General features: G+C 43.3%; 3 protein-coding genes across 3 annotated transcripts; 1 reads left to right on the plus strand and 2 right to left on the minus strand.

Moving 5' to 3' along the window:
* Nucleotides 1-2,078: 2,078 nt before the first annotated feature.
* WDFY2 (WD repeat and FYVE domain containing 2) lies at nucleotides 2,079-68,070 on the plus strand (the record flags this gene model as incomplete). Its single annotated transcript, XM_080359310.1, has 12 exons — nucleotides 2,079-2,215; nucleotides 36,780-36,847; nucleotides 41,845-41,918; nucleotides 49,694-49,748; nucleotides 56,421-56,571; nucleotides 58,210-58,322; nucleotides 59,261-59,387; nucleotides 61,281-61,386; nucleotides 64,671-64,772; nucleotides 66,908-67,038; nucleotides 67,286-67,394; nucleotides 68,041-68,070. 12 exons carry the CDS (start codon nucleotides 2,079-2,081, stop codon nucleotides 68,068-68,070), a joined length of 1,203 nt encoding a protein of 400 aa, XP_080215436.1.
* Nucleotides 68,071-76,611: 8,541 nt separating this feature from the next.
* Nucleotides 76,612-103,134, minus strand: DHRS12 (dehydrogenase/reductase 12; the record flags this gene model as incomplete). The annotated part of the gene is made up of 10 exons (XM_080350518.1): nucleotides 76,612-76,739; nucleotides 79,384-79,521; nucleotides 80,857-80,947; nucleotides 81,483-81,587; nucleotides 82,318-82,379; nucleotides 92,265-92,346; nucleotides 93,817-93,909; nucleotides 98,658-98,740; nucleotides 102,412-102,545; nucleotides 103,079-103,134. 10 exons carry the CDS (start codon nucleotides 103,132-103,134, stop codon nucleotides 76,612-76,614), a joined length of 972 nt encoding a protein of 323 aa, XP_080206644.1.
* A 12,434-nt stretch (nucleotides 103,135-115,568) lies between these two features.
* On the minus strand, nucleotides 115,569-134,691 carry TMEM272 (transmembrane protein 272; the record flags this gene model as incomplete). The annotated part of the gene is made up of 4 exons (XM_080364138.1): nucleotides 115,569-115,931; nucleotides 120,565-120,647; nucleotides 127,507-127,566; nucleotides 134,634-134,691. 4 exons carry the CDS (start codon nucleotides 134,689-134,691, stop codon nucleotides 115,569-115,571), a joined length of 564 nt encoding a protein of 187 aa, XP_080220264.1.
* Nucleotides 134,692-144,179: the final 9,488 nt, after the last annotated feature.

Here is a 144,179-nt window from a genome sequence, read left to right on the forward strand (position 1 = left end):
TAGGGAAATGTAGCATGTCTCGATAGGCAATCGAAGAAAATCCAGCTAATTTGGGGGATATGTAGGACATAATTCCAGCCCTGTGAACCACACCTTTGCCTATCAAGACAATAATTTTCTCCATTACCTGCTTCCTTAAGGAAGCCTGTTTGGCAAAAGCAGGGTCTCCCAAGAGCTGGCAGTCTGTTCTCTCCAGCACATTCTCAGCCTGTTTATCTGTCAGCGATGCACAGCACCCAGTCTTGAATACGAACAACTGCAAAGGCAGCAAACCTTGCCAGATTTCCCTTTTAAAAGACGTTTTTACATACATGTCCATTCTGACAACTATCAAGTATATCAGCATCCTGAAAGAATATCTCACTTGTCTCATCAAATAGTGAGATAAGCATTTCTATCTGTAGGTCTAGCCTAAGACCACAGGATCATCCGTAGCAGTAAGAGGATTGGTCTTTGTCTCTTTATAAGTAGTTCCCTTCTAGGAATTGTGAGAAAGAGATGTTAACTAGTGCAATCACACATCCTCTGGGAAAGAGTTTGAGACTGCAGGTTCTTTTCCTATAAGCCATTATGCAGCCTTTTGGGAGTTGCTGACCAGACCTTTCCATCCACAGTACACTTCTGAATCTCCAAAGTTTAGTCAAGTGAAGCTTGTATGTCTTGCTGTGGTCCTGCAGATAGTGCTTGTTTGTTTAGCATAACACAGATTACTAAACATTATGAAAGTTTAGTTTCTGCCCCAAACAATTTCCTATATCTTTCTTCTGTTGCCTCTGTTATACTACATAGGCAACGTAAGTGCCAAGCAGGCCGTCAGGATTTGTTCTGTTGCTGTGTGTTACCCCCAGAGAAAAAGTGAACTCTTGATCTTTGAGTTTTTCGTACCTGAACTCTTCCAATGTTTCCTCAGTTTTCTGCTGATGGGCAGGAGCTCTGATTTTTTTCCCAGAGAACTGCTGTGGATAAAATTAAAGTTACAGCTGAAATAATGCTTTCCTGTCAGCTGACAGTTTCTCCAACGTGGGACAACCGCTCAGACATTGAGCATGGTTTTCCAGAATCTTTTGAGAGAGATTATGAAAGTTTGGCACACGCCTCCGGAGGAAGTGCTTTCTCACTGGCTTTAGCACAGAGCTTTGGGCAAGTTATCTGGTCTTCTTGGACCTCAACGAATCCGCCAGGAGAAGTGAGTGAAAAGTAGCATCTTGTTGGATGTGAGCTGCTGGAAGCCCGTTGCATTTATTTCCGTTAGGAATAAACTCCCTGGCCGTGGATTTCTACCACTGGGCCACAATACCTACCGCAAGGCTCGTGCTCGCGGCTACCTCTGCCCAGGCTGCCCCCGCCTTTTATTTCACCAATTTTCAACCCTGAACACCAAAAGTCACGTAGAAATTGTTCAATTACGTAAAGGTTGTGTGATGCAGAAAATAATGCATGAAGTTTAACACTGCTTAATGCAGCAGCAGAAATCCTGTTTTAACATCACCTGCTGACCTTCAGCCCCAAGGTAAACCCAGATAGGAAAAAGTAATGTAAACAGAGGGAAGCGATCGCCCCGTTTAATCTTTACCCCCGCCTCTTTATTTCGCAGAAGGGTTCATGGCGATGTCACCACGGCACGGACAGCACAGCAGCCCACCCGTGCCAACAGAGGAGCACCGGGCACCCCTCAGAGCCGGGATGCGTTTACCCGGCTGCCCCCTGAGGCGTGTCCCCGCTCGGCCCGGACAGCCCGCGCCCCTGGGAGGGCAGCCATGGGAGGAGATGCGTGTTTAAACCACTGTTCGCCCAAAGGTTTCCCTCCGCAGAGGCGCGGCGCAGCACCCCAACGCTCCGAGATGGCGGCGGGCGGCCGCCATTTTCCCCTGCTCAGACCGCCCCGCCCCGCCCGGCCCGGCACAGCCCGGCTCGGGGGCGGTGCCGCCGCCGCCGCCGCGTTGGTTCCTGCGCCCCAGGGAGCCGGCGGCGAAGCCGGCTCCGGCAAGTCCCTCCTCCGCCTCGGCAGTGCGGGCCGCCTCCCCCGGCCGCAGCCTCCTCCGGCCGCAGCGGCGGTGCTCGCCGGCCCCGCGGCGCCCATGGCGGCGGAGTCTCAGCCTAAGGCGCTGACACGCAAGCCCCTCCTGCTCAACAAAGTGGAGGGCTCGCAGGAGGTGGTGAACATGGCAGCGATAGTACCCAAGGAGGACGGGGTCATCAGCGTCTCCGAGGACAGGTACCGGGGAGGGGGTGTCCACAGGTCCTGCGGGGCCGTGGCCTGTCGCGTCCCCCATTACTTGCCGGTGATGGTTGTGGACCAGGGTCCTGGTCCATCACTGCTACCATCACCGACGAGTGCTGGTGGGACGTGAGAGGTCCTGCGATGGTGGTTTATCTCCATCACTGGCGAGCGATGCTGGTGACACACCGTCACTGATGTGACTGTGGACTCCACCAGCGGTGTCCGGGCAAGCGCCGGGGCCGTGGTGGTCCAGCATGGGGACACGGCTGTAGGCAGCCACACCTGGTCCTGCTGGGGAAGGAGTGTGGGGCAGGGGGTCTCCAGCTTGGTGTCCATCTCCTCCTCCACCGCCGTGTTGGTCAGGGCGATGAGTGGGCTGCAGTGCTGCGGAAACTTGCAGGACTTGAGTGACTTTTCTTAATGTGGGTAAAATGGGGCTTGAGATCGCTTTCATCACCAGGATTGCTGGGGAGGCTGTGGAGATTTTTGACCTTGCCTAGAGATTGCGGTGGCATTGGCTAAAACAGTAGTTTTGGTTCCGGTTTCCCCTCTCCAAACGTTTCTTGGTAATTGTTTAAAAATACCGTGTATCAGTGATAAGATCTTGGAGTTAAATCTCGTGTTGTAAAGCTGCCAAAGAGGAGAATGTTTTCAGGCCATTTAGCGGTTTAGTTCGGGGTCTGAGGCTGCCCAGAGGCAGCTTTGGCTCTTCTGAAAGAGCTCAAACTTAATTCAGCCCTGCAGCTGCAGCTTCAAAACTCCATCCTGAAGGTGTGCGGCGGAGAATATTAACTCTATCCCAGCCGAAACCAGGACAAGGTGCCCGCCTTTAAATTAAGAGCACATTTTGCTTCTGCCATACCTTAATAATTATTTCAAGTATGGTTTCTTTGCAACTCTGGTGCGTAGTGTGTAACTTGTGACCCTAGCTTGAAAGACAAATGTTGACCAGTGTGTGGTGATGTTTTGACTCTCAAGGGGTTTTTTGGTGGGCTGGTTTTCTTGGATGCCTGCTATCTTGTCGAGTATTTGCTTATACATCTCTGCTAGCTTTCGCAAAACTGACAGTATTTCTTACATCTTGTCGTTGTCCTCACTGTGAGTTAGTTTTCAGCTAGTTGTCAAATATGTGCAAATTTAAGATCATTTAATTTCCCTTAAGCTGTTCTTTCCAAGTGAACTCTCATGCCTCGGAGCAAGAGGAACTGAGCTACTTAAAACAAGTACACTGTAAAAGAGACTTCAAGCAGAGTTTTACATCACCATGATTTTATTTTCTTATTTATTTTGAAGCTGAATAAAGCTTGAATGTATTTTGGCCTATTGTAAATTGTTAGGCTTACTCAGCCAATTCTTTGTATCTGCAAGAAAGTATTCCTGAAATTCATTTGCTCTTGTATATGTGTCCCTCTCAATCTCTGCCTCTCCTCTGACCTTAGAAAAAAGAAGTAGCTTCTGCTGTTTTAACATGTACGAGTTGTTGATGCTCCAAATCAATATTTTAATGTAGAGCAAGGGATTGATTAGAGATCTTTGTTTCACTAATAACTGAGGTGTCAGGTTCAAGAAACAAGTGGTGAAGTGGAAACCAGGGTTTCCCACTAAGAAACTTGTTAGTTCATGAGCACCACCCTTTCCCTTCCCATCCCAGAGCAACCTCCTGCTATAGGTCAGTTAGGTCCTACTTGCTGATGAAACTGGGTGAAGAAATCTGCTTCTAGATGTACTGGTAGATGTCTAAAGCTTTTCTGGTGATGTGGATAGTAAAACACTGTAGTAATGTCTGGAGGTTCCCAGGTTGTTTTCTGTTTAAAGGCATCAACGAGGTAATTTGCCTGCTTGTGGGGCTGGTTTGTGGCATCTTGAGATGCTATAAGCCAGTTCATGCCTTTTGTTTCTTTAGGCAGGAAGATGTTGATTGATGGGTTTTTCTTTCATTTTCCATCTACATTAGCATTTTTATTGTAATTATAAGGTCCAGAGTTTAAACTTACTTGGAAGGAATAGCAGGTTAGGAGTCAAACCTGGAGCTTTCAGGATATGGGGGGTGGAAGAATAATTCAAACTTTCAGTACCTGTGGCTTATGATGAGGCTTGTGCAGATCCTTATGGTACCTTTTCCTGTTTAGACCTGCCTTCTAGTGTTGACATAGTTGTTTAATAGCCTTGGAATATGGAGGACTTTTAGAGATCCTTGGAAACTGCAAAGGACAGTTATGGTGATGTTATCTCTCTCCTGTTAGTCAAATAAAAGAGTTTTCGTTGTATTTACCAGCCTGTGATATGCACTGCTCCTATAAGAGAAATGCTCTGTAACTTTGGCAGAGAACTGCAGCTGAAAGAACTTGCTGTATCCAACATTTGCTGCAGGCTGGGGAGGACACTCTTCCGAAGATGAAGAGGAGGGAGTTCTCCATTGGTTCCTTGGCTAACAGCTGAACATATTCTTGAATTTGCTGGTAGTCTTAACATACACAATAAGTAGCTCCCACTTTAAAGGTTTTCTTTGACACATGTTATGGCTCTATACCTATAAACCCTTCAAAGCAGGAGTTTGGTCTCTAGCCTTTGTATGGCATCAGTGGTTTTATCTGGTTTTAAAAGACATGGAAATGGTTTCAGCTATAGCTTGGACACATAGTCTTGCATTATATAGCCCCAAATTGTTTTATTTGTAGCACATGCACATATTTTAAGAAATAAAATGAAAGCTAAGTAATAATAAAGAGTGCAGTTATTCCTCATAAAGAATGGCATAGAGAGGGAAAGAAGGAATCTCAGAGGAAGTTTACATATTTAACTAGATTGTCTAAACTTTGCATAACCTGCAAGGTTGGGGTTTCTTTTCTGTGTGTATGACATACATATTTCACTTCTGAATCCTAGTCAGTCATGTTAATTGAATGATGTCCATTGTCTCCTAATCTTAGTTAATTTGGCTGATTCCTTACTAGGGCAAAACAGGCTGAGCCTGTATCTCCTTATAATGCAGCTGATGTGCGTTGGGAGGGAGATGATGTATTTTTACTTTGTGTTTTTCTTCCAAGGAAAATGGGTGCACCTGTCTAGGCAGGTGGGAGTTAAAGGAGTGGTTGCATTTGTTATCCAAGAATGTGTAAGTGTGATACAGGATGGCTACAATAAATTGTTAGCTTTCAGCCATGCTCTTTCACCTGCCAGCAAATGAGTGGAATTAACAGACGCATATATCCAAATGTGTAGAACAGAGGTGTCAAACTCATTTTCATTGGAGGTCACATGAGCCTCGCGGTTGCCTTCAAAGGGCCGAATGTAATTTTAGGACCGTATAAATGTAGGAGTGGTTACATTTATACGGTCCTAAAATTACATTCGGCCCTTTGAAGGCAACCGCGAGGCTCATGTGACCTCCAATGAAAATGAGTTTGACACCCTTGGTGTAAAGTCTTTAGTGATCCATAGCATTGAATGCTGTAGGTGCTGCACGTGAAGCTAAAGTGGGATTTTTCTAATGTGCATAGCTGGCCCTAAGTTGTCCTAGCTTTCCGTATGTTAAAAGCATGTGCTACGATTTCAAAATTGCTGAGCCTCCTTGTCTTTTGTTGTCTTCAGAGGGAATGTGGGTGTTGAGCATGTCTAAAAAGTAGGTCACTGGCATGTCAAGTTCAGACATATCTCACTCTGTGCTCCAGAGAAGATTTAGTGTCATTAATCTTACCTGAGCATGGGGTTAGGGTGGGAGATGTACACTGACTCATCCAGCTTTCAGTGCAAGCAGTTCTGCTTGGCGTGGGCACCTTTCTGTGTTTCTCAAGAGCCTGCCAGTGCTGTAAGTGCTAATTCAGCTGGGTGTCCAATGTGCTGATCGTGTGTCACTGTGCAAGACTGGCAGGAGGGGGCTGGGTGTCATCACGGTAAACCCGCACTTTGCCACTAGCTGTCTTTTTTTCCACTAGCAATATTGTAGATGAGGAAATCTTAGACATGCACTGGTGTAGCTGGCTTTCCTGCTAATTATGAGCTCTGCTCTGTGCCCTCTTTTGAGTGGGAGGTCTGTGCACACTTCCATGCTACAGACCTTGGAAATGTAGGTGTTGCATTCAAGAACTGTTCTCTTTAAAGTAATCACAGGAGGTAAAAGCTTTTAAAGTCAACTGAAAATTGTCAAAATCCTTTGTTTTTTAAAAAATAGGCATTCTAGTCTCTTAGAAGGAGAAAAAAACTAGGTGAAAAATATTTTTGCCATGGGATTTATTTTATTTTTAAATAAGCAAACAGAGACCTTTGTCTTCTCCACTACCTCGTATCATCTTAAGCTCCTTTTGAACTGTGATGTCTCAGCTTCTTTATATGGATCACCATATAAACAGTGAGCCCAGACTGTTTTTTCGTGTACGTTCATATTAGCGTCTTCATCTCATGTAAGGAAAACTGTGCAGAGCTTGTGTTGCTACATTTGGTTTACAGTTTGATGCTTTTAACTGCAGCTGTATACTTAAGAAGTTTTTAAATGCAGATGTGCGCTTAAGCTGTTATCCAAGGCTTGTCTTTTGGATATGCTAACTAGCAGATTTTTAGGGGGTACAAAAAATGAATGACTGTGTTGTGTTGATTAAATCTCAATTTCTCTAAACTAATGGTAAACTGGGAATGGGAATGTGCATATGTGACAAGAAACGTGAGGATTGTCTTTGGCGTCCTGCTGTCGTGCTTTCTAGCATGGAGATGTGTGACCTTCCCACCCTTAAACATATATAAAGCAACCTCCCGCTCCTTGTGGTTTTCTTGTCCAGATCCAGGGCATAAAGCATAAAGAGTTCACACCTGTGAAGTGCCTCTAATGGGAAAGCTGGACTGTTCACTTGGTGCTGCATCCAGGCAAGACACGAGGACCTGCAGACCATTGGTAAACTCTCTGGGTTTCCTTTCTCCTGTGGTGGAATAGTAGTGAGCAATTGCTTTGCAGAGCTGTAGTTGCAATACAGGTTTGTAATTCTCATCTAAATACAGGATTATGTCACTGACAGTCTCTCTGCTTTGTGTGTGGCTGTTGGTTCGCAGCACAAGTGCAGGTGGTGTGAGAACTGATTTTGATGCTGGCTGCTTGTGTATGTTCATTGCTCCAAGCCTGTAGGTTTCACACCCAGGTTATTGCAGCATGAACAGCAGTTCAAACAGTGCAGAAGGTGTGGATGCTCTTCATGGGTGTTAAAAGACTTGTCCCCGCCTGGAGGTTCTTTACATTTTTATGAAAACATCACTCACCAATAAAATTGTTGAGAGAAAATGAAGAAAGTCAGTGCAAAAGTTTGTAGGAGACCTATTACCATAGATGCAACTTGTTTGCTCTGCATTTTTTTAACTAATTGGATGTATTGCAACTTGATGACTGCATTTGGAACAAAGCTGAGGGTGGGTGTTAGTGCTGGCTGTTGCAGTGGAAGAAGTGGATGCTGGGAAGAGGTTTAAGAGAAGACAGGAGGTCCAAAAGCTCTTGGAATCAGAAACTGTTGCAGATGTTGAAAAGTAACTGTTCCTGATTTGACAAACATGTATCCTATCAAGATGCCAAAATCCTGGGACTAGCACAGAAAATGTTGTGCTAAGTACTTCTTGGGGATGATAAATTCCGTGTAGTAATTTGTGGGGTACGGGATGACCTTGCAATGTATGTGTTTAACCCTCCTGTGGCACTAGGTGCCACCAGGAGATGACTTGTTGAAGTTTGCCAAACCTTTTATATCCCTTGCCTTACGATGCTCTCCCTCCCCATGGACTTAGAGTCCGTTAAAGATTTAAAGAACAAGCATTTAGGCTTGTCTTTCTGATTTGAGCTATCCTGCAACTGCTAGTTCGTGTAGGTCAATGCACAAATTGGTGCAACTCCTGCAGTTGTATAAAGTTCATGTCTTAACTGCAAGATGGCAGCTGCAAAAATGAAATACGACAATGTGGCTTAGGCATTGTACAGACCTAGTTTTAGCAGTGCAATTAGGCATCAAAATAGAATGGAACATGAGGTGTTTGAAAATTTAAAGTCAGAGATGCAGTGATTTTTTTACCTTCCTCTTTGATTCAGAGATTATCCTTTATATAAAGGTGTAAATGCATGTATTGTATCTTACAAACTTTATTTGGAATAAGAAGAGCTACTTAATACATCTTCCATTTACCTTATGGTAGCCTCATTTTCCACCAGTTGCTGAACAATGCTCTTGAGTTGCAGCAAGTTTCAGGATGGTGCGTCCACCTGCCATATTACCCAGTTCTCGTTTTACTCCGTGTCTTCCCTGACCCCATCTTAATTTCACTGGTATCCATTTACACCGAGCCTGGATCTCTCATCAGTGTATCTTGCATCTGTCGGGCTTGGTGACCTTCCGCTGCAGTGTCTCCAGTTCTGCAGCTGAACAACGCTCCTCGCTGAGAGGGGACTGCACAATGCCACCTCTGTGCGTGCCCTGCGGCCCCTGCAAGAAAAACAAATGCTGGTTATAGACGATATGTGGTACAGAGCCGGCATATGACCATAAATGTACTGTTGCAGGAAACTTGTTGTTTTTACTCCTAAAGCTAGGGATGGCTAGAGGAAGCAGTGATGTTACAGTGTTAAACAGCTGTAATATCTTAAAAAGAACTGCAACAGTTTTGAAGTGACCAGGCTAGTTCAGTAAAGTTGGCCTTTCATTGAGGGTCACTTAGTGGACGAAGGTCTCAAATAGCACGCAAAGCTGTAGCACAATAGAAATATGTCAGTAGCTCATTTGACCTACCTTATAGGATTTTGGTTATTGTGGCAGACTTTTTTCTTTCCCTCTCTCCAGCTGCACCGGTTCCTGCATGGTATCTGCTGACAGCATTCTGTGCACAGGTTTGGCAGCAACATCTTTCAGTTATGTGATAATATGTACAAGAGAACTGCTCAAAAGTGGAAAAAAGTTTTGTAAAATGTTGTTTGTAGCAGCCTTCAGAGAAGTCAGAATATGCTTGACAGCTCAGAGAACAAATGGGAAAGAAAAATGGGAGGGTGTAATGCAGGCGTGTGCTGCTCCTGTGCTTGAGAGCTCTAAAAGCTTTGTAAATAATGCACAATGCCCTAAGGAGAGCAACTGGCTTTTGCACAAGCATCATCTGTATATCACTGTGTTCTGTGCCCTGTAACCTCTCAGACATTGTTGGAAGACCATTCACTTAAAAGCACCCCAGAAACCATGTTTAATTACCTTGTCCATGGTACTTCTGTCACACACCTGTCAAATACAAGTGGTTTTATATAACACTCTGCCAGTATCTGCGTGTATTTGCCCAGAGATTTGATGAGAATTGCAGTAGTCCCTAGTGTAGTCTTTTGCAAAGAGGGGAGCAAGGGAAACCACATCTGTTTCCCTTCTGCTTATGGTGTGAGGGAGTGAGGGATGCAGCTGTGGTGCCACAGGATGGGTTGGGACATCGTGGGAGGGGACAGGACCAACAGGCATGGGGGACCGAGAATAGCCACACACAGCAGGACACATCCTGTTCAGCAGAGCCTTGTCCTCATGGGTTTACGAAAGAGAAAACAAAACTTACTTCTTTATGCTATTGTGAGGTGAAGCATGAAATGCGGTAAATGGGAAAACTATAAAACAGACATCCACACAGGAATGGCAGGTACGGCAGCAAACAGGTTGGGCAAGTGGCTGGAGCAAGCCTAGAGAATGAAAAAGACAATTCTGTGAAAGCAGGAGAAGGCAGGTTTACCAGGCAGCCCTACTGGGAGGGAACTTTACATATCATGAAACCATATGTATGTCCAGGATTCTTCATATGTCACATTCTGTCTGCCTGATGGCTTGAAACTGTGCATAAATAATAGTCAAAATGCATATTTGGCTATTAGAAAGTAGGTAAAAAAATTCACAAATTAGACTATCCTGAAGTTTTAGATAGACAAAATACAGCCTTCATCCTCATAATAGGGAGAACTGTTGTGAAGGTTGGGTTAAAAAAAAAAAAAAAAAAGTGGTGTTTTAATTTTTTTCTTAGTCAAGCTCCAGGAAATAGTGTTGTGTAACTAACCTTGGCCAGACTTTGAACATATGGGCTTTGCTTGTCATACCATGTGTATTCACCACTTAATTTAAGTTTTTCAGGGAACTCTTAAGGTTTTGAGCGCTGAATCAAAGGCAGTGCCAAAGCACAGTTCTGGGTAGAAGAGCACTGCTGTTCTGCTGCCAAGTTTACAGAGAAGTTTGATCTAAAGTTGTCTTTTATCCTCCAAATCCCGTACTGTTCCCTCTTACTGCGAGATAAAAGTTCAATGTTCTTAGCAGTTTCTTGAAACAACAATAGTTATTGATCAGCCCCAGAAGGCAATGCTTTTGACCTTTACGAGTTTGTAATATAGATTTCCTTAGGAATTGAGTCCTGCAGTGAGAAATCTGAGAAAAGACTGTCCTAATGTGAATTGGCCTATTTTGCCACCAGGTTGAATTATCTGGATTAGAATTATCTGGATTCAGGTGACAGAGCAAATACAGTGCCCTGTCTTGAAGGGATATGGAGAGAAAATCCTTACCTGTGTTTAGAACATGACAGATAATGAGATTTTACCCCCTTCAGCAGTGAGTGTAAATTTGATAAATTTACCTTTGACTTTGAATTCACTTATAATAGCAAATAAAGGCTTAATTGTATTCTTAAGCAGGTGGTGCATCTGCCTTATGGAGTACTTTAGGGTCTTAAGGTAAACAGCTTTTTAAAAAACCAAAACAACAATTACAACCAAAAAAGAAAACACATTCTAGTAAGGGCTAATCATGAGTTTGTCCTAAAGCTTTTAATTTAGCTTAAAAGGTAATAAGGTATAGTAAAAACCTAATTACATCTATGCAAGCTAATGTATGCCAGAAGATGGGAGATAAAGAAGGTTTTGGTGTTGGTTCATAGCAGTGACACATGTCCTCCTGGTACACTGGTTTCAGGATTTAGATGTATAGCTACCAACAGCCTCTGACTTCCATGCTATTTAGTTTATCCATGGCTTGGAATAAAAAAAAATATATAGGCAGTGACTGAAAGTGGATATCCAGTAAGTTTATTGTGATACAAGCTAAGATGAAGCAGGAGAGTACTGAAAATTAGTCTTTTCTGATGCTTTCCTTCTTGATGTTTAGCCTTTCTGAAGCAATACAGCAAAGTTTTATCTTGTAGACATCTCCTCTGATTTGGATGCTTCTCTGAAAACATACACACTGAGGTTTCTTCCCTTGCAGGTGTTGGCTGAATGTAGTGTTGAACTCAATATTCTTTAAGGCATTTGCCTATACATTTGTTTCTGGAACAGTTTATTACATAAAGATCCAGAAGGGATTGCCTTTTCATGTAAAACAGTTACCCCTTATCTGTCTTAAGAGACAAGTCCTCACTAAGTATTTTGCCCTCTTTATGTATGTTGGAAACTTCGGGACTCTCAGTGCTGTGAGACTGGAAATGACGGCTTAACATTATATTTGTAACTAGTTTGCATCCATTTTGCTTATGTGATGTATTATCCTCACTTTAAATATTTTCCTCTTGATCCTTAGTGTTATTAAGCTGTATGTTCTCACTCCCCTACTCCATCCCTATTTCTCTGTTTGATACAAGGAAATTCTGTCCCTCCTCTCAGCTGTTTTGCTGGAGCAGATGTGGGCTATGAAGTCAACCAACAAGTGGTTCAAATCAACATGGTGAAGGCCTCATGTTTTACAGCAGCCTGCACGTGGTGCAGGATGAAAGTAAAATTTCTGAGGAGATCCTTTCTGCTTTCATGGTAAAAACATAGTCTGTGGTCCAGCCTGGCTTTTACTGCATGCGGGGCTGGCTAAAGACAGCTGCAGCATTTTAATGGCAGGGGAGAGATACCTCTACATGCTGTCTTCACTGGACTTAAAATTCATGCCTTTGCTTCACTGGCCATTTCATCAGTTTCACCAGCAATAAGCTGCTATCAAAGGCCAGTTGCACTTCTGCAGTTCCTGGAAGTCCAGTAGGAAAGTTCACGTCTGTGCATTTTCCAGTATCAGGCACACAGCCCTTGTGCCTGCTCCTGTCCTGTTGGTCCCATTGCTTCAGCCTCCTGTGGCATGGGAGTCCTTGGTCAGGCAGTGGCCTTGTTGTAGCCTGCTTTCTGCTGGCCAGGAGCTTGAGAGGAGGTGGGCCTTTGCTGCAGAGCCCTGCAATTGGCTTCCAGAGCTCAAGGATTGCTGTTAATGTGCTGTGGTAACGGTTTTCTTCATCAGTACCTGCTTCTGCCTATGCTGAAAGCTACAGATCATACTAGAGCAGTGTGATAGGTGCTAACAGAGGGCAGAGAGGACTAAAGCTGGTTTGACATTAATTTTGCTGAAGGGTGCAGGTGAGAAGATAATGTATTTGTCAAGTCAAAATTGACACCTTTGGCTTTATTGTACCCTAGGCCTGGACTAAAGCTATTTAATGACTGGAATTAAAAAGTTGATACTGTTTGTGGCAGTAAAATGTTGCATTTTATTCTGTTCCACTGAGCCCTATTTTGTGTCCCATCAGTCAGAATAACTATAATTAAACTCCAGAAGTGCATATTGCATCTACCAGAGCCTTTCCTGGGCTGCTGTATGTGCTGCCTTAGTAGCTGAGGCTTTTAGCACTGTCTGACAAGTGAAAGCCTGTCTGATATGATGAGCGAAAGCCTATCTGATATTACCTTATGTTTTCTAGCTTGTGTTGCATCTGAAGTCAGGACTAATAGGAGATTCTGAGGGTACATTAGCTGCCATTGTCAGCTAAGAGCTGGATATACACTGGATTTCTTAGGGGGGGGAAAGCAGGGGAAGGCGTTAGCTTAAACATTTCAACTCCAATTGGCGGTAGACCACTGTACTTGGCACAGTGTCTTATGTAGCAGGGGTTGGTTCCACAACATATAGGCACTAATCGAAGAAGAGAGCAGTCTCTTCCCTTCAGGAAATGAATCAGACTTAATAAACAAGTCTCTTCTCAGTAACTTCTACAATGGCCAGTAAATGAGTGGGAATAGAGAAATCCATCACCATGTTTTCAAAATATGAACTAGTTCATGATCCTACTAGACTTCAGCAGGAACATCAGTTCAGCATGGTACAAGCACTTACTGAACCTTCACATTCACACTCTGATTCCTCCTGTTGCTAGATTTGTTTGTAGCCAAAAAGCAAAAGCACATAGACTTTAGAGAGTTTGGTGTGGTGTTTGGAGTCCCATGGCAGCCTGAGCTGTGAAGCATCAGCAAATGAGGAGCTCTGTTGAGTGTGGTGGGCTGTTGCAGAGACAGCCCCACTGCAGGCAGGGTTTTTGCAGGCTGCACAGCTGCAAACTTTGCTCTGGGGGACATTTGAGACCCCTGTTTTTTGGCACCTCATCTTCCCCTTTGTACGATCTTCGTGGTTGCTTGTAAGGTGGTGGAGCTTGTGATCAGCGGGAAAGTAGGAAATCCCACAGTAGCTTGTACCACTAATTCAGTTCCAGAGTGTTAGAGTGGAAGATTAAAAGCAAAGGTAGGATTTTTTCTTTTTTTAGTAAACACGAAATGCTGTAAATGCTGGTGGTCATGGACCTTAGGTTTCCAGCTGTTAACTTTTCCTCAGATACTGTGGCTAAGCCATATTAGATACCAGAGAAGGTAGTAGGGAAAGGGAGTTATGAATGTACTGCTTGTTTTAAAAAAAACATACATGCTGTAGTGCCTGAAAATGCACGAACTTTATCTGAATTCTGAAAGCTCCTCTGTGATTTAGAATACTTCTACTCCTCCCTTCCCTCCTTGCAGTAGGTTCTTTCATAGATAAGAGATAAGCTTGGTGAGGATTTCCTTAGTAAGTTTTCATTAACAGGAAGCCAAGCCAAGAAGTCTCCAAGCCCAACTAGTTTCATCCACAGAATACTTTTTGTTACAGCTTATATTCATCCTCTAAAAACCTGATGACTTAAAAAAGATTTTTTTTGAGGAATCAGAAATGAACATAGTTGTCTGCTTTTTATGAGATGTGAATAATGTCTGCATGAATGGCCCAAAGACTGCAAATGTTGAGATCACCAGCAGGAAGCTTGGATAAACCTAAGAAATGTCTTAGTGTGCTTCCGTCTGTGTCTCCCATGGTCTTTCATTTGCTCTAAAACTGAGCTTGTGTTCCCCTGCACTTTTTGACATGAACAGACATCTTTACATGGTTTAAGGAACCAGATTCTTGTAGAAACAAGTGTAATTGTTATTAACCTCTTAATCACAAAACTAGCACTATTAACTACATAGGCAAGAGTTTTGTATACAAAGTGATGTGAGAGAAGTAGATAAATAATCATTTTGACAAAAATCCTGGATGCGAGGAAAAGCAAACTACATAGGTAATTGCTTAGTGATCTGTGTTCAAGTGTTTTGCACGTGGATTAAAACGTGCAAACTGAGGTTTGAAAAATATGAGGTGCGTGCATGTATTGCTACCTCTGACTCAATGGTATTCTTCCAGAAATAAATGATACTGCCTGTGTTTGCAGGCAGGCTCCTAATTTGAAAGGCAGCCATTGTGATACTCTCAAGCATTATTCAGGCAATGGTTGTCTTTTTGGTTTTAGTTTCATTTCCCCTTATGGCTGTGTGTGATGACTATTTAAGGCAGAAAATGCTCTTTATTCAGTTTCTGGCCAATGCCTTTACACTGACCTCAGACTAATAAAAATGAAGGAGGAAAAGTGGGAAAGTATGAGCCACCTTGAGATATTATTGTGGTGTGCAAGGTAACAAGAAAGAAAGGCCCTTGTGAGCAGAAACAGCAAACTACTGCTTGTTCCAAATTCCCAGTCCTTTTGAGCAAGCCTAGTATTGCACAGGGTGGTGTATGTAGGGCAGACTTCAGCCAGATCAATATTGTTCCTCTTTTCAATGACTGCATGACCCAGCTGGGAGAAATGGGCAGCTGAACCCAGGGCCAGTTGCTATAATGACTGTATTTCCAGTAAATTAAATAGCATGAGGGCATGTATTCAGGCACAAGGATATGGCTGGCTGTACCATATGATTGTTGGTACCAGGCACTGTTCTTGTCATGAGCCAATTTGCACAGCATCCAACAATCCCCAGACAGGGCTTGAGAGTCAGCTTGGACCAGGGACCGCTCCCAGTACAAAGTGTGGATGCAGCTGCTGGCATCTGTGCCAGGTGGCTTTGCTGCCAGAGACTCGTCCCAGGCCTGTGTCATTTATTAATCCAGGTGTGTTTCACATCTCTGGGGCACCCAGATCACATGGCTGTCCCTGCTGGTGGGGAGTGAGATTGCCTATAGGAAATTTGTTTTATGATTTAAAACCAAAACCAAACACAACCAACCAAAACAAGGAAAAAAAACAAACACAAACAAAACAAAACACACAAGCTGCTGGTTTAAAGAAGGCACAGCTTTAAAACTAGTCTGCATGTAAACATTTCTACTACTGAAAGGAGGTTGTAGCATGGAGGGTGTTGGTCTCTTCTCCCAAGTAAGAAGCGACAGGATGACAGGAAATGGCCTCAAGTTGCACCAGGGGAGGTTTAGATTGGATATTAGGAAAAAAATCTTAATGGGAAGGGTTGTCAGGCATTGGAACAGGCTGCTCAGGGAAGTGGTGGAGTCACCATCCCTGAAAGTGTTTAAAAGGCATTTAGACGAGGTTCTTAGGGACATGGTTGAGTTGGGCTTGATGATCTTGAGGGTCTCTTCCAACTGAAATGATTGTATGATTCTAACCGTGAGTTTAAAAAGCCTGAATTTGAGACCAAAAATAGTTCAATATTCTTAAAACTAACTTCAGCCAGATGTCTGGGGCAGGGCAGGTCTCCTGGGGCTGTGATGCTGAGCAGAAGTGCATGTGCTGCCAAATTCCTGTGTGTGACATCAGCAAGTGACCCATGGGGCTGCAGCCAGGGCTGAACACAGCTGGAGTACTGAGGTGGCACTCGTGGCCTCTGTGGCCTAGTCCTCTGACCAGACCGCTGTTTTTGCTTGCTGCACCACCAGAGCTGTAACCTGTGTGAAGCCATCTCCTTGCCATCATCAGCAGCTGTCAAGATAATTTGTGTCCACAAGCCTTTGCTTCAGACTACCAGGGAAATATCTTTAGTTTGAGCAGAGCACTGCTTCATCATGTCCTGTAGGTCTGGGAGATGGGACATGAATGCTGCTTTACATGCCATCTCATTCCTTGCTTACGCCATGCTGGGGTAACGTCCTTCCAGTGGGACTGGTGTCATTGCACTGGGGCTGCTCCGTGGGCTGCCAGTAGAAGAGCCCAAGCCTCAGCTCTGATGAGTGTGATGGTCCCTCCATTGTCTCAGGCCATGTGAAAGCTTTGGTCCTATATTTTGAAAGTCACAGAACAGTGCTAAGCTGTACTAAGACCAGTTTCAAAGTACAAGCCACTGATCATTTACCCCTTTGAAACATACATATAGTTTCGTTTTACATGCTAAAGAAAGAATGCTTCATGGGGCTCTACACATCTTTTAAACACTTTGAGAAATGGCGACTCAACCACTTCCCTGGGCAGCCTGTTCCAATGCTTGACAACCCTTTCTGTGGATAAGTTTTTCCTAATATCCAATCTAAACCTCCCCTGATGCAACTTGAGGCCATTTCCTGTCATCCTGTCGCTTCTTACTTGGGAGAAGAGACCAACACTCTCTCCATGCTACAACCTCCTTTCAAGTAGTTGTAGACAGCAATAAGGTCTCCCCTCAGCCTCCTTTCTCCAGGCTAAACAGCCCCGGTTCCCTCAGCCGCTCCTCATCAGACTTGTGCTCCAGGCCCCTCGCCAGCCTCGTCACCCTCCTCTGAACTCTCCCCAGTACACCAGTGCCTTTCTTGTAGTGAGGGGCCCAAAACTGGACACAGGATTCAAGGTGGGGCCTCACCAGTGCTGAGTACGGGGGGATGATCAGTGCCCTAGTCCTGCTGGCCACACTATTCCTGATACAAGCCAGGATGCTGTTGGCCTTTTTTGCCACCTGGGCACACTGCTGGCTCATATTCAGCCAGCTGTCAATCAACACCCCCAGATCCCTCTCTGCCAGGCACTTTCCAGCCACTCTTCCCCAAGCCTGTAGTGCTGCCTGGGGTTTTTGTGACCCAAGTGCAGGACCCAGCACTTGGCCTTGTTGAACCTCATACAATTGGCCTCAGCCCATCGATCCAGCCAGTCCAGATCCCTCACAGAGCCTTCCTACCCTCCAGCAGATCAACACTTCCAGCCATCTTGGTGTCATCTGCAAATTTACTGAGAGTGCACTTGATCCCCTCGTCCAGATCACTGATAAAGATAGTGAAGGTAACTGGCCCCAATACTGAGCCCTGGGGAACACCACTGTTGACTGGCTGCCATCTGGATTTAACTTGATTCATGACAATCCTTTGGGCCTGGCCATCCAGGCAGTTTTCCTGTGCACCTTGAATCATAAGTACCTTGAATACCTGAGACCTAAGAGTTTTACAACAGTCTTTATAGTATTTTTGTACAAAAATAGAAATTCTGCTCAGCCTTTGTTGCATAAAATCTTGTGGAAACAACAATATTTAATCAGATACAAAGAGACAGGAGCAGATTTTGAGTCAAATTTAAATTATGAATAGCTATCAATTATGCAGACTTGGCTTTCTTTCCTCCTGTGTAACTAAATTTATACTGATTCCTAAAACTGCAGATCAGAGTGGCATTTGTGTTGCTATTTGGCAATGTATTATAGTTATGTATTATCTGAAAAAACTTAGGCAATTGGGGAAAAAAAATAAATTGTTGAAGTAGAAATGGAAGGTGTATGCAGAGAATGTGTGATTATCCATCCTGCCTTGCAAAGAAGTTAAATCCTTGTTCAATTGGTGTTTATGCAGTCTCGATTGTATGTTTTTAGCTGCTGCTGGAGGTAACTGCTGCATCTTTGATAAGTTTGTGTAGTGGTTAGTTTCTGCTGTAAGAACTTAGTAGACACAGGAGACTTCTGAGTGTCCTGGGGATAAAATGGCCAGGCTAATGTCAATCCTTCCAGGGGACCTAGCATCAACTTTTTCTTCAATTATTCCCACCTAGACTTGTGTTCGAGATTTGATTCTGGGGAGGATGGTGTCAGTCCCCACATGCTCAGATCTTACTACTTGCCTTGTCCTCTTAGTTGACTGCTCTTACAGCTAAGCTCTTACAGAGTAAAAACAGGTCCTGGGGTGAGATTTTGGGATCCAGGTGCTAATGCACTCCAAATTAGGATTGCAGGAGGGTGTCCTGGTCTAAGGAGGTTGTGGGATTTGACGCAATGCATTGTGCATTGGTTGGCTTGAACTGCCATATTTAATGAGAGTTCAGTTTTTGAGCATCTACGTGTTTCAGGAGGGCAGTGCTCCCAAACATGTGCACTTTCCAGAGACTTGCTGGTGTTTGTTGTCCCTGTCCTTAAGTTCTGTTGTGGAGCTGGGTGGAGGTGCTGCTTTCCCCACCTGTCCAGGATTGATTTAGAAGCATCTCAAACATATGGGGTTTATTTCGACTAATATTAATATTTGGTAAATATTCCGTGAACAGGACCGTGTGTGTTTAGTTTTTTTTTAATTAAAAAACTAAGCTGCTTTTAAAAAAAAAGTGGTTTATTCTTAAGACTTGGTAGTAACTTGACTGAAGCAAGGGAGGGAATGAGAGGAGGAGCTTCTTAATAGCTAGTCTTGAGACTTGACATTTTTGACAAGCACTGCACAGGAAGCCAGTTGAAGTGAAGCTCTTCCTCTCCCTGAAAAACTGTACAGTGCAAATGTTTTCTTACAAGTACACATTTTGCAGTATGCAGTTGGCAGAAAGATAACTTGAAATTTAATTCAGATAGTCTGTGTTAGACTTTCTTTTTCAAACTACTGTTTATTTTCTGATATGCTTACTTTGCAGTGACAAATAATGAACCTTTTTTTGCCTTCAGTGACAAGAAAACCTCACCATCTCTTAAAAGAAAGCTGATACAGTCTAATGGGTTTAGTATCCCAAGTATAATTAGCAGAGCGAGAACTTCATATCTGTGAGGTACTGACATAAGTGCAAGTGCACTGTCTGGAGAAGCCTGAATGTGGAAAATATTTTCCATGTTAGATATTTGGAGGTTACACACAGGGAAATAGTTGTGGAGTACAGCTGGAAGGGGTTTCATTACATCTGTCACCACCACACTGCTTTGTAAATGGAAACTGTGGAGCTGGACTTCTCTCTTCCTTCTGGTAACCTTATGCACAAAGCCCTCTTGAGACCTCAGTGACTGGGTTGCAAGGAGAGTCTCAGGGTTTGAAGGGTTTGTCTTCAGCCTGTTGCCTCCATTTGGATGGATGAATTATTACCAAAATTCTGTTCTGTTTCAGTTTTCTTGTCCAAGGGTTACTGAACCAGCTGCTCACTGCCACCCTTACTGCAGACTTGGTATCATTTTTATTTTATAACCTGTTCCCTACTGCTTATTCTTCCCATTCATCTTTTATCTCTAACACAACTCCTCTCAGCTCACTTTGTCCTTTCCTCACCTTCCTGTTTATTAATTCTTTTGATGGCCCTGTCTTATCAATTCAAAATTCAAAAAAAGGATGACCGCCTCCTTCCTGCGTGAACTGCTGGAGCAGCTGCACATCCTTGCTAATGCTGAATGCTGTTAAATACCGATATCCAGCAGTCATCTCATACAAAAGTGAAATGGGGCAGCTTGGACTGGGAGAAACACTAGCACCAGAAAGCTGGTATAAAACATGTTGTACATTGGTGATGTGAAAGGTGTTTGGTGTGTTTAGCTGTTTTTATCTGCCAGATGTTGCCTTTTGAAAACCCGATGTATCCACTATATTCTTCTGTGTTCCAGCGGCTCCTTTCCCACCAGCAGCCTGTAGTAATTCCCAGTTTATTAATGGATTTCTTAACCTCCTTAAATATTATTAAAATGCGTTCCATCATTTTGAGTAATTGAGAGACAGTGAATGTGTGATACCTCTCAGGCAACAGGGAGTGGGCTGGGATACTACAACCAGTACAGAAATTGAAATCAAATTGGAAGCAATTATTTCCTTTGCAGTGAGGTGGAAGGAATGGCTATATTTGTCTTTGCCTCACTGCTTCGAAGCCATGATTGACTTGGTGAGGAAGGGGACAAGAGCTGTCTGAGCAGGTATGTGGGCTACCTCTGCAGTTGCTTGGGGTTACACAAGTGCTGAAGAGTTGCTGCTGCTAAGGAGAGGTGACTTTGGAAGTCTGGTACCTACTGGTTAATGGGTATTTCCAAAAACAGGGGGATTGGGATGCAGAGGGAGGATCTGCACCTTTCCCCCACACAAACACACCTGAAGCTTATGTTCCTGCCGATAGCGTGAGTATTCTTAAAAGCCCAAGTCTAGTAGGACTTGTAAATCACTGTCAGCCCTTGCTGAACCAGAGTGCTGAAGCCAAAATTCTGGGGAGAGAAATAACATGGTTGAAAGGTGGGTGAAAGTGAAGTGTGCCAGAGGAGCAGACAATGTGGGATGACTGGGAGAACTGATGGGAATACAGCAAAATGACACTAAGCTTTTCAGTGCATGATTTGGAAGCAGACTACGGGGCTGTCTTCTTTAGTTCCTATGTCTTAAACAGAGGTTACTGGTTGACCACTGGAAAAGCTGAGATGTAGTTCAGCATTCAGTGGCTTCTAATTACCATGTAGCTGCCATACCAGGAGCTTCTCTTTCCTTCTACGGAAATACTTCCCTTTCAAAAATTCAATCAAGCAAAACCATTAAATGGTCTGGACAAACAAAAACCAAAAACCAACAAACAAACAAAAGTGAGAAAAGCAAAGACAAACTTCTAAAGGTACAGTGTTGGGGGGAAAAAGATGTATTTGTGAAATGATCTGGTTGTTGCATTTCTAAGAGCCTTTGTTAGCTCGCATTTGTTTATACTGTGCAGCACAGATGATGAAAATTTCTGTGTATTTCCAGAACAACCCATTTGTTCACTGCAGTGTTCAAAGTCATAACTGTTCTGGGTCTTTCTTGTAAACTCGATGTTACTGTTTATTGGTATTATTTAGAGCAAGCTGTCCAGCTGATCTGTTTTAGAGGGCAGATCCTGCCCACAAGACATCTCTCTCTAATCTCTGAATGGTATTTTTCCCTCTTCCCCCACAACTGGAATAGAAATTGATTATAAAAATTGTAACCTGCCACTGACCTCTGAGTAAATTATTAAAATACTGCCCTCGGTGTGTGCTGCCTCCCTCCAGATGCTCAGTAGTTGGGCCATCTCTGAATTGAGGTAATTGCTTAATCTGCTGCAGATTGTTAATGGTTTACATTTCTTGATAACTGCTCACAAATTGGATATATCCCTTCAAAGCTCACTCTGTGTTTTTGATAAGAAGACACAATTTACTTATAGTAGATGTGGAATATGGAAGAGACTTACTGGACTATCAGGTTGTTCCGCCTGGATGTTTTCAGCATGTCTCAGATGCCAGAACAGGAGAGTGGGAGGAGGAATTGCTTGATGCAGCAGAATACACATAGATGTTTGAAACAGAAAGAATGGATTTTACTTTGTGGGAAGCATATCTCATGGCTTGAGGTGACTGAATGTATCGTCTCAGCCTTTTTTCATAGTAGCTTATCTGCCTGCAGGGAAAGCTGTTCCTCCCCTCACTGCCCTCCATGTATGAGGCAATCCTGTCTGACCTGTGAATAGCTGAGTCAAAATTACAAACCTAATTTAATTTTTCAGGCAGTGCTGAGCCTGCAAGGCAAAGAGATCATAAAGGACCCTTCCCTCATTAACTGCCTTTACCCCATCTCAGCTCATCTTTTTGCTTGGCAGATGCTGTGAGCTGATTTTATGCTTTAACTAATAGCACAAGGATTTACTTGCCCAATGGGTGGTCTTCAGCTGTCTTTTACCTTGTATTACCATTTAAAATCTGGTGTCCTCTGCCAAGGTCAGCGATAGATCTAGTCTGCTTCAGTCTGCTGCCATCCTCTGCTTTCAACCACCCTCAAACAGCCCAAAGTCATTGCTTCAGACACTGTTCTTTGCAGTGTCCATGCCTATGCTAACTAATAGGCTTCTGCCTGAAGGCAACATCTCTGAATGGAGTGATGTGGAACAAGCTGTGTTCATGTGCATGCAACCGCTCTGTACATAACTCGGGTCACTGTGAAAATATTACTTAATTCAGAGATTAGTGATGTATACTTCTCTTAGTTAATATCAAGTTACCCTTTCCTAAGAAGAAACAGTGCGCATCATCATGTTGCTAGTGGAACAGCACAACACCATCCTGACCATGACAGAATGGGTGGTACAGCACTTACATGCAGCATACGCTGTCGCTAATGATGTAGCACAGTGGATGATGGGACTCTTCAAACCTGCATTTGCACTGTGCTTCTGTGATGGGCCAGGCCTGTGGCACGTGCTATAAAATGACTTGCATCTGTTGTAGCCTTCATATCTGTCAGCGTTCTTTTATGTGAATTAAGAATCCTTACTTGTCTCAATTTGGGTAGACTGGTGTGGGAGCTTACTGAAAGGAAGGCCTCTGGTAAGGCACCCCATCTTTATTCAGGATGGGGAAAGCTATCAGCTTTTCCAGGCTTTTCCAGTGAAGCTGTATGGTTGCTCTGTAGTTAAATCAGCAATTATTATGTAAAGTCCGTGTTTTGAAAGTACTCTGCCTCAAATCTCTGATTCCTGTGAGTTTTATTGTGTTCATCATGCCTAATAGTATAACCTAGAAAGAACTTACTGCTTTTGAACTGCAGGACGTTGCCTTTTATATTAGCTTGGAATAAGATTTACGTGTGAGGGGCTGCAAAACAAAGAAGCAGATCTTTAAAGCTGATTTTGTCTGAAGACCTCAATTCTGTTTCTTCCAAGATAAGGCTGATACTTCCTCTGTGAATGGCAGTGATAAAGATCTGGAGAATGCAAGCTGAGACAGCATCTGGACAGGAATCGCAGAGGACTTGTAACCCTCTAGAGAAAAATAAGTTAGTAAAGTAAGCCAGTAACAAGGGGCCAGCAGAGAAGTTTTAGTAATGTTTGATGCTTTTGCCATGAACTGGATGCTTTCCCTTATTGCAAAGCAGAACTTAGCGATACAGCAACAACTAGATAAATGAACTGGAATGGCTACGGGCTTTATTGGTTTGGTGTGTGGGTAGCTGTCACCTAAGCAGAGGCCTCCTGTGAGTTGTACCAGGCATCTTTACAAAGCTGCACTGTAATATAATACATCATTTCACATATTTAAATAACGTATTTTTCTGTACTTGAGGAGAGAGTTGGTCTTTTGTCCTTCCTACACTTATATAATAGACATGATTTTCCCAACCCATCTTCACTAGGAGAAAGTGTGATGTCTACCATCAAGGTTTTCCCTGGCATGTGATTGCCTCAGCCCATTGCTCTCCTTTATGGTTTTATTTCCACCTCTCTTTGCCAGGAACATGTGGTGGTTCTGGGATTGCCCCTAGGAGCTGTAGCTGGTGACTCCTCTGTTCCCTCCCTTACCAGTGCAGTCTGGGCCACTTGTCTGCCCCAAATTAGCAGATAAGCTGATTTGGTCTGGAGAGATGTGAAGAACTGCAGGAGAATGTAGTAAGTGGATGGCAATGTATTGCAGAGAGAATCTAATATTGATAAATAAATGTTTTTCTTTCACCCATATTTTGTAAGTTTCTAAATCCTGCCAGTGTGAATAAAAAACACGTACAGCTGCTGCCAAATAAACAAATGCTGCTAGGGTACATACAGGGAAAAGATGGATGAAGAAAGGAATGATAATGCTCTTATAATTCAGCAGGTTTATCTGTGTCTGGATTGCTGTGTTTAGTACAGAAGATGCCAGTTCAGACAGGATATTGCCTCATTAGAGGGATTGGACAACAGGTAAGGAGAACAGGACCCAAGAACAGCTTTCCCAAGAGATGGGATAGATTGATTACCTTAAAGAGGAAACATTTAAGAAATAATAGGAGGAGTATACACAGCAACTAGCCAGGGGGGGAACATAGAGACAACAGAAGCTTCCAACCATGTAGCACAAGAGCAAGAGGATCTTCAATGAAATGAGCAGTTAACTAACTTAAAGATGGTAGAATAAAATTAGCAGAGTATGAAGTTGAAAGCTGAAGAATGAGAATGCTGTAATGAGGCTATTTGAAAGAAGTAGCTGGATCTGAAGAGGGAATGCATGTTTGAGATGAATTATTTTTTTTTTAATAATAAACCATTAGGTTTAGGATGTGACGTACAGGCTTGCAATACAGGTTTGAAGACAGTTTTTATTCCCTTGTGCTGATTTCCATCTCCCCATGCATCCCCCACAGTAATGCAGAGGTGACAAACTGTGACTGTCTTATGAGCCCTCAGAATGTCACATCACCTCTAAATGACAGAGTCAGAGGTTTGGGCTTTGCTGGCATCTGACAAAGCACTCAATGTGTGTGATGAGAAGAAAACTGAGAACCCCTCGCAGGGCACTTCAAGGCTGCAGTTCCTTCGCAGCTGAAGAACAAACCTTTCAGGATGAGGTTGAGTCTGAATTGCTTTGCTCTGCTTTCTACACCCCTTTTTACTGGCACTAAAGCTGCTGGGCTTGCTCCTTTCCTTCCCAGGGAGTTCTGTGACTCTCCAGCTGAAGTTGTCCTGCTGGGTCAGAGCAAGGGTAGCTTCATGCCTCCTCTAGCAGAGCAAAGAAGGTAGGAGTTGGGTTTGTGTGAGAACAGTGGAAATATCACTGAGTCCAGCTGCCCTGAGAAGAAAATAGCAAAGATCAGAAAAGCTGAAGGAACATTACATCACCTGTGAATCATTGTTCAAGTTGAATGGTAATCTAGAGGAACTGGAAATGGGAATCCCCTGCAGAAAGTCCTTGATGCCCCAAGGAGAGCATTTCCAGAGGCTTCTTGATGTGGTGCAGAGCACGCAGATACATTCCATGTAGATGTGTTTGCTGTCTCTGGAAAAACAGTGCCATATTTGTTCATAAATACTTACAAAACAAAAGCCTATCTGTTCTTAGAGAAGGTTTTTCAATAAGCCTTCAGCATCTGTAGCTGCATGTGACCAGCTGATTGTCCTATTTATTTGCTAAGGAACTTAGCATACCATACAGGTATGAGGGTTGGGTTTTGGGTTGGGTTTGTTTTTGGTTTTTTTTCTTGCACAAAGAACAATGAATTAAAGTGAAAGTTCATATAGTGACAGAAATACACATGTAAATTGGGAGGTAACAACTTTATGGGAACTTTTACAGGAAGAAATTCTTAACCATGAGAGTGATCAGGCACTGGAACCTGAGTTCTGGAACCCAGAGACGCTGTGGATGCCTCATCCCTGCAATTGTTCAAGGCCAGGCTGGATGGGGCTTTGAGCAACCTGCCCTGGTGAAAGGTGTCCCTGGCTGTGGCAGGGGGATTGGAACTAGACAGTCTTCAAGATTGCTTCCAACCCAAACCATTCTATGATTCTGTGTGGATGTTAGGATTTGACAGCTGTTTGCTTGGAAAGGGGTTCATTTTCATTGGGATATGATTGATGGTCTTCTCAAAATACGAGAAACACAGGTTTTCCCCTACAACTTTGTGTTGTATGAATTAAATGTTACGTGCTTTGTGACTGAATGTAATAAGTATACTGTAAGTGGAAAATGACACTTTAATGGGTGGTGCGTACTCTTGTCTATTTGCAGCTAGGACCCTACTTTCCTTACGCTAGGTTTCTCAAATATCTGCAATGAATGGTTATATTCTGATTAATACATGAAATAACCTCAAAGAAGCAGTGAAGTAGTTAATGATTTAATTTAGTCTTGTGCAGTGGATGATGCAGATGACTTATATCCAGAAATTAAAATGCTGAGAGAGCGCATCATCCTATGGATTTTGGAATGTGTGTTCCTTCCCCCACAGTAAATCCATAATTTACTAGATGCTGCACTGTATAGTTAACCAAGGAAAATATTTATATGAAAAATAAACAGAAGCCTAAGGGCATGACTGAACCAGGATGTTTCATCTTCCTCTGCATCTCTTTATTGCTTGCAAACTCTTTTCTTCTGCATTCATTTCTGCTCCCAGGTGCTGTGCTGTTCTCTTACCTGATGCCATGGTATTGTTTCAGATCAGCATGGAAAAGAAGAGTAAAACTGAGGAAATTCTTTCTGCTATAGTATATTGGCATTTATGTTTGTTGTAAATTCCAGCCAGGGGCTTAATTTAGTGCTTGGGATCAAATATCAGTCTTTCCCGTAAGTGTATCCAAATATTAATATAATTTCTTAGAAATTGTTTGCTGGTGGTATGTATATTGAAATGGGTATGTCCAGCTTTCACTTGACAGATTCAAAAGCATAAGCTTACATTTTTCTCTGCTGCGTAATTAATTTATTTTTCTGCAGAGTGAAGTATGCGTAACTTATTGTAAAAATGGGCATTAACTGAGTTGATAGCTCATAGCAGCTTTAGAATAAAAAAACATGTTGTGTTCTTCTGAACAGATGTTCTTACCAGGCTGCTGGAAGCTGCTGGGCTGGTGACCTGGTAGGTTCTTGTTCTTTGATTTTGCTACATGGACGATTTAGAAGGTGGCTGGAGGGTTGCTTTCTTGCAAATCGTGGATCCGCTAGGTATTTTTAACATGGTTCCACTGGGTCACTTACTGCATAGCAGGCCTGTGTTTTAATCTTTCTAATAACTTCCGTTACTGAAACATTTGAATGTGGGAAGGAGGTGAAAGTAATTGGATTGCAATAATTAAATCATCCAATTACCTTCAAAAGGTTGTGTGTGTTTACACTTCCCGACTGTAAATGGGAATCAATCAGTACAAGAAGAACTGAAGCTGCATCTGTTCTGGGAGGAGATAATTTGGTGGGATGCAGGTGGGGATGGGTGTCTGTGGGTAAGAGGGAGTGGTGATCATTTTGTTACCCCAAGGCTCTGTAAGGAAGACTGATGCACAGGTCTTAATGAGGGAGTTAATTTTGAAACTTTGTTTGAAAAAAATCTTAGTGTGGTATAACAGTAATTATCTAATAATTCTGATAACTGCAGGCGGATGCTCACTGAGAACTCCAGCTCTGCATTTACCTGCATTTGCAGATAAAATGAGCTTCCCTACAGCGTTTGTGCTGGAATGTGGTGTAGTCACTGTACTGCTTCATATGATACATGATGAACAGTGCTTTTGTGGAGCTGCTGAAGACCTGAGGCAGCTCAGCTCTCTGAACTTTGTGATAGTAACCCCAAGGTAACACAATATTTTTCTGTGGTTGTGACTTCTGGTTCATTTCTTTGGTTTCTCTTTACTTGCCCGAAGTTTCTGCAGTGGAAACTGGTCAGAGTCTGATTTAGGTCCAGTGCCTGACCAGCAGAGCATGCACTGCTTCCAGGCATATGTGCTCGGATGACTGGAAAAAATCACTGAACTGCATTGCTTATTGTCCAGAAAACTGAAAAATGGGTGGAAACTGTTTCACAGCTGAGTAGTAAAACTGTCATGTCGCTATCATTTTTCTGAGTCATAAAAATCCATTTCTCCTGAGATTGTCTCTTATGAATCTTTGTTTTCTAGTCACTTCCCACAAAATACCCAAAAAGGCCTCTATGTAAACCAAAACTGTGTTAAATAAAATGGTGTCTCTTTTTCTCAGGTCTATGTACCACTGATGCTTATAACAGTTTTTCCTTGACAAACCCATGCAATCTATAGCTGCATATAACCTACCAAAACTGTGACATTTTCCCTATTATGCAATATGCATTTGCATTCAGTTTATGGCAGCATGAATTATATTGGGAAATATAAAGTGTAGTTTGGGTGAGGATGTTGTGTGAGCTTTGTGTGAAAAAATTCCTGCCTTTTGGTCTGTCTGCCTCCTTGCTTGGGCTACTGTTTTGTGTAATTTTTTTCTGAAGATAGATGTTAAATGTACAGTATTTCACATTTGCAGTTTCTTCCCTATTGTACCTTTGTACTGAGCTTCATTCCAGGACTTTTCCACCACAGAAAAGAACTAGTAAAGGGCTTTGTGAGATCATTAACCTCTGAGCTTAGTTTGCACAATACTTTAGTAGCTTGTTCCCTAAGATGTTGGCTCAAAATGAGATTATTCATGATCAAAAGTTTTATATGACATAAATTCTTTATTTTTTTGTAGGATACGGAGTCTTGCTGGGTTCCATGGGAAGATACTATACTTGTGACTCTGAGAAGGGATGAGGCAAGAGGCAGTTGCAGGGGAGGATTATGAAGGAGAGCTAATAAGACTATTTAGATTTAATAAGGTGAATCATTAAAGGTAGCAAAAATCAGGTTCATTGCCACCAGCTGATGGCCAAGAAAGTCCATGAGTGAACCCCATTGTTATTTCTCCCCTACCCTACTCTTTACACAAGGCTGCAGAGTTGCTCCTGAGGTCCCTGTTCAGCATCAGGCAGGTGTTTGCATTGTAAATTCTGCATCTGATGTCACCGTTGTGTGACAGAAGGAGAAAAGAAGAGTCTGGGCTTCTATTGACCCATGTCTGAGAAGTGCTATGTAGATCATTATCATGGAGATTGCTGTAGTGATGAACTTCACATGAAATGTTCTCTGCAAGCCTGGACATGTATAAAGTCAAACCAGTGGCATTTTATATTACTGGGTGGGATGGAGGGTGTGCTTGAATATTTAGGGACTCAGTCAGATTCCTTCCTACCGCACAGTTGGTCCTGAACTACTGCTGCCAGACGCAGCTGCTTCCGTGTGGTTTTTGATGTGTTCCCTGTGCTGTCCATGTCTAGGACTGCATGCAGCCATTATCTGGTTCATCTCCCTTGCAGCAGTTTTGTTTCTCTGGGGCTTCTGAGCTTTGTGCACAAGGTTTGCTGGACTGGCAATGGCAGCGGTGTTTCAGATACAACAGCAGGATGTCCCAGGTGGTGGCCGGTGGGGGCTGGTCCAGCTTCCTCTTGAAGCCAGACCTCACTGCTTCTATGACTTTGCTGCAGGGCTTGAGGCACACAGAGTAAAGAGAGAGCAGTTGTTCAAAAGGCTTTTATTTTATAGGAAGCCTGATGCTTGAGTTACAGACTGAGGTTACAATGAAGATATTGTATCATCTAGAAATGCCCTTATCTAATTGCTGCTTAAGAGAGAACCTCTCTAAGCCAGCCCTGACGTAAAGCCCATTCTTCAAAACTCTTTGATCTTTTCCCCACTCATTGTCCCTCTTTCCTGAACTAGTAGCTCCTGCATTTCATTTTAGAAACCGAACCTGCACTCTAATAATATGAAAGAACTTAGAACCGATCTACAGTGATGTATAGCTGTACACTGTCTAATAGTCTTAGAAAGAGTCCCGTGAGTAAACTTTTGATCAATTCATTTTAAATTGCACATCTGTTTATCAAAACCAGTGAAAAGGAGCCTGGAATGTGCCTGAAAATCATAGGGTTTATGCAGAACACTACGTCAAAGTTGTGTGATGGGCTATGTGGGCACTAGTGTGGGTGAGCCTGAGACACACAGTCCTGCACTTCCCTGGACCATTGGGGCTGGGTTTGGGGCAGGTGCTGGTGTGGAAGTGTTGGGATTTGGGGTGTTGTTGTTGGGGTTTGGGGTTTTTTGTTTGTTTTGGGTGTTGGGTTAGGTTGGTTTGTTTGTTGTTTTTTCTCAGGAGGACAAAAAGTGAGGACCTGTTCGATAAAGTCATCTTGATGGCTGAGGTTTTGGCACTCTGCCATTAAATTTCTTTTTGTTTTCTCTGAAACACAGACTAGCTCAGAAATCAGTTCTGGTTTTGACTTTTGCTTTCGTATATTTTCTTTCAAAATTTATCAGAGAAATGAAACTCCTCATCACTGGTTCCAGTGCAGTCACAGTGGTTCATGAGCTGCCACTGACCATGAAAGATCTTTTATTCTTTCAGAAAATCCCAGTAACAGCTCATGTCATTAACTGGTCAGAGCAAAAGTCTCTTTATATCTCTTACCCAAAAAAAGTCCCTGGAGAAGCTGGGAAGTTTGCAGTACTGTAGTGTCTTTAATGCAGTTTTAAGTATTTTCCTTATCTAATGACAGTGTCTCTCTGTGAAAGGCAGTAAAACTGTCAGTGCTGTGCTTGGATTTCAAATACTACTATTGTCATGTTTATTTAATGACACCAGATAAAACTTTTGCTGTTTCCAAGCAGATATTTAGTTCCCGGAGAGACGTGGCTTTTTAATACTTCTGAAATTTCTGTTTTCAGATATTTAGGAACAGGTGGAGCTTTTAAATGTTTTGTTTCAACAGTAAAGAAGATGTCAGTATATGTGCTAATACTCCATTAGGTATGCCTGAAACCTCATCAACTATAGTAACCCTGGATGTGGTATTATCCTAATCTCTCTCTCTTTCTCTCTTTCTTTTTCTTTCTTTCTTTCTCTTTCTTTCTTTCTCTTTCTTTCTTTCTCTTTCTTTCTTTCTCTTTCTTTCTTTCTCTTTCTTTCTTTCTCTTTCTTTCTTTCTCTTTCTTTCTTTCTCTTTCTTTCTTTCTCTTTCTTTCTTTCTCTTTCTTTCTTTCTCTTTCTTTCTTTCTCTTTCTTTCTTTCTCTTTCTTTCTTTCTCTTTCTTTCTTTCTCTTTCTTTCTTTCTCTTTCTTTCTTCTGTCAATTAGATAGCTAGATGAGCATTTCTAAGTATTTTTCCAGAATAGTTTAGTGCCTTCCCTTTCCTGTTTGGGCACTGTTCTGTAGCTGCGTTAAACCAACTCTGTGGTTAGGACAGCTGCCTGACGGGGATGTCTTTATTTTTAACCCTTTGCACTGATGACCTGCCTCCCTTTCCCAAGGAGCAGTAATGAGCAAGGGACAGGCGTTGATCTCTGGATGGCCCTGATATGACTTTAGAAAGCGACAGATAAAAATTTCTGTACCAGGCACTCACTACAAATAGGAATAAAACTGATTTCACAGCTTATACTGAGTTTGATGCTTACCCTCTTGGTCTCTCAGCAGGACAGGAGATCAAAAAAAATCCACAGTAGATCGTCCAAAGTATAAACAATGAGTAGTATATTCAAATGCCATTTAAAACAATTTCCTGAAGCCCAAGAATACCTACAAAATCTTGTAGTGAATTGTATGTGTTGAAGGTTACCTCTGCTCTGTTATACAGCCGTTGTATGCCTGGGGCATAAAGGCAATAGTGTGTTACACAAGTGCATCTCAATGAAGAGAAATCGTTAAAAAGGCAGGAGTGAGGAAGGCAAACATTCACAAACAGGAGAGGATGGATCTGTTATGGGAAACAGATACACTGGATTTCTTTACTGACACTGTACAACTAGAATGGGTGGTTTTATGGATATTCTGGAGAAGTGGAGCAGAATAGGGATAAATTGTTCCTCTAGGTAATGGTGGTATTGGATCTTCCTGCAACAGAGTTCACAGTATTGCAGTGTGGAGACTTCTTGGAACAGTGCTTGGACATGTCCAGAGAATCTTGCATCCTGCCCTGCAGCGTTGTGCAGACTTCCATGGAGCACACTGCAATCTGAAAGCACAAAGTAAGATTTGTATGAGCAAAATGTCTTTTTTTTAGAAAGAAGATACTGTGGCATGTACTGCTGCTTGAATAAATTTCTATAGATAGAATTGTTTTGGTTGGAAAAGACCTTTAAGATCATCAAGTCCAACCATTAACCTAACACTGCCAAGGCCACCACAAAACTGAGTCCTTAAGTACCTCATCTACACATCTTTTGAATACCTCCAGGGCTGGTGACTCAACCCCTTCCCTGGGCAGCCTGTTCCAATGTCTGACAAACCTTTCTGTGAATAAATTTTTCCTAATATCCAATCTAAACCTTCCCTGGCGAGATGGTGAAGTTCAGAGCTGCCATACTGAAGACGTGTGCCATTGACATGTGCACCTCTGTGAGCAGTAGATGCTTAGATGAAGCCCACCTCCTGCACACATGCACAGCGTAGCAGTGGGTTAGAGACCTGCCGGTACAACCACAGCCACACATACTCTGGCACATAACAGAGAGAAGCAATTTTTCTTTTAAAATATACATTTTTCACATGGCCTTAATATATGGAGACATAGCCTGCCTTTTGCATGGCAGAATTATTTCTGTATAGCCTGTCTCATTTAAAAATAAATCATCTCTGTTATGAAAAGACTAGAAGAGTATCCATTGATTTGACAGGTTCTAAAAATCTTTCTAAATCAATTCACTGGCAACAAAATGAAGGGACGACTCATTTCCATGGTGATGCCAACTGAATCACTCTGGAGCCATTGAAGACTGGATCCTGACCTGGGTGGGTGCCGTGTTTAAGTCCAGTAACCATGCAACCAGCAAGTACTTTTTGTGCTATATATCCATTTTAAAAAGCCTATTTGCCTTTTTTTTTTTTTTTTTTTTTCCCCTCTTTGCATTCTTTAAAAGCTTCAGAAGCTCTGGCTTTCAGGTCTAATGGGTAGTATTGTGGTAATAAGTAGACAAAACTATGCAGAACTGAAAAAAAGACACTCCCTTCCAGGAACATTTTGCTTCTCCCATGTTCGGTTGTCACCGGTTTCTTCTTTAGCCCAAATCTACTTTGAGAAAGACTTACCCAGAAAAGTTTAATGAAGTGATGTCAATTTTTATTCTTTCAATAAAATGCCTCATCTAATCCAGTGATCTTAAGAAAATCATGAAACATCATTTTCTGACATAACGAATTTTTACATCAACTTATACATAGATATTGAAATTCCATTAAAATGCTTAACATAACTTTAAAATGCTTGTTTTAAAGACGTGCATAGTAATCATCCTTAGTTTAAAAGTGAATTGTTTACAAGTTTTTTTTCTCCTTTATTTAAAATTATTTACTGGGGAGATAAGTATTTCTGTAAGGAGTTTCATGAACTAACTTGCTGGTTATGTTCCTTTTCACACACCTTAGAGTTAAAAAATATCCTTTCATACTCTTTTTATTTTTAGAATGCTTTTTTCTCATTTTGCATGAATTAGTCATTGAATGGAAATATATTTGTCTACCTAATGAAGAGAGCTTACTACATACCTACAGAAGAGGCCTACACTAATAAAAGTACTTTCACTGTTAACTAGGAACCTCCTAGTTTCTACTTTAAATTAGATAGAAAATATTTTTGTTTCAATATCATTCGGCTAAAAGTCTTAACATTGACATAACTGTGAAATTAATTAGCAAGTCTGTAGGGGGTACAGTTTAAAAACCAACAAAAATAACACAAAGCATCCAAATTATTGCCATTTTTGCAAATCAGATGGATTTTTATTTCCTCTAATTTTTGAAGAAACATTTATTGTACATAGTCCTTTTTTAACCAGCAGAATAATCTGCTATGTTGTACTGGATTTATTATTTGCAAGAACCTTAAAGTGGAGATGAGAGGCAACTTTGTCGAAGCCTGGGAGTTTTGAAACTGGTTGCACTGAGTATATGGATGGAGATGGTAAAGAAAGACAAGCCTCTCATGGCATATTGGTGCATCTCCTCAGGGCTGTTTCATATTGAATTATTTCAGCTCCCTGTGATTCATCTCATTATTTTTTTGTGCACACTCATTCACTTACACTATAACTTCACTTGTCAAGGATAAACACATCAGTAGGAGCTCGCCTCTTTGGGAAACAGAGTGCTTGATCTCCTTCCAGAATTAAGGTGATCATGTTAGCAAAGGTGAACCCCTTTGGGTGGTCGCAAAAGTTTTGGACCCTGTCTCAAACCTGACGTACAGCCCTGTGGCTGTGAGCGTCTTCCCAGACCTATGTGCTGATGTCTTGACACAGAGTCCTGCTCTGACAACAGCCACTGTTACCTACAGCCAGAAATGACAGAAGGATTTGACCCTCTTGCTGTCAACAATACAGTAGCTTTGTTATCAGCTGATGAATTGTCCCTGAAAAAGTATTGGTGGTTTTGCATCAGATCTGCTGAAGAGCTGCTGATGTGTTTGTTGCAAAAAGGCTGTTAGACTTAAGGGTGATTATACTGAATTTTGTATGTTTTAAGTATTTTGTGAGAGTATTCTAACCATGGGACTTGCTGACCCAGTGAAGTGTTAGTTTTTAGAGCAACATACTCTGTCAGAGTGTATGCATGAGACATTTCTAAAATGATACAGCTTGTGTGGTACCCAAATATGCAGCTCTCTGAATTATTTGCTGAAAAATGAGTTTGTGTGCAGGGCAGGACAAGCAGAAAACTGATTTTGGGTATGTGCAGTCCCAGAACACACCACGGTGCAGCCTTTAGCTTCATATTCAGAGGACAGATAACTGGTTCTTGAATTGCTTGATTATATTGCATGGCATCTGTGTTCAGACCTGATTTATGTATGTAATGTCTTAGATCAACTTATATTGTGTTGTATTAACATATTTCTCTAAATATCTGCTGGCTAAAAACTGCTGAAATCTGCTCTTCCATGAAAACGACTTAACAATAGGAATGACCATGTAGTCTTTTCCATAACCTAAATTTCCACATGTTTCATGAACTGGAAAGAACAGTGTTGTGGGGTTTGTTTGTTGGTTGATGGGTTTTGGGGGTTGTTTTTGTAGGGTTTTTTTGTTTGGTTGGTTGGGTTTGGTGGCGGTGGGTGTTTTGTTTGTTTTTTTTTCCTTAATACTATCAAATGCAAGTTATAGATTTGCTACAGGGAAATAAGGCTTATTTTTAACAACAGTTTTTTAGATGCCTCTTGTAGCTATTGTCACATGCTAACAACTAAAAACTGAATAGATGTAGATGACCTGGGTTGAAATGTATTGTGCTACACTAACACAATGCTGTCTGTATTGGACAACTAGATTTTCTAGAGAAGGTGAATCCATTTGGTGTAAATCAGTAACACATGGAATACAGTGTTATATGGAGAATTTGCTAGTTAAAACTGGAGATGACAAGGATTTGAGGAGCAGTAAGGCACGTAAGAGTTGTCTGTAACTGAGATGATCGTGGCTTCTGCAGGAATCGAAGAATCACAGAATGTCAGGGACTGTAAGGGACCTCAAAAGATCATCTAGTCCAATCCCCCCGCCAGAGCAGGAACACCCAGATGAGGTTACACAGGAAGGCGTCCAGGAGGGTTTTGAATGTCTCCAGAGAAGGAGACTCCACAACCTCCCTGGGCAGCCTGTTCCAATGTTCTGTCACTGAAGTTTCTTCTCATATTTAAGTGGAACCTCCTATGTTCTAGTTTGCACCTATTGCCCCTTGTCCTATCATTTGTTGTCACTGAGAAGAGCCTGGCTCCATCCTTGTGACACTCACCCTATATATATTTATAAACATTAATGAGGTCACCCCTCAGTTTCCTCCAAGCTAAAGAGCCCCAGCTCCCTCAGCCTTTCCTCATAAGGGAGATGCTCCACTCCCTTCATCATCTTCCTGGCTCTGCGCTGGACTCTCTCAAGCAGGAGATAACTGTTTGCCTGCTGCTTTAACTGGTGGCACTGTTTTTAGGCATGTTTTGATTAAATTAGTAGCTGATGAACTAAAGTAAGAGAGAGCTTCAGTTAGAGGCTACAGAGATTGGACCAAAACAAATGGCACTGAAGACTGAAGTAATAAACGTTTAATGACCCAGATAGATCATTGGTGCAGATTGTTGGTTCAGGAAACAAGCAACAAGTGTCTCGTGCATGTGAAGGGCATGGATTGAGTGACAGGGAGCTGCCAGCATGAAATGATTATGAGAAAACAAAAGTAATCCTGAGATATATTGAGAAGGTCTTCTAGCAGAGGGGAAAACACTGATGTGTTTGTGGAAAGGTCTAGACCACTGTGTGGTTCTAGGTGCTTCTGTTTGAGGATGGCAAATCTGAACTGATGGGGCAGAGAACTGCCAGGCTGCATGTTGCCTTGATCATCCTCTTCAGAGAAGGTTCAGGCTTTGGTTTCTTCAGCCTAATGCTCAGTGGGCGTCTGATAGCACTCTTGAGTACACTGAGGAGACAGGAAAGTCCTGAAGCTGAAGAGCTCATTGTTGGCACAAATGGATATAATCTTAATAAACAGAAGCCAAAAATCTCAGAACTTCATTGCTTTGCTTAGAGATTTTTCCTGAAGCAGAACAACGAAATGGACCAAGGCTTACCCTGAGATCTGAGGGAAGGCTTCTGCAGTGAAGGGGTCTGGATGGGCTGATACAGGAATGCTTTCCTGGACTATCAAGGGTGTCCCAAATCCTCATCTGAGGCAATGAATGAGCAGCAGTGTCCCAGTCCCTGGGAAAGGCAAAGAACAAAAAGCCACTGCAGTTTGCAGATACTGTTCTGATGTGTTCAGCTGAGATTTTGAGTACTGCATGGTACCAAGGAATGGGCTACCCTCATCACCTTACAGGGGTTAATCTGAGGTTGATGTATAAGGCTGGCGTAGGAGTTTACATGCTTTTTTTTTTTCCCCTCTCAGTAAAATAATTTAAATTTCTTGTGCATTCATTGTCACCACTTAGTTTTCATTCATAGTCATTTTTTCTTTTTTCCTCACACGTGTGTTGTGCTTTTTCTTTCATAGAACAGTTCGTGTCTGGCTGAAGAGAGACAGTGGGCAGTACTGGCCCAGCATATACCATGCAATGCCATGTAAGTATAAGGAGATCCTTGCTATCTGCTATGTATTTGCAAAATGGCTTTTCTGGTTTTGGTGAAGCTTTATGTTTATGACCATTTGCAAGCTTATCACTCCATATTAAATACTGTTAATGAACAATCCTCTTGGTTTCTGTGAAGCTTTACCAAGTTATATTATAATGCTTCTGAGAGGCATCAGGGATTACAGCAGCAAAAGATACAGATATGGTAACAAGGGATGAGCATGTAATCCAAACATAGATACAAAATATGGGAGCTCAAAATGTAGTCTTGCATTCTGCTACTAATGGAGTCCATAAAGCTTTGTAAGTCTCCAGTATAAATCACTGTGCCCGTCCTGCATGTGCTCCTTCTGTTAGCGTGCAATGGTAAATGGTTTTATTTGATAACTTAATATCCTGCAGCAGCTAATATGATAGAGAGGATACTAAAGAAGGAAGGCAGCTCTTCCAGTGAAGAAGGAGAATCATTTTACCACTGCAATTAGATGCTGAAAACCAAGTCTCCTTGATGGATCCCCCCAGTATGATCTGCTGTATGTCTCCTCTCTCAAAGTGAGTGCTCATGCTTTAAAAGAAACTGCAGATCAATGTCATTTTTTTCAAGAGATAGTTGAAGAAATCACTACCCTAGAGATTTGTCATAACCCCTGTGTTGAGTGCAAGAGTATAACCCTGCAGGTCATCAGCAACAGGGATATGTTGATGCTACTCAATCAGCTTCAGAGGTGCTGAGTTAGCCTGTCTTTGGAAAGCTTATGAAGCTGACCTTAAATTCACAGATTGGAGAGCATTTATCCCATCCCATTGAGGCATTCTTACTGTCTGGAGAAATAATTCTTTTAAGCTAAGATAGCTAGATTTGGAAGAGAGCATCTGTCTCCATGATCTGTCATGATCACTAGCAGGTGGCCTGAGTTCCCTCGATCTGTTCTAATCTGAATCTGTATGCTTTCCCCAGTCAAACTGTTATGAAATTACTATTCTAGCAGATTGGCATGGATACTTCTCTTTTTCCATGTGGTGTTTTTGCATACATTTGCATTTTAAAAACACACACATTAGGTCCTCCTCTGGTCTTTGTAAGGCTGCATTATTGCCAGTAATAACAGCTTCACTGGAAATGAGAGAGTAAATCCAGATCCACTCAAACAGGACTATTTTAAAGCTCCTTCATAAATTTGAACACCTGACACTGTTCTTTCACTTAGAAGGCTGCTAAGCTTTTGAGCCATGAGATACTAAAGTTATACTGTGTTATTCACCAATTTCAAAAATGATCAGGTGTAATTAAGAACTAGAGCAATGCCAGTTACATTCTTAGTGGCCATGACTTTAAGTTTGGAAATGGTAGGAAGGGCTCTGAGTAAGCCTCTGCACAAGTCTGCACCTGACTGGAGATGATAGTTTTGCCTGTTTCTGTTTGACAGTCCTCTGTTTTAGGTTCACATGTTTTTGTTGTCTGGAGAACAACTGCCCTGAGGTTCTCTCTGTAAAAATGTAGTAGCCATGTTGGTGCCTTTGTGCTGCTTAGCAAGCTGTGAGTAGTGGTCTCAACCATAGATACCCTGTTAGCATGAACTGTGACTTTGGTTACGGTGGTGCATGACCCACACCCTTTTATGATTTGATATCAGGTAGCCTTAATAATTGAGTTTGCACCTTGGGTACTCTGGGAGATGAGGAGGATGAGAAGTTGGGCCAAGTCAGCCATGCACTTTGGTCAAGCTCTTCAACCAAATGGGGCCATCAGTGTGTTCTGAATGTGAAGCCCGTTTAATACCTGGAAAAAAGATCAAGATTGTACATCCCTTTTGAGTAGGGGTGCATGCTGCTGTTTAGAGGTGGGATTTTCCCAATTACAAAGTTTTATGTCCCGTCTATGGGTGTTTCTGTGGTTGAAAAACTCTGGACAATATGATGGCCACATTTTTTATCGTATCCTCTAGCCCAAGAGAAAGAAAGAGCTGTGGGTGTTATACATACTGTTGTATTATCAGTGAGGCAAACTAGGTAAGCTGGAAACCTGGCTAATGCATCTCCTTCATGGCAGTGTTGTCTCAACAGCTCATATTAACAACAGTTCTGATGAGCATGTTAACCCTCCTTGTGGTTAGATGTGTACCCTTGGTTACACATCTAACACAGACTATAGGTGTGTAACCGTGATTAGATGTGTGGCTTTGGGCGGTGTCTGTATAGGAGGAAAAAGAATTAATAGACACAGATTTATGGAAGGGGAAGGAATTCTAGTCAAGAGAAATAAGCTTTGGGGAAAAACAACAAAACACACAAACAAAAAAACAAACAAACAAACAAAAACCAAACCAACCAATCAAAAAGACCCAAACCCAACCAAACAAAAACCTCTCACAGATGTGGAGTGAAGTAAAGGATTTATTGTAGTGAGGAACAGTGGAGTGTCCAGTCTTTGGGCTGGGTAATACACTGTCTTATGACAGTATTCATAGCTAATGCTTTGGTTTGAACACAAAGGTAAAAAATCTGCAAAGCAAAACATGCCCCTTTGGTCTTAAACTAAGCCACTTTTAGGCACTTCAAAATGGGGTCTCTGTAGCTGCAGTTACAGTTTGTGTTTCTCTTCTACTTCTGTCAGCCTCTAACAGAGGTGACACGCTGTTTAGAGTGTGAAATATGTAATTGGGCTTTTCCTCCATAATTTATTTTCTGAAGGCTAACATCAATGTGCATAAAGACTACAGCCAGACTTCTGCATAAGGAATATCCTACCTGTCCTTTGTAGTAGTTCAGATCAATCTTTTTCCAGTCTGAAATCCATAGGTAGGTACTGAAGTAAAGGCCCTTCTGAGAGCTGTTATTTTTCCTAGATATTATTTTGAAAGGATCTTAAACATGTCAGAAGCTTAACGTTTGGGTGTGTTTTGTGGGTTTTGTTTGTTTGTATTTTGTCTCCCCCTCTTCTTACTGAACACAAGTGCTTATCTGAATGCCATCTTATTTTCACTAAAGCATAAGCTGCTGCAATCGTGTTACAACTGGCATCACTTTAGCTACATTAGCATAGCCAGTGTGCACATCGTTTTAGTGCTGACATAATGCTTTTTCCAAGAGCACGTGTTACTGAAGAATTCCCTTAGGACAACAAGTATAGCAAAATAAGTATCTTTACACTGCTATGGCTCTGTACACATGAGTCTGGAATTTAGGAGTGACTCTTCTGTAATCAGCCTGTGTCAAGCAGTTACTTGTGCCTTTTGCGTCTGAAGTGTTTCAGGCCCTTTGGGAAGAGCATACTTCAAATAGCTAATTTATCTGAGACTTTTTCTCTGCAATCTGTTGCCTTCATAGTTAGTTGTACCTCTTTCAATGTATGCACAGTGTCTTAGCATTTGAAGGCTGATATGTGGAATGTGCCCATTCTGGCATAGAGTGCCTTTAAAAGGGTTTGATGTTTATTCTGCTTAGAATTGCCTTTTTTCTGTCTTTTTTTACTACAACTGTCTCATTCTGCTACAACCCTAGAAGCCTCAAATAAGAGTTAATGCATGACCATCCAAAGGAATAATTCAATTTAGCCTTTTCTGAGGGAGAGGTATACGAAGGAACAATTTTGTCAGTGTTATTAGCCCTAATTTAAGTGTTTCCCTTATGGCAGTTTCTTAAACCAAAACTTAGCCTTTGATTTAATTCAGTCAGCCCTTTCAGGAAAGAAAGAAATTGAGGTTCCTGCCTGGATGTGGATCTGGTAGGTTTTCTGCTTGCGGCTAGTTGTCCTTTAGGAAGAGTTTCAAGGGAGGGGAGTCAATACTGAAGGTAGAACAAGTTTTGTTAAACAGTCAACATAGACTTGCCTCTTCTTCATATAGCTTTGCTGCCAACTGAACTATTGAGGAAGATTTGCTGAGCTATGGACTGTTTAATCCAAGGTGAGACATTACACAAATTGAGAACATACCAGATATATAGTGTTGCAAAAGAGAGGACTCAAAGCTTATTAGTAACAAAAACACTGCGAGTAATCGCAATGGAGAGTAGAAACCAAGAGGGGGGAAAAAGCAGAACTGAAAGCACATCTGACAGTACTCTATATTTATCACAAGAATATGGTTTAAAAAATACTGTTACTGCTATCGAAGGAGCAAGAATGCCTGCCCCTAGCTGCAGTTGGCAATTGCTGCTGAAAAATGATTCCTGGAGGTTTCTGTTGGGACAGCACAATTCTCAGCTGTGCGCTGCTGTGTCGAGCAGTAAAAAACAATCCCTGCCTTCTGAAGGCAAATTCACAATTTCTCAATTAAACCAAGGATAGCTCTTGAATTCTTGCAAGAATGTTCTGGTTTTACCCTTGATGTGAACCCTGCCAGATCCTCAAGGGAGCATAGTATGACTGACTTGTGTCCAGTTTGAGTATATCCTGAGTAATATAATAAAACAATGGCTAGTTTTCAATACAGTCTTTTGTTTTGACCATAGTATGTGATACTGTCATAGCATTGTCTGTGGTGAAATTAGAGGAGGGGACAGTTGAACTCATGGTCCTTAAGATTGGCTGATTTGTGGATTCCTACAGGTTAACTTTCCTACTGCAGATATAGGATACAAGCCTCTGATATAATAGAGTGTTTTCTTTTATTGTTGGTAAAGTTCAGGAAGATTTAAAAAACTAAGTTATTCAGCTAAGTAATCTCTCAGATTTATACTGAAATGTCAGGTGCCTCTTATATCAAAATGCCACCACTGCTCTACTATGACGTGCGTGTCTTCAGATAACTAGCAAGAAAAAATGAAGGTGCTGGAGCAAGGAATAGCCATTGTTCCATGTCCTAATATGACAGGGTTGAATGAAATGCAAGAATGCTTTTTTTTTTTTTAAATGCTTGTCTATTGGAAGGGGCAAAATGCTGAACAGCATCATAGAGCATGTTGGCTAGTTTTAGGCTTTCCAGAACTTCAAGAAAATGAGAATGGCAGTTTTGTTAACTTCATCAACATGTTCATTTTTTTCAGCTCCATGTTCATGCATGTCTTTTAACCCGGAAACCAGAAGGCTGTCCATAGGTCTAGACAATGGTACAATCTCAGTAAGTACATCCAAAGATTTCTAGTTGAAATGCTTCCCTTTTGAGAAGTATATGTATGATGTTGTGGTGAGGATATATTTGCTAGTGCTTGGGAGAGAGACTTTTTACTGCTAATGGCACTGAAGCTGTAGTGTAGAAAATGGTAGATTATTTCAGATTTCATTCCAACTGCCACAAAGAGATCAAGTGGGATTTACAATATTTATTAGGCAGCTCAACAAACTGTCTTAATTTGCATATCTCTTGAAAAATGACAACACAGAAAACCAGCTGCTGTTTTATTACATTTTAGTGCCTTGTTAATCATACAATACCAAAGTTTTTTGAAAGCAACAATTAAGAGCTGGGGCAATTATCTTCTGAGAGACAGAAGGTGGATTTCTACTCCATAGCTAGCTGCTTTTCCAGACTTCAGGGTTCAGCTTTTGTTTTCCTCTCACTTTCTTCAGAGGAGTTGCTCTTAACTGGCAGTGCTGTCAATGAAAGATTTGGTTCCTTAACATCTAAGAGGGATCTGTATGTGTGCAAAGGAAGCTGTGTATTAAAACAAGAGTCTGTCTTTTAGATCTGGGACAGAGGGTAGTATTAGACTTTATTCGTTGGCTTTTTCTTGTGGGATGGTAAAGAGCTATGTAATTTTGTGGGAGGGTCATGGGTCAGAGAGATTTTTTTTTTCAGCAATGCCTCATCAATAGACTCCTCTTCCAGTTTAAGATCATTTTGCCATCATTTCAGATTTTTATTGCTATTGTCTCTGCCTTATAAGCTTTATAACTGAATGAGTGTTTGCAGGTTGACATACGGGTAGCTGTCAGCACTAAAGCCAAGGTGGTATTTGGGAAAGGCTGTGTGACCCTTTTAGCTGTTCCTTGTGAACTGTATCAAAGATGTGAAGGTTTTAACCTATAAAGTTGTTAATGGCTAGTAGCAGAGATTTTTTGTGCCCGTAGGAGATTTCTGCTTTTGTGTCTAGGAGATGAAACAGCTGCTAGAGAATTCCTTGAACTTCTGAAATTCCCTCCTTCCCACTCTCTGAAATAGTTGTCATTTGCCATTCCTACTAGACACTTTTGCTTTTACCAGGCCTTTGAGGGCTGTGAAGGTGACTGTAAATAAGGTATTTAAAACTCCAGTTTGCAGATGACACCAAGACGGGTGGGAGTCCTGAGCTGCTTGAGGGTAGGAAGGCTCTGCAAAGGGATCTGGACTGGCTGGATCAATGGGCTGAGGCCAATTGTATGAAGTTCAACAAAGCTGGGTCCTGCACTTGGGTCACAACAACCCCAGGCAGCACTACAGGCTCGGGGAAGAGTGGCTGGAAAGCTGCTTGGTGGAAGAGGACCTGAAGGTGCTGATTGACAGCTGGCTGAACATGAGCCACCAGCATGCCCACGTGGCCAAGAAGGCCAAGAGCATCCTGGCTTTTATAGTGTGGCCAGCAGGACTGGGCAGTGATCGTCCTCCTGTACTCAGCACTGGTGAGACCCCACCTCGAATCCTGTGTTCAGTTTTGGGTTCCTCACTGCAAGAAAGACATCGAGGTGCCTGAGTGTGTCCAAAGAAGAGCAACAAAGCTGGTGAGGGGCCTGGAGCACAATTCTGATGAGGAACAGCTGAGGGAACTGGGGCTGTTTAGCCTGGAGAAAAGGAGGCTGAGGGGAGACCTGACCACTCTCTACAACTACCTGAAAGGAGGTTGTAGCATGGAGGGTGTTGGTCTCTTCTTCCAACTAGCAAGTGACAGGAGGAGAGGAAATGGATGAGAGGTTTAGATGGGATAATTTCTTCACAGAAAGGGTTGTCAGGCATTGGAACAGGCTGCCCAGGGAAGTGGTGGAGTTGCCATCCCTGGAAGTGTTTAAAAAATGTGTAGATGTGGCGCTTAGGGATGTGGTTTCATGGTGGACTTAGCAGTGCTAGGTTCACAATTGGACTCAATGACCTTGAGGCTCTTTTTCAACCTAAATGCTTCTACGATTCTGTATATTGCCATCTCTCAGGCAGATTCCATTTGTTGCTAAGATGGGCTTTTCTTTTCCTTTTCTTCTGGATACAAGTACATGTTGGGGGAAAGAGCTTGTCTGTGTTGCTTGATTTAGTCCCCTGTAGTTGCAGGCAGTTGTGTGGCAGAGCATTGTGCAAAAAATGTGCTCCACAAACTTCCACAGGCAATGAAACATTTCCTTCTGTAGCAAACCTAAGGCTTGTAAGAGAATCCACAACTGTAGTGTGTTACAAGAATTGGTAGAGATGGGAATGGGCGGCGAGCAAGGATAGCCCCATATTCAAGTCCCACCAATACCAGGGTGTTAGAGAAAATCCCCAGGTCTTTGAAAGTGTGTTACAACTACTCTCTAGAGGAAAAAATGAATTTTTTCTTCTGGGGCACAGCTATGATAATCAGTTTAATGCAGGAGATTACAAGCACGGCATGCTGACCTTAGTGCCCTTACTTTTAGCACTGTGGCACTCAAAGGGAAAGTACAGGCAATGTACTTGAGCAACTTGAAATATTTGGGAATTAGTCAGCAGTTCCATGTCAGCACTTCTGGTAAGGCCCAGCACTCTTTTGTATGCTGGGTACAGGATCAAAAAAATTGCTGAAAATAGTTTTGCATCTTCCCTTTGACTACATACAGGGAAAGGACTCCTGGCAAGGGCTACAAGTTAATAGGATACTCATGAGACTGCCACATAATCTCAAACTAATCTTTTTGCAGTGCAAGAAAGTGTGGCTTTTACTTGCAGATGTAAATGGGATAAGAAAGTGGAACTGCCTTTTTTCTTTTACGTTACATTTTTGTAAATGTTATGGGTTTTGGCTATAAGCCTGGAACCTCAGAAATGTGTCTGGTGCACTTTGAGAAGGATGGGCAGCAATGCTATTGTCAAAAAAGTTACAGCAAAGCCACCATGAGGTGAGCTTGTATGGCCACCTTTGTGAAACAGGGTGAAAATTTTTGCTTCTACAAAGATGAAGAGATTTTTTTCAGCGTTTTGTAACTTCTCAATGTGAAGGCTGCACAAACATTTGTGCAGTACAGTAGACTATTCCCCTTGAGCGAAAAATTGTCTAGCATTGCAACCTTTTTTTTGAGAAGAAGTGGCATTTATGTCTTAGAGGCTGCCTGAGGTCCCTTTTTGAAGCCAAAGGACTTTATCATAGTCTTAAATTCCTTGCTCTGAAGTGAGGAAAAAAAATACTTTAATGGGTTCAAGTCTCTCAAGGTACCACAAGAAGGAAGAGAAGAAAGGTCTGTTACTTGCAACAGATAGGAGACTTCCACAGCCAAGATGAGACTCCTCACCTTATTTCATCCATTTGAAAGTTGCTTCCTAGATAAAGTTCATCATTAGGTTATGTAGCCAGTACAGAAGAACTGAATTGCCTTTGGAGATACCCACGTTACTTATCCTAGAAACTGCCTTAGAATGGCACAAATCTCTCTCCTCATTTCTGAGGAGATTTAAATGAGATATTTAGTTTTTAGGTAGCTGAACCTGAATTAAATTGATCTTTTTCTGTTGACCATGCTTTTGTCTAGATGGAGCTGTTACACACTTTGAGCAGGGCCACAAGGACAACAGGGCACCAGAATAACCCCTTCAGAATTCTTCCTCGGGGTTGGTACTTATTAAGATTGATTCATCTTCCACATCATTTGATCTGCAGGTGTCTACAGGTTTGGCCACAAACAGGGCTTTGAATACCTGAGACTGAGTCAGGCTCTACTCTCTGCTGTGCACCCCTCCCCTTTGCCACTGTGGGAAGTTTACCCTTTTTTCCTTCAATAAAACTACATGACAGTTTGTCCTCTCCCAGTTTTTGAACTTTTTTTATAAAGTAAAAGTGAAAATAAAAAATACTGCAATCATTTTATAGAGCTTTCTTTGCAACTGACATAGATGCGGGGTCTCACAGTAGATTTGAGAGTCGTCTTTCTCTTCCATTTCTGAAGCAGGTTTATTGTTCTCTGGAAGACATGGTGCTAGTGCTGTTGGCCACTTGTGTTAACAGGGCAAAGTCAAACCTTTAAGGAGATCCTCAATGTGGCATGATCTGTCAGGCTACAAACTGTAAATTCCCTGGGGTGGGAACTATGTTGTAAATGGGTGGCACATAACTAATATATATAGATTATTAACTCTCAGAAATTGATTCAGTTCCCTAAGCAGAGGGCTCTAGTGCTGTTTGGGAATACTTCAGTTGGCATCCACCTGTTCTCTGGGAAGGTGTGGATCTTCCTTAGACCCTGGGCCTTGTCAGCCAGCCCCATGGGCAAGGACTCTGAAATAGCACACGGCTGGGTTCTGTTTTCCTTAGCAAGAGTCACTTGAAAAAAGATGCTGATGTATTTCCAGGGTGAGGATTTACAGAGGTCTTAGGCTCGAGAAAGGTTTGTGGTGGGTGTATACATTTCAGTGTGAGGGAGCTGTGTTCAATGAAGGCATAGTTGAGAGTCTTTGTACAACAGTGGCACTAGATGGGACAGTCTTTTCAGATGCTCAAGACTTCTTCCTGCTTTGTGAAGGCTTTCATGGTGCTAAGTCACCGTTGTAATAAGATTACCTGAAATAGCCAAGACTGATCACTAACATTTTCAGTGTGGCAAAAAAGGTAGTAAGGTAGCTCGGAAAAAACCTTTGAAGAGGAAAAAGCAATCTTAAAAAAGTTTTTCATCCCTCCAAGGAAGGGTTTTGGTCTTACTATCCTGAGCAGTCTGATATATTCCAGCCCCTCCTGTGCAAAAGGGCTCTCACAGGACTCAGAGATCTTTCTCTATTCTGTTAACAAGCACTGGCTGAGCTGTGTGGGTGACCCCAGACTTTCCAGCTCATTAAGAAGAGCCAAAAAGCTGCCTAATGAGAAGTGAGCGTCAGCAGCTCTGAGAGGCACAAAACATTTACGTATGAAAGGACAAAAAAAAAAAGAAACATGTTTCTGCTGGTACCACATTAAAGAGATGTAGTCGGTGTTTTTGTAGTGCAGATGACACAATGTATGTGCAATAGGGCATGAATTTCTTGAGCAAGGTGCCCTCTGCTAGAATACCTGTCTGTTGACGCAACTAATACATTTGGCCTTGAGAGGGAAAGAGGAGTGAGTGCAATGGAAGAACATGTGACAGTGTAAAAGGGAGCAGGGAGCAAAAGACCTGGAGAAAGATTAGAAAATGCAAAACGAGAAAACACATTGGCAATTATCAAATATATTCAAAGGAGAAAATTAGAAGCAAGAAGTCTTCAGGGGTGGAAAAAAAAAGAAGAAAAAATTATATCCAGTATTCAAGTTAATTGAACTGTGTTTATTTTGTACTGTGTTTGTTTATCTCTTTGGATGGAGTGGTATATTAGTAGTACATAGTTGTGGTTTGTATTCAAGCATACAAAGCTAATCAAAACTTGGGTAAACCTTACAAATTGCAGTTGTGTGTGATTCACTGTATTATAATGCAGAGACTCAAAAACCTTTTCAGGCTTCCACTGAAACTGTGGGACTCTTCAGATCATGGAACAGAATGGCCATATCAAATGTATTACGGGAAAAATGCAAAGAAAAATGAGAATGCAAACCACACTCTTCATTGTGCCTGAAGTCAGCAGCACCTGTGTTGCAACCACAATGAAAGTTGGGGTCAGCTCTGGGACAACTAAACTGGTAGGGAAGACAGACCCACCATGTGTTGCAGCGATTGAAGCTGTTTCCCTTTAGGTAACAACAGCAGAAAATTACCATTCATAGCAAAGGGTCTCGCTTCAGGTGGGCTTTGTACACAGCATTTCGTGTGGTGGTTTAGCATTCTTCAGGCAACGGTTAATGAAAACCACTTCCCCTGTAAGTAGCTAGGGCGGTATAGCAGGTTTTTAACTTTCTGTGGTTTGCAGAGTTAAGGTGACCCTGGTATAGAAATCCAGCTGACTTAATTGATTTGTTACTACCATTTAAATAACACTCCCCACTGTAGTCCTCTGCTGCCAGGGGAAAGCTAATGGAAGGTGGAGCAGATTAAGGAAAGGAAGATGAAGAAGAGAAATTCAAGAGAACATATCTATAACTAACTCATGAGCAGAAACCTAGAAATAGCAAAATATATAGATAGCTGCTTGTTGCAGTTGTTTTGCAGGAAGCTGGGATCTGTAGATGTTCATAGGTGAGTATTGTAGCCTCTCCTCCTTGGTGCCAAGCAGTAGAAAAAATGGGGTAGGGTAATCCCGGTGCTGTAAAGCCATCCAGATCACCTGCAGTGAACCCACAGAAATTGCAGCGTGACTTTACTTTAAGTTTCGATTTGGAAACTACGGGTAAATACCAGTTTTTCAGTGGTTAGAATGTCTTCTCAGTGTCTCTTGTGCTAAATGTTTAGTTTCTCTCACCTATAGTCTATAGGCTTCTGATGACCAGTCCTCCCCACCTGCATGTTGCACAGTGCTTTTGACAGTGCCTGTATGTTGTTACTTCACAACTCTATGCTTTAAAATTTAGCTTATCTTGTGTTTATAATGCTTCTCTCATTCTCACCCTGTTTCCAGATTAAATGAGTTAGATTTTACTTCTTCTGTCTCCAAGGCAGAGGAGCTCAGGGAGTTTCTGTGTAGTTTGCTATAAATTATTAATATGATGTGCTTTTACACTCCTGGTTTCTTCTTTGTGTACTTTGAGTATGTGGTGCATGTATGTAGCTACCCGACAGCAGTTTGAAAGCTAATTCATGCGATGGGGCTGCAGAGCCTACCCTTTGCCTGGGTGTTTCCTCCAGAGATGTTTTGTTGTGGCGGCTCCATTTCCCCTGCCTTGAGCAACCTCTCCTCTTCAAAACAACCAGCAGGGACATCCAGGTGCTCAGTCAGTTTAACCACATGTGGTTTTTCCTGGAGCTGAGGCTGCCGTGCAGACCCTCAGCTGCTGTTTTCATCATTTCCTTGTGCCAAAGCCATATGGGTGGTTAAACAGCAGGCTCAAGGCAGCAGGACTGCAGAGCAGTCAGTCCCCATGGCTGTGCCCTTCCCTGGCTGCAGGAGCCAGCCCGGCTGGGTCACACCACGCTCCTCTGCCCAGGCAGCCGCAGCCACCCTCCCTCACACACACAGCTGCTTGTTGGCCACAACGAAGCAGTAGCAAAGCAGGAGGGTGTGCTGCTGAGGTGCCAGATTAAACATTAACCAATAGTGGGATAAAATCAAGGGTAGAAAAGTCTGGGTTTCTGTTTGTCTGAAGCACTGAGAGACTTTTGACCAGAGACCTGAAATGTGTTCCCATCGATTATTGGTTCCTAGTTTGGACTAAGCAAATTCAAAGGGGTTCTTGCATAATTATGTGGAGTTTCCTGAGTGTTCAGATGGGGATGTAGTGTGTGTGCACACATGGATACATGTGTGTGCACACATGCACACGCGTAGCTGTGATCACATGCAGGTTTCTGCCTAGGCAGCCCTGAGCAATAGATGTTTGCTATGTGCCGGATCTCAGGTCTCTCATTTTGTGCCTCATAGCCAGCCATTTCTGGCAGCTCTTTTGACTTCTTTCTTGATAGCTCCTCTTTTATCTCCACCATTCTGTTCAAAAGCACTCGTGATGTTGTTTCTTAGGCAGCTTTAAAAAGTAAAATAATTCAGTTTTTTAGATGGAGGTACTAAAAATCAGCAAAAGTGTGGACAGGGCGGTGGTTGTAAAGGAGGGAGAGCTCACCTTGGTAACAAATTCAAATGAAAACACTCTCAACCACTTCACATCTCTAAGCACTGTTTCTTTTGTTTTTTTCTTTCTCCTCCCTCAGGAATTCATTTTGTCAGAAGATTACAACAAAATGACACTAGTGAAAAGTTACCAGGGTAAGAGTCATGATCTGTCTTAATTGGTTTGTATTGCCATTCATTTTTGTTAATGTTCCCTTCAGAGTGTGAATGGAGAAAAGTCTCCTTTACAGTGATTGGTTTCTTTTTTTTTTTTAACTAATGTAAATGGTTTTATCGATAGATCAATAATGTATTTTGCTCTGAAATTACAAGACTTCTAGAGAGCTGTTTAGTTTTCTGTTTTTCCTTATAAATGCTATTTTGGAATATCATTCAAGACAGCAAACTGTCAAAAATCCGGACCACGTTTGAGGAAGAGAAGTATTAATTTTTCATCTTTATTAATCCACTGTATCTAATGAAACAACTTAGGAAACTAACCCATCTTTTAGGGATGAGGCATTTAAGATTGCAGCTTTTGGAGTTAGTCTGGTTAAATTTCAATAACTGTCAGCTTCAGTAATCTCAAGATTATCAGTGAATACCTCATAGTAGAAGGTCAAGAAATGCTAATCCATAGCTTTTCTAATTATATATTCTGGTATTCACAAAAGTGATGTTTTAAGAAACCTGGCTATTTATCCATGTTAGACCTCTAAAGGACACTGCGCTTGGGATGGGTATTCTTATAAAAGTCACAAACACATGCAGCAATTTATTCTTGCATCTCTTATACCACAGAATATCATACCACCTCTTAGTCTAATATCATATTATATACTAAACATATTTCTTTATAGAAGCCTCTGGCATATTGGCTTGAGATTTCTCACATACATTTTAAAATATGTATTTACTAATCTATTTTGAGTTTTGTACCTTGAAATGTTGAGAGGATAATTTAAATCTCTAAATGGAGGCTCTGGGGATCACTTTGTAACATTTAGATTTTAAGGTGTGAAAAGAATTGTGATTTTTTGCAGGGCACAACTAACATGCATCAGCTTTTGAGCATTTTACTTCAGCTCTTTCATGAATGCCTGGTGCATTGTAAAATTAAGCTAGAATGCCTGCATTTTTTCTTAGCTTGTGAAAACTGAAGAAAAATATCCAATGATGATAAAGTACATATGTGAATCTTAAAGAAGATTGCTGCAGTCTGATGGTACTAGTCTTTAGTATCAGAAGTTGTGATCGCTCCACAATCACTGAAGTCTGAGACACCCAGGTTTTATATTTAAGGGCTGTTGCACCGAAGAGTCCTACTGACTGTTCTGTAGCACCCTTTGTTATCAGCTTATCCATTTGCATGCTTGGATTCAATCACGCAGGCCAATCACAGCCCAGGAAGGGTGAGCTGAAGTCTTTTCTTCTGCATATGCTGAAAAACACACACTTGAGGCCACTTTTTTATTTTGAGCCCTTTGGGGAAAAGGCTGAAAGGGGGGGCAGAATAGCCAGTTGGCTGTCGCAGGCTGCCCAAAGCCTGGGGAGCACCCCCCCATAAAAATTAAAAAGAAGGAAGGAAAATGAAGGCTGTTCTCATGGCCTTTGGCTGCAGCGTGCCACATGTGCTGCTGCTGGATAGCATTGGAGGAGGTCCCTGGACAGAATGCAGTGAAGCTGATGTTCTGCTTTCTGCACATTGTTGGCCACATGGACAAAAATTTGGTTATGGAAAAATATGCCCTCAGGTACTATTGGAGGTGCTTTTTTTTCTTTTATTTTACTCCCCTCACTGCTGGCTTAGGAAAGACAGACCTGCTGTTAGTGCTGCAAATGGAAATTATGCCCAGAGAGACGGAAAGACAGGTCCCAGTTCCTTGCTACAGGAGGAACAAGGCTCTGTGAAGGGCCATTTGGATTTGCTAGGAAACTTTCCTTGGAACAGTGTCCGACAGCTGCCATAACACAGCCAAGCAGGACATGGGGACAGAGGGGAGCTTCTGCACAAAAACATGCTTTGCCCAGCTTACCAGCAATGCCAGCAACCCACACTGAGCTACACCCCTCTGGGCTGCTCCTCAGTAGGTTACAGCAACCCAGGGACAATCTCAGCTTGCCTCAGCACCACTGGAAAGTGTCACTCAAAGGGTGACAGTTGCAGTGGGCAGGTTTTTGATGGTGCAAGGGAGGAGAACAAAGCAGAGATTCCCCACTGTTTGCAGTGCACCGATGACCTGAGTCTGCCCACTGCTCCACAGCACAGTGCCTCCCACCACCCCCATCCATAGAGGCATCCCTGACTCTCCACTTCTCACCCCATGTGTTAGTAGGGGAGCACAGAACCCGCTCCTACACTTCTCTGGGCTTGGCTGCATCCGTACTGGAAGTCTGGGGTGCTGGGCAAGCATGGTGAAAGTGAGATGCTCTGGGAGCTGCTGTCAGTCACAGGCTCCTATAGCTTCATTAGAACGTGTACCAGGAGGTACTCCTGTGCTCCTCATAGTTGTCTTCATCCAGGACACTGGATCAGATCTTCCCGGGGTTGTCACTGGGACCAGAGTCCAACAGCACTGCTGGGACACAGCAAGGTGGGAAGGGCCCTGTGTTCACCGTGCTCTCTGGGAGAATATGCAAGGAAGGGCCACTTAGTCATTTGGGTAGGCATTTGATGCTCCAACAGAGATGAACCCTCCTCACCTGGTCCAGGATGTCTCCCTTCCACAATCCTATCCCTGTAGAAGAGCTTCCTCATGTGGCTGTGCCAAGATATAGGGGTTGGCATAAGCATCTTGGCAAAGCCTTCAGTGAAAGAAAAACGTAATTAAAAAGGACATGGGGTTTTGTTGAGTATGGTGGCCTTTTAGTGGTTCCCCTGTTAAAAGCTTTGCTTGTAAAAGTGTTGGGTGTTTGGTTTTGTTTAAAGTTTTCAAGTAAGGCCTTTATGTTCTTTAAAGATATTTTAGGGGGAGTAAATAATTTTATTTAGTCCACCAAGGAGCTTTAGCTCAGCCATGCTGCCTGATTTTGCCTGTGCTGGCTTTGTTTGTAAATATTCAGCAGTGCTCTTAGAAGTAGCACCTTGCCCAGTGACTGGCTGGCTATTGATCATGTCCCACAAGAAGATGAAGGTGCTGTAGTGATTACAGGACAGTAGTTGCGTCTTGAAAGGACATGAGTATGCCTGCCAAGTGATCTGTCAGTGACAGAGGATGACAGCACGAGCATAGGCTGTGCTTCGGTCTTGGCAGGGATCTGTGGCCAGGTCCGGTGCCATATGGTGGCCAAGCACTGGTAGTGGAGGTGGCATGCTATGCTCTGCAGAGGTTTTGCTGTGATGCTGTGTCTAGAGTTGTGAAAACTTCCCTTTCGAGAAAGGGATCAAAACTCAGAGATTGGGGATGTGACACACTGGTCAGGACTCCAAGGTGGGTCATGAGGCATTTGCCTCCTACAGGCACTAACTCCTCTTGCATGAGGAAGGGTGGTGCAGGCGTTCGAGTGGTTCCATTTGGGATGCTCTGGGTGCACTGACAAAACCCTTCCCTCCCCTCAGCAGCCTCAGTTCCAGGCCCCTCCAGCTCCTCACAGGCTGGTTCTGCTGTGTGGCTGTTGCTGCTTCCCGCTCTGTGCAGCCTTCTCCACCCTGCTCCTTGCAACTGCACCTTCTTGCCAGAGGAATCTTCTGTCTGGATGATATGGCAGTTCCTGCTGCAATACACGCACTGGTTCTGCTGAGCAGGATTTGTAGTCCTGCTTCTGTAGCCTCCCAGTTTCAGGGGTGTCCCACACCCTCCTTGCTTTCAGGCCAGCTCATGCCGTGCCCTTACTTCTGCTTTCCTCTTTGCACGGCCTCTTATGCTTTTCTTGCGCATGCCAAGCTTTGCTTTCTTACCACTAACTTCTACCTCTCTTTTGATGTTTGCGGCTGGTTTTCCCTGTTGCAACTCTCCATTTCACCCAGCACAACTTCTTGCCCTGCACTGCGCGTGGCCACGCACTGTCTGTGCTTCTCAGACCCTTGCCTTCACACACAGCACAGACCCTCCTTTCCCCTGCATTCTGGCTGTTTCTCTCTCAGTGTTCACCTCCTGGCTGCAGCTGCTTTTCTCCAGGCAGAGCCCTCCCATCCTCCCTCCAGCCTGCTCTTTGCGTGGTGCTCACTGCTGCTATCTCATAGCAGCAGTGCAGCCCTTCTGCTCCCTCCCACCTTCCTGCTGCAGACAGACCTCCCTTGTCCTGTCTGCTGCTTCTCTACCTTCTGTACAGCACAATCTTCCCTCGCACATGGGCTCTCTTCTCATGCTGGCTTACACAGATCTCCTTTTGCCTGGTTCTTGCTGTGGCTTTTTCTGTGCTGTGACCGCATTCACCCTCCATCCCTGCTTCTCCCTTCTGCTGTAGTTGCAGTGAGCAGCTTTGGAAGTGCTTGCTCCGCTTTTGTTACGCATACAAATGGTGATCAAACCACCTGTGGCTGAAGGACCAGGTTTTTGTTTTCTGCTTCACAACCCTGAACCTGTGTTAATCCTGGGGCCCAGACTTCTTCCTTCCTCTACTACCAACTTCCAGCCTTCTGACATTTTGCTTCTTTAAGACTTATGTGGGTAAAATTGCCTCCAAATGACAAATGACCATTTCTATTTGCATTTGTCCTTTCTTTCCTCCCTTACCTAGATAGTGTACACCATGCTCTTTCACTTAGTTGAGGTATTTTTGCCATCAGCATGTGTGTGGTGGTACCAGATTATAAGTGCAGCATGTGCAGGTGGGCAAGAGAATGATGAATTGAAAGCCCTTCTTGGGCAGGAAGGATAAGCAAAGCTACCATGCACCCCGCCTTCTACCTCTTGGCACATACACATTTCTTTAATGTCTACTCCTTACTTGCTAGAGAGCTGCTTCACCATCTGTGGGCAGTACTTCTGGCAAAAGTTAGAAGCCCTGACTTTTAGAAGAAGTTTTAGAAGGAGATTTAGGAGATGTGTCATGCCTGGTCTGGTTGGAGATGTCCCTGCTCCTTGCAAGGACAGTTGTACTAGATGACTTTTCACCTCCAACCCAAACTATTCTATGCCAGCTATCCCCATGGCCAGTTCAGACCATGGGAAGCCGACATGAGCAGTAGCAGTTGCCATGTGCTGAGAAAACATTCCTGGGCTGGCCTTGAACACCCTGATCTCAGCCGGCTTTGCACATCCTGTGGAAGTACATTGGTCTGTCTTTGGCACTGCTGGTGTACACAAGCCCCTGGGGCATGTATAGGAGCTTATGAGGTGCTCGCAGCAGGATGCATCCCCCATGGTGGTCCTCCCTGTAGTGCACCACTCCCAGGGAGACCAGCAGTTAGGTAAAGGCAAGCTTTAGTCACCCATGGGGCCACTGGATTTCTTCCCAGAGAAGAAATCTGCAGGGTGAAGAGAAGAGAGGATCTGTTTAAAAGAGCTCAAGTGACTCCTGGGTGGTCCCCATCCCTCTGTCCTTATTACAGACCTGGAGTTTAAAAGCATACGGAAACAAGAGCTAAAGTCCAAGCTCCTCTATGGACAAGGGTGAAAGCATCTGGGCACACTTCAAGTCTGATGCTGTAAACTAGTCCAGCTGCCAGTCACAGTTGTGGAAATTTGCGTCAATGCATCTATTGACTGTTCTCCTCAGGGAATCTGGGTGCAAAAGGCAGCATGGATCGGGGCAGATGTTGGCCTGTGCAAGTCTCCTGTTCTTTGCTACAGCTGCTTTCTCCTCATAGGGTTTGAACACGGCTCTCATCTGTGATGTACATTTGTATAGGGCAGGCAGCAGTCTTCCCATACTGTTCTGAAGGAATTTATCTGCATTTCAGACAGAGGTTTCAGGGTGGTTTTTAAGCTTCCAAAGATATTTAATCTTTCCAATGTGTCAGCTTTTACACAAACAAATACAAGCAGCCTGCTTTGTGTGACACGTGTTGCCTGGTCTCTGAACAGTAATAAACCAGTAGGGCTGTGGATTGAAAAGTATGGCATTCGCCATGAAGTTACAGCTGGGAATAATTCTGCATGTCTTTCCAGCCACTTGTTTTATTAAAAAGTCATCTCAATCAGCACTTCATGACCAAGCCCACTGGTCATACATACAAAACAAAACGCCTGTACAAGCCTGGGTTCTCTTGCTTTAATGAAAAGCTCTTGATGGCTTTATTTAGGTAGCAGTAGAAATTTATTCCTTCAGCTGTTTTATTCATCTTGCCTAGCTGTGATCTTTTTAATTTTTATTTATTTTATTGTTTCTAATTTCCCTTTTAGCTGGTTTACATGCAGTGCTAAAACATCCCTTTGGTGCAGGGTTGTGCCTGTTCTGAGCATCATTCTGCTGGGGTACCACAATCCACCACTCAGATCCACACCAGACCTCATGGCAGGAGGAGCAGCAGCATAGGCATCTCCACTAAAGGAAGTTGCCTACCTAACTGCTGTCATAAAACCAATTCAAAAGATGTTTAAGTAGAGCCCTGAGTGTTTTGCACAATGGCAGCTTTGTTAGTGATGGTACAATGATGGAAGGAAGACTTGTGCTACTGTAGAAGATAAATGGCTGCAATAGGCATGGAATTAAGTCTTTCTTCTGCTCTTTCTCATGCAAGCGCTGAACATGCAGAGCAGGGACTTTACAACTTGCATGGTAGCTTGTGTCAACGGGATTATTAAATACCAGCTTCTTCTGTAGGGAGGGGGGGACGGGTGAGTAGGGAGCGGAGGAGCTGCGTGCATTTGGTATTTGCAGTGGTCTTCTGCGTCCGTGTTCTTCTCCACAATGCGAATTTATGTCTCTCTGCTTAATTTTCAGCTCATCAAAGCAGGGTCATGATGGTTCTGTTTGTCCTGGAGATGGAGTGGCTGCTGAGCACTGGGCAAGACAAGCACTTCACGTGGCACTGTTCGGAGAGCGGCCAGCGGCTGGGAGGTTACCGCACCAGTGCCGGGGCCTGCGGCCTGCAGTATCCTCTCACGAGCTCTGGGTTTTGCTTCTGCTCTTTGGCACTTAATGAGCCTTTTTGGTGTATTTTTCTATTTGTCTTCCAGATTTTGTTTCCTGTATAGGTACAGTGCTTTGTGAGAGAAAAAGTGATTTAAAGCCAATTTTAAAAACTGTCTGTTCTCCTTGCTTTGTCTCCTTAACGCATGGTGGCATATTTAGGTCTAACCATTTTTGAGCAAAACAAAGGGCAATCTGCAACCTATTGTGGCCTGCTTTTGTAATAAATATGGACAGGGCCTTCATTTAAACATGCAGCACATGCTTTTTTCTAAGAATTAACGGTAGCAAAGTAGGTCAGTGATCAGGTCAGCGTGCCTTTGTGTATGCATGGTAAAAATTAAATTACTTTAATATAAAATAATGAGTGCTTGTCCTTCACTCTGGAACAACCCACTATATATTGGGAATTTGGGTTAACTAACGAGTAAATGGCTCCAGAAATGGCACTCAAGTGGCTTATTCACCTAGAGCTGCCCCAGCTGCCTGGCAATAAAAGAAATATTAATTCAGCTTTATTGCAAATGAAAAGGGAAGTGGAAAAGTATGAGCTCTTAGGCTGAAACCAGGGGTTAGCATAAACAGACTTTAGTGCCCCTTAGCATATGTGGTATAGATGATGGGTGTTTTGCTAGTTCATGGGAAGTGACCCAGAATTACTGTCTGAACATGGACTTGCTTTATATTGTCTGATCTGTCAGCCAATTTAAAAAGCATTAAGACTAAACTTATATTTTAATTAAGTGATAAATAATTTTGAAAGTGTGATGCAGTAATTTGACCTGTATTTCCTAAACCTCTCTAGAGAACAGACCATTTTGAGTGATTCAGAATTTTGGAGGGCACTTTAATTTGGGTCATCAGATAATACTGTTGGAGGGCAGGGGAATGGAGAATCACTGACAAATATTGCACAAATCTTGGCAGAACCAGGAACGTGGTTTTTTTCCTCAATGTTCTGCGTGCATAAAATCAGTGCTAAGCAGTTGTACCTTAAATATCCAGTATGGACTCTGAATGTGGAATTAAATTGGATCAAGAGGTCAGAATCTGTCCAGATAGGTGGTTCCAGTAGGTGGCTGAATGAGTCCAGATTTCATTCAGGTTAGGGTATGTTGGGTGATGCACCTGACATAGCTGACACTTCCCCAAATACAACATAAATGAATAACTTGTCATCGTATTTGTAAACTTAACTATAATGAAGAAACAGAAAACTAGTAATAGTTATTTTATACAATTTGGGAAGGGAAAGAGAGAGTGGATGCCATCCAAATCTAGCACCGGAGTTAGAGAGCCTGAGGAGATGACTTCTCTGTTCATGGTGAAGGGCTACTTCAAAGCTGTTTCGTAACATAAACACAAATTGCATCCTCTGGAATAGTATCATTTTTTCTCACTGTTTGTTTAGTCAAGGAGACTGCATTTTTAGTATGAAGAGGTATAAGCTTGATGCCTGAAAGTACACTCTGAATACCTCCTTGAGACTGGAGCACTATGCACAAGGTTGCAGGACACTCATGCTAAAAGAACTAACAAGTCATGAAAGGAATGCAAAGCTTGTATAAGCAATGTATTTTCCTCAGCATTTATCCATCAGATTTGATGTGGAAACCCGGCACGTGTTTGTTGGTGATCATTCTGGGCAAGTGACCATACTCAAACTAGAGCAAGAGTCCTGCAGCCTTGTGACGACATTTAAGGGACACACAGGTAAGGTCTTGGGGGTAAATGCAGTTGGGTTCATCATCTCTGCTCAGCATCATGGCGATTTGACTCTCCTGTGAAACACCAGGATGGCTTGTGTCAATGCATAGCATAGAAGGGAGGTAGATCTCAAACTGTCACTGGAGCTCAGGGAAGTTTATTCTTTATGGGTAAAACTGAGAGCGATCAGATTTCTGATCAGAAAACTTCTGTAGCAGAAAACACCACAACCAGTAGCTGCTAATTAAAGCAGAGTGAGAGCAGAATGAGTTGTGCTAACTCGGGGGAAAAAGGTTGCTCCTCAAGGGAAGAGCCATATTGGTAGACACTTTTGCCCAAGTGGAATAGGCATATCTCAGAGGTGCTAACTCCTTGTTTTACTGCTGGGACTTGTGCCCCATCATGCTTTAAAAACAGTAATCCTGGAATGTGATCCTGCCACTTAACAGAAGAAATGGTGGTCATTTCTAGGCTTTCTCTCCATAGCCCTTCTCTCTGGTTGAACGCTAGTAGCTCACTCATGAGGTACAACAGTGTAGTTCAATCCTCGTGCTAGGATACAGTGAAGATGCCCATGATATTGCACGCTTGCTTCTCTTTTTTTAATAAAATCTATCTTCTGGGAATGATGGAGGTGAAAAGCTGTGTAGTCACACCATGACCATCCTTCTACTTTACTGCTCAGTGGATTCACCCATGCGAGTGACAGCAGAGCTCTCTGCCTGCAGAAGGGCACAATGGGGCTTCAGTAGATTTTCTAGGCTGTCAGTTTTCAGCTGGCAAGCACAGTGGCTGTGTGGTCCTTGCTAAAGGGACCTGTGTTTTAATCACTCTTATTTTTTGTTGTATGTATGTATGTATCTATCTATCTATCTATCTATAGCTACATTCCTATCTTCCACTTTCTGTAATGAAATTACTGTTGTGTGCATGTCCTGTTTCAGGTGGTGTCACTGCTCTCTGTTGGGACCCAATACAGCGAGTTTTATTCTCAGGGAGTTCTGATCATTCCATTATAATGTGGGATATTGGAGGAAGAAAAGGAACAGCCATCGAGCTGCAAGGACATAAGTACGTTCAAAGCCCTTCCTCCTGCTTTTATGGGAGCAAACCTAAAGCCCGAAGCCACATCTGGAATCAAACATCCCAAAGGTTACAGTCTTCACATGCCTCAAGCTTGTATGTGTGACTCCCTGTGGTCCATATACAACTGGAATAAGTTGATTATAGTAAGTTTTTCAGTGTTGGACCCACAGGCTGGTTTGAGAGTCTGCAAAGGGTGGTGAAGGAAAGCACAATATCTGTAGTCCTGAATGTGTCATGCCAGAGCCTGCCCCTTTGTTGGAAAGAGGAAGGTCCTAAAATGAGAACAGCTGCAGGGAAATTCTCGCTTTTGAAGTGTTAAGGTCTTTCCCTCCCCTAGAGGGAGCATCAGGCTTGGACAATTAGTCCCTTTTTACTCCATGCTAACTTTTTCCATACCACTTCACTTACAGCCTGAATTCTAAATGATGTGCTTTACCCATAGGGGCCTTCACCATCTCTTCAAATGCAAAGAGGCTTCATCTTTGCATATACAGACCTCACATTTGCACAGCATAGTAAAAGTCTTTGGAGAAGAGTAAGCCTGTGCTGCGTATTGAATAGAGATCAGAATGCAATGACCTGGCAATGCAACAGGTTTCTTTCAGTGTGTTGGGAGTGCATATATATGGGACTTGCACACCGTGCTGAGGTCTGGAAAGGCAAAATCCCACAGTGGTTTTGGTCTAAATGTTTCTTATACATTCATACATTTCTTTTGAGTAATGCTGCACTCTGCTGAACAATTTGGATGCTGCTGGGATTTCAGAGCAATGCAGAGCTCTTGCTGAAATTCCCAGATTACCCTTGTACCCTAACAGTTGTTCTTGCTAATGTACCACTGCTAGATTTATTGCTGTGGAAATCAGTTCTCCTGATAAAAATTTAGCCTCTGGGTCTTAATCTGTGGCACAGCTGTTGGCTGGCACTGTACAGCGTAGAAACCTGGTCCTAAGGACAGCAGGGACCAAGAAACATTTCACCTGATGGTGCCACTGATGTGGGCAGGTGGATGAGGTGAAGGCAAACTGTGCCATAAACTCATTCCTGTCTGGAGGAGCGGCCCTATGCACAAGAAGATGCATTGGCATCGAAGTCCTTTGGGCAGACAAGACCAGCGGTGGTAGCAAAGAAAACCAAATGTTGTGGATGATTTCCAGTCACTTTGTGCTCAGTTCTCAGTTACTGATTCTTCTTAATCTTGTATTTTCCCAAAATAGTCTCTGTTCCTCAGGTTGTAAATAGCTTGAGATGAGGTCTGGTTTTCTTTCTTTTATGAAGAACGGAGCACAGCTTTAGGGGTTTAAGCTGAATTGTTTCTCCCATGTTGCTTTTTTCTTAAGAGAAGAAGCACCTAAACTCTCCACCATACCCTAGGAAGGTTTAGGAAAAATTTAGTGATTCCTATATTATTTTTTTCCAGTGATAGAAAAGAATCTTCAGCAGTTCCTCAGTGCTTCTTTCCTAGATGTTACAGAGATTGATGAAAACGAAGTTGTTACTGACTTTCTGAGAAGAAGGTACCCTGCCAGGGCTGTGTTTATGCACCCAAACGTGGCCTCAGAGAAGCCCGGAGCTGCAGCTCTGTTCTGGCTTCCCAGTGCAGCTGGGACCTCCCATCTCAAGGGCAGCAAAAGCAGCTGTCAGAACAGGTCTTTCTTTTGTGGATGCTGCCCAGATGCTGCCCAAATGAGCAACAGTCTGGTTCAGATCCCAGCTGGACAGCAAAGACTGATCTGCGTCTGATGGGTGCCATGTAAAGGGAGGGGAGAAGGGAAACATGGGCAAGCAAGTGGCTTATACTGCTTTATTGTATATTCGACGCTTACTTGTGTGCTAGCCATCGATGGTTGGTTAGTAACTGTCTTGTTTCTTTTTCAGTGATAAAGTTCAGTCTCTCTCCTATGCTCACCACACTCGGCAGCTCATCTCCTGTGGTGCAGATGGGGGAATCGTTGTCTGGAACATGGATGTTGAGAGGCAGGAGGTAGGTACTCGGTTCTTGTCGATTTGGTCTGAAACAGTCTTGGGAAGAAGGGGCCTTTCTAAAATGTGCAACTTTCAACCTGAACAAGATCATTCCAGGCTTTAAAAATGTTTTTGGACATGCTCCAGTTGTTATACAGCAATTATGCTGTGCCTTTGATAATATGGTACAGGGGAAATTGTCTGGAAGAAAATGCATATTAAGTAGGCTGCTAAATGGCTCTTTACATTACTGCTCCAAAAGACATCCTCTGAGAAGGGTATTGTGAGATGTTCTGCTTTGTTTTTCATGACACCATGAGAAATATCAGTTCAGAGGTAAATGGATTCATAATTATTAGGGTTTTTTAAGAAAACCAAATAAGAAAGCTCTTTGTCACCTCTGGAAACCTGCAATTCAGGGTGTTTTTCCTCTTCTTGCTAAAATGACATTTAACTAGGGCTTCAATCTCACCCATAACTTGGTCTTGCTTCCCCCTGGTGTAACCACACAGAAGCAGGGTAAGCAATGACTTTACCGATCCAGACAGTAAGATTTCACCCACATGCTTCTAATTGCTTTTGTGCTGCACGGCTAATGAGCGTAAGTGGGTGCAAAAACTGCACCCCAGGTCTTTGGCACTGTGGGAAGCAGCCTTCACTTGGCAATTTCTGAGACCTGACTCAGAGATGGGGAACGAGCGCGGTGCTGAGTGAGTCAGGCGCCAGCCCGGCTCGGCACCATGGCAAATCCTGGCAATGTGAGTCACAGCAAACCTCTGCCCTGTTCCTGTTCCTGCGGGGGCACACGGGCACCCCGAGTCCCTGCGGTGGGTAGGTCTGAGCAGGGCTTTTGACGGCACAGGCTTTTGCCAGCTTTGCTGGTTCTCAAGGGCTTTGGCCTCCCTGGGTCCTGTGTGTCTCCCTGGAGCAAGGAGCAAAGTTAAGTGGAAAATTGGATTTAAAAAACTACTGCAATAGGCCTAGGCAGGAACTGAGCTCCCTTTTTAATGTGAATTAGCATTCCAGTTGGCTGTCTTTAATTGCTAATCTAATGGCCAATTATGTCATCAGCTCCAAAGTGAAGCGAAAGCAGAGCGGCTTCCTCCTTCCCAACAGATGTTTCCTTTTTGCTGCAACTCGAGCATCCAGAAACAAAATTCTTTATATATTTGCTGCCTTTGAAAGTCAGGGCTAAGGGTTAAGACTGGCTTCTCACAAAACAGGCAGCAATGCTGTGACAAGGCTGGTTTAAAAAGTGGAGGAGAAATGTAATTAGCTAAATGAGGGCTTAGCAGCAGATGCTAATGGGTTCTCTGCTTTCTCTAACTGGCTATGTGTGCTTGTTCATGTTATCAAGTAGCATGATAGAGTGTTCATGGTGCTAAACCACCCCTGAAACATGAACCTTTGAGATTTTAATACCAAATCTTGGTTTGGGGTCCTAGAGTATTTTCTTCTGGATTTTGGCTTTGTTATTTTTGTCCTTATTCAGGGGTTTTCTGCATGTGATATATGTGCTCAGTACGCATTTTAATGCTATCAGATTTTCCCAGATCTCTGAGATTAAGGGAATTAAACCATTTTAGCTCTCGATTGTTTTATTTTAATCTCTGTTTTTAAAAAGCTGTAACATCTGAAAGATGCTGGAAGCTGTGTTTCTGTTTGACTACAAAGGAGTTACTTGTCACAAGCAAAATGTCTTCCTCATCCATAGTGTTCAGATGCTTAAGAGCTGAAATCTTATAGATGCAGATGTAAATCTGTAGACATTAAACGAGAAGACTGTTGTGGGTAGAAAAGACAAGGATTTGTCACAACAGAATGAGCTGCATTCAGAGTTACTAGCAGAAGTAGTAGAAGCAGGCAGTTGTTTTATCGCTGGGGGTCAAAGCTGCCCTGGGAGCTGAGGGTCTCCATCAGCCTTACCTTATCTTTGCCTGGCTTTTGTATTATTTTTAATTCTTAATTTCAGCTGGGTTTCTTGCCATTTTAAATTGCAGCGTGTCAGAAGCCAGTGGCTCTGATAAGGCAACCACAGTTTGCTAATAGCAATTCCTCATAAATTATTAAATGTTATTAGTTATTTGATCACCTGGAGTTGGTGGGGCTGGTGGGAAGGTATTGCAGTGGTGCTGGGGCAGTGGTGACAGGGCTGGCCAGGGCTGTCCTGCTGGAGGGACGAGACAGACCTGCTTGCTAGCACCAGCTTTGGGCTGAGCTTTAGGGGAGGACAAGGAGAGAGGACCAGAAGTAATCTGCTGGGAAGGAGCATAGGCCAAGCTCGGACAGATGGATGAACAGCCAGCTGGAAAGGGGTCAAGAATCAAGACTCTTTGAGAGTCTCACATCTCCCAGAATGTTTCTTAAATATTGTGGGGAGACACAGTCTGTGTCGTCCCCCAAGCAAGGCAAGTGTCAAGGGACCCAAATGTAGGGGAGGAGATCACCTACCCCCTCTGCATGTCCGCCTGCCACTTCAGGTGTTTCCTGAGCTCTTTCAGGATCTGGCAAGACTTACTTCCCTATAGGGTGTCTGGTCCATGCTACTCTGCACAGCAAAACCTAGCTGCAGGAGACAGAAGTGCCTTTAATATTTTCTTTCTTTTCTTTAAATCTTCTTACCCTCTTTATCCACAGCATGAGTGCAAAGCTACACCCTGCGTTAGGAAATGGAAGACCTTCTTTCCATCGTCTTTGTGTAAAAGCAGGGAAAAGAGCTGGTTTGGGTTTTAGGCTTGTTCAGGTGAATCTCATCTTGTTCACCCCTGTGTGTGATTTGTAGCAGAGATACCTCTGGCAGCAGGAATGCCTTTTACAGTATTGAAAGAAAGAAAGAAATAATAATGAAAAATCGCTGGGATTTCAGATACCTCTCCTTCCCTCCAGATGAGTAGCTTGGCTTTTGGAAAATACTAATCACCCCCAGTTCCCACCAGAGGCAACAGCAGATGTTAAGTGCTGTCCAGACAGGACAGAATATTTGTACATGCTTAATTCCAAACCTGGGGAAGTGGGAGATGCTCGTTTGCTCCTGGGTTATTTTTATGGTCTTATAATCAAACTCTGCTTCACGATTTGGGTAAGAAATGTTCTTCCTGTGTCCTTCAGGGCTCAGAGCTGAGCCAAAAAAGACATCCCAGAGAACAGTCAAAATGACATCTTGTGAAAATGGGGATTTTAAATTAAGTTTAGTTGGCTGTATTACCGCACCTCAATACATCTTTGCTGTCCTGTCTCTAGGCTCCATTGGAAGCTTTTCTGTTTGTTGCTCACTCCAGCTTTGTCTATGTGTGTGTGTTGCAGACCCCTGAGTGGCTGGATAGTGATTCCTGTCAAAAATGTGACCAGCCTTTCTTCTGGAACTTCAAGCAAATGTGGGACAGTAAGAAAATAGGCCTCAGGCAGGTTTGTATGCATCCTTGGTGTGTTAATACAGTGCAATTAGGCTTTTCTTTCATAATAAATAGTGGTAAACTTTTTCCCCATAAAGCCTTGTGAACTTGCACTTTGTTCTTCCACTGAGTGCTCGATAGTGGGACAGTGAGCTCCCCTCTGATGAGGCTTGATTTTGTGGTTGGAAGGAGCACACTTCTTTTTTCTTCTTTTATTGTTTTTTCTTTTCAGCCAGTCCCAGTAAGAAGTGCATGTACAGGCCTTGGGCTGATTAAGTTGGTTTGGGGCCTTCCATGGCTTCAGCTATGTGGGATTATACTTATTGTTAGTTGAATGTGCTGTAAAAAGAAATTTGCAGCTGATTTTTGGAGATTGTCCTGGAACCAAAACTGTTTTCAATGAGGTAGAGTAAACATCTGTAACTGCTCAGGCTGTTTTGGAAAAGGCTTATTGGTCTGCTTGGAACATGCTGCTGTGTTTTCCTGCCCAGCAGGAGAGATCTGTGGATTGCAGACTTTTGGGAGAGAAGCATAAAAATGCTGAAAGGGATGTTCTCATGGAGCTTGGAGAAGTCAGGTGTCTGCGGCAGAGCTGAGCTGCGTCTTCTCTTTATGTAACGCTCATCACTGCAGAGCCTGCCTGTCCTGCGGCCACCGAGGCAGCCTTGCAGTTCTACACAAGGTTATTGGAGCAGGGGCAGGCGCTGATCTCTTCTCTCTGGTGACCAATGACAGAACCCAAGGGAATGGCAGGAAGATGTGCCAGGGGAGGTTCAGGTTGGACATTAGGAAAAGGTTCTTCCCCCAGAGGGTGGTGGGGCACTGGAACAGGCTCCCCAGGGAGGTGTCACAGCCCCAAGCCTGACTGTTCAAGAAGAGACTGGACAACACCCTCAGACACATGGTGTGAACTGTGGGGTTGTCCTGTGCAGGGACAGGAGTTGGACTCGATGATCCTTGTGGGTTCCTTCCAACTCAGGACATTCTGTGATTCTATGATACACAGCCAATACACAAGAAAACGTGAGGCGGGTAGCATCAAAATGCAGAAACACTTGTGCTTCTGGGATCAAAGATGGCCAAAGGAGTTGACCAAGATGATTAGGTGGTAGATGTTTATAATTAGAGGCTGGGATGGGATTCCAGAATGACACTGTGCCAACGTAGCCCTGTCCTACCTCAACTTGGGATGTCTTAATGTGTCACATGCTGCTGAGTGGTGGTGTCATCCCTTACAAGCCCAAAGTGAGACTCTCAGGGACAGGAGTAATTATAGCTCCCAGCCCTGTGGCAGATGCCCATCTGGCAGGGACATATCTCTTACACACATAGCAGGGCTCTTTGTCCAGTGCTCCCGTCTCTCGCTGTGCTAACAAAAAGAGAACAGCTTAGACGTCCTTCTTCTACCTTCTGCTCTGTTGAAAATCTTCTGTAATACAGGTCACACTCAGTGTAGAAGTCCTGACCCACAATTACATCCACAGATGCCAGGTGGTGGAGGCAGCGATGATTTATTGGGTGGTATATATTGTCACCTGGAGCCTGGGAGAGAGGTAGAGTCCACCTAGCCTGGGCAGAGCTTTATCTGGCACCTTCCAGTGTCCATACTACTGCTCAGCTGCTTCTTGCCCCAGGTAATGGAGGAGAGGGGCAAAGTAGGAATTTTTTTTCCCCATTTATTCTGAAGCTGTTGCCTATTTTCCTTCATAGAATCATGGTATAGTTTGGGTTGACCATCAAAGCTCATCTAGTCCAACCCCTCTGCAATGAGCAGGGACATCTTCAGCTAGATCAGGTTGCTCAGAGCCCCATCCAGCCTGGCCTGGAGTGTCTCCAGGGATGGGGCATCTACCACCTCTCTGGGAAACCTGTTCACCCTCTTTGTAAAAAATTTCTTCCTCATGTCTAGCCTGAATCTCCTCTCCTCTAGTTCAAAACCACCACTCCCTGTCCCACCACAACAGGCCCTGCTACAAAGTCCATCCCCGTCCTTCCCATCATCTTCTTCATCTTCTCTGAAAGAGTCACTTTGCTGTTTGCTGCAGCCTTCACTGGGTCTTGCTTGAGTGAGTCAGTGGAGTCTGTGGGACCTGAGCAGTGATGTGGGTTTGTGGCTCAAGGTGTCTTTCTGCATGTTGTCTCCCACAGCATCACTGCCGGAAGTGTGGGAAAGCCGTGTGCGGCAAATGCAGCTCCAAGCGCTCCTCCATCCCGCTGATGGGGTTCGAGTTCGAAGTGAGGGTCTGTGACAGCTGTCACGAGTCCATAACGGATGAAGAGTAAGTGTGGACACTGAGCCGCCTTGCGCTGGAGTGGGGTGAAACTCCAGTGTTTGGGAGGGCTGGGGGGAACGCAAGCCCTCCACCCTTGTGCCTCTCAGGATGGAGATGTCTCAAAGTGGAGTTTACAAAGAGGTTGCTGCATTGATGATTTACAGCAGCATTCAAATACTTATTCGACAGAGAACATTTTTGACGAAAATCCTGCAGTCGTGGTCTTTGCTGATTTCTGGATCTCTTTCTTCAGGCGGGCGCCCACAGCTACTTTCCACGACAGTAAGCACAACATCGTTCACGTACACTTCGATGCCACCAGAGGATGGCTCTTGACCTCGGGGACAGACAAGGTTATTAAGGTAGGAGCGAGGAGCTTGCTCTAGCCCCTGTATGGCATTTCCCTTTCCTCTCCAGTGTGGTTTCAGGTGTGTCCTACCTGCTTTCTTACACCCATAGACCTCTCACTGATCAACTTTTGCCCAATAAGGACCAAGGAGGTCTTGATCTATGAAGTTGCTGCCCGAAGGGGCTGGGATAAGTACTCACTGTAGCTTTTCCTCTGGGAAGACAAACTGTATTTTGACACAGCGAATCTCAGTTTGTGTGGCTAGGTAAAGAAATAGCTAAAATAATGAATAAGTTTATAACAAAGCTTGAATAATTAAAAAAAAACCAACAGCCCACGTCACAATGTGTTATGACTATGTTAATCATTCAAGTTAGCGACATAGTGTGGGGTTTTTGGTTTCTCTCAAGGCCAGCTGTGAACCTGGCTCATAAAGCATAGTGACATACAGAATGTCATTTGGTCATCCTCCATCAGTCTGACATGAGTGCTGGAAAATGAAAGCAAACTTCTTCAGACTTGCTGCCTCCCCCTCTAACCATGTAGCCTCTCTTAAGCAGGAAAAAAAGAGTGAAATTATTCAGACATTACTTTATATACTATATTTTATTATCTTTTACCATTATTCACTATATTGTTTTATTTTGTTGTATTAACAGTTATGGGATATGACACCAGTAGTGTCTTGATGGTACATCAGTGGAACCTGAAAGGTGATATTTACAGAAGAAACAGATTTCCTAACCCTAATCATACTGCAGAAGATAGGTAACGCTGGGTGCATACAGCAGATGAAGAAGGAACTAATGTGTTTACAACGATTTTACATCCTCTGCTTGATCAAGGCTGAACATTTGCACGAAGACTCTTTCCACTTATTCTCAAAATATACAAGAAAGTATTTTTTTAACTAATGGTTTGTACGATCCAACTTCAGTTGTCCTGAGTTTCTTTGGAAAATCCGTGTGCGGTGCAATTTTCAGTTTTTATATTTCACCATGTCGAGATACTTGCTGATTTGTACAGAAGGTTCTTGGGTTGCATCTTACCATGTGAACTTTGGGTATCAACATACTGTATCGGGCAATCAGCTCTCCCCGCAGTGAGTACCTATTGATTTGGGATGTTTCTGCGGACCACGTTCTCTTCAGTGTTGGAACTGCAGCCATGGTGTCGTGTGTTCTCCGGGTGCATCACCGAGGAGCTGATGGACTATTGCAGTTCCTAAATGGGCTTTACCATCTACCTGTCCTAGCGGGCATCACCCAGAGAGAGTGTTATTGGTTTGTAGTAGCTAAAATCCAGCTTCCTGCCTCTTTCCTTGCTGCACAAGTTGCAAAACCAGGGGGGCAGGTTGCTTAGCAACTAGTTTCTACAAAAACTGAGATAGTTTTTCCGTCTCAGAGCATTACAAGGAGCACACAGACCTGTTTGAGTTTGATGAGGCTGACAGGCTCTATCAAATTAAATTACTGGCAACAGGAACTTTGGGGTGTGTGTGCATGGGGGGAGGGGGGACAGATCTAAAACTGGTCTAAGTCTGAAAAATCTAGTTTTCCTCTACCTCTACCTTGCTCAGCAACATTTCAGCATTTATACCTGTCTGTGTTGTTGAAGATGAATTCAATTTCCCTGTTTTCCATACGGTTAGTCATATTTATTTTTTAAAATGCTGATGGTTTTTATTAATTTCCCCTATAGACCAGAAACTGATATTGCTGAATGACACCCATTGTCCTCTTGTCATATTTTATGGTTTCTTTTAAAAATAAAAACAATTTTAAAACCTGGATTGACCTAAATTACCTTTTTAGAAGGATATTGCTGGGATGAATGAACAAAAATAAAGGTGCTTTTTCCAAAGGCATCTTCTCTGAGGAGTCAACTCTTTGTGCCTTTAATCCGTTTTAGCATGCTCTTGGCGTAGAGAACAGAACAGCAGGCTAGTCCCAGGGCTTTCCTGTATCTCCTCCTTAAGCGGTACTCGTGCTCGGTGACACAGCACCTCGGGTGCTCAGTCCTGCCCATTCCAGACTGCACCTTTCCCCGATAAAGCGGGGAGGCCACGATGTTTACCACTGCAGAGCACATTGCTACCTAGAGAAGCCTTGTGTTTTCCCTCAAGTGATACTGCCAAAAGAAAAGAAGGCTTCTCTTCTGTTTGCCTGGAAGTAATTAGCTTTCGAGGAAACAAAAAGGTTAACACCATCCGTTGCATTAATTCTAGACTGATGTGCTGCTGCAATAAAGGGTGAGTGGACTTTTGTGTGCGTGTCACAGGACTGCTACGTATTTTCAGGGAAAATTCTCTTTTCAAACATCCTATAAGCTGTGCTTAAGCATTTTGCTGTCACGTTCCCTGAAATGATGCCACTTTGGCTTTCCTGGTCATACAGCCCGTTGTTGGTTCCCCTCTAGAGAGCATATTTTAAAGCATATTTTAAAACATAATTCACACAGCACTGAAAAGGTTCTTTTTCCAGCTTGAATAATAATTGTTTTCCAAGTCCTCCCACTTTCTCTCCCGGAAGCTAGATGCTTGTTTCCTCTTGGAGAGCTTTTCGTGACACCTTGTGCATGTTTTCTGATGACTGAAGTGTTCTTGGCTGACAAAGCTATGCAAGATGAGCAAGTCGCCTGCCAATATTTCATTCCAGCTGGAGAAGGTGTATGAAACTTTGCTGGACTACACTGTTCCACATCACCTTGGGCTCAGGGCCTTTTGGCCGCAGACCTGACTCGCTTTGCTGTGCAGGGAGAGTCTCATATGGTGGCAGAAACACGGGAGCACCGAAGTGAACTGAAATCATTGTGCAGTGCCCTGCTCCTGAAGACACATCGCTGTTGCAACAAGCCCGGGACTCCAGCGTGGATTGTGCTTCCAGTGGTGGAGCAGTGGAGCCAGCAAGCTGAGGATCTGCTCCTGGGTCAACGCTGAGTCCTTTTGAACATGTAATGTCCAAACGAAGGTGAGGAACCACTTCCAAAAGAGACTAAATTTGAGAGCGAGGTGTGTTTGGGCTGCTGTGTAAGTGCTTGGCCACCCCCACTTCCAAGCAGTTGTGGGTTCAGTGTTGCTTATGGGTGGATGTTGGGTATACAAATCCATTTTGTAACATTTCCCTTGCTGTTCTTTCTGACTAAACTATCTGCGGGGTTATCTGAATTTAACCTGAACATTCCTTTATCTTGCAGTCTCAGGACGGACTGGTCTTGGCTTAGAAAGTGATATAAGCTGAAGGGGAAGCTGGTGGAGAAGGGGAAGTGTGTCCCTTTGCTATGATCTTAAGAGCTGTAATGTAGAGAGATGAAGGGAAAACAGGTGTCTCTAATTCAAGTAATTCCTTTACCTCCCAAATGAAACAAGAAGCATTTGATGTTGAGTGAGTTAAAATGCCTGCCTTTCTGTTCTGGTGTGTTAGGGGAATAGTCTCATCTTCTAAATCCACACAAAAAAGGATCCTTGTTGCCTGGTCGGTTTATTTCCATGTTAGTTGCTGAATAACAAATCTGAGCTATTTTTATGAACTGCATTATTGGGGGGGGGCAGGGTGTCTTCTGGTACAGATGCAAACTATGTAGCACCCCACACACACACACACACACTCATATGGAGCAGAGTCCCTTTTTCCCCAGGGTTGATGCAGTACAGGAGTAGTCTTCTAGCGATATCTCCTGCTGTGCAAAGGGATGTACAGACAGTACTGTCCTTCCTCGGCTCTTTGCTTTAGAAAATTGATTTTCATTTTTCTCTCAGCTGGTGTTTCCTTGGGGGAAGAAGCAGCAGTGTTCTTCAGAGCATCTACCTGCCATTCTTGGTCTTAAAATGAACAGTACCTGTAGTGCTCAGGCAGGCGATGGGGCAGCCAGCGCTCGCATACGCAGAGTCTGAGCAGCTGCCTGCAGCCACTTGTGGTCCAAGGGGCTGAAGGAAGGTCAAGTTGAGCCCCAAACTTCAGTCTTTTCAAGCTGAAAACATTTGTTGTTGTTTAACCCCAGTGGGCAACTAGGACCACACAGCCCCTCACTCACCTACCCCAAGTGTGATGAGGGAGAGACTCGAAAGGGGGAAAAAAAGCAACTAGACTTGTGGGTTGAGATATGGACAGTTTAATAGGGCAGCAAAGGAAGATAACATAATTAATAATAATAATAGAATATACAAAACAAGTAATGCACAATGCAATTGTTCTTTGGTTTAATCACCCAACAGTATTTATGTACCTCAAGTAGCACTGTGAAAAATGCCCTAAGTGTGTACTCTGGCATTAAACTGTTGGGGAAGAGACACGTCACCACTAAGATGGTGCAGAAAAGGTGTCAGGCCTTATGCAGATACAGGCTTTGCCTCTCCCCAGTTACTTGTTCCCCAGACATCACATCATCTGAATTTATTAAAGGGTTTATCTCCTTTGTACTTTCCAGGTTCTTTACACCATTTTTTCATCCCTGTTTGCTGAATTCAGCACCTTTGCAGATATTAACCAAACAAAAAAGTTTTACAACAGATCAGGGCTTCCTTCAGGTGTGAAAGACCCATCATTAACAGCTCTATTTTGTCCTGTCCCAGGAAAATTCTGTGGGGTTGCCACCACCAACTAATCAAGACAGTTTCAGGGGGGAAAAAAGGGGTATACGGACATACTTGATTCATCTTTGTCATTACCACTAGTTTCAGGTGTGGTTTAGTTTTCCAATGAGTGTTGCTTCTGACTGCTTGATAAGTTAAGTTCCCCATACTGACCAATATCTTGTGCACTTTGTTGTCTTTCAGAATAGAGGGCTTTTTTCACATGAAAAAATCTCACTGGCTTTTGTTCAGGTCAGTGCTTTCTAGGAATACTGCTCAGCCACTTGACCATCTTTTCTGCTAAGTGTATGGTAACATGTAAGTGCGTGCCTCCAATGTAAGTGAATAAATTGTGCTAGGTAAACCCCGCTAAATGAATTTCTATCAGCTTTTGCCTGTTACTTTTCCTTCTGTGTGTGGTGTTTTGTGATGAGGAACGTGGGTTATTAAGCTTTTACTGGACCTCTTCACCTACCTGTTCTGCGTGCTGTCATAAAACTGACAAGTGTTCTATGGGCACACAGGGTCATTCCTTTGCAACGAAGAATCCTCACTGCTCCTGGCAGCCGCTGAGCAGCCAGGGGACGCAGCGTGTTGGGGCAGTGAATGGATTGCACTATTTTCTGCATCACCTCAAGCCTACCTGTGGATTCTCAACTGGGAAGTAAAGGGATGATGATTTTTGACCACCAAGGAACATGCCGCTTCTTGGGTGCTCCCTCCCTGATGTTTGCACCAGTGCTGGTTTTACCACTCTTCCTCTGTTCTGATGATGTTTTAATCTGTGAAATACCGCTGGCACAACAAAGAGTTGCGCTTTCTTGAGCAGGCTGACAATGTGGCCTGCTGAGACCTTTGGCCGGGTTGATGCTGTTTCTTTGTAAAACTGTGCATTAGCTTTTGTCTTGAGAGAACAAGGTTCCTTCACAAGAATACATAGTTTTTCCTAGCGGCTATCTGATGGCTCCCCCTAGAGAGAGAAACATAAATACTGACCTGCTTCAGAAACTGAACTTTTTGGATTGGGTCACTTCCAGTCCCAAAAGTGTTACCAGTTTTGTTACCCTTGCTCCCCATCGGACTTCTTGCCCTTTCAGTGCCTTCCTTCTTGCGTTGTCCAGATCCGTGCTGTTAGCGTGACTGCAGGAATACAGGGTTTTCAACTGGTCTTATTTGCATTTCAAAAGTATCTCCTGTCATCAGCCCATGTGTCTGACCAAATGCAGCGACACGTGAGCCTGACGTGAAACAGGGAAATACGCTGACCTGAGCCGGGAGGCATCTGAGGCTTCCCACCGCTGCTCAGTGACAACAGCTCGTTTACAAAGACAAGTGGGTGGCTGTTCACCAGCACCAATTTTAGATACGTAGGACCTGGTGTCATGAGAAGGGGCACTTTATTTTTGCAAGGAGTGTGAGATACAATTAGTGATTGACTTGAAAATTGCAGTGTCTGGTCCAGGGCTGTGTCTCACCAGATATATGGCTTATGTTGAGTTTTTCAGCACTGACTTAAGTTTCTTTACATTGAAGTCTATAGCACAGCTCCCCTCTTTGGGCTCAGATAGGACATGTTCAGCACCCCACCAGAGTTTTGTTTGTGTCCTGTTCCTGGTGAGTAGAACAGTGCAAGTGTGGAGACTTAAGACAGCACGAAACTGGCGGGTGTTGTAAATGCCAACAGTTCGTATTTGCAGTTTCCTCCGAAATAGTGAGGTACATATGGGAATGCCCTGCTATTCAAAGGCAGAAAACACACAACTGTTTTTACCTTTAATCAGCCACAGCTGTTTTATTTTGGTTTTTATTTATTTTTACAAAGAATAAACATGGCCCAGAAATTAAATTTAGGAAAAGAGGCAATTCAGTTTACAAAATCTGCTGATATTCATTACATCGAGTTCCTAAAATCTTCACCCAAGACCGAAATGTTTCAGTGGCCTCCGCAGCACGGCGCTCAGCCCGGCTGCACTGTTGATGGGCCGTGCCTTCCCATTAGGACTTGGGGAAACGAGTCTGCACATGGTCTGTGGCAACACATTCCTCTGTGCAAAATCCCCATGAGCAAAAACCTTCCGACCAAGTGACTTCACAATATGAAGAAAAATGTGAAAGTCTTCAGAATGTGTTAAAAAAACCCAAACAACCACCACCTGAGGTCAGAGCCGTGTGAGCCTGACACAAAAGTGTTGGGCTGAGTGTGGAAAGGGAAGAGCAGTAAGAATAGCTGCTGTTCTTCTCCTTCAGCTCCTATAACGCAGGTGTGTGCTGACACCTCAGGGTGTGCTGCTCAGCAAGAATTTGCACCATCTGCTTCTGGTGAGCTGTCCCTGGACACCATTTTTCTCTTGCGCCTAAAATTTTATAGGTGGCAATTAATGTATTTGCTTACATTCAGGTACAAGACCTTCTGAACTGCACCAACGCAAAGCATCTTGCTGGTTCTACAGCAACGCGCTCATGTGGAAAAGAGCTGAGCTGAAGCATCATCAGGACCATAGTGGGAGACTCTAGATTTTGTTACTAATTGCTGGCCTGTGTTTTAATTCTTTATAAATCACAGGTGCTCTTAATCCATAGTATCTGGCTCTTATACGCTGTGACCAAACTTTGATTAGAACGGTTTTCATACTTTCAGCTTATTTTTAAGCTGTGACTAAAAAGTAATATATAGGCTACTCAAATACATCAGTACAGAATGTAGACTAAAATATATGTTATATACTGTGCACTTTTATTTTTATGAACTATTTATATACCTGTCATTAATTTTTTCTTCTATACTGCAGAGCTGAGAAGCAACTTGACTTTTAAAAAACAGAGTATGCAAATGTGTTTCTCAGCTTTGTAGCTATTGGATTGAGAAATGTAGTTACTACAAATGCTTTCAGCCATGCCTTTATTTTTAGTAACTGTATGAAGAGTGAAATGTTAATACTGGAATTCTAGGATATGAACATGTCTACAAGCCCTGCAGTTGTTTTCTTTCACTGCAGTGTGAGAAGGAGTTAAGCTTCTAAAATGCAGCACTAGTTCAAATGCTGATCCAGCCTCTCCAGGAAGAGCTGTGACAGCATGACGTGTCTCAGCGCTGCTTAGCACGGGAAAACGTATTTCAGTGCCTCTCTACCAGTGAATCCTTTCTTTCCAAGGACACTGACAATGGGCTGAAAGAAGAACTTTTTTTTATGAATTGACACTTAATAGGGTGTCTTTGAATAATGAGTAAGTGTCATCAGCCAGTAGGATATCTTTGGGGAAACTAAATTATGAAGAGGGGACATAACGAGTTCTCTGCTGCCCACCAGCCTGGCCTTCAGCTACTGGTCACTGCAGGGAGATGGAGAACACCTGTGTTACAGTTGTGTCTGGGCCTTTTGTCCCACCACATGGGTCTGCAGCTGTAAAACAGGTCTTACTAGCTGTAAAACGCCAGTGCAACATGGTTGGGTTCTGTATGCAACAGTCCAGGAGAACATATATTACCACTGTTTTTATTAATAACCTTGGCTTTGCAGTAAATCTGAAATGTGTAGGACAAAAATGAATCCCACCTGAATGTTTTAGCCTGAGCTGGTTGTCTTCACCATCCGTAGAGAGATGTAGGAATTTAGGGGTTGTTTCTTAAACTAGATCCAGCAAAACACCGTGAAAAAGTCTGCTTTCTCTCTACTGATTTACACTGAGAATCCCAGTGAGTAATTCAAATGTTCACAGGTCAGGTAAGATTAATCCCATCCTCTGTGTCTGGAAATAAACAGTTCCAGGCAAAATACAACCCCTTCATCAGGAGGTGGACTTCTCTAAAACCTGCGCCTCCCAGTGTTCCCTCCCCCTCTTAATCCATTTGTAATGACAAAGCAATTCCCTTCGATCTTTCCCAGAAACGGCAAGCACGTATGGCTTAACATGTTCTTTCTTTTCATGCCTGGAGTCATGCAGCCATTTCCCTGGTGGGTGTCTGGGTGTGGTATGTGTTGGAACCTCCCATTTCATGGTATCTTGACATAAACAGGATGATCTTCAGCCCTGGCTCCATAATGTGGAAGGCATTTGGCAGCATTCCCACATTCTTGCTGTTTAAACATGAGGAAGCAGATCGCTTCTGCATACCAGCATTGATTTATAGAAACTGAAGGCTGCAAGGAATCCTATTTAAACTAAGCAGGCAATGCAAGACAGAGTTTCTGCATTCCCAGCCATAGCTTTGAGCCCAGTCAGCCTTGTACCATGAAGGAAGTCACTACCCTGTCAAATACAGTGGTTGAACATTGTTTAAAACATTTACTCCTCCTTCCCTGAAGTCTTCCACGAGGGCTACTGAAAGCACACTCCTCTGCATTTCTCTGCGCTGTTTTAAAAGATTTTGGGTAACTTCACAAAGTCTTGGGCTTTATTTTATGCCTCCCGATTTTTCTTCTAATTCAAAGGACACAACCTTACTGTGTCTTGAGACAGCAGGTGCATATTCACCATGGGAGAAACTTGGCAGCAGCAGCAAAAAGAGAAATTGCAGGCACCACTCTGCCCCATGATGAGAACACCTGAACACAATCTATTTTTAACAGGCCTACAGCATCCTACTTCCCCTCAACAGCAGGCGCACTACAGCGCTGTTCCTGTGTAATTAAAAGCGTTGTGGTTGCACTGAGTAGTGACACTAAGTTCCTAGAGAAGCGGATTTAAACTTCTGGGAGAATTCTTCCAGCACCTCCATTAGCTTCTCTTCATCCTCAGGTGGACTGTGTGTGCTTGCCAGGGGTAAGTGTGTAGGGACGGGTTGCCTGTCTGGAAGACAAAAAACATAAAAAAGCCTGAACTGTTTAACTATGTCTTTCACCACAAAGGAGATTTTTCTGCTAGGGTCTATACTGCCCAAACACACCTCATGGTCTTGAAGCCAGGAAACTTACCGTCTAGGTATCTGTAAACACTGTTAGTTAAGCATATCTTCCAGACCAGAAATTAAACTGATTTCAATTGTATTCTGGAACTAGAGTCATTGTGCTTTAGCACAATATGACTTAGGCTGGGGAGGGAGACCTCATGTGCAGCTAGGGACAGGACAGACGAAGGATGGTCCTGTTGTGGGGTTAGGGCAGCATCCTTTCAGTAGTGTGAAGCTTGTACGCAAAGACCAAAAACTTGCAGGCAGAAGGGGCTTTTGCAGCATGAGACAGTTTTTCCTTGCCTCCTGGATAACGTTTCTGGTGCTACACAAATTCCCCAGCTAGGACACTGCAAAATTTTCAATGTCAAAATGCTTACTTTCATCCTTAAGAATAAATGGTTAAATTCTAATTGCTAAAGAATTTCTGCTAATTGCTCAACCACCAGAAATAACATGTATCCAACATAAAGATGTCTGGCCAAATTTGCTCAATTTGATGCTTTGTATTCGTTTTCCAGATCTCATATTCCTTGCTCCCTCTGTGTAAATACAACTTTATCATCATCCATTCTAAGGGATTTTTTCTCTCCAAAACCACAATATCTAGGTCCTGGGAACCTCACAACAATGTTCTCACATGTATGAAGCAACAACCAGGGTGCTGGTACAGCACTGTTACTCTATTTAATAAGTCCAACTTCTGCAGTAGCCACCTACTAGAGAGAGACTAGAAGAGGGATTCAAGAGGAGACTAGAAGAACAAGCAGTTGCAGCACAGGGCAGCAGATTTCTCTGCAAACCTATCAGGCTTCCATCGGGCTTCCCAGGGGAGCAGAGATGTTTGCTCTCTTAAGAGCAAATATTGTAACTGGCTGCACATACGGTGTAACCTCTGCTCATGGAAAACTGAGAAGAGAGAAACATGCAAACGAATGTTCCCTTCTCTGTCACGGAATATGAGCTGCTTCCTACCTAACTGCAGCGCTTCCAGTAGCCTGTGCTAAAGTTTGGGAACTAGGTGTGAAAGCCAAGTTCAGCATCACGGAGAAGAAGCTGCAAGTCTTTGGAAAACAGAACTCTGGCAAACATTTTTTATTTATTTTGGCAGATGAAGAGAATGTTGTAGGAGTCATGTTCTCACTTCCCATTTTTTTTTTCCCTCAGGAAAAAAAAAATGCTCATTTCAGTTTGCACTCAAAGGGAAGAGAATAAAAGAGAACAGAGGAAATGGAGGGAAAGTGTTGCTATTTGGGAAATGGCTACCTAGGACCAGAAGAGCAGGGCCTGTGATAAAGTGCTCCTGCACACAAAGCCCTTTACTGAAAAGGCCCAAAGAAGGGCCCATACTAAGCTGTGGCTTCCAAAGGGCAGTAAGAGAGAGAAATAATCAACTTCATCACTATTTGATGAGCATGGGACACAGGCACAGGACTTCTCTTGCAGCCTTAAGGGCAGTCATGCCAAAGCCAAAGCTCTCAAAAGTCAACAGATACATCTAAAGAGCCGAGGCATGTTCCCTTTTTACTAAGTCTGGGAGTAGACAAAGGTCAAAGGCAAGAGCCTGGTGGAATTATTATCTAGAGAAAGAATAACTGAGCAGAAGCATTATGACCAAAGAAGGTGATAAGAGTACGAAAAATGCAAAGCCTGGTTTCACAAAGAACACAGAGCAGCTGGGATGTAGTGTTTCTGTAGGCACCACATGATGACATGAGAAAGGTCAGGTTAAAATATCTGTCAGCCAACCCTGTGTGACTGTCTGGGAGGGGACAGAAGGCACAAAGTCAACTAAGCTCCAGAAAAGTCTAAGTTTCCTGCATGTTTCATCTAGAAATTCAGCGAATCAGGATTTGAGTGCCACATCCAATAAAAGTACTGGGCTTCTGTAAGCAATTACTCTGAGCTTTGCCTTTCTCCTTCTGGACTGACCTGCATCACCAGTAAGACATCCATGCTTCCAGCTCCTCCTACTAAGGTTCCTGTCATTTGCCTGGGAGAAAAGAAAGGCTCTACCCTAATTTTCCATTCCCTACGCTTACAGTGCCAAAAATGCCACTGTGCTCAAGTCTCTGCCCAGCGTTAGAGAAAGGGGGAATTGGCAGCTTTAACTAGCATGAAACAGTAGGAAGAAGAGCCTGTCAAAGCAAAGCCAACCCCCAGTGCTCTGTCAGAAGGATGCTAGTTTCCCAGCATCATAAAAGATGCTGTTTGCCTGCTGCGATTGACCTCCACTTGGCACAATCCTGCACACAGCCATTTTCGTTTTAAAAAGCCCAACTCGCCCTAAAGAAATCCTTTGAAGTCCTCATCAGCTACTTTAGAGAACAAAAGCAGGAACATAACAACTTAATACAGTTTTTCTCTGGTTGCACAATGCTCACTTGAACTCTTAGTCCTGGAATGATTTTGATAAATACTTTATCCTTTGAAATACAGTTGCCCGGTAGAGCCTCCATCCCCTTCCAGGCCAGATGGGGATCCCACAGTCCAGGCAGCTCAGGGATCTCCACTGCTGTACACTGTAAGACACTGCCCCCTTACCTTGGAAGAACAAGCCACTTGGTAACTTTGTTGCTTCAGATGACACTGCCAACCACACAACAGTGTCAGCTCCCTGGGCCTCTGTGCGCAGAGCGTTCTTCATCCTCTGATAGAAATCTGGCATTGAGGACCTCACAGCTAGAAAGAATAACAAAGTAACACTAGTCTGCCATGCAAGGCTTTTTTGATTTGAAACAAATAAACAAACAAAAAAAGGCAGCTCAAAATTGCCATTGTGAGTGTAGGGAGAAGATAAGGCATCTCAGAGTTATGAAAGAGAATGAGTATTTCCCCATAACTAGGGGTATGACTTTGTGCTGGAATACTGCTGAACTGCCAGATGATCCACCAGTTGTTTGTTTGGTTCAAATTACAGGGATAACACTAGAAGGAGCTGAGAACAGGACCCACAAGAGGTTCCTGAGCCAATTCCGTTCTAAACCACAAAGAAGTAAGACATGGGGGAAACAGAAATACCAAATAACAGGTATTTTTAGCTCTTATTTTCTCACCAGTTTTAGGAAACCAGTCACAGTATTGCATTTAAAAACTGTATTGTGAACAGTATCTAAACCAACTATATAATTCACGTTTAAACTCTGGTTTCTTATGTCCAACAGGTGATGACTGAAGCCCCATCCCCTGCAGCTGTTTATTTTTGGGGGCTGGATAGTCCTTGAACTTTAAGGTGGGATAACTTTATGGTTCATTAGGTTTGAAAAACACAAAGGATGTGCAAAAATACACGTATTTTAAAGAAAAAGAAATACTAGGATATTTAGTTGGAAAGCACAGTATTCAAGGATGGGTAAACGCTTCTGTCATCGGAAACTAATGTGGGAAACTGTATCCCTAGGGAAGACCTAGAGATGGAATTGCCAGTGCGCACCCCAAGCTTTGGTGTTAGGGGCTGGTAAGATACTGTGGAACGCAACATGCACACTGGATAACTGGTGCTGGCCCGCCTGCTGAGACACAGTCACTGAAGAACAGCTGCAGCTCACGCAAAGGGCTGTCTGGCCAAACACACTGCTTCTTGACAGCAATAAATGTTTAGAGGAAGAGCAGAGGAACAGGGCTTGCACAATGCTGTGTGCTCCATTTTCCTCTACACCCTTGCAAATTCCCAGCATCTGCACCTTGGTACTCACAGAGGCAAAAGCTCTTATCTGTGTGTTTAACAGTCCCACTACAAACACAACTTCAAGGTTAGCTTAACGCACTATGGCTCTGCTGTGCATTTGTGTGGGGCTGGAACCATTCATTGCCCATTATTATTCTCTGTATACACAGACAGCAAACACTGTGCAGAACAGAGCTACCAAGGGAGTACAAAACTACTTCAAGCACCAGTTTGTAGCTAAGAAATCACTGCACCTGTTGGAGAAATCTACCAGAAAGTTTCATTTCTCTTTGCTATTAGACTAATCCTGAAAAGAAGAAGATATACTCAGAGTGTCAAGCAGATGTTACCTGGAGTGTCTGCCCAGCCGGGGTGCATAACAGAGAAATGGATGTTTCTGTGAGCTTTTGCCCATTGTTCTGTCAAGACAACTTGCTGTCTCTGGGATAGAGCAAAAAGAGCCAGACAAGCATCAAGTTCAATAGCCTGTCCAACAAGTTAGTTCCCAGGGAGATAAACTACACCACAGCAGGGCACCTATGCATAGCAGAAATATACCCTTGCTCATCCTGACTAGATTTATTGGATAATTTTGTCAGAGAACACTGTAGTCATCACAATCCATATGCTGGCCACGAGCTTACTTTTCAAGTGGTTACACTGCTTTTACTGACCACATCTATTTGCTGCAGACTGTAGCTAAGAACTAAGCAGGCAGAAAGTGTCCATCAGCTAAAGACAGTTTCTCCCCCTGAGACTTAAATCAAATCAAATCAAATCAAAATCTAGCCATGCTCTTGGCACGAGATGGCACACACTCATAAGTGCATGCCATCATACTCCTGAAGGTTTATAGCTCTGTGTGGTTGGATAAAACAGGAAAGCAACAGCAAACAAGAGGCTTTTTGCAAAGCAGATGGTGTAAGCCACCTAGCAAATGAGTGCCGGGCTCTGTTCTCTAACCCATGGACTGTACCTTGTTTTGTGCATACACCATAACTCCATCAAATGTCCCATTTCCCGACTGCAAGTCAGATATGTTTAATTTTTGAACTAGCATGCCCCCTGAAGACACAGTTATCTGTAAGTGAATGAATGAAAAGCAAATGAATGACAAGCAAACGCACGAACTCCACACAATCACACTCATGCATGTAATATGGTCTTCAGCCCATATTTTGAAGTTCCTAGAAGGATTTCTCTGCAAACTCTTTGCACTATACTTGTCCTCGGGTGTGGAATGTACTTGGAGATGAGGAAGAAGAAATAGCATTTTTTCAGAAAGTGATTTTCATTTGAAGTGGTGTTGATTCCGTTAAGGAACTTTGTGCTTTTTACTTTTGAAAAGTAATTTGGGAGAAAGAAAAGGGCAGAATAGCACTATTTGTCGTTTATGTTTAGCATTTATAGAAGCTAGTTAGAAACCAAGAGACTGTACAAAACTCGGGAAATCTCATTTAAAACGTATACCTGCTCTCCAGTTTTAGACCAAGATCTGTAAGGTTCTTTGAAGCCTACACTCCTATTATAGGCATTTTGCACTATTCTGCAAGAGATAACTTACCCCAGGAAAAGGAAAAGGGGAAGTTTCCAAAGGAAGTGTTTTACTCATTTTTCCAAAGAAGGGTTGAGAACAGCAAGCAGGAGCTTTGCCTTTGAGAAGGCGGCTGTTGTCAGCAAAATACAAGAGAATTCTAGACATGCTTACAGCATCATAATTGATTCTGCATCACCAGGACAGCCAAACAAATGCTGTCACAAGAATAGTAAAAATAGTAAATGACCACTTTTCAACAGCATTGCAGACTCACCACTCTGGCATCAGCTTCTTTTTCCAGCAGGGGCAGCAGGGCAGTTGTCAGAATGTACGTACCTACAAGACAGACAGACATCAACATTAACTTTTCTTTTTAAAAAGGCTTTCTTCTCCGCCCCCTGTCACAACATCTCTTTATCTCTGAAGCTTCATCTGAATTTAATCATTTTCTTACCTGCAATATGCCTATTCAACTTGTTCTGGTCTGCAACGCTGCATACTTCTCCAAAGGCACATCAGTTATTTTATAGATTTTTATGTTTATTGTACCTACAGAGCAAACTGATCACTACATTCCAGCCACGACTGTGAAAGCGAAATGGCTCGGGTATGGGTTTCTGTGTGGGAGAGGCAACGTCAGTGAGGAAAAAGAGAATGCATTTCCCTTTCATGTGGCATATATACATGTACATATGCCGGGTCATGAACAAGAGAAGGGAACTGTGCTTCACATGGTGTATCTTAGGCGCTTGCATATGCACTTAAAACTCAACCATTTTTACCTTCTCACTGTGAAATTAGAGTACCCCAACACTTCTGACTTGCATTGCACACAAAAACTGCCTCTTAAATCGCCAGCATGACTACTACAGAAGACAGGGAACCCTTGAGGACAAAAACATTGATGCTGCATGCCCAAGGCTAAGCCAAGATTACGTGGGGAAATAGAACTGTGTCCTTCCCCACTTTAATCAAGTTCATTTAGCATAAGATTTGTACACACCACACAAATATATTCCATTACAGCTGTCACTATGAGTAGCAAAGTTTGTTATTCAAAACATTGTTCAAGTGCTGTTGTGTTTGATTCAGACACACCTAGTGATGTTTCACTCGCTTAAGTGCAACACAGGGATTTTTGTTTATTTCTTAAGAGATCTTTTTTTCCCTTTTAAACTGTATTTAAAGAAAATGTTTAATTCAAAATTAATCTAGCACTATTTAGTCTAGTGTTTCTTTGTTGAGTATGATACTTCCCTCTCATCTCTTCACAAATGGCTCTAGTTCAAAAATTCTGTGTCAGTGATAAACATATTTTTCTCCATGAGCTACCAAGGCCATGTTTTCCACTAGACATGAAGACTCCAGCATGTGTCTTTATAACCCCTCTTCCACAGAGGCAATGAGATCACTCAGTTAAAATACAGCATGTTTATAAACACGCTACCAAAATCAAATGTGTTACATGCTTGGTGAACAAACTGTTCATTTCCCCCATCAGTCACAGCATTCTTCATTTCCTCTATATAATCAGAGGGACACCCATATGCACACAATATATTTAAAACCCTGGCAAATCAAACTAAGCGAATGCACATCAGATGAGTAAATGCAGCCTGTCTTCAGCAGAAAATGCAAGCAGAGGCAGTTGCCAGTGAATAGCGAGAGCCCGTATGTCTCCCCCAATAGCGGTGAGGAGACAGAACGATGACATCATTAGGACAAGAACTACTGTTGATTGTCACGGGAGACTGCCACGAGGTAAAAAGCAGAAAACAAAATCACTTCAGTACAAGCTGGGAGTCTGGATTAAATTTTCATTTGCTATGGATTCTTCAAATGCAAAATAACATCATGTCTTGGTTAAATATGCTGCGTTTCCTAAAGGCAGAGCTGCAATGCACCAGCTATGAGGATGCTGGATTTTACTGTTCTGCAGAGTAATTTACACTTATAAGGGGCTTCGTGTTGGTTTGTTAATTCTAAAGGGATGCAAAGATGAATGCATTAACGTTGCCTCATTAACAACTGGGGTTTGTTTTGTTTTCTAGCTGGATGAGAAAAATGTTCAGTGCCAAAAATCCTGCTTGCTCATAGCAACTACAGCTTGTCAGAAGTTTATGTGCTTATTTAAAACCACAAACTATCTGCAAATCCAGCGTCTCCTCTCTTCCTCAAGTTTATTAAGAATTCAGTTAAATCCCACAGAGCCAGAGCATTCAATCTTTTGGCCCCACAAAGCCATTTGCTCATTTGCTTCAAGAAAGCGCATAAAAAGACCAGTTTTGATCCCAGCTTCCTATGGTAAGCACTAGTATCTCAAAACACACACAGATGTGACACATCAGACGTTACAAGTGAAGCATTTAATTTCTCCCACTACTAAATATTTCACCGACTATTGTCCCATTTTAAGTGTCTGAACACAAACTTCTCAGTACTTTCACAAATATACTCAGATATTAAACATGCTTATTTGCATGGGCTGGTCTGTCAGGCAGATTAATTGGAATACCTTATCAATAAGGTGTATTGCTGATTGGAATACACCATCTACAATCGAAACCTCCATGTAAAAGCCAGCATGTAGTTTGCTAGAAACCTTTGAACAAATAGGAACAACACAAAGTGCAGTGGGTCTAGAGGTCTGGCACAGCCACGTGCCCCATGGCCTGTGTTTGGCCAAGCGCAGTTGTACTAAAGCATGCAGTAGCACAGAAATGAATTTCTAAGTCAAAGGGGAGGAAGCCACAAAGGACTACGTTGCCTGGCACAGTCCTTATAAAAACATGAACTGCATGAACAGAATAAAAAACAAAGAAGGAAAATTTTATTTGTAGTTAAAGAAAATTTGCAAGGACAACTAAGACTGATTTGGTAGAAGAAACTACATTCCCCTCTCCCCCCACTTAAGGAAATCAAGACAACATCCAAATTGTATATCCTTTGTCATAGAATTGATTATTAATACAAATGTACTGAACATCTGCCTTTCCAAAATGAACACTTCAGCATTCTAGTATACTTCTTCAATGCAAAAATTGTTTTTGTCTGTTAAAGGAGAAATGTACTTTCCACAGAGCTTAGTTAAAAATGGTAAAGCATATCAACATGATTAATGCTTAATTACCACTGTGTTCAAACTGTGCAGATCTTTTGAAGTCACTTTTTTTTTTCTTATTATTGTTTAAAAGACCAAGAGAGAACACAAAGGCACATGGAGGGAAAGGTGATGATCAGCAGTGAAGTGCCTGGCACTGCAAGCATTAAGCATTGGGTACCTTGGTGATCCTGCCCCTCCGCTGAGAGGACCTTCAGGATTCTGCCAAAAAACAAAGACAGACCTCTTTTTCCTGGGAAAAAAAAAGAACTGCCAGTACTCCTGGGGGTATTCTGGAAAAAGCTTGTCCTTGTCTCAGTAGATACTCTGTAAGTGGAGATGCTCAGCCTTGAGGCCACCACATTTCCCAGTGCCTGCTTCCCAGCAGCTGTACCCAGGACAGAGGAGGAGCTGAGCACTCTCTGAGACACATGGCAACTGGGAGCAGTACATTTCTGTCTGAAGAGCTCTCCCTGACCACTTTGAATTACTGACATGATGGAAACTCAAGTAGCAGCCTCTCTCTTTCTCACTCCTAGCAGAAAGGGAGCAATGAGCACACCAACAAGGCAGCACTGGACATATGGCTGTTCTGCCTGTCCCTATGGCTGTGTGAGAGGGCTCAGACTGTTAAACGTTCCTGCCATGGGAAGGTATATCGTGCACATGGCCTGAAAGCTTGGCTCTCACTGCTATAAAAGTGGGAAAAGAAAAAAAAATTGCAGGAAAACAGTATATAACGCTTTCCTTGGAAAAGAGCATTTGCTGTGCCACGCCAGAGTCCAGCAGGATGAGTTCAGGAACTTGCTCAGAAGCAGCAGGAATAGGGAAGGGGGTGAGTAAGCATCCCGTCCATCACTCACCCACGTGGGGTTTCATCTTGCCCTCACTGAACTCTGTGGAGGTGAATAGCTGACTGGAGAAACCTACTGGACAAGCTACATCCCTGTTCTATGTTTGAGACAGTACTTGCTGGTCGTGTTTTTGCCACTTAAAGAGGCTCCTGGGATTGATGCACAATTTCTTTTAAAGATAAACACCCTCTGAACATTTGCTTTTCTTTGGAAAAATTTCTGCAAGTTTTATGTCTTGAAGCTGGGCTCACATAATAGCAAATCATGTATAATACCATGTAATTATAACCTTCCTATAAGGACCCAGCTACTCCAGCATTACACATCATTCAACCAACTCTATTGTATGGTAGATCAGAGAGTGTGGGTTGTCAATCTGTGCATTACACATGGTAATTCCAGTAAAAGCGATGAGCAGGGCACTTAATGAGAAGACACTTTGCTCATTCACACTCCCTTCCAAGTGCTGATCATGTTAATGTTTAAGTTTCACGTTTACTTGCTCAAAAAAAATATAAAAATCTAATTGAATCACCATGCATTCCCTTGTGGCCTATTGTGTAAGTGCACCACTTGTTCTGAGATTTTCTCAGTTTCTCAATTTAGTTGAGTAATCTGATATGGTGTCCTAATTAGCAACTCCCATTTTTAACTCTTACAGTGAACTCCTCTGTTGACCTGTATGAGCAGTAATTCACTGTTTCACAATCACAGAGTGAAACCTCAATTATGCAAGTGCCAAAAAATAAGGAGCTGTTAGGGAGATTAAAAAAATAATAAAAAACCCCAACTATTTGTACACCAAGTTGTTTAAAAGACTACTACTACTATATAAAAAAAAAAAAAAAATTAGTCTGTCTGGTTCATAAATTCTTAAATAAAATGAGGCTACCTTTCATGTGACCTGAAGTAGAAGCTGAGGGAACTCTGTGGAAAGGCCTATGGTTAGGTCTAGCAAGAAGGTAACTCTGCACATTCTTACAGCAGTTGGTTCACCGTGGATCTCACCATCTTTACCACAGCGTAACCAAAGTGAAAGTTACCCCCATGCAAGGAACAGAAGCCTACAGTTTATTAGACACTGGTCTTCATTCCCACATAAGGCTACAAATCTTTCTGTACTAGAACATTAAACTAGGCAAAACATAGAACAGCCCTAACAGAAAATATAAACACACACTGTGGAGGCATATTTCCAAAATGCTGGTATTATAACTCAGCTTTAGCCTGCCAAAACCTGGAAGACTCCTTAGGATTTGTACACTTCAGACTTGGAAATCAACAGGATATCACATATAACAATAGCACATGAACACAGACTCCTCCCTGCTTCACAGATTTAAAGTGACTGCAAACCTGTACTTTAAAACTGCTTTATAAAGAAAATTATGGTTTCAGCAGAAGTCACATTGTAAAGCCACTACCCGTTTATAACATCAAATTAATTGATGATGCAATTATTGCAGACTCAAGTGTCTTGGTGGATTCTAGAACAGTTTTTGCTTGATGTTCTATCTGGCAATTAGTGGTAAATTGTTGGTGAGGTTTTTAATCTGCTAACATTCAGACAAGGGCAGGCAGCCAGCACCACACTCAGTGAAGTTTTCCATCTGCCTGAGCTTTGCAGTATTATTAGGAACAGCGTTATTTCAACTGTGAAAAGAGTGGGAACAAAAAAAAGAAAAAAGTTTTATTGTACAGATTTCAATGGTTCATTCATCTGGTAAAAATCAGTTAAGTTGGCTTGCTTTCCTTATGTCCAAGTCTTTAAAAAGAAGAACAAACTGACATTCTTCCTTGACCTGGTTATCTTTCAAGCCCTCAATGTATGCCGTTCCAAGTAAGAGACATCCCTGAGCCTATTTCCTGAGCACAAGATCAAGAATGAAGATTTTAGCGTGCTGTCTCTGTGGGCCAATTCCCCCACACTAGCAATAGCTGAGAGTGTATGGGAAGAGCTAGTGAACATGAGAGACAAAACAAAGGTTCACTTTTCCATTGAATTACAAAGCTCAGCTCAATAAGGGTTCTTCTGTGTTTTAGGAACATAGGCTTCAGCATAGTTAGTGGATGTGCAACTATATTCAACTTCATCCTTTCACATAGCACCTCTCATCCATAAGTCTCAAAGTTCTTTAGAAAGAAAATTAGTATCATAGTCTCCTTTTCACAGGTAAGGTTGTCTTGCCAAACATTAAGCACTGACCTTACGGCAGACTGACAGCTGGTCTACAAGCTGCCTGACTTCCAAGCTGTTCAGAACACAACCCAACAGGCAATGCTGGCTTGTGTGAAACACCAGTTAGATACAGTTTATGTGTAGGGAAGAGACTGACAAATATTCATACAGGTTAGGCAAATTGCCATGGATGGACTGTACTGCTACTGTGGTAGAAAAGCACCTTATTTACCCTGGCCCTACGCCTTCTTGCACAGAGACTAAATGTATGTGGCTATATTATTAAAACATGAGAGTACATTAGACTGCAGAAAAGATGCATGCTGGGAGCATCATTTATTTATCTCCAAGTGGGTTTTAGCATCCCCTTGGCTGCTAAGTAGCAATAAAAATGTAACATATATGCCATTTTTCCATGTCAAGTAAGAAGATGTGTTGACTAAAAGTAAAGTGAGGCAGGCTATAAAATAGAGGAACAAGGATTGTTTCAGCTATATGTCTAGTGCTTCAGTAAAAACATGCTGCTGTTGCCTCCACTTGCCTATCAATGCTGACAGTTTTTTTTTTTTCCAAAATGACTGAATACTGGCAGTTCGAATAGTCTTTGTTGGGAGTTGTACTAAAGCTAGTAAAATAAAATTAGATTTTTTTTAAAAAAAAAGTGTTGACTCAGAAGTCTGCAAGTCTCACCAGAAGAAATGACTGCTTGTTGCTGCCCAGCTCCAGCCTAGAAGCCCGAGTACAAGGCCAGCCCACAGGAGGATACAAAAGGGCAACAACACACAATAAATCTGCCCATCGGGATCAGCAGCTCCCCAGGAAATCTGCCCACATTACCCCATGCCAGTCACCCACTTCCACACCAAAGGTGTGATTCAATCAGCAATGTGCCATTTCAAACTCGTGTCTGGCAAGCACTCCCACATTACAGCCTAAGTGCTCCACAGCTATTCTACTCTCTGCACCCTCACTGAGCTCCAGCGACCAGAGCAATAACCCTTGGAGATCTAGCAGGGGGAAAAAAAAGTAAGATATTTCATGTGACAGGAGTAACAGAACCACATGTAGCCATACAGTGTTTGTGTCTGACCCCATTTTAAGGATGCCAGGCACAGATACAGCTGCCACTACCTGCTCATGGCAGTTCACAGTTTGAACTTGAGCACTTAACAAACCATACAAAGCCTGAACTATCAATCTGTACTTTGCATTTTCACGACCTTCACCCACCTGTAAATTCTGACACCACCAGAGAAGACTCTGCACCTCCTATTTTGATGAGCTGTCCTCAACGAGCCAGTCAGTGGTGGTTTCACATGAAGGGAGGATGACTTTCTATTCTAACCAGTATTATTTTTGTATGTATTCATCTTATCTACCAAAGGACATATGCATTCATTTTTGCCTCACATATGTCCAAGAAGAGATCACATAATCATAGATCAGATCCATAGAGTCATTTAGTTTGGAAAGGATCCTTGAGTCCAACCATTAACCAATATATTTATATAATACTAATACTAACATATAACAATATATTTATATGTAGCCTACTTTAGTAGGCTTTCACAAATGAGATTATCAATTAGAACTGAACATCCATTAAGCAACATATCAAAAATCAGACTAACAAGTCAGACAAGAGGAAAATATTCCTAGCCTGGATTTAAAAGCTTCACAGCATTTTAGACACCTAGATGAGCAATTCTACAGTTTACATAAATGTTAGTCAGATGTCAGATACAGAATTCAAAGACTGTTCTGCATTTAAAGCATATTATACTTCAGGGTCTTGCATTCTTATATACAACCTACACACTCCTTTACTAGACCAAAGCCAAGATACAGGGTAGAAACAGTCAAAGAAGGATGGAAGGAATGTGAAGATCTGAAAAAAAATGTTAATGTAATTCCATATTATTTCTGCAAAAATCAGGTAGTCATGAGTTACTGTTTCCACGCTGCTGATGAGAGGGACAACTGCAGATTTTCAAAACAGGGGCTTTGAGCCCGTGTCACCCTTCAGGCTTCAGCTTTTCTGGGGCAAAAGGCAGGGAGGGGAAATTATTTTTTTCCCTCAGACCACATTCTAGTTTAGAGCCAACCTACATACCAGCCACATTTAATTTAGCCAAGGTTTTCTCTTCAAACCTATAATCACAGATAATTACCAATAAGTAACATCTCCAGAGTAAAGCATGCCCAAAGGTACCCAGTGCTTAGGGAAATGACTTAACACACATTTACTCTGATATGCATTTCTCCATACAGTTTTCTCCTGCTATCACTCCAACAGGCATTATTTTTTTATTCCATTTCTGACTTTGAAAAAAAAAAACCCCTGCACTGTTGATAGCACTGGTCTTCCATGTGTGCCTGACTTGCAAGCACAGAAGCTTTCTCTTGCACAGATGGCCTATTCCAGCTCAACCATGTCCCACTCTGTTCTAAAAGCTTCAAAATTTAATCCTTATTGTTGCCTAGAGAGAACCAGTCTAAGCAAACAACCCAGTTCTTGTTAGAATCCCACAGAAGTTGGTCAATAGAGAATGACTTACCTGTGCAATCACCTCCTTAACCTTCTTATGCAGTCACACAGCAAGTGATACACAAAGATCTACACATAACACTCATAAAAGATAATACAGACATTTTCCTAGTTTGCTACAATCATACTTCAGCTTCCTCTACTATATACATGCAGCTATATATCTCTAGTGAGGCTGAATAACAACTGGGAAAGCAGAACTCATTGCTTTTACTTGTGTGATAAAATCTAATTCAAGTGATGCACTAGTACAGTTCCTCAGCAATACATTTCCTCAATGTTTAAAACTAAAGCAAAACATGCTTTCATGTTCAGACTGTTGTATTGTTTCATTCTGCTTCTCTCTGGAAGAGCTGCACCTTTGCACATCGCTGGATTTTTGTTTAAAAGACCACAAGAGGGTTAAACTCATTTAAGGTGAATACATTTCTCAAGGTAGAAGTTCTTGTACTTCTGCAACCATGGGAAATCCGACAGCAAAATAAAATCAGTTTTGAATTTTGACCATGAGAAACAGATGAATGTTGGCAGAAGATTAATTTGAAGAAAATTAAGTTATGCGTTTATACTTTAATTAATTCTCACTTTAATGTGGTCAGACTTGCAGAACAAAACAAGCTGTATGCACCACATCATCTAAGCACAAGACATATATACTACTAAAAGTTAGTTTTCACAAGTAAATAGGAGTTAAGGAAGCAACGGAGGAAAAAGGACAAGAATAAAACCCAACAATGGTTTCCGGGCTCTATTACTTCTAAAAATGCCTGATCTTTATAGCCTAAGCTTCCCTCTTCCTCATTGCAGATATTACTGAACAGGAAGAAAACACGGAAACAAAGCATCACAGCTGCTCCTTACTGTGCCACTTCTGAATATATTAAAGACAATCTCATGGGAAAGCCATCCATCTTGGACGGAAGCAAAGGGAAAACAGAGTGCCAGGACTGTTTGTTGGTGTAAACATTACATCTCTCTTCACAAGAGGTGCAGCTTTTAGCCTAAGACTTCCCCAGTACTGCTCAGTTGCTTGACTGGATGTTGCATCTGTTTGACCGTGTCCAGGGCACCATAAAAGGCACAATTGTCCTACCCAGTGCATCTGTCACACCAAACAGGGCTGTTCGAGCCTACTGAAGCACTTGACTGTCTTCTAAAATATCTGAATGTGCTCCAAGCGCCATCCAAGCCACAGAAGCACACTTATTACAAAGAGAATATCATGAGCAGCACTGCTTGGAACAAAGTTTCCTAGCAAATTTCAGAACCAATGTAATTAAATGTTATCTGCATTTGTCCACTGCTGCTATGACAAATAAAGGCACTGATATGAGAACAACTGAAAAATGGACAAATAAAAAAAAAAAAAAAGACACTCCAAACAAGCTGTAGTATTTCTCCTTTTTCTTTCATGCTTCCCTGGCATAGCAGAAGTATGATCCCTCTTGGAGCAGAAATATACACCTCCTGAACCCAGCTGTAAAAACATGCTTCTGTAACCAAAATAACTATATTTCAGAACTAAGCCTTCAATACTCACCTAAAGTATTTGTTGCAAAGTTTTTTTCAAGTCCATCTTCAGTTAATTCTCTGTTATTCACCATACATCCTGCATTATTGATCTGTAAGACAACTCTTGTAAACAAAAATAATCTACAAAAATATCTACAAACAAAACCACTCATGCAAGCAGTCCACGATAGTTTCCTCTTCTCTGACACTGCAACACAAAGGTACAAACTGTTTCCATAAACCACATAATTCCAAGTCATATACTCTGTTGCTGATCATGAGTTTTTCAGAAAATAAAGGATCTTCAGAGAAATGGCTCACCACATATGTATGACTCTAATAGTCAATGGTCCTCTTCATGCCTTCCTGCATGTTTTTAAACTCTTTTCTCACAGAAAATAATATGCACATTGTAGAGCCAGTATTAGAACATACAAACACAGTGCAGTTTGTTAGCTTCATCTGAGACATCACACTGATCCCACATCATCTGTGCTATGTGGTGATGTATTCTCTGTTGGAGGTTTCTGTACTGGTGAAAATCGACTAAGGGAAGCTGTACGACACGGTAGAATAGTCTGCAGGCACCTCCACCCTCATCAAATTAAATGAATTAGCTCCAAACTTAGCAGCCCTTCAGCCAGGCCAGTGGGTTAGCCACGAGAGGAGCAGAGCTAACCGGCAGAGGTTCACCACACTGACTCTGTGCCCTGGTTGTGGGGACCTCAGCTTTTCTCTGCCTGGCAATCCTGCACAGATACGCCCACCTGATGCACACACTGCTAAAACAGCACTGTAGCACAGAGCACTGTAAGGCAGAACCTCATGAAAATTCAAAAGCTTGTTGTGCATAGCTAGCATATTCTCAGACACACTTCTTTCTCTGCCTTACCTTCCAGAAGAAGCTCAAGCTTTCCTTTCCCACATCAAAAAGAGATCTGTCCCTACATACTTCTCTGCTCCTTCACTGCCACTTCTCACAAGCAATTTTCCCATTTCTATCAGAATTTCACCATCTAGTAAGCACTAAAACAACTGCTCCAGGTGCCTCAGTTTTAGTACAACCCCCAGAGCAAATTTGCACTGCTAAGTAAAGGGGAGAGAGAACTGAGCCCCTTACCATCCATGCTGCTTAACTGCTAGCTCCCTCCCTGGCTCAGTTTTAGACTGCTCTAACTAGACTTTCTATAAAAATTTAATCTTTAAGAGGGACTAGCTCGAATCAAGTGTAATCTGCCCTTGGAAGGAGGCATCAGTCCCTGTCTTATTCTGTTTAGCAGAACATGCATAGCCTGATATGCAACCTAAAGGCCACAGTGTTTGAATGGTAAGATCCTCAAAAGATGCAGCTAAAAAAAAATACTGCATTTCTTTTTTTTTTTTTTTTTTTAATGTCGTATCTGTGTATGTGAACTGAGAACAGACAAGGGCAAACAGATCACAGAAACTACCACAGAAACACCTGGAGAAAATTGAGCAGAGAACTGTGGGTCAACTTGTAAAATCTAGACTACCTGTTGGACAAGTTCAGAGGCCATACACTTCAAAGACAGACATGTGATTTAATTATGCAAACTTACCAACACATGTAATTTATGTTCATTTTTGAAATTTTCAGCAAACTTCCAGATTTCCTTGGGATTAGATATATCCACAATATGCAAGAAGATATTCTAAAGGGAAAAAAAAAAAAAAAAAAGTAACTTACAGCAGGTATCAGGGTGGTTCAAGCACTCCATGAGTACCAGGACCTGTGATCATTGGGCTGCCCTGGCCCTCTAAAAAAGGCTCAGTCTACTTCATTCACTACATCAGGCAGTCTGTAGCAGACACCCACCATGACATCATCCAGACTGATCTGACCTCTGTGCCTTACCCATAAGCTCTCAACTGGCTCATAACCCATTTCAGAGCAAAGCTCCATGCATTCAAACGATTCCTTTGCACAGAACACAACTCCTCCTCCTTGTCTTCCCAGCTTGCCCTTCTAAGAGGGCCTCTATACCTCCGTTCCAGCACTGCAGTCATGTCAACTGCATCTCTCTAATGCCTCGAGATCACAGCTGTGCAACCATGTATGGATTCCTGTTTGTTTCCTATGGTATGCGTATTCACATACTGGCATGTGAGATGGATTCCTGGTCATGTCACTTTCACATGAAAACTGTGAGACCCTCCTCCATTTTGCTGTTGCCTAGACATGTACTCATCCCCATGACTCCACTGCTCTTCTGGGTTTGGTCACTATTTCCCAGTGAAACCAGTTCAAAGCCCTCCTCACTAGCTTAGCAAACCTGTTGGCAAAGATACTCTTGCTCCACTTTGTTACCACTGCTCAGCTGTGCTCATTTCTCAGAGAAGGTCAAAGAGGTCATAAAGGCCAAAGACAAAGTGACACCAGGTGTTGACCTGCAGAGTGCATATGCTCCTACCCAAGCCCTTCCCTTTCACTGGCAGGATTTAGGAGAGCATTGCTTCAGCCTCCATGCTCTCCACTCTCTGTAAGCACTCTTGATGGATTCAAGGTCTCACCTCACAATGTTGTTGCCCAGCCACATGGGCACCCATGACAGGTACTAGTCTGAGGTCCAGAAGAACCTCAGCAGACTCGCCACAATACCCTAGATCTGAGTCCCCAGCAAGCAACAAAGCTCTCAAGACATCAAGCCAAGCCCACAGATGGGTGCCTCCACCTCCCACAGGAGGGAGCCTCCAGCCATTATCACCCACCACTTCCTCCCACTGCCAACAACCGTTCAGGCTCATCTGGCTCCAACACCTGCCCTGAGAGAGCTTGTTCTTCCTCATCTGTTACCATGGCACTATACTTATTCTATCAATGCACATCTGCAGGCAGAGAACCAACCTGCCTTCTGTTGCCAGCAGTCACAAGCTTCCAGCCTTCCCCATCTTGTGAGTCTCTATCCATCAGTTGTTTGAGTATAGCTTCTAGCTGTCCCTCCTTCCATGCGATGTAGGGCTTGTGCTCTTCTACTCTGTGCAAAGACTCTGTCAATTTCCTGTTTCTGCTTCCTACACCTATGTAGCCTGCTCACCTCCTGCCATTGCTTTACCTGGCAGCCCAGCACCTTGACTGCAGCAGAACCCAAGAGATGATGCTCCACCATCATGCTCTGCCCCAGGGTCAGGGAGAAATAACAGTCAGTCCCAGTAGCTGAAGATCTGCCACATCATTCCTCTGGAGCTCTGTCTGAGCTAGATTCCCATGTGCTGGGCACAGCTGCTCCAACCAGGGCAGAAGCCCACACTGTCAGGTGCATCGCTGTGCCTACTCTAGCTGTCTCAGAGTGACAGGTGACTTCTGCATACCCTTCCACGCTAACCGCTGCATGAACAGCTTAGTCCCTGTTAGCCACTCCATGTCACAACAGTCTTGCAACATTTTGAAATACTATGGCCAGGAACGTGGATGCAACAGAATTAAAAAAAAAATAAATTTAAAAGGAAAAGCTTGACATGAGAGCCAAGTTATAATTTTCTAAACCACAAAAGCTAGAAATACTTCCTCTTTTCAAAACATCAAAAACATTTTTACTGTTTGTTACAGGCAATTCTCTTGCTTTTTGCAAATTTGTGTTCCACCTAGTACAAGCACAGTGGCATTTATCAGCATACAAAAGGAATGTCAACTCCTACTCTTCTCCTGGATAGCACTTAGTCTCAAAGACACACCACAGACAGTCTTATGACGTACCCCAGGAAAAGGCAGTTTTAAAATAATTATGCAGAGGATGTGCTCTCATGCAAAACAACAAATAATCATTAAAGGGCCTCCTCTCTTTCCAAGCTGTTTCTTTATATAGTCATTATACAAACAAATGAGATAAGTGAAGAAGCTGAGAAAATTATAATGCATTACTCCCTGCCTGTAATTGTGCTTCCCTGAAGATAAAAAAAACCCATATGACTTTTTCTTTCTAGCCATTGGATTTCAGCTCCTTAGTTGAGTTGGGTCAGAATTTTCTCATCACAATGTTCATTTCTGACCAAAATCCTCATACTGCTCTACTGTTTCCTAACCGGGTACGTCTCTAAAAGCTTTCTACTTTTAAAGTTACTACTATTATCTACCGGAACAGAACAAGTGAAGACTTTTGGGCAGATGTTCTATATTACAAGTGCTTTCAGAGACTGAAAAAGATCTAAACACTTACCTGCTGACTGCAACACTGGCCCAGAACAATGACCCACAGGCCTATTCCCTATAAAAGTCCTCAATGGTAACAAAATAATTTTCAAAGTGAGAACTAACATCCATGACTAGATCTACTTTAACAGATTAGAACTTCCCAGTTTCCACGTGTTGATGCAGGTGCCTGCCAAACAGCAATTCCATTTCAGCACTGAACTCTGGCATGTGTTGCTGTGGAAGATGGAAACAAAAAAACATCTTTGCCATACACTACAACAGGATCTCTATCCAGATGATCAAGAAGAGCAAGCTGAGTCTTGATATAGCTTGTCAAGTTGCAGATAAAGCATTTTATTACCTCCCTGCATTGCTTCTGAATGAGTACTTATAAAGAAGGATGTTCATGTGGATTCCTTATTAAAATGACTCTTCCCTGTGCAGTCACAGGTCCCATGGGGCCTCTCGTACAGCTCGTTAACACTTCACTGAATGCTGCTTTCTGCTTTTCTGCCTTGTCCCCAGGGTCACGCACTAGCTCTGCAGTGCCCGCCTACTCTTTCATGATTAGACAAACTACAGGTTTGCAGCCTACCAAAAAGTGGGAATGCAGTAAATGTGCTGCTTTTAGAGGAAGAATGCTATTTGTCCCAAGCTTTGTTTCACCAAATGACAGAAAACAACAGGAAGGAACCTTCAGAGGTCATTGAACTCGTCCGTCTTCCCAGGCTGACCACAGTTGGAAAAGGAGGTAACACAGATAATCACCAGTCTTACTATAGCTGTGGGATAACACAGTTATAGACAGCTGGAATGTGTTTGTTTCTACATATGGACTGATCTAATTCAACTCCATTAAAGAACTGAAGTGTAATGCTGGTTGTGTCACACTAGGGAGCTGAAACCAAAGACCAGAAATTTAGTCAATATGGTATTTCTAACCATAAAAAGTCTTCATAATTTTTGATCCACATTAAAAACTATTTCTGGAATCAAAACACTGTGTTCAAGAGCCAAGTCACTATTTAAAAATGAATACAGCTCTCCATCCAAGTGTAATGGGTTAACCCCAACAGGCAGTTAAGCCCCACACAGCCACTCATTCACTCCCTTCCCAGTGAGATGGGGGAGAGAATCACAGGGGTAGAACAGACAAAACTTGTGGGCCAAGATAAAGATAATTCGAAGAGTGAAGCAGAGCTGCATGTGAAAACAAAGCAAAAGAAGGAATTCAATCACTGCTTTCGACTGTCAGGCATGCATTTAGCAATCCCCAGGAAAGCAGGCTTCATCACTTGCAACAGTGATTGGAAAGCAAATCACCATAACTGCAAGCGCACCCCCTTGCTCCTTCTTCCCTCAGCTTTTATTGCTGAGCATGACATCATATGGTACACGGTAGCCCTTTTGTCAGGTGGGGTCAGCTGTCCCAGTGTGTCCTCTCACAACTTCTTGTGCAACCCCCAGTCCATGGGATGGTGGGGCAGCATGAGAACCAGAAAAGGTCTTGATGTTGTGCGAGCACTATTTACCTATAACTAAAACATGGGTTGTTAACCCTGTTTTGGTCACAAAACCAAACCATAGCACCACAGGAGCCACTATGAGGAAAATTAACTCTACCCCAGACAAAACCAGTACACCAAGACAGAAAGACAATGTACTTCTCCATACACATACTCGCCTGAATAATTAGCAAAAGCAACAGTGACAGCTATAGGAGTATACTGTAGAGTGATATATGCAGAAGCAAAAAGAATCTGTAACAGAAGAGAGGAGATAAGGAAGAGATGCTATGAGAAAAGGAGATGAAAAAGTCTGTAGAGCATGGAACTGGGACAACACACAGGGCTTCAGAGAGCAGCCAACCTTAGCAAATCAAGAGCATGTTATTCAAACAGATAAAACTTCCAACTTCAACACTGTAAACTCATAAATGTTGTTGCAAGAGTGTTGCAATGCATTAACTTTTAAGAGCCTCAGCCACATAGTTAGGAATAAAAAGTAGGACATTACAAAACATATCAACAACTAACATTAAATAAAACAGCAGGCTGCTGGTGATGTTATTAATCACAGAAAATACTACCTAGTGAAATTAAATCACTTCAAACCATATGGATGACAGACTACTAGATGTTTGCATGTCCAAATGAAAATACTATTAAAAACATAACAGCAAAATGGCAAAACAGAATATCTCAAAGCCTCTAAGGTCTTTAATATTAACAGTATTTCTAAGAGTAAACAAAAGACCAAATATCAACTCACCTGATTGCCTGTTTCTGTCACTATTTCTCCTTTGGCAGCCTCAGCCCGCTCCTTATTTCGGCAAACTAGATGAACCGTGCCACCTGGTGGATTTCCAAAAGAAACACATCGGATAATTAATTACTAAGAGTGCTTGGGGAGGCAGTAGCAAAGAGGGAGGGTCAGGAAGTGATGTGCTATTTACAGCTCTGTCTGGGGTTAGTTTTTTATACAGTGCAAATGAAACAAAAAACTTCTTGTAATTGCATTCCAGTTTGTGGGAAATCTATAGCCTGTATTTAATAGCAGTGGCAATACTGGTTAGATGGTCACCGAAACATCACAGGAGCTTCCCAGCAGGCAGAATGTTCCTGAGCTGTCCACAGCAAACAATCCCACTTCCCTGCTGCCAGGAGCTGAGCTGTGGCCTTTCATCGGTGCTGCTGAAGATCTGTGGAGGTCTCAGGGCTCCCATTACACTTGCTGATGAGCAGGGAGCTGGTTAAGGTCATAGCACCCCATAGCAGCTTCACATCCACCAGCTTTGGGCCATTCCTAGGGAAAAATTCCCCACAAAAGGCCCAGAGCCAACAGTACTCCCAGGCAGACTGGACTCACCAAGAATCTCAACAGAGTCTGCCAAAGAGCTGAGGTAAACAAAATGTTCAGGACACAATTAGTGGATGTACTGAGAAAGCTTGAAAATTTCTGGTTGGCTCTGGTCACTCTGAAGGCAGAAAGGAGGGAGAAAGTATCATGCTCTGAGTCCCCAAGCAAGGTTCTGTGGATGGAGACAGCGACTGCAGTCTAGGCACTGTCTGACCAAACCATATCTGTGAAGTTTTCACATCATGTTTGGTGTTGATAGAATACCAGGGCTACACTGGAAATTGAAGTCAAAGCATTTGTATCATAAACGCTTCTTTTGGCACATGCTTGAAAAAGTTCAGTAAAGGGCTTCAACAACACAATGGACTGGAAGGGCTCTGTGAAAAGGAAATTAAAATGCCACATTTAAGAATTCTTCTCAGCAGTGGGAGAACTGACAAGGACCATGGTCACAGCTTGGCAGGCTCAGGTTAGATATTAAGAAAAAAGCTTTCACTTTTCTCAAGAGGCTGCATAATTTCCATCCTTGTGGGTTTCAAGATCCAGACAGACAAAGCAAAGGCTAGTTTGATCCAGTGCTGGCAATAGTCTTGCTTCAAGTGAGATGCTGGGCAAGATGACCTCTAGATGTTCCTTCCAACCAACTTTTCTATGAAAGGAATATGCAGGGCAAGGCTCCTCTCAAAGGCCTAGTCACTCACCATGACTTCATAACTTCGCCACATTAAAGAGAGCCTTCAAAAAGAGGACTAAAGTACAGGTAGGCGTAACTATTTTTTATTTTTATGCTTTGTATTCTCTGATCATTACAAGTAATGTGTTAATCTCAGTCACAGCAGTACCTGCATTCTTTACTTTAACCTATTGTTAAAGGTGTTTTAGGGGTTGCTTGCAGTCCACCCCCAGAAGGCTCAAGCAATGTAATCCTGAAGGAGTGATAATGGAAACAGTGCCAGGTCACTCTTCTAGTCGCAGATCCTAAATGCAAGGCACCAAGTGTACCCTAGAGATAGAGCAATCAAACACTGCACAGCCCAGCATGGAGTCCAGGAATGAAATCTTCTGTCTATGAAAGATGTTTTCACACTGACCACCATTACAGCAAGTAAACTTGGCATGTAGCCGGTGCAGGAAAGAAGCCTCAGGGTTCTAATGAGAATTTCTAACAGGGTGTGATTCCTCTACTGCACTGCCAGAGTTGGTTATGTTACTTTTAGCAAGTGCACAACCACAGTGGAACAACTCCCGAATCTGGGATAATCATACAATTGACACTAACAAACGTTTAATAAAGTTTCATCTTCAGTTTGTGTTACATATATGCCATGCATGGAAGGGATCATACCAGAGAGGCATGGATATATAAAGACCAGAATGAAATACAGTCTTTGCTCCAGGAAAAGTAGATTTCATGAGTGAGAGAAAAGACAATCAGAAGGGACAGTGTCCAATGCTCATCTCTGGACATTCTCACAATGACTGCAGGCTTCACTGCACAAGAGAGCTTTAATTACAGACCTTAAGGCAGTCAAGGATATGCATTTGCAGACATTTAAAAAGCTCTTCCCAAAGCACAGGGGACAGCACAAGTAATGTGTGCAGATAAAACTAAACACATGGAAGAAGCAGCTGGTCTTCAAGCTGATAAGGAACATTGTCATAGTCTACAGTGGAAAACATTCAGTAAAAACAGAGGTGAGATTTAAGGGCTTTGAATATGAACTTTTTTCTTGCCGTTTAAGAGAGAGGGAAGTTTTGGTGTGACCTATGGGCTAGGAAAGGGATTTAAATATATTTTCCACGGTAAATATAAAAATTATTTTAATTTAAACAACATATGGGAATTGTCAGAGTGGTTGGAAGAAGACCAGATCAAAGTGGACCCGGAGTTCACAAGACATACAGGAAAGCCCAAATCTGCAATACCCATAAGACACCGATTCTGAGAAAAGCTGAACTCAAGCTAGAGAAATTGTCATCAAGATTGTCATTATTTACAAAGATCTGATGTAGCTTGGTTATTCTTTAACTGAGTCTGAACTCCTTGTTTTCTTGTCATAGTGTACTTGAAGAGTTTCAACTAGAAGCCAGAGCACCAACAGCTGACATTAAGTTTTGGACTGACACATGCAAGGATGGGATCAGGAAGACACTGTTAAGTTATTTTAACTTCATAGCCACAGCAACACCCACGCAAGGTATCAGACCTGAGCCCAAGGATGAGCCCAAGGTTGTTCTTGGGGCCCCTAATACTAGACATGGTGACCAGATCCTTCGCAGTTCCACTCAGCTTGACAGCCTATCACAGCATATCCATTTGTGAGCAGAACAGTCACCAGTCAAGGCAATACTTACATAAGGCTGTTATGCATAATGGCAGTAGTGGGAACCTAAAATCAATCACATACTGGCACTGAATGGGATCTTCAACCCAACGGCTTTTTGATGCTAATAATTCTGAATTAATTTAACTGAGCCACCACTTTTCCTTCTTAAGATCATTACAAAACGTAAGTAGGCAAAGAGAGAGCAAAGCCACAATCTCTTCCCTTTTATTCTACTTGCTAAAACTCCTGTCACTCTTGCACAACTGGAATTACTTTGTCAACTCTGAAAGGCCTTAGGTTTATCCTTCCACAGCACCCAGTTCCAGTTCACACCATCTCCTTGCTTACAGCAAGCAACAGAAAAAAAATGATTGCTTGTTATCAGGTAAAAGGCGCAAACTTTAGGTTATTTCTAAGGTCAAGCACAACTACATTGCTATTGTCATACTCCCTCAGCACAGCCAACTGTTTTCGTTCGTTACATCATACATTTGCAAGCTGTGGAAAATAGTTCAAATTCAGCCAGGCTCATATTTGTACCAAATCAGCCTTAAGCAGACCCTGATCTGTCACTAACATCCTCCGATGCCACTGTAACACAGCTGTGGTTAACATACACTTGAGAAACACTTCACCGATCCTCTCTGCCAATTTTATTTCATTATTCTGGTTTTCACACTAGCGATTGTGCTTAAACCTCCAACCCACACTAACAGCCCTGTAACATAACACACCAGACCCCTCATCCCGGGAAGCTGTGTCTTTGTGTTCGTGCTGGAAGGCCAAGCCTGCCTCCTTCATTCCTCCCCGCGCAGAGCCCTCCCGGCAGCCCCGCTCACCTCTCCTCGCTACCTCCATGGCCGCGGCCTTGCCAATGCCGCTGTTCGCGCCCGTGACCAAAAACGATCTTCCAGCCACGTTCACCTCCACATCGGCCGGATCGAAGTGCTTGGAAGCAGACTCGTAGCCGCTCCTGAGTGAATCAAGAGACACCTGTGAGAAACTAGAAGAGAGTATTTCCAAAAAAACCACTCTCTCCTCATGGCTCCACACATGCTGAACACCCCCCCTCCCCATTACTCTTCATACTTGTGGGACCGGTGACACTGTGATAAGCAATATGACAAAAATTCGAGGCATTTTGCCCTTTCATGGCCCAGACTTCGTCACTGAGGAGGTGACCAGGCTGTGGCACCACAGCCACCCCATGACGGCTGCCCAGGGCGGGCACAGGCAGCGCCGTCGGGCAGCTCCCACAGATAAGGCCCTGAAATGCGTTTGCTCTGGCAGAAGTGTGGAGGCTTCGATTAAAAATGATTTTAAACCTCCCAACACCTCGAGGTGGCGAAACGCGCCGCGGACGCCCCGAAGCGCCCCCAGCCGGACCCAACGCGCCGCGCCGCGCCCCGCCACAGGGCCCGCTGCCGCCTCACAGCCGCCTCACAGCCGCCTCACAGCCGCCTCACAGCCGCCTCACAGCCGCCCGGGGAAGGCGGCCGCCCGTACCTCGTGTACTCCCGCAGCCCCTTCACGAACCACACGGCGTTGCGGTACCAGGACATGTTGCTGCTGCCGCCGCCACAACGGTGTGGGCCCCGCCCCTGCCCTTGCATAAGGCGCCCGGTCCAGCCCTGCCCGCCCGCCGTTAGGTAAGGGTCGGGGCAGCCCCGCCCCGCCCTGCCCGCCGCCGCCATGACGGGCTGGCAGCGCGGCTGCTGTGGGAGGTAACGTGTGTCTGTGGGGGAAGCTGGGTCCCTCTCCTACCCCACAGCGACCGTAGGGTACAGAATCGCAGAACGTTAGGGATTAGAAGGGGCCTCGAAAGATCATCTAGTCCAATCCCCCTGCCGGAGCAGGAACACCTAGACGATGTTACACAGCAAGGCGTCCAGGCGGGTTTTGAATGTCTCCAGAGGAGACTCCACAACCTCCCTGGGCTTCTGTTCCAGTGCTCTGGCACCCTCACTGTGAAGAAGTTTGTTCTCAAATTTAAATGGAACCTCCTGTGTTCCACTTTATACCCATTGCCCTTTGTCTTACTGTTGGTTGTCACCGAGAAGAGCCTGGCTCCATGCTCATGACACTCAGGTTGTTTTTTTTCTTATCTCTTCTGTTTTCCCCCTCTTCTGGTATGTCTCCAGCCGGGCGCTGTGGCAATCGCTGCATTTTTAGCCCCTCGCCACTGTGGGGGCTGTTGGGGAGACCTGGCTGCACCAGTGAGTGCCCCGTCTGTGGCAGAGGAAGGAGGGAGAGCTTTCTGGGGTACCTGCTGGGGACAAGGGCTGTTGTCAGCCAGGCCAAGGCTGGAAATGGGGTGTCAGGTTTGGGGAATGAGGAGCTGCGCTGCTGTGCTACAGAGCTGGGCCTGCATCCTCTGCTTACCCTGCTCTGGGAAGCCGTCAAAGGGCAGCTGCTGGACAAACATAAACAGCCGCATTGTACCACAACAAACAGCATTTTATGTGACAAACAAACCCATGAAACGCCAGGCTCCTACGTATGGAGTTAACTATACCAGTAGGAAAGGATACACTGGTGGTTGTTGCATAGAGGGACTGAAATTTAAAATGTGTTTTCAGTTCTTCTGGTATGTGCGTTGGAGCTATGAAGCCCAAGAGGATCACTTGGAGTTGCACATCTGGACAGCCCATGTTAGCCATAAGGAAGTTGTCACTATAATTATGTTTTAAAGCACATTAAAGGACTGTGCCCCTACAAAGTTCAGTGTGCAAGGTAGATAAATTCATGTATTTTATGTGGTATGCAGGACCACATGCAGAGAAGCTACTTTGAGTACCCTATCTAAGATTTCAAGAGCTTAAATTACCTGTTTTCAAATGCAGAGACGGGAGAAATAGGAAAATTCTGTCTTTTTTGAGCATGTATGGTTGCCTGATACTTCTTCTTCTAAATCTTTTCACTTTGGCAAAGGCCTCATACTGAAGTCTGCCACTTTCTCAGCATGTTGTGAGCATTAGGCTCTCACACAAAAGGTACTTCCCACCATGAAGTTAAAACTTTTGAACTCAGCACTGTCCACTTGGAGTAGGTATTGTGTAAGAAATAAGAGCTTTCAGAGGGCAAAAATATACATTTTCACTGTGATATTTTCTTCCCTGCAGAGACGATCCAGCTACATGTCATATCTTTGCACCAAAGATGCTTGTTCTTGTTGCTTGTTCTTATTAAAACGGTTGAAATAATTCATTTAAAATCAGCATCCTGAGTCATTTTAACTGATTTTGTTCTTGGAAATGGCTAGGAGTTTTTGACTGAAATGTTCCTAAACAATTCGTCCTGATTCTGATGCTCAAAATGGAGACTTCTGGCCCAGAAAGGAACAGCTTGGCAATAGTGTAAGTGGCAGAAAGTTATTTCCTGTAATGGAAAATGAGTGGCAGCCTGAACTACAGGTACATACTATGATGTCTGTAAGCATACAATTTTGAGCTATGTGGAAATAGTTTTTTAAGCATCACATACAATGCACAATTAGCAACCAAAACTGTACAGCCTAGGCTGCTATAGTGGTGTTAGATGATCGCAGCTGCTGTGAACAGAGCAGGTATTGGGCTCGTGCACGTCTTGCGTACAGGCTGAAATAATGACACCTCTTCCTACTTTCAGTCCCTTGCCCGGCTAGCCCTTCAGCTTCTCCCTTTTCCTCACAGCCAGTACAAGTCTGCCTGGTTCCTCTGCTCAAACACTGGCTCAGGAAAAACATAGAGCAGGGAAAAAAACAGAGTTATGTGGTCAGGTCTGCTGTTATGAATATCCACACAGAAAACTGCAGTGCTGCCCCACATTTTTATGCTACTTAAGAGAATGTCTCACCTTGAGCTTTGTAACCCTCAGTGCACCTCACCATGCTGTTAGGACAACAATAATGTTCCATGGTTGCTTACCGCACAGAATTACCTGCATTCTTTAGAGGAAATATCGTTTCAGTTTGAGAAACATTAAGAAACCTCAAATGAAACAAAAACCCTGTGGAAGTTCCTGTGAGTACACACAATAAGCCAGGTTGTGCTTTATTCCCTTGTCATTTCTTTGTTTACCATGTTTACTTCTCAAGCACTGAGAATATGGCTTAATACAAGCAAAACTGGATGATGGCTCTGATGTGTTCTGTTTGTAGTTTCAGCCTATGTTCTTGTAGATTGGGGTGTACATCCCTGCAGACCTCTGAAAGTAAATGGGGAGTATGCAGATAACACAGGACTCCTTGCAGGCTAAACCATTTGGACTGTAATCAGCAAATGCTGGATGGTGCAGCCCTGAGGTACTAACTGATGTGAGTCTGCATGGCAGATGCTGTCCATGAGTAAAACATATTACAGCAGCCAGACAGTGGGAGCAGCTCATAATATTTTGGAGTTTAAGCAGTAATGGGCAATTACAACATTTTACTTTTATTAACATTAGAGAAGATATGCTTGTTAAGAACACATTTGAATGTAGAGTTGGGAACTTGTGTCACCCTGGTAGGCATGCAAAATTCTCTGAGGATGGCATATAAATACTGTAGCACTGCTACTGTGATCTTAGCCACACCATGCTAATAAATGCCATTTTCAGGAGATTTTTGTAAGCACCAAGAAATGGTGCCCTTGCTGTTGAAGTGGGAGTGCAACTGTCCTTGAGCACACCCAACTGAGGGATGTCTGCCTTTTCCATAGTGAGGGCCTAAACTTGCACCCAGATAAGAATTGTCACAGCACTGCATTGCCACATCTGTGCATAGATTTTTCAGACATGAAATCTCTCTCTGTCTGTCTGAACAGCTTCACATCAGAAGTGAGCTGCCGCACATTGTCCTAACACCTAAATGTTTCCGCTACCTCATTTCACCCCCTGTGAAGTTTTGCTTTTGTATTGTTGTTCCAGAGGCAGGAGACTGTAGAGATTGTACGAATGCTCTCTGCTAACCCAGCTATCACAGTGACAAGGCAGTATGGGCCGCAGACAGAAGAAAGGTAAGACATTGTTTTGCCAAGAGTTGGCAAAATTTCCACCCACATCAAGATTTTTGGCTGCATGTTGCCTTTTCTTACTGAATTCTAGGTTGATACACCTTGTTAGCTAAATTATAATCCATTCTGGAGCTTTGGAAATTTTGAAGGTAATGACTTTTGATTTCTTTCCTGGTTGCTACTAGCTTAGCATTAAACTCAGATAGGAGACTGCTCCAAATGTGAGGGATTTTTTAGACAAGAAGTTCTTCTCATGGCTTGGCAGCCAACATCTCAGGTAGTTATCACAGCCAGCGGCTGTGTATGTATGTGTAGCATGGCTGCCCCACTGGAATGGGGAGGATCAAGAGAGCGACGACTCTGTTGAGCTCCTTACATTTCTGTCATTTGAGCACAGAACAAAACGGCTTCACCCTGTCAGTGTTGAGTCCTGATATAACATACTCAAGTTAATGGTTCCCCTTGAGGACTACAACACTTAAAGTATTTCTACACTATCAAATAAGAGCACGTTTCCAGGTCGTGATCCTCTTATTGCCCAAACTAGGCAAATGTTTGTTGATGCCCAGGCTCTCCTCAGGTATTAAACAGCTACTTCTGTCCAAGACAAGCTCAGACATTGTCTGGGGGATAGTCTGCTCAAGGAATAATTAATTCCCAAGCACTATGGATAAGACTGCACCAGGGTTAACTCTGCACAGCTTAGCCTGGCGCTGGTGATCCTGCATTCACATAAATGCTTTTACCAGTGTAGAAATAGCCCCCAAGTCTGTTATGCAAGCCCTCCATGAATGCAGATGATTCTCAAAGCAAATAAAAATTCTGGAGTGTTGCAACTGTGAGCCTCCAGATATTAGAATATTTCATACAGTAATGAATTGAGAATATCAATATTTTCTTAAAACACAAGGGCTGATGAAAAATGCCTCTTTGGCCCCAGATGGACTAATATGAAAAACACACCTTAGATGTAATCCATCTTTGTACCTGTCAAAGAGTAAGAAGTTTTAAGCAAAGTTTTAATTGCTTCCCAACACAAGAGGGAAGTTGAAAATACTGATTGCTGTTAAGGGCTGTGTGTTTTAGCATCTTTCATATTTTATTCCCAGGGGACAGATTAAAAAGGCAGACAGAGTACTCAAGACCTGAAAAACAACTGTATATTATACTAGATGTTTAAGAGCAGCTTCAAGGCCATCTTGCTAATCTCTTTTATTATCCTTTTTTTTTTTTGTTTTTTGTAAGAGACTGAAATCTCTGTCTTAAGTACAACTGGACAACTGGCTCCTTTGCCTGCATCCTACTGGAGATCTGTTGTGCATTCTCTGACTTCCTTGGAGTTACCAATTTTCTAATTAACTCTCTAGGCCTGCCCCCATTAAATCAATCAGAATGTCATCATTGATTGCAATGGGAACAGGAGCAGCCTTTAAGGGCCAGCTTTGCAGCAAAGCTCAGCATCTATAATTGGCGCCACATTTTCAAAAGAAGTGGCAACTGTGTAGAAGCCACTGTCACTGTGGGAGCCACTCCCAATGCTGCATTTGCCATTCTGGCCTCAGCTCTGGGTGCAGAATGCTTGAAAACTCCAGCTTTAAAAACTAGCGCTGCCCCAGTGAATGTAAGACCAATTAAGAGCTGTCAGCAGCCTGGGGAGAGACAGTCAGCGCTCTTTGCCTTTGCCTAGCTGAAGCAGAGCGTTTGGCAAGTGGGTGAAGAGGAACATCCAGGCCCTGAGGTCTCAGGGACGTGTCTGAAGTGCTTATGCTATTAGCAGGGTGAGAGAAGCAAAAGCTGCTCATCCTGGGCACAGGGAGGGGTCAAAGTTCTGGCATGTGTGGTGTTTTTCTGAACAGTGGGGTATTCTCGTTGTTGTGTGGTCTTGTACCCAAGTCATCGCTAAGTTTGCCAGCTGCTGTCATCAGCACTGTTGTTTCTAATGAACAGTCAGGCTTTCCCCAGACCAAGTAGCCTTTTCTTCTCGAGAAACAAATGTGGCAGTGTGTCATCAGTGTAGCTCAATCACTCGTTTTTACTCAGGGGCCAGTAAAAGGAACCTCTTACTTTGCTTTACCAGAAGTATAGGTTTGCTCCATCAGCTTCAGAGGGATGGGTTTCTGAGAGCCTGTGGGGTCTCTCAGGGACAGGCACATCCCAGCAAGGGGAGGGACTGTTGTGCATCCTCCCAAAGTGAAAAGAATTGACTGGGAGCAACAGCTAAACCTGCTGCTAACCTAATTAATCTCCTTTGTATCAAATAGTCTATGCATGCTTTAGTATGTAACTGTTTTAAAAATAATAGGAGCTTTCTAGTTGATTTGCATCTTAGAAAATAAAAGTTCTAGTCAATAAAAGATCAATTTTATTATTTCCATGACTGAGAAATTACCTTTATGTCCTTACAGTAGGCAACATACTGGAATGCACACCTGTTTGTTGCTAGGCAGTGACAGCAATGCAGTTATCTATACCAATATTTCCTTCAGCTACCTGTTTGTCTTCTTACCACTCTTCTACTGGATCTTACTGTTCTTACTACCAGCTCTTGGACAGGGATGCTCATGGTCTTATTAACTCAGGTGAGTTCTATTATACTCCATTATTTTCTCTTATTTTTGTTATTCTTCTGCAAATCTTACAGCTCTTTAGGGCTTGATAATTTCAGAACAGTTGTTACCACTAAGTTGCAGACACTATCTAGTAGTATGTGTCCACTAAAAGATGTCTACAAGCAGGGCAATAGACACACCTCAGCTTATATGGTTGCTGTACATTGTGTTCAAATGCCAAAGGAATGGACTGAAGGTTTGTGTTTCTGATCATTCCACTTGCTGTGGTAGCAGAAACCACAGAGAGATGTAAAACTTATCCATGTAAAGCTATGGAGCCAAACACTCCCCTGCAAATACCCATCAGAGCCATTTATTAAAAGTCTTATTTCAGCTGTTGCTGGACAAATTTTTTTAAGTCCATTAAAAATAGTGAAGCAACTGTTTTTCTGGTATATTCTGATACATATAGTAACATGAAATCCATGCAGAATAGCAATACAAAGAGCAAAAATAAGCAATGATAATAAAAAGGTGTTGTCTATAGAAACTTGTGAATTAGTGTGCCCCGCGGATTTTTTTCTCCACTGTTTGCACCCTGTGTAGTCTTTTCATCTTGATATTGAAAGGCTAAAGTTTTTTTTTTTCTAAAGAACTGAGATTCAAATGCATAAGATATGCAGGTACCAAACTCACATGGAAATTGAGGATCTTGTTTAAAAAAGCTTTTATGCACTTTGGCCCACAGGCGCAGAGTTGGCATCTCAGGGCACCTTTAACTTTTGAACTGTTATACTGCAGCACAGGGAAAGGTATCACAGATTCCCTCTTTGCTTGACTGTTAATGATCATACAGAAGAGTCAATATGGCTTAGATTCAAATCTGTGGGTGAAATCAGTCTCTTGTCTAACTATTAATGTCACTGAAATTGCAACAGAATTGATTATAATTAGCATGACTGGTAAATGTAAAGTACCTGAATTTTTAAACTCAGATCACAGAGGCACATATACTTACACTGATCAATATCTTCTCCCTGCTTTTTTTATTCAAATGAAGTGTTTAATAGAAATTCACTTTTAACAAACGTGTGTGTGTTTTCTCAGAACTTCACACAATTTTCTCAGAAACCTGTTCTTGTAATACACCATTGTTCTTTTAGCAACTTCCTTGTATCTTGTTTTCTTGTACTATGCAGTATCAAATTGCACTTGACGGCCTTTTTTGTTTTCCCTCAAATATTATACTTTGTAAAAAATATTTCTTTTTCCTCTTATGACTAGCAACTGTGTGACTTTCATGGACTCCACTAGTGAACAGAACCTCAAGAAATGTAAGTCAAGAAGCAACAATTTCGAACTGCAATCCTGATGTAGCAAACCTTTCTATGTTACATGTAGAACATACATATCTCTTCATCATGATGCAAAGTTCTTATTGGCTAGAATTGGAGAAGATGAATAATCAGAGATAAGATTCAAGATAACTTGCAGAAACTGATCTGGTTTCAAATGTTGTACAATGTATAGAAAATTCACTGATTTAATCTTTGTAGCCCTTTGCCTGTAAAGTCAAAGCATTTAGGCTCATTTCCAGCAACTGTTCACGTTTCAGGATCTGAGACATTCAAGACAGCTTTTGACAAAAGCTAGAATAAATTCTGCTTGTTTTGGTGGGGTTTTTTTGTTTGTTTTTGTTGGTTTGTTCTGTTTTGTTTTGGGGTTTTTGTTGTTTGTTTGGTTTTTTGTTTGGTTTTTTGTTCGTTTGTTTGTTTAATGCACAGTCACCTTGTAGTTCTAAAGTCTGATGTCTTGGTACCTCATAAAGCTCAAAGTGAGTGCTGTGTGAGAGAGACCTGCTTCAACAGCACAAGGTTCCTGTTTCTGTTCCTGCAGAGATGAGGTCTGTGATAGGTCTGATGCACATCTTTCCTCTCTTCTTTGGGTCAGCAGGTAGGAGCTGTCTGTGTTCAACAGTTGGGATGACGGAACAAAACATTTGCCTGTCTTGCTGCAGCTTTTAAAATAGCTGTGGGAAGCTGCTCCCTAGAGGTTTGGAATATTATGCCCATTATTCAAGAAGGCGGAGTAGTGGGAAGAGAAATGTACTATGGGCAATAAACTGTAATAAGTGTGATTTATTTCATGGCTGCTGCCATTGAATTTATGATATGTATATGTCTAGAGTTCGTGTGTGCATGCAGAAATGTCTTTGTGTCTTTATATTATTAGATTTCTGTAGTACTCACAACTATAAGAGCAGTGAACAAACTATCTAATCCATTGAAACCATGTATATTTTTTCTTTTAAAAGCTAGAAACGGACCTTTTTTTTTTTTCTCAAGAAGGGGACATGATTTAACTAGAATAGTTAGAGCTGTTTTCCTGCATTGTAGTCAACACATTTCTGAGTTAATAATAATTAGGTTAAGGTTGTGTTTTGTTCGGTTTCCAGAAGACATTAATTTTCTATTCGTAATTTTAGTCCTGTTCGTAATTTTAGTCTAGTGGCAAAATATTAGACATTTCATATCAAGGTGTAGATAGTATTGTCAGCCATTTGACCTTTGGGCTGTGTAATGACTTAATTCCCCCACAGCTGTTTGCTGAAGAAATGTGCCTACTCCTCCAGGGACTGAGCATATGTCTGGGACACCATCCATTTGTCACCATTTAAAAAGTTGCTGCTTGCAAGTTAAGGTGTTGTGGACAATGCACGTGTCCCCAGCTTACCCCAAAGTGAGATAAAGTGCCTTCAATTAAACTACTTCCATTTGGGTTTAAGCAGAGTGCTTTATTTAGCCATTGGAGCAACCCAAGAGAAACTATTCTGCTGCAGGTGGTTCAGGAGAAAAGTGTTAACTTCTTAAATTGCTTGTAACTCAGTTGTATTTAACTGTATGTCCAACACCAGGTGTCCCTGCTCCACACCTGCATGACTTCAGCCTGCTGAAGAAGGTGGTGGCAGTGAATGTGCAGAAGGCACATGCACACCTTTCTGGATACAGATTTGATGGCTCCAGCTATTGTGGAGGTGCTGATGTTCACACTTGCATGTGCCATAACTTACTGATGTACACAAGTAAAGGGAAATACTATCAATTCAGAATTTTCCTCTCCCAGTGCTAACAAAGCTTTTTGTTTACTCTGTTTAACTTCAAAGTATTTCACAAATGCCTTTAGCTTCATTAAAACCTCCTCTCTCATTTTGTGTTTGTGCCAGCCAGGTACTGAACACTAGCACTGTGATCTAGCAGCACTTTCCCAAGATGTTAATGGTTCTCATACCTAAAGAATTAAGCTTTCGTGGTAGACCATAGAGAAACAGTCAGTCTTAGCCTCCTGTGAATGAGGCATAGGCCTCAGGGTTACCATTGTGTGGCTGAAGTTTGATAAATCGTTGCACATCTGCTCAGCTGGTGTAACTGTGCTCACATAGGCATGCAGAAAACAGAAGGCAATGTGACTGATCTTACATCTCCTCTGGGCTGAACTAAAATCACCTCAAATTTGCTCAGATAGCGGAGCACACATCATCACTTGCTTCAAGGTCGCTGGATGTGCAGTGACATGAGAATCAATTGAGACTTAATCAGGAGTATGAGCCCTTAATTGTTTGTGAACAAGAATGATTCTAGCAGGATTTTGCAAGAACAAGGAAGTTTGTACTTGAGTCCTATGGGTGGAGAGTGTGTAGCTACTTTCTTGTTAGATTTCTTTTGCATTATCAACTGAGTATAATTTTCTCTTTTTATGCCTGTTCCATGCTTTTAGGTAGAGTGTCTGTGTAATGATAAACAGCTGCTTTGTTGCATTTGAGTGATGGATGGAGTTATGCCTGCTGATAGGCAATTTCTTAAACACTTTGGAATCTTAATGAATTAAAGATGCTCTCTGCTGAAGGTAAAATCACTTAAATCAGTTCAGAACTGAGCACTGAAATCCAGGAGCCCAAGTGCTGAGCCAATAAAGTATTTGGGATGGGAAGAAGGACTTCTAGCGTTCCACCATTGGCAGCAGTTATGTTTCAGAAATGTGCAGTACCTTTAGAGAGGCAGCGGAGAGTGTGGGGTGGAGCAGCTCTTGGGAAAGCGCAGCCTGTGATTTCTCCCAGACACAGTCTGAGCCCCATGAATAAAAGGAAAGATTTCTATTGGTCATATCTCCCTACATACTATCGTGCATGGCCTAAATCAGCTGGCAGTGTTAGTATAATAATTCCCATTCCATGGATTTCTGAGCAGGGACAGCCTGACTGTGACCTCTGAGTGGCCACTGCAGAGCAGGGTAGTGCGACACTGATGCTGCCCTCTTGTCTGATTATTTCACCCTTTATCCCAACTTCTTTCAAGGACTAGTTTTCTGAAAATAAACAGTTAAAGCCAGGGCCTGAATTAAAACCCTTATGAACCAAATGCGCCCTGAATTATCTGTAGAACAGCCCCTGAGATAAATGTTCATGGCTGAAAACAGGTGGCTCCCACAGATGTTACACCATGTTCAGCCTGAGTCCCAGGAATCACAGAATCACAGAATGTTAGGGATTGGAAGGGACCCCGAAGGATCATCTAGTCCAATCCCCCTGCTGGAGCAGGAACACCTAGATGAGGTTACACAGGAAGGTGTCCAGGCGGGTTTTAAATGTCTCCAGAGAAGGAGACTCCACAACCTCCCTGAGCAGCCTGTTCCAGTGCTCTGGCACCCTTACCATGAAGAAGCTTCTTCTCATATTTAAGTGGAATCTCTTGTGTTGCAGTTTGAACACATTACCCCTTGTCTTACCATCGGTTGTCACCAAGAAGAGCCTGGCTCCATCCTTGTGACACTCACCCTTTATATATTTATAAGCATTAATGAGATCACCGCTCAGTTTCCTCCAAACTAAAGAGCCACAGCTCCCTCAGCTTTTCCTCATAAGGGAGATGCTCCACTCCCTTCATCATCTTTGTTGCCCTGTGCTGGACTCTCTCCAGCAGTTCCCTGTCCTTCTTGAACTAAAGAAAGGATGGTTGAGCAGAGCTTGTTCAGATGTGGCATATTGTGGAGGTTATTTTACAGATCTCACCCTTCCACAGGCATCACATAATTATTTTAGATTTCTCTAAAACATAGGTTGCAGCTGTGTGGGTTTTAACAGAAAAAATACCCAAAACACACATCCTATTCCTGTGCACGAGGCCACCCTCATGCTTGTATAGAGAGGACCCCTCCATTTTGAACATATTAACAGAAGTTCATAAAAGCAAAAGCAGAAAGAGCACTTTTACACTGCATTCATCAACATATAAAATAACAATCTGCCAGAACTAGTCGTGGGCTTGTTCCAGTACATGTCACAATACAATTGTCTCTGTGCATGCTGTTGCTTTTAAAGCTGACACTGCTGTTGACTTAAAAGCTATTTTCTTTACATCTGTCCATTAAGTATAGATTTTCATATGTACAGCACCAAGGTGAACAAATCAAAGGTACACTCACACCACAGACCGAGAACCGCTGTAGTGAACACGTCTGCATGAAGTTCTTGCATCCCTGCCTGTGTCTTCTTATCATGTTTTATGTTTAAAATACCAACATAACATCATCAGTTTTTCTGTGAACTTGGTCACAATGGTTTGACAACCATCTTTGTGTTGGTGTGGTAGTGACTAATTACTGCTATGCAAAAAGGGGAGAGGGGGAGGCTGGGGAATGCCAAGCCCTGGTTAAAACACTGATCTGATACTTAAGCAGCTCAATTCCTTGTTCTGCCAAAGACTTGCAAAGCTGCCTTTGCTGATTTGGGATGTATTTGGTATATATGGATATATGCAGACTATCTGTTTTAGCACCAAAGTTGGAGATATATGCTTTCTAATCCAAGTTGAGAAGAGACCTGGGGGCCATATTCAGACTGCCTTTTATACATGCTGATATTGCTATCATGGCTCCTTTACTGACTGGTCCAACAGTGGCCTGGATAGCTCTCTAGTGCGCATCTATGCTACTGTCAAAGTCCACGCGCCATGCAGGGTGGTCTGAATAGAGCCCTTTTTCTCAGATCCCCCATCTATAATGCAGGGACAGGGACATACTTCAGCAAGGCTACAGAGATGTTCAGATTCCAGGGAAGAGGACAACATGGCTGCTTTTATAGGCAAAGATGTACTATGCTGAAATGACATAAGGGGACCTGGTTTTAGAGGAGGTTGCCATCTGCAAGAGCTTTCTCCAAATAGAATATCCAGGAGTTAAAACACGGATGTAGGAATTAGCAAGAGTGCACCCTGGCATCTGTAGCAGGAATTTTACATTGCCTATGCTGTATTCCAGCTTAGCTATTTCCAGATGGCACTGTATTTTACAATTTCCTCTTGCAGTTGACTGCTATCACACATACATATAGTACAACAAAGCTGTATACAAGGGTGAATTATTGCCTCTTCTTTGTTGTACACTCTTTCCCATACATCTGGGGCTTTATTTATGTGGCAATTAGTCTTCCTCTGAAGAGTATCTTTGCCTGGAAAAACAATATATGCAGCAGCTACAAAAGATAAGAAGAAAGAGAACAGTATGGCTGATAATGAGAACACCAACAGCAAAAATGTACAGGGTTTTGTCACAGTAATCCTGCGGCTGATGGAAAGGCGGGATGAAATTTGGCAGGTATACAGAAAAAACCCAGTAGTTCCCAAGAATGAACCAGAGAAAAAGGAAAAGGCTGAGGGTTAGATGGATGTAGTACTTGTGAGCATTCTGCCTCCAGGGATATTCGTCGTCATCGTCATCATCAATCACGACAGACTTGGAAAGCAGCTGCCGCATCCTGGTTGAGTCGTACAGCAGGAGAGTCACCTGGAGGCATTGGAAGAGAAAAGGGAATAAGTAAATTGGCTGCAGAAAGTCTGAATGCCTTCTGGCCACTGCCAGCCTTTGGGCCAAATTAAAATTGGGTGTGGGAAAATCATGTAAGGGACAGCTGAGGAGCCACAAATGAGGCAGGTCCTGCTGGCAAATGATGCATTTTTTCCGTACACTTTATTCACCAGTGAGGTTTAGGCCAAACATGGGAAAAAAATGCCGATTGTAAGGACAGAAAGGCATGAGAACAGATTGTGTATGGAGATGGCAACAGCTCCCATGCTGGAGACTTTTAAGAACAGATTAGAGTAACTGCTAAATTACTTAAGTCGAGTGGTTCCTGCCTTGTAGTGGGTGGACTTGTCTGTCCTAACTCCATTTTCCACAGCTATACAGATGAATCAGCTTAAATACAATTATGAAGGGTCTAGACTTTGACCTAAACCCTGAATAAATTGCTTCAGATACTTGGAATGATTGTCAAGTTTTCTTCAATTAAGCGTCATTTTCTCAGATTGCTCCATTCATGCTTTTAGTCAGAACCAGTAGAGAAATAGGTGGAAGACCATGATACCATGAGCTTAGGAAGGTCTGGTTTACAGGGAAATGCAGTAGGACTCATCAGCAACATTTAGAAAATTTCTAGTTTAGTCATGGCAATAGGATGTAGGTAGGTAGGCTGCAGTGTAGAGAAACTTTCAGATTTCTGTCCTCTAAATGACTTCCTTAATTTTGGTAGATTTACAGGAGAGGTATGTACAGGGCCCAACAGTGATTTGGACCAAACATTGTAAAACTTGTGTGTTAACTTGCTACACCTGCAGTACATGGCCCAGTCCTCAAGGCACTACATATTGCAACACAACCACCTAGCTGTCCTCCTTGTGGAAACCTCAGTCACTTTTTAGGTACTCAGCTTCTTGTGCAAGTCTCCCCACAGGGAGCTGTGTCCTTTGAAATGCGACTCTAAGACACCAACTGAGGAGGAAGCTGCCTGGGCCAACCAGGAGTGAAATTCAGAGAGAAAGATAAAAAATATAGATGGGGAGATTCCAGTGGAGAGAAAGATAAAAAACATAGATGGGGAGGTTGCAGGGGGGGCCGTACTGTCCAAAAAGGGGTTCTCAGCCATGTTCTCTGTACAAAAGTTATATTCTGTGCTCATGTTTCTGCTTGAAATGAGAGAGAAGAGCACCATTCATTTTATAATCTTCCTTCTCCATTAGTCAGTGATTAATGGTGAGAACACTGGCTAAAGGAAATCCATTTGTGATTATGTTCTGCCTGGTTCAGATCTTAGTCTATGTGCCCCATTTTCTAGAAGCAAGGCTTAGCAAGAGGATCCAGGACATCCTGAGAAGAGGATTCTCTTGCTCTTTCCTGCAAAAGTGTTCAATTATGTTTAAGTTATTAATTTTTTTTTTCACAAAACCAGCTGTTTTCCTAGCACAGATGTTGGTACCAATATCTGAGAAACAGGGATTAAGGTGCCAGCACCAACACAAGCAAAAAAACCCAGTGTTTCCACTGGATGTCTCACATCCATCTGAGCACTCAAATTGATAGGCTTGTCCAGTCCAGCAGAGTATCTTCTCTTTTTCAGGTGAACACTTACCCTGGACAGGCTCATGACACACAGGGGGGATAAACCTACCCGGCCAGTGGGTCTGAGGTTTCCGCATGGGGACCTGTGGCTTGACCTGAAGTTCTGTGCGGCTCCTTATCTTTGAGGTGAGCTCATCACATAGGCAGCTGCCTGTACTCAGGCTTTACCAGCTCAGCGATGGGAGTGGGGTTAAATAGCAAATAAGCATTGGTTCTGAGGAAGGGGGAGAAACCTACTTTTGAGTTTACGGATCTCAACTGCATCTAAACAGCTCATGGAAAGTGCATTTAATTTTTATGGACATTGCCTTGCCAAGCTATGATTGAAGCAAATTCTGGCTGTTGCTCATATTCTTAATAACTGTTGAATGTACATTTATGAAGCAGCGTGACCTGAATTCAGCAGGCCTCTCTGGACATGGTAGAATGGTTCAGTTGCCTTGGTGAACACCAGTAAGTTACTATTGCCTTTTATAAGGCCGGAGTTGCTAAAGAAGCAGATGAGGAGCTCATAGACCTGTACAGACCTGGGCCAGAATGACTTGCCATTAGATGATGTCCATCACAGGGCAGCATTCACTCAAACTTCATCCTATACCCATTCTCTGACCTTTTAACTCTCAGAGGTCAAGCAATTGTACTGCTTAGGTACCACTTCTATTGAAGTCGGTGCAGTCTCATGAACATAACAGTGGGCAGAGTTGAGACAGGTGGAATTTGGCTACGGATCAAGCTCTATGAGATGATACTATGAGTTAGGCCCACCAAATTCTGACAAATTGTATTGCCAGACTGCAAAATACGCAGTCCTGCTGTCAGCTGAAGCCAAATTCAAGCCATTATTTGATGTCAGCAGGAATATTAACTGACCCACTTAGCATCTAATTTAGGGTGAGAAAAACTGACTTTAAACCAGAAATAGCTAAGAAACAGCCAACATTTTTGATTAAGGCTTCAGTTCATTAACATTAAAATGTCCTTTCAATTCTGCTCTAATCTTTTCTAAACTATTATTAAATGAACCTTTGATTACACAGATAAGTCCACTGGTGTGATCGAATGACTAAGCATTTGCCAGTAGAACTCATAGCATAAAAAATCCTTACAACAGCATTAAGCACTTTTTTTCTCCATCTACTTATTTACTGACCAAAGGTCCTTGGGGGTGGATGATTCATATCCCAGTGATATACTGAGGTTTTGGATACCACTGTGAAAGAGTGCAGGGGATGCAGAGATTTGCAGAGGAATATTCTTCCCCATTCTTTCAATCCTGGCAAAAAAAAAGGGTCTAGAAACATTATCAAAGGGGAATGTAGATAGTGCCTGTCTGCTGTGTCTGCAGGCTGAAATATGCAGTGCTGTCAATTCAGAGATGAGCAGGTTCTCTTTCAAGGGACAGGCTGCCTGTACTGAAGCATTGGGCCAGAGCCCCTCGGGTCTACCCTGTCTGCTCTACCCTGCTCTGTTGAGACCCTACCTGGAGTCCTCCATTCAGCTCTGGGGCACTCAGTACAGGAAAGGCGTGGACCTGTTGGAGAGGGTCCAGAGGAGGGACATGAAAATGATCAGAGGGCTGGAACAGCTCTGCTGTGAGGACAGGCTGAGAGAGCTGGGGTTGTTCAGCCTGGAGAAGAGAAGGCTCCAGGGGGAGCTTATTGTGCCCCTTTAGTACTTAAAAGCAGCCTATTAGAAAGATGGGCATAGACTTCATAGCGGGGCCTGTTGTGATAGGACAAGGGGTAATGGTCTCAAACTAAAAGAGCGGCGATTCAGGTTAGACACAAAGAAGAAATCTTTTACAATGAGGGTGGTAAAACACTGGCCCAGGTTGCCCAGAGAAGTAGTAGATGCCCCATCCCTGGAGACTTTCAAGGCCGGGCTGGACAGGGCTCTGAGCAACCTGATCTAGTTGAAGATGTCCCTGCTCATTGCAGGGGGGTTGGACTAGGTGACCTTTGAAGGTCCCTTCCAACTCAAAATATTCTGTGATGCTATGTTCTGCTGATGCCAGGCTCCTAGGAAGGCAGGCTGGGTGCCAGGCTGCTGCTGCCCCCGTTAGCTGTGCAGGACAAACACTGCTACCAGTACAGGCTTCCCTTCCAGTTGCAGCACTTGCTGTTCTTAGCCCTTCATGCCTCAGTGGTGTCTTTCCAAAGCTTTTCCTTCAGCTCTACTGCTGGCAGGAACATTGTTGGGACAGCATAAAACAGTTCTGATTAATCCTGCTGAAAAGCCTTGAACTAGCTCTGCAGTCTGTTGTGACAAGCCTCTCCATGCCCACTAGCTGCCAGGTAACACAGTCTGCAGAGGAACTGTCAGAACGGGGTGATCCTTTATCATAGAGTCAACAAAGAGTCAGTCATAGCTTTACAGTGACCAGGGTGTAACACAGTTATGGGGGTGTGTCTGCTTGTCAAGCAGCAAAGGTATAAATGAGCACAGTCCACTAGAAGACAGGTAGCTGTGGCTAGAAAATACCATGCCTAGATGAATCAGCCCTGCTTATTTACTCTGGAAGGAAGGCACACTGCTGCATAGTCATTGCTTCTGGCCAGGCCGGAGTGGGAATAAATTGAACTTGTGAAGGGCTATGTACAAACACCTGTAATTTTATAGAATTCCCAAAACTAGGAGAGTAACTTGACTTTTTGTCCAGGCCACATGTCTGAAAATGAAGGAGAAAGGTCTGACAGGCTTGGAGAACAGCTTGGGAAAATAGGAGCCCATTTACCATAGGCATTCACGTTATGTAGTCATTTCCCTCAGTAGGGATGGTAGCACAGATGCTGTGATGTAGGAGAAAGTCACACCACAATGTGTGGGACAATGCTGAATGCTGAACTCATTAGCATCTCACTTGACTGACATGTGCTTTAGGTGCTGGAACAAGCATAGTTCAACCAAGATAGCTCTCTTCAGTACTGCATGCACATAGATGTCTGGAGCCATCATTATGTCTTAACTAGCAAGTCAAAATCTAGTCACACAAAATACTTTTCACACATAGAAAGCACATTACCTTTAAGCTGCCAATCACGCCACCCACCAACAGATATAATGGAATTAGTGGCTGAACTGGGCAATCTTCCAAAAACTTCATTCCTGAACAGCAAAAATTAAATGTTTGTTATCTCAAGTGATCAAATAGTGCAACAAGCTGTACAGTGAAAGCTCAAGATGCTGTAGTGTTAAGTGTAGTGCTTAGACCCAAGAGTTGTACCCAGCATCTACTGAAATGGGGGCTGAATTAAAGGGGGTTTGCAACTCCCACTACAGGAGTGGGGGCCATGAAGAATCAAAAGGCAAGAGAAGGGAGAGAGCAAAGGTAACAACAGCATTATTGTTGCTCTGACATTACTGATCTGAGCCACATACACAGGTCACTAGCGTCAGCCACTGCAACTTTGTTAAACAAATGATTGACTGAGCTGGACAGGGCATTTTCATCAGCAACAGAAAATTCATTGAATTTGTGAAAAGAAGGAATTCTGGTAAGCTTCTCTCAGGCCTTTTCTCCTCATTGGCATCTGTGAGTGTGGCATGTTCCTTAGTCAGATGCTTCAAAGCTTTGGGAGCCAGCACCCGTGGGAGCGCCTGGAACCAGTTTATCTTCCCAAGCAGCTGAATCGGACGCACAGAATCTCAAGCTTCCAGGCTGTTTGGGTTGCTGGAGGCTAAAAGCATTGGTTGTTATGGAGCCAGGGATCCTGGCAACCCTCAAATGTGCTGTTAGAAAGAGAAAGCTGAGTACATTTTGGGGAAGGGAGTGTATGGCAGTATAAGGATGTTGCTGGCAGTAGACACTGAAGCTTGTGATACAGGTCTGTGGCAGTGAGACTCATATGTCCAAATATAGATGTCTGCAATGCAGGCATCCATAGCTGAACTAGTTTCCTAGACTGTCTTTATAGTCAATAGGGAGGAATAGACACTTGTAAAGTTCAATTCCTCTCATCCTAAGATAGGCATTTAAAATAGGTCAGATGAGTTGGGCCCTGAAAGTGCTTCTTTCTCTCCATTGCTATACATGGAATCCAGACAGTCAGCTGAAGATATCTAAAGTTAGCAGAGATTAATCCGCTGCTCAAGTCTCCTACCCAATGGCACCTTTAGTCAATTTTAAACTGCTCATTATACTATCATTTTATTGTTGTTGATATCATGTTTAAGGATATGTGCTGATCAGTTGCAGAGCCCAGAAAGGTTTTTCTGTTTTCTTCTTGGTGTGTGAGTCATTTTCAAGGAGAAATTTTGACTTTTCTCTGAACAATTGGGGTTATCCAGAGGCAGGATACTGAAAGCAATGTGCTGGTCTTAATACCAAACATCTCTCAGGTGGAACATCTTGCCACCATGTTCAGAACTAAACTGAACAGGGGTTTGGGATCAGGAAGGAAGTACCAGTGGGGTAGTTTTGTCTTCTTCTGTAGCTGTAATCCTCTCCATCTTGTCAATGTACCCACCAAATCCACTGCTACTGCTGGTCCAGAACATCGCTGATGTCCAGAATCTCTCCTACACTCTTAGCATGGCATAATACAGTTGTTTTGGATTGTGGTTGCTTGCTATAGATCTTATGTTAGTCGTAGGGTGCTGGACAATGTTTTGTAATCTGCTGCGTGTAAGGGCTGTGAAGTCCAGTGGACTATTCTACACTAAGTATTTATTACCAGCCTTCTCATAATTGAAAAGGGCTGGACATGGATGGATTTGGACTCTCTCCCTTTTTGTCCCCTGTTGCAAGCCTGCTGGTTTTTGTCCATTTTGCCACTATGTAACACCAAGACCTGCTCAGACTCCCAACTTCACAGGGGTCAGCAGCAGGAAAATCATAATGAATTACATAATTTTCAGAAAGCAGCTGCCAGGGTTTCTGGAGTCCTTGGCCCTGTAACTGCCTGTCACAAAAGCAGCTGGCCAGGGATCTCAGGGAATATATTTCAGTTTAGGAACCTAGGCAATTGCTATTTCCAGTGTGTTACTGAGATTTTGATTTGAGGCAAAAAAACCATCAAGAACACATGCGTTGTTTTTTTCTTTTTTTTAATGGAGTCATGATTCTGTTTCCCAGACAAATCTACTATGGAGTCCTTTCATATATATAACATGACAGGAGTCAATCTTGGGGAATGTTTGAATGACAGGCAGTGGTACTCTGTAGGTTTTGGGAGAATATTGCAGGCAGATATGACAGCAAAAGAGGAGGTAAAAAGAGGCAATACTGTAGTAACTTTAAAAATACAACACTATAGATGAATAGGAAATATGGACCTCCTGTTGACAGATGGGGACTGATATTCGTTACAGTAAAATCTAGGAACACACATCACGGGCCAATCAATTCACACACAGCTCATGCCTGATTTATTTGGGAACATGAAAACTGGTAGGAGAGCATCAGCGCTAGTCCTTCTCTCCCATGAGCACCAGATATGTTTTCCTTTGACTGTTAATGATGGGATACATCGACCATGAGAGATCAAAGCTCTGCTTCTAGGCCAATGCTCACTGCAAGCCAGAGCGATCTGCAATTTAGAGTCAAGAGCAATTGAACCTGATCACTACAGAGGCCATCGTGTGAGTCCAAATGAATAAACCAGCAACCTTTGCAAGATCACCCTTTCTTCATGGAAAGGGTTGTCAGGCTTTGGAACAGGCTGCCCAGGGAAGTGGTGGAGTCATCATCCCTGGAGGTGTTTAAAAGGCATTTAGACAGGGTTCTTAGGGACATAGTTTAGTGCTAGAGTTAGGTTATGGTTGGACTTGATGATCCTGAGGGTCTCTTCTAACTAAAATGATTCTAGATAATCAAACATAGCAGGGATATCCAACAGCTTTTTGTCCAAGGAAAAAAAAAGAGAGAGGAAGCTTGGAGAAGCAGAGGTGCTTGCACATTTTACCTCTTGGCTACCACGGAACAACACTGCAGTGGGATCCAGGACACAAAGTCCAGACAAGTGGAAAGAGCAACCAAGATATGAGCTTCTCTAAGGACACCGGTTTGGGCAGTGTTGCGGGATGGCCCACAATGGATCACTACTAACCAAGTTTCCTCATGACTCACAATTATCCATGAGATGAGGGGTCAGGATGAAGGAAAGAAAATACAGCATTTCCCTGGTTTTAGCTACTTTGGTCCTCTTAGGCAGCTGAAAATGGCTGAAGTGCATCCCATAGTAAAGGAGGGCTGCTGTATAGCAAGGCTGCTCTGGCATCTGGTGCCTCCTCCTCACTTCTCTTCTAACAAGAGGCAGAGGACACAAAGTGCCAAAGCATTTTCTGCTGTTCCTAGTGCATGACTGCAGCTGCCATCAGCACAGGGCTCAGTCAGGCCCTGGACAGTGGGCTTTGCGCTAGGATCAAGGTGCTGTCGAGTAGTTATCATAAAGTAATTCCTTCTCGCTACCATTTTATCAGAAAGCATATCAGCAAGTCAGAGGTAACTCACAGAGACAGTGAGTGGCTGAAGGACTGAAATGCAAGGAAAGATGATGTTAACAACAACCATTAAAGAACAAGACTGGATCCTGTGTAAAGGTGCAGAATACGAGAATAGACTTCCGAGAGTTATTTGGAGAGTTGAGGAGTTATTTGATGTAGATATGAGCATGAGGAGTAGTACTGAGTTAAATTTGAACAGGGGAAAATTTAGACTGCCTGATGAGAAAATGATGTCATCAGCTTTCAAGTGTTATTTAGCTACCCCTGGAGAACACTGTGTATAAAGGTAGTCTGGACAACTTGCAAGAATGTGTTATTGGAAGCAATCCTTCACTGTCCTGGAAACTGAAAAATATTCTCAAAAAGCTCTATGAGGTCCTTCCATAGATCTCTTTACTTTTGGAATGTTTAGCTGGGGAAAAAAATAAATTAATCTCTACCAGTAAAAGTTAGAAGGCTGCTAAACAATCTGTGACTTAAATGATGTCACAAGTCTGGAGCTTGGAAAATATTTTGAGTCCTCTTCATGCATCTTATACTGTGATTTGAGGTACTACCAAATTTAAAAAGTGTATAATGTTAGCGTGTAATTATTACTGGGGCTACCAGTTACTCATCTCTGAGTTTTAATGAATATTGTAATTTATTTGTTTACATTTGAAAATATCTCACAGTTTTCCTCTGCAGAAAGAAAGAGCTAAAATGACTGGAGGCACATCAGCAAGTTATTCTCTGAGATCGTGGTAACCTAATGTTATCAGAAAATCAGAGGCTTTTGCTTGGAAAATAAATATCTGTATTTTCCTTGACATTTCATTTTCCTAAAAATGTCTTTGCAGATGTGTAGCTGCAGGAAACCAATATCCTCTGACAATGCTATATTACAGTGACATTATCTCTTAATTTCAGTAATTTGAAAAAAAAGGACTCTTTATCTGATGCAGGAGATACCCAGAGCTCCAGGCTAATATCTTACCATACACTTTCCACTTCTTACTGATCTTAAAGATATTATGAAATATTCCTAGGAAATGATGTTTCTCAGAAGTCAGACTCCAGCCCTGGATTCATTTCCAGAAGGCTGGCTGTCAATATGCATGCAGGCTGTACCACACTTTGAATTATGCCTTCCCACCCTTGTTCTATAGCTCAGGCATAGTCAGCCTGGGGAAAAGCTAAAGCTGAAATCCTCTTATGGGATCAATAGCAATTTTAAGTGATGGATAAGCATAAGAGCCTAAGTGTTGAGATGTAACAGTTCAGTCCATCTCCCTGCTTCCTAATTGCTCCTTAATCCCTCGTTTGAACTCCCTAATTCCTAATTAGGATGTCCTAATCAAAATCCTACCACAGTCACTTCTAGTACTCGGAAGGCCCCAGATGAAGGAAGCAGCACCAACCTTTAGCTGAACACTCTTTTTGTGGGTTTAGCCAATTATAGATGCCAATAGGCTGGATGTCCCCACTCCCTTAGAAGCCGTCTTATCTCAATGCAGACACCTAAATGAGGGTATGGGACTTTCACTGCCAGAAATGCCCATTTCTCTAAACTACCTGCAAGGGCAACACATGGCACTTAGCTTGGTTACAGATGTGTACAGTCCAAATCTAGGTGGGCTGCATCTTGCCCACAGCATCTGCATGTACAGTTCCTTTGCACTGTCTTTCATGAAGAATGAGGCAGAAGGTGGATAACTTCTCTAGGACACCCATCTGGAATGATTGTAAGGCCTCTTGAGGACAAGACTTAAAATTCAAAGTGATCTGGATACACTGAAAAAAGACACCTGAAATGACAGCCAATAAAGCTGAACACTGTATAGAAGAGAAAAATTCAATGTAAATAAAAATCAGGTTTTGGTGGGGTTTTTTTTGAAGGGAAAGAAAATTTTAAAAGTAGTTATATTGGCCAGAGGCCAATGGAGGAGGCAAAATGCAAAAGAAAAAGCTATGGAAACAGTGACACATGAGGGCAGGTGGAAAGAAGTAGGTTTTTGAGATCTCTGGGAAAACAAAAAAGAAGATGGAATGGGGTTATACCAGCAGCCTTCAAACAGTTCAAAGATTCTCCTGAGTAGGATGGTGACCAATCTGTCTTCGTGACCATGGCATGTAGGAGAGGCTGTAATCTGTTTAATTTGCCACAGGGAAGATTTAGGTTGGATATGGGGAAAAAATATTTTGTCTGTGAGAGCAATAAAATGCTGAAATAGGCTCCTTGGGAAGCGGTGGAATTTCCTTGAGCAAGGGCAAGTCAGACATCTGTCAGGGATACCGTGAGCCTGTCTGCAAGCAGAGGTGGGCAAGTGTCTCTACCAGTATTTCTCACATGGTGCTTGCAACCCCTGGGAGGATGTGAAAGGCCCAAAGGGAGCGATGAAATGTTAGAAAATGCTCAGTTTTTTTAAAACAACAACAAAATCTGTGTTAATGGAAAGGAAAAAGGTGATGCTTAATAAAGAACAGAGCCTTATGGAGTTTAAAAATGTATAAAATTCTGCAGCTCAAAGAATTTTCCTTTCCTCCTCTCCTCTCCTTTCCTTTCCTTTCCTTTCCTTTCCTTTCCTTTCCTTTCCTTTCCTTTCCTTTCCTTTCCTTTCCTTTCCTTTCCTTTCCTTTCCTTTCCTTTCCTTTCCTTTCCTTTCCTTTCCTCTCCTCTCCTCTCCTCTCCTCTCCTCTCCTCTCCTCTCCTCTCCTCTCCTCTCCTCTCCTCTCCTCTCCTCTCCTCTCCTCTCCTCTCCTCTCCTTTCCTTTCCTTTCCTTTCCTTTCCTTTCCTTATATTTGATCTTGAAATGCTACTCGCAAATCCAGCCTTTGGGGGGTATTATAGAAACAGATCAGCCAAAAAACAGGTCTCACTTTCAAAAAGCTGGAGAAATAGCAGCCTAGATCATCTCTTCTTCCCCTCAAGTCCTAGACTTCTAAGACTTTTGCAGTGCAGTTAATACAGAGGGATCCTGATTAATGAAATGTTCTTGTCTGTCAGATTCTGAGCTTCTTCCTACAGACGGAGCCAAAACACCCACAGCTCTTTGCCAGGTGCTGGTAGCCTAAGCACCAATTGAGCTGAAGTAAATACATCAGTAAAAAAGTGAGTTAAAATAGGTCTGAGGCTCAGAACAAGCTCACAGCTCCATGGTAGAAAGAAATAATGAGAAGTGCACTCAAAATAAGCAATGCACAACTAGAAATTTCAGGATTATGGTTAAATTTAAAGAAACCCAAACCTTGTGAGCTACAAAAAGGTATTGGTAAAGTCTCCAAGTTCCCTGACTCCTCCCATGTTGAGGCGAGACATGCCAGAGAGGTATTTAAGACAAACAGGGTCAGAATTGAAGCACTGCTTCCTCCTCACCTTGCAGCATGGGCTGGGAATCTGTCTGAAGCTAAAATACCAACATACATGTTTAACAGTTGGAAACTTTATGTTTTCCAACTCTTTTCTCCCACCAGATGTGTTAACCTGCCACACAGTGCCAGGAAGCTCCTCTTTTAAAATTGCTTTAGTAGTCAGCTTACCTGTAAAAGTCATGGACAGTGGTAAGGCAAGGAAAGTGAGGAGCCCAAATATAAAGCATGCTGTGAAAAAGAAAAGAAAGACAGTGTTACTGGGGCTGGTTGAAGTTCATTATAGAGCAGAAGTTCTCTCCAATGCTTTGCAAGTGCTCTTTTTCCATAAAGCTGTGCAGCAAGAAATGCAGTGCACTCCGTGGGGTGGGAATATCACATTTGTGGTGCAGCATTTGAGATGATGAGACCAACAAGTGTTTATCATTCTCCCGGAGCTCAGGCCTCCATTTTTTAACTCTACATTGTTAGTCCTTATATCAGTGGAAGAGCAATGAGACACACAAACTGCTTTTTTTTGCTACAACATCTGTCTTATTGCAAGGGTAAAGACTCAGCCACAGCATCAGCTTCAGAGAGGCCACCAGGTGACTGCACTGTAACTAGTAGCTTTCCATCAGCTAAACCATGGCAACTGATGAGCCGTATCTGTTTGCTAAGCAAATAGCAGCTCTAATGCCATTCCACTCAGTTTTCATTGATAGATAAATAAACTGTCTTTATTGCAGATGTGAATAGTCTCTGGCTGGTCTAACTCCCCAGCCCAGCTCAGCTCAGCTCATGAACACAAATGCAGCAGCCTCACTGCAAGGAGTGGGATCAGCTTAAGCTGCAAGGAAGGATGCTCTTGGGGATGCACACGGGCTCTTCCCACGGATGAGCAGACCTGAGGTACTTAGTTACTCCTCAGAGAGCCACAGGTGTATCTGAGCCCTCATATTTTCCCAGCACAGCCTCGTGCTGCAGGGGATGAATGCTTACCTTGGCAGAAAGTGAGAAACAACAGTGTCAAGAACAGTGTGAGCAGCCTGTCTTACAAGAGCTGTCACCTGTGTGCCTAATCATGAACACTTGGCAATATTAAAGTGAAATGCTGCCCTGCAAAATGAGAGTAAAGCATAATGAGGACATTCTGTGGTGAGCACCCCTGCAGACCGCTCCTGCAAATGGCTCAATCTGCAAGTCGATGCCTTAAGGAGGCAAAAGGGTGATAAGCAGAGGTGGGCATAGATTGCAGAGGGGAAGGCCATGGATAAGAAAAGCAGTAGGATGTCTCTTTGGAGGCTTATGAAAAAAATCCTGGAGCAAGCATTCGGGGTTGGTTTGCAGCCTGTGCAAGGTGGCCGGCATCCTCCTCGCCATGAGGGACTGGGGACGCTGCCAGCACCTTGCGTACAGTGCCACTCTGGGACACTCTGCAGCACCACCAAAGCATCACCCTCAGGGTAAAGAAACATCGCTGCCTCCATTTTACAGGAGAAACTGAGACAGAGGACACAGGAGAAGCATAAAAATTCAGGGCAGATCTACCAGGCTTTCTGACTCGCAGACACTTTTCATGGGAACATACCATCCCCCACATGCTGCTCGTGTTTTCTCAGCAGAGAACGAGGATCTGACACTTCAGTGCTTGAGAGACATCTTTCTTTCTCAGAAGTAGCATGTTTGTTATCTCTATGAATTGGTAGAGACTGAAGATATTTTGAGCTGAAGAAAGCTCTTGTGTTCCTTTATGCCATCCCCTCCTCCTCTCCCCGTTGGCCTGTCTCTCTCACACACACATTTGTGCTCAGGCTCTCCTGTCTCTTGAATGCTCCACAGTACAGAAATTCTTCCCCTGCTTGAATAGTGTCCTACACTTGACTAAGCTCTTTCAGATGCTGACAGCCTCTCATTAGAACAACTCAGCCTAGAGCCTCCCTTTTCACCACATGTCACATTTCATGCTAAGTCCTCTTGCTGTTTCATTATCTAGACTATTATTTTCATACTCAAAAGCAATGGTATTGTAGCTGACCTGGGCTCCTAACACACCCATGAGTATCACCTGCAAATAGTGCCCACAGCCTGGGCAACTCATTTATCTGGTATCCAAATTAGTGCAGTTCACTTCTATAGCAGTTACATGGACTGCCTGGTGTTGCCAGAAGTCCTGTCATTGTGACTCTCAGAGCAGCGTCACCTCTCTGCCTGCGCTTTCAGAGCCACCTCCTTTTTCTGCCCCTGCTGCACCCGCAAGCAGCCTGGTAGGAGGATGTCATTTCTTTATCATGCGGCACATGGTCTGTCTGACCCTGGGGAGGGACACTGTGGTAAACTCTGTAAAAGGCTCAGGGGGGGCCATGAACATGTGGGGCTGTGTATCTGACACACCGGTGTCTGTTTGCTTGTGTCTAGCATCTACCCAACGGCTTGGTTTTGGAGAGGAGAAATGGGAGGTAGGGACCACTCGCAGCTTGAGAGAAAAAGATGATGGTTCATTAATTCCCCTCCCAAAGCAGTCGCTGGGAATGTATTTACTCATTATCTCCCCATTCAGCTACAGCCTCTTAGGTCTCGAATTGGAGGGGCAGATGCACAGTCTGGGAAGGCTTCCAGGTCCATGTTTAACAAAGTGAGACTCTCAACAATTGACTACACAACTGGCAGAGTTCTGCAGCTGCTCTCAATGCCACTAACAGCACTAAAGACTGTTTTCCTTGAAACATGTGGGGATTTCACAGAAATGCTGCTTGGTTGGGGACACACACAACCTCTTCCTGGATTTGTCTGGGTTGTGCTGCCCCATTCTGGTCCAAAGACAAATTACTCAAGAAAATGGTATTTGCCGCAGGGTAGCACTGCTCTGCAGAGAGTCCGCTGCTCTCTGTGCAAGTTTCACATGTGGGGCTTGTAATATTTTTGAGTCAGTGATATCACCTCATAGGCTGGTCAGAAAAGCTCCTGGACCCATTCCTAGAAAAAGCAGCAAGAAAGGGTTGATTGTCTCTAAAAATACAACTGGACATGACTCAGAAGGACATTGCTCGGCAAAGCTGATGTCAGGGCACCAGGCAGGAGAGCCCCCTGCTCTGTACCGCTGGGGCAGTGTGTGGTGGGGCACTGCTGAAGTCCTACATTGGGAGACATAAATGAGTGAGTCCTAACGTGCTGCGAAAAAGGTGAAGGGAAAAGCTTGTGTCTGGGATCACAACAGAAGAAGAGGAGAGTAAGTGGCTGTATATCTTTCGCATTCCTTGAAATCCGTGGGCACAAAAATCAGATCGGGGGTGCAGATTTTGTGTCTCCTGCCCAGCAGGACAGTCAGCTAATGTAAATCCGCTATTTAGCTGAGTTACTTCTGCCATGGTCTCCCTACAGAAGTAAACAAACTTGAAATCACCATTTATATTATGGCTGTATATCGTGGTCTCTCTGCTATCCTTTGCCTGAGACATTACATCTCCCACAGCCGTGCCCCTGCACTGCAGCTCTCCTGCGCTCCCTCTGCTGCTCCTTTGGTCCCTGTCCTGGCCTCAGGGCACACAGCAGGTGAGTTGTCCTCTGACATGTGGGACAGATCTGGAGGCAATATTAGATGTGATACCAATTCACTTGTAAACTCCTCACGCTTTATTTTGCTGCCATGATTTTTACCAGCACTTGGAAGTTTCAGATCAGTTCAGGCTGTCCCTGTTTACTTTGAAGATAGAGAAAAGTTTCTTTCTCTTCGGGTGAGTCCTCATGGGATTTCCAGAAGTGATTTATGAGTATAAATCTCAACTTACCCACTCTTCTTAGGTAGTCTGCTAATATGGCTGTAGTGCAACATACTCAGTAGAGTGTGTGACAAGCTCTCTGATAATAAATGAAGTGTTGTATACACTACCGTCACTCCCAAATGCTGTTTGTTCTATAGGCTGTCAAGTTCCTGATAAAAAAACGATGCTACCAGCTTCCAAACAAATTCTGCTGTTTCCCCAGGATTTATCTGCACAGACAAGCCTGAGGAGCAAAAGTGTGGGTGTAGAGTCACAGTACTCCCTGCGGCTGCCCTGTGGGAGCACTGCTCTGAGGGGGCTGACTCTCAGTAGTGTGGATGTGAGCAAATTCGGGTCAGTTGGCCCTGCCCGGGGACTGATCATGTCCTGAGGCAGATGCAGGTGGTAGTGCACTACCTTGGCAAGCAGTGTCGGGGTGTGCCGTACAGCAGCGTGGACACTGGCAGTGCAACAGGCTGGGCTGCAGAACGGTAGTGGATATTTTCATCCATGTTTTGTTTCCTCACAACACCTTCAGACATTCCCTGCAGTATTGACAGGAGCTTGGTGAGAAGAAAGTATGCAGTGTGTGTGGGTGCTGCGGGGGCAGAGCAAGTCTCAGTGGGTCTCTCTGGGGAACCAGCTCCAGCAAGCTCATATGTTTTACAGACCAGGGACGAGTCTGCCCATGGCTTTAGTAGCTGTGGATACTGCATGTCTTTCTGGGCTTTTGAGTGACAGAAAGATGTTGCCACATCAGTCAGGATATGCAGAAAAGTCATGAATGAACTAACTTTGAAGGAAAGGAATGAAATCTGTTCAGCTTGGCCAGCCAACGGTCAAATGAGAGAAAATAACAACAAGGTTTGAGCATTCAAAAAAGGACTTGTGAGTGATCCAAAGAGCTATGAAGCTGAAGACATGCAGTGAACTTGAGTAGAAAGAAAGATTGCTCTGCCCATGAGGCTAAGTGCCATGGCAAAGAGATATATTGATGGAATAGTCTCTTGGAATGAATGGCAGGAATTCCACCCCTGGGGTGATTCAGTTCAGACTAGATACTCAGCAGCTGGGTGGCTCAGTGTGAGGAACAGCCATTCCCACAGAGGTCTCCAGTCCCAGTGCAAAGCCACCACAGGAGGCAGGCAAAGTGGGATAAAACTGACTTGCAGACCAAATCCAAGCTCAGGGCCACCAGCTGTTTGCTGCATGGCATCACTGTTTGCTTAGACAAGTTTGTGTCACCATGAAAAAGCACTTTGGTACCCAGATAAGCTATGCCAGCATTGCAACATCTAAAATTTAAGTTCCAGGTTCCAGCACTGACATGAGCAATGCTGCTTTTATCAGATAAAAACATACCCAGTGTAGAATAAGAAGGTGCCTGTAATCTGAATACCATCAGGATGGAGAGGATGTAGATGTAGATGCAGATGTACTTTGGGGGTTAGGCAATATTGCAGAGTGGCTTGTCTGAGTGTTATGGCATGCCTCTAGCTACTGAACTACAATTATGCCATGGTCTAGGTTCTGGATTTGGCCCCTTGTAATTAATTTCCAGACCTACTTCTTAAACAAGATTTGGGCATTACATGAAGAGCCACCAGTTTGCTTTGCAGTAGACCAAGGGTAGTGGATTAGCTTTTGTTTTATTTTGGTCAGTTAATTAAAGGTACAAACGTGAGGCTCTGCTGAAATGCTCTTTGAAAAATATACATAGGGTGATGAGAAAAAGTGAAATTGTCACTGCACTTTAGGAGTGTTTGCATTTAAATGAACAGAAAATCAATTTTGGATGTACTAGCTGATCCATAGCTAAAGCTCAGCTGATTTTGAACTTAAATGTAATGAAAACCTAAAGATAATGTGTTTCCTGGAACAGTATTTCTGAGTTGACTTATTCATGTGTAACTTTGTGGATACCTGAGAGGAAGCTCCTGGTGTAGGAGAGTGTAGATGAGATCAGAGAACTAACCCTGTTCTTTCAAAAAAAAATTGGAAAGCTAATTTATTTTCTCTGTTGTCATTAAAATCCCAGTGGCCATTTCATACTAGTAGGGAACAGTGACGTTTTCTTGTAACTGGTAGGAAGAAAAAACAGAGAAAACACTGCTTTTGCCTTCTTTTACTATGATATTCACCATCAGGCCCAGATCCCCCTTGCCTGTCCTTTCTGTGGGGTGTGAGGGAGCCCACGCCATCCCAGTCCCGCTCCTGGGGGCTGCCATTGGGTGTAATGAGAACACCACATGCTCTGCACCCCTCGATGTTTGTCACTCCCCAGCCCTCCTGTCCTCTGGGGAAAGGCTGAACATGAACAAGTAGGCCAGAAAATGTCCTTCCCTACTCATGCCAGGTTCCTGCAGGTGGTCCTGGTTTGAACCCAGGCCAGGGCTGTCTGTCCCCCTGGCTTGGTTTCCTCTGAAGGGCTGTAAGGCAGCAAGGAGTTAAGGGGCTTAATCATTAATAAAAGTTCATTCTGGACTTTGAAAGCCTTTAAAGTGAAGCCAAAAGCAGGAATATAAAATTCCCAAGGCAACAGCCGTGGACTGGCAAATGCAGCAATTAGTGTGGGTGAAGTGTCAGTTATGGTGAGTGGTCAAAGCGTTTTCTTCTCATGTTTGAGTGGAATTAGAAATTGCTACTGCCTAGAAATGAAAGCAAAAGGCACTTGCGACTCAGAGTGAAAAGGACATGTAGTCAGTGGGAGTAAACTGCTTTAAAAACCTTGCATTTTAACCTCCTGCCAACAACATTTCTTCCCTAGTCTTACAAAAACCCACCCCTGAAGCGTGTTACTGCTGTGCCTCTCCATGCAGCCTGCACGGTCCCCAGCCCGGGTCAGCTTTCTGCTGCATTGCAGAACCCACCTGCTCACTCAGCCTGGGAGCCCTTGGCTCCGTACACCCCTCCTCATCCTCCACCCTGGGTTAGACAAAACAGCGGCTCTAAAGCCTGAGTGAGCCCAGGCTGTCATGCAAAGACCTCCGTTCAGATCACTGATGCTTCCTACCCACAACATGTGGCCGCTTATGAGGGCTACCTGCACCCGCGGTGGCCAGTGTGCCATGGGCCGGGCAAGCGGAGGGAAGAAGACCCTGCGCCAAATGGCTCTGGGTGGAAGGGGAGCTATTCCTGACCATACTCTGTCCCCAACCTCATGCTCCCATGTCAGCTCGTGGACTGGCAGCACTTTCGCTCTGCAGGAATTGCAGGTTTCCAGGTTGGTTGTGCAGCTGCTTGCCAGGTGGTTTTTCCTGCAGGTATTTCTGCTGGACTATGCATCATGTGCAGAAAACAGGAGACAAACACACTGTATTGCTCAGGCTGTCTGCTGCAGCTCCTGTTTAGGTACTTGGTTGTGTTAGTATTTGAAATTTTACAGTTGTCTGCTATGATCCAGATGCTCCAGCCCACAGGTGCTGTCAGGATACAGTTACTATTGTGTGCTCCATCAGTGTCCAAAATGACCTAGGAAATAATTCTTTATATACCTGGCTGAGCTGTGGGGCTGTACAAAGTAAGTACAAAAGGCATTTACTACCAGAAGTGCCTTACCATTGCTGGCAATTTTAGATATGCACCGGTGACAGGCTTTCTCCAGGCCGGCTGTCATTGTGAAGCACCTTTTGAGGTCTCTGTAGGGATACAGAAGTAAATATCGTTAGGAAAAATGCCTTTAACTGACAAATGTCTTGGCTCAGAGTCACTCACACGCTTCAGCAGGCTTTCACTATCCCCAAAAGAACATAAAGCATCCACGAATAAGGACAGCAGCTGTCAGTGTGGCATACCTGGAGTTAGGCATGTCGTCCAGCAGCTTTGGGCTTTTCTGATGGTGATTCCAAAGCTTTGGGGTCACAGAAAGGCTGAGGGAGAAGTATTAATCCTGTCTTCCTGGAAAAGGATCTATCTGGACTTTGATTGTAGTTGGGGCAGGACAAAGAGTATAATAATAATACAAATATATATAATATATAAGAAAACCTAGTGAAACTGGTAAAGGTCACTACACAATCCTCTGCAAAAATTATTTAGTGAGTAAAAATGAATTAAAGAAAAGAGGAGGGGAGAGTATGAAAATAGTTTTAAGATCGAGGTGGATTCTGAAGAGGAACATAGAATAAAAACTGCAGGGAGCTCGGAACAAGATGCCTTTGATGAAAAAGCAGCTGGATTAGAAAGTAGATCTTTGTAGAGAAGAATTTTTACGAGGTGTGGTGAGAGATAAGCAAGCAGCAAGTCATCCAATGCCTGGGCATCAGGCAGCACCAAACACTTAAGTAGCATCCAGCATCGATGGGAGTGTGGAAAGCTGACATACACATACACACACACACACTCCAAGCCTCAGCCTCTGGCCAGGGTCACCAGAGGTCTGCCACCCTCACCAGCTGTGTGACAGGCAAAGGTGTGTGCGGAGGAGGCTGGGATAGGGGAAGCTGCATTTCTGCAGATGCCTCAGATTAGCCTCTCTAGCTTTCCAAATGAATAAAGAGCAATATTTTAAGCTGACATGAAACTCACCCTGGTGGGATTTCTCATCATGCAATGTGGAGCCCAACCTGAGCTGGAGCCTCCTAGGGACCACAGGGCTCCAGACACACATTGAAAATAGAGGCAGACTTGTACCACCCAGCCATTATGTGGCCATATCCCCTCCATAGCATGTCCAAGCCCTACCAGATGTGACTGAGCAGAGCTGGCTGTCTCCTTGGAGCCTGCTTTCTCCTACAAACCCATAGACTCACGAGCTGCAGCAGCACAGGACCCTCTGCTGCCGTGGGGGATGGGATGGGGTTTGCCCCTTGCACATTGGCAGTGGCAGCTGTATTAGAGGCTGGTCTGGCTTTACGTCTTGGTGAGCAGCTGAGCACATAGCAAGGACGGAGGCTTTCATGGTCATCCCACTGAGTCATTAACCCATGCTGAGACACCTGCATGTAGCAGCCAGCCACCAACATCTATATCCAGGTTTCTAGTGTGCATTGTCACATCAGGTGTCTCATGAATTTTAGCTCTCCTTCTCCAGGCCTCAACTTCATACTATGCCATGAGCCTTGTTTGATGGGTAGATGTAACTGCTGTAATTAGCCTTGCAAATCCTGGTAGACATCTCCATCAACACTGAATGATGGACTGGAATGAAGATTACATGAGTGCCTGACCTCTGGGGAGAGTGTACTCCTCATCCCAGCCACCAAACCTTCCTCGGAAGAGCAACTACTGTGCCTTTGGGCTGCAACTACTGACAAATATTTTAGGGAAAGAAATGAGCACTGTTGTATGCTCAGGGAAAACAGAAAGGAGGAGGGGAAAATGGTAGTTTCCACAAAAAAATGACACATTAGTTTTAAACTTGGAAAACTTCTGGTGCAGATTTGTTCCTAGAAAGTGCACAAACAGGCATTCATTTGGAGTATGCTGTTGGCTACTGACAAATATGTTCTAAATTATGCAAAAAGATCAGTAATGTTAGTCTTTATATAAATGTTCATGACTAGAGTTACTTTTATAGCAGTAATTCTTAGAGAAACCATGTTAACAAAACCAATGCCATATTAACAATTGGCCAAACACCAAATTATCCTGAGCAGAATTGCATGTGGTTGGGAATGCTTTATTTCCATAAGCGGGGGGTAAAACATATGTTTTGTCTAAATTTGCTGTTACTTTACAGGAAAGGAAAAAAAGCAGAGTGAAGAAGGACTTGATATCTGGGAGCGTGTCACCACCTAGTGATGGAGCCCAGAAATGACTGCGAATCAGAGCTCTGTGCTGGCTATGTTAACAGGTGAGATAAAGAAAGCAAATTCATGATGGCTGCACACAAAACGTGTTCGTACAAGGACGCAACACACATAACCACCAGGTGATAGTTCCAGTCCTTCCGCAGACATTGGGTCTGATTCCTATAAGACTGACAAATCCTTCGGAGAAGTAATTCTATCTGCTGGATAAATAGATGTTGCACCTTTCCCCCAGCCCTTCAGTGATTCTACAGAAGCTGCTGTGGGTGTTAAAGACGAATTTTTTCCTCTGTGCCAATGCATGAGGGTGCTAAAGTGCAGTTCAGCAGATAGGCAGCTGGGAAATGGTTTTGTCTCCCAGTTGAAATGGGGGAACCATTGCTGAAACTCACAGAAAACTGCAAGTGGTGCAGCATGAAGACTGGTGGCATGCAAAGGCAGGATGGGTGTCCTGCTGCACGGTGCCCACTCCTGATTTGCTGGTGGGTTGGGAAAGTCCCATGCAAAACAGAAAACTCAGCCACAACTAGGAAAAAAAGTTAAAGACCAAAGCCGGCTTCTGGACATCCTCCCACTAGTCCTTCCCTGGGGTCATTTCCCTGAGGTGAAGGGACCTGCACTTGTGTTACAACGGCCAGCAAGGGGGAGACGAGTTTCTGAGCCCCTTGCAGGAGGCTGGGACTTCTCTGCACAGCCATTTTTGGGGGTGGCAGGTGGAAACCCAGCCCCGGCACAGCCACAGCATCCCCGTGCCCCCCCAACCTCATCCAGCAGTCCCCTATTCAGTGCCCTCTCAGCCAGGTTTGCCCCAGAGTGCTGGCTGCTGCCACCCAGCTCTCACACTCTGTCCCACATCACTGCCTTCTTTTGTAACTGTTCCTTGTCCCTGACAAGCAGCAGTGATAAGCCCCTGTAGCATGTACCCTCCAAACAAGTTCCTTCTTTATTTCAGCCAGTTTTAGCTTTGAACTATTTTTCTGGTCATCATTCTTACCCTAAATACCTAAGTTATATGTGTCAAAAGAGGAGGAGCACTGACCGACTGGTGCATCCCTGACCCACAGCAAAGCCTAAAGGCAGCATCACATTGGCCCCACCATACAACAAGAGTCACATCCACAGCTTTCCTACAGTCTTCTCAAAGCGAACTCCTGGCTTCAGGTGCCCCATGCCGCACTGGTGAACACAGAGGGCAGAGTCACTGAGGCTTCTTAAAACCCTGATTACCACTCAACAAGGGGTCCTGCTGGGACACAGTAGGTGCATATGGGCCAGCAAGCCTCTCTAGAGCGATGTCACTTCCCTAAAGACGGCTAGAGGGGACGGTTTCTATTTTTACTTTTTTCCTAAAATATTCAGAGCAAAGTCCTCTTCCAGAGCCAATTTCTTCCTAGCAAACCACAAAGCCTCACGCTGGCTTTTATCCCAGCACATCATCCACTTCCCAGCAAACCCCTCTTACCTGAGAGAGCTGTGGGTGCCGAATCCCCTCACTTGTGCGCGTGGGAGACCGGGTTGAGAAACCGCTGAACCCAGCCTTCAGTGAAATCCGGCGGGGAGAGTCCTCTCTGGTGGGACTCCAGAGCTGCACTCAGCTCCCCAGGACCCTGCCTGGTGAGGTGCAGGGCGGCCTCAGCTGCTTTTATTCCTTTTGGCCGCCCGCTCGCACCCCTCTCGGCAGCAGGATGGGGGGAGCTGCGGGATGCGGGAGAGATGGCAGGCAGAGCCCATCCTCAGTAGTTCCCCACTCCCACGGCTGGCTGGAGCCACAGCCCACCCTGCGCCGTTTCAGGGTGTCAGCAGGGGGAAGCAAAGGACCCCACACATCTGTGACTGTACTGGAGAGGGGGGAAAAAAAAAAAAAAAAAGAAAAAAATTCATTTGCAAAGTCTTTTATTAAAAAAAAAAAAAAAAAGTCATTAATTCAGGAATCAGTAGTGAATGGTAAGTACTCAAGTACTCAGCTCATTCTTTGCGCAGGTTCCCCCACTTCCTATCAATCAGTTGACAAAGCTCTTTGCAAACTGCCACATATAAGTGTTGGCTAGTTTGTATGTCTCGTGTCAGCCAGGCCAAAGTCTATTTGTTAGGTGGTTACTTGCTAAGTCACCTTCCCATTGACAGGTGACAATTTGGTATCTCAGGTCTAATTATAGGTGTGGCATCAATTTCTGGAAAGCCCTTATTTCTGTACAGAGAAAAGGGGTTTGAGGGAGAGCACCTCTGCGGGAGGAGTGACAGCATTAATAAAGATTGACGTGTATTTCAGATCTTTTTGGAAAGGCTCCACAAAGAAAGAAAAGGTCACCTGCTGCCTTAGTCACCGTCAGGGATCCGAGGAAGTGCCTGCTCCAGCTCAGGAGGAACAATTCCGCCTTCAGCTCTCAGGTTTGCACAGTTCCTCACCAATATCATTCCCAATGCTAAAGGTCTTGCATTAAGAAACGGGAAGGAAAAGGATGGCGTTTTATAGGGAACTTTGCATGCCACTGGGTCAGCAAAATAGATGTGCATGGGCACAAGCATGTGCTGGTTTTTATACTCTCCATGCTTTTCCCTGCTGTGTGGCCACATGCGGTGTAAAAAGCGCTGACCACAGGATTATGTGACTGCCTGTTTTCAATAGCCTGGCAGAGTGACAGAGGTGAAATACTGAGCTCTTCCCTGCTACGTCATCCCCTGGATGCTCCTGTTCTCAGCACAGCTACCACCGAGCAGTAGGAAACTTGTACCACACCTGCAGCCCTGACTGCCCCACACCTCCTCGGTCCAAACTAAGGTTTTAACATATAAAACATAGTGTAATAGAAGTCTTTGCTTTTCTGTTTTGGCTCCTCTGGTCACATCTGTAATGCAGAATGTGGGGCCTCAGAGAGGGCTATGTGGCTCAAGGAGACTCGCTGCAGGACTTGGCACTGTGCGAAGACAACTAAATACTATTAGATCATTTTGATAAAAAGGTGGGAAATACCAGGACTGAAAGCAGTGGATCAAAAAGTGGTCCAGCCTCCCACACCAGTAGCTTTTCATTTCCATCAACTGTCAGCTCCATGTGAAGAGGTAGAAGCAATTCCTAGGAAAGGTGTTAAATGCAGAACGTGGGGTAGCAGCAAGGATAAAAAGGGGTAAAATCCCAAATAGAGCTGATTCTGCAGCTGTAAAGCAAGATAATTTCAGACAGAAAAATAGATATTTTGGCAGTGTGTCTTCAGGTCCAGTGTTGCAAGCCTGGTATGTTCTGTTTGAGGAAGTTCAGCAGCAAAGCAGAGTGAGACTACAGTTGTGATTCATTGCACTTAAGCAGGGGTTTATCTGAGGACTTAAACAGGGAACCTGGCTCCTCTGTATCTTCAATGAAGAGAGCAGGGGGAAGATTCTGATGCTCTCCACTGGTGCTTGAAGAGACACAGTAGGAAAATACTGAGACGCCAGCTGAGTGACCAAACCAGACAGCTCAGCTTTATGTGATCCGGGTTCTTCTTTTTTACAGTCTAATAAAGCTCCTTCTTCCCTCGAAGAAAGCTGCTTTTGCTGTGGTTGTTCCCAGGCCAGTGTCTGGCATGGGACATGACCAAGGATTTCAGTTGTCTCCCATGTCACTGCCTTCTCTGTGGTGCTTTTTCTCAGCCTCCACGAAGCTCGGAGGCAAGATTTGGGTTGCCCATGACCACTAAGGCGACTGGGCTGAGCTGAGCAAAGGGGTTCTGCAATGCTGCCACCAAAAGCTCAAGCCAGAGCATGGTCTCCTAAAACATGGGCCCCCTCTCAGACCAGGAGGGATTTTTACATCCTCCCATAGTGTGCATTTGGGATTCCTTCACCAAGTACCTTTTTGGAAGAAGTTGCACCTTGACATGGATTTTCTTGGCTACTTCATCATTAGTGTGGAGGGAGGATGGGCCCTGTAGACATACTGTCTTTCATTTTCAGATTGCACTTATTTTTGCTACAGCGCTTTCTACTAACTTGATTGCTTAGAAGTCAAAATCAACATAAAAATAGTCTCCCATCTCCTATGTTATTTTGTTCTTTTCAAGTTGGAAGAGTCTGACTGATTTCTTAAATGCTGCATGTAATCAAGAATGTTACATTTTCTTATGTAAATTATCTTTGTATATTACAATATGAACAGCCCATGGGAAAGAAATTCAGGGTACATTTCATTTCTTCCATTCTTCAAGGCAAAAAAAAAGAGTCTATTTATCTGCTAAGAAATACTCTGCTTATACAAGGGAAACCAATCATCAATATGAACTTAACAGCAGTTTAATGGCCACCTATAGGAACCCTGAAATGATCACATTCAATCATCACAAGAGGATGATGGCAAAAAATAATGGGGACCAGGAGTCCCTTTGGCAAGCGCAGCTGGAGTTTACAGTGACACTTTGGTGTATCATTAAACTGCTTGGTTCTGGTGGATCTAAAGGAAAATTTAAGCAGCATTAGGAAAATACTGGGACTAGAAGTGCTGTCAGTGCAGCAAGTTATCACATGCCCAATCCAAAGTCTCAGGGACTATGAGAACCAGGAGGTGACCTTCTCCACCTTCTGGGATGGTCTGGAAGCTGCAGAGCTCAGCGTGGCGTGGACACTGTGAAACACTTTATCCTCTCAACACACAAAAGATCGGACCAGATGCTTTCTTCTCACCCACATCACCGAGGAGATGATTTTGCGCGGCTGTCACAATAAATTACAGATTCACATGAAGCCTGCTGCTGTGGATGCTTCAGTTCCTTGTCTTCTTCCTACAGGACTATCTTAGGGAAGGGAGGTTTATGTGCCAGTCTCGTCGACAGTTTACTTGGCCAATGCCCAAAAGGCAACGCAGAAAATGAGAAACTATCAAACCATCTGCTTCATACTTCTGCTTACTTAGGACAATATATCATTATGCAATCTAGGCCTAAGAAACAGAAAGAAAAAATACAAAATATGCTGGACAACCTTTGGGGAGAGTAACTTTATAGAAGTCTAGTAAGGGATGACGTCTAATGTTGCATCTTTCCCTCAGCTGGTTTACTTAGAAAGTCTCTTCTACTTAAACACACAAGCAGAGCAGGAAAAGATTTGCCTTGTTTCTGTAGGAAAGTAGATTACAAGATGCAAAGGTACCAGCTGTGGCTGAGGATGTCTCAGAGCCTCCAGCTTGTGATGCTGAGGGATAATCCTGGCAAAGTAACAGGTTATGTTCCCTGGGTCCGCAGCCACTGTCCAAGACACGGTAATGGGCCAGGTGTCCTCACCTTACTTACTTGTTATCTCTGAGTCTTCAATTAGTCTATCAAATTTGATCAAAATCAGCAAATAGATTCACAGGTTATTAGGGAGAACCACCAGATGGCAAGACCTAAGGCTATAGTGCACACAGTGTGTTTCCATAGGAAGCTGGGCTAAAAGAAAACACCAGTGTTTGTAAAATTACTAATGAAATTAATTCTTTATGAATGTTTGCTGGTTTCCTACAGAGAAGAAAAAAAAAAAGCTTTCATTTTTATTGGATGCTGTTCTTCAAAGATTGTCTCCCACTGGTAATACAGGAGGCAAACCTGTGCATTGTTTTGTGTAAAGAATTTTCTCCTTGAAATAATAGATATCTTGATTTAAAGACCCCAGTCCTCTGTAACCCTGCATACCCACCAAAGTAACAAGTTGCCCAAATTAATGTGAGAAAAATTTACCCATAAGCCCAAGAATATTAACCAAGAATTCCAGTGCTCTTGAAACTTGCAATAAGAGAAAGTGGAATTAGTAAAAGTATAAAAGCCAGAGCCCCCATTGAGGTCCATGTATTCTATGTTTATGCCACTACAGAGTGTGCTAGACAAATGTGTAGAGTTTGTAAAATCCTTTGGGTATCCCTGAAAAATGAAGTGGGGAAAGAAAGATTAGCTCCTCACACAAGGGCTTCATAAAACTACTGAACATTTCTGTCTTAATTGTGCTGCGTGCTGGAGTATAAGGGAAAGTTATCACAGCTGAATAAAATGCTAAGCTCTCCTAGCAGCGAAACACCTCCTTTAATGTAATAGCAGGAATAAACCTCTCACTCCTTAAAATATAGTTGACAAAAAAGGTTAATAACTCATAAAGGTTTTACATACAATGAAGAAAAAAAAAAAAAGTCAAAGCCTTTAAAGTTACTATGCATGAAATATTATAATCTAAATCAGCAGTTTAATTTGCACTTCTGCAGATCAGAGCTAGTATTCCCATTGTATGCAGCCATAATAAAACATACTGTTCCACTGACAACAGAATAAAGTATTGTGCATTTCCATCTGGTTTATTTCATTTTCTCACTTATAAAATATGCCTTTTGCTGCCTGTCAGTGCATTTACCCTCCTCAGTTGGAGGATAGAAAACCATACTTGACACAGTTCAGCAGAACTGAAAATATTAATCCTCTGAAAGCAAGGACCAAAATGCCTGTTTGTAACCTTAACTCATGGGGAACAGAACCATACGTTTAGAGTAATTATGGTGAACGATAATGAGGAAAATTGCTGAGGGTATGCCAAAGCAGGAATAACATAGAATGGTTAAGTGTCTGCAAACAAGTTAGGATGGAGTTCAGTGAAGTATTGAGGTGTGTGGAGTTAGGAGTCTCCAGTGGAGCTGTCTACCTATGAACTTCCATTAGAGTCTGGGGAGACCCATGGCTTGATTTAGTTCCCTAAGTGCAGGCGTTTAGTCCCACGGGGATCCACCAGACCAGAAGGGTATGGGTCTCCTGTAGGTCTCATCTCATATCTGCCAGCCCTGGATAGATGTCCTGAGTAATCAAGGGCACCTCAAACAGCCCTGGAAGCCTATGTTTATCTGAACAGCTCTTGCATTGGCTAGGTCTGATGGTGATGTAGGTACTTAGGTTGGGTGTAGGAGCCCGAATTGCTGACAGCTTCATTTAGGTACCTGCATTCTGGATACCAACACCACCCCGGTAGTCTGTCCAGGGAGAAAAGGCATGAGTTGGTTAAGTTTGTGTTTCTTTCTTCTGAAGGGCCATGTCAGGGAGGGGGTGCTGGAGCCCCCTGTACAATGAGAAATAATCTTTCCCTCTATGCTTCTGTATATATGTATATTTAGGTGATGCATTCAAATCTTTACTTTGGGAGAAGAAATCTACTGCTCCAAGTCCCATAAACTAGGAATCACCCCACTGGCTCCTGATCTCTCTTGCCTGCCCACGGGGCTTGGTCCCAGGCTGCAAATGAAAGGTTTGAGGTGGGAACCTGGGCTCATGGGATGCTGTGAGAAAGGTGCAGCCAGCCCTGGGGCCCCTCACAGCCACGTGTTTCTAGGAACAAAGCATCTTCTCATGGCTGGAGAAGAAGGCACGTAGAGCAG

This window comes from Nesoenas mayeri (assembly GCF_963082525.1).
Source record: "Nesoenas mayeri genome assembly, chromosome: 1".
NCBI classification, from domain to species: Eukaryota; Metazoa; Chordata; class Aves; order Columbiformes; family Columbidae; genus Nesoenas; species Nesoenas mayeri.